The 144179-nt window shown below is 31.3% G+C and overlaps 4 protein-coding genes across 9 annotated transcripts; 3 read left to right on the forward strand and 1 right to left on the reverse strand.

Annotated features, from left to right (window-relative positions):
• Positions 1–3418: 3418 nt before the first annotated feature.
• On the forward strand, positions 3419–71393 carry LOC139516682 (tyrosine-protein kinase Fyn-like). Of its 5 annotated transcripts, none has more exons than XM_071306910.1 (11): positions 3419–3638; positions 33153–33238; positions 50291–50705; positions 54991–55094; positions 55841–56011; positions 58579–58743; positions 60445–60704; positions 63152–63305; positions 64075–64206; positions 65653–68332; positions 69266–71393. In XM_071306910.1, the coding sequence occupies exons 1-10, from the start codon at positions 3565–3567 to the stop codon at positions 65826–65828; spliced, it is 1737 nt and encodes a 578-aa protein (XP_071163011.1). In that variant the 5' UTR covers positions 3419–3564; the 3' UTR covers positions 65829–68332; positions 69266–71393. The 5 variants fall into 5 exon arrangements, with proteins under 5 accessions (XP_071163011.1, XP_071163013.1, XP_071163015.1 ...); XM_071306912.1 differs by lacking the exon at positions 3419–3638 and adding an exon at positions 24450–24690; XM_071306914.1 differs by lacking the exons at positions 3419–3638; positions 33153–33238 and adding an exon at positions 36878–36992.
• A 5667-nt stretch (positions 71394–77060) lies between these two features.
• Positions 77061–103751, forward strand: LOC139516685 (uncharacterized). Its single transcript, XM_071306918.1, has 6 exons — positions 77061–77454; positions 78781–78917; positions 97241–97404; positions 99564–99649; positions 100040–100084; positions 102557–103751. Exons 1-6 carry the CDS (start codon positions 77355–77357, stop codon positions 102901–102903), a joined length of 879 nt encoding a protein of 292 aa, XP_071163019.1. The 5' UTR covers positions 77061–77354; the 3' UTR covers positions 102904–103751.
• A 2257-nt stretch (positions 103752–106008) lies between these two features.
• Positions 106009–126193, reverse strand: LOC139516684 (protein Mo25-like). 2 transcript variants are annotated; one of them, XM_071306916.1, is made up of 8 exons: positions 126138–126193; positions 121834–121979; positions 119267–119431; positions 117314–117432; positions 116555–116723; positions 114828–114953; positions 109795–109938; positions 106009–108723 (listed from the first exon to the last, which is right to left on the reverse strand). In XM_071306916.1, exons 2-8 carry the CDS (start codon positions 121942–121944, stop codon positions 108541–108543), a joined length of 1017 nt encoding a protein of 338 aa, XP_071163017.1. In that variant the 5' UTR covers positions 121945–121979; positions 126138–126193; the 3' UTR covers positions 106009–108540. The 2 variants fall into 2 exon arrangements, with proteins under 2 accessions (XP_071163017.1, XP_071163018.1); XM_071306917.1 differs by lacking the exon at positions 126138–126193 and adding an exon at positions 126083–126136.
• Positions 126194–126195: 2 nt separating this feature from the next.
• Positions 126196–140089, forward strand: LOC139516683 (flavin-containing monooxygenase 5-like). Its single transcript, XM_071306915.1, has 10 exons — positions 126196–126500; positions 129381–129550; positions 131583–131741; positions 133329–133455; positions 135477–135647; positions 136233–136341; positions 137340–137489; positions 138012–138197; positions 138585–138718; positions 139593–140089. The coding sequence occupies exons 1-10, from the start codon at positions 126313–126315 to the stop codon at positions 139780–139782; spliced, it is 1584 nt and encodes a 527-aa protein (XP_071163016.1). The 5' UTR covers positions 126196–126312; the 3' UTR covers positions 139783–140089.
• The last annotated feature ends 4090 nt before the right edge of the window (positions 140090–144179 follow it).

The raw sequence follows: 144179 nt of genomic DNA on the forward strand, positions 1-144179 counted from the left end.
GGCGCGGATCCAGAGGGGGGGGTTCCGGGGGTTGGAACCCCCTTTTCTTTGGACGATCAATGTATTTGAATGGGAACATGTGGTTGGAACCCCCCCCCCCCCCTTTGTCCTGGGTTAGGAACCCCCTTTTTAAAATGGCTGGATCCGCCCCTGATGTGGTATATATGATAGCCAATAAGACAATTCTGCACAAGAGACTAAACGACACAGCATTGACCAACTATTGGTCACTGTATGGCCTTCAACAATGGGCAAAGCCCATACCGCATAGTCAGCTATAAAAGGCCCCGAAATGACAAATGAATAATGTTCAAACGAAATGTCCAAACTTGTGTACAAAAAATGAACGAAAAACAAATATGAAACACAACAACAAACGACAACCAATGAATTACAGGCATGTGGCTGGGTTAAACATGTTTGCAGGATCCCAACTCTCCCTAACTTTGGACAGTGGTGTAACAGTACAACATAAAAACAAACTCTAAAAAATTAGCTGAAAAAGTCTTAGCTCCTCAGATGGATACAAATAGAAATACAATTAACAAAAACATGTGGCGGGGTTAAACATATTTGCAGGATCCCAACCCTCCCTAACTTTGGACAGTGGTGTGTAACAGTACAACATAAGAACAAAATATAAAAAATCAGCTGAAAACTGAGTCTTAGCTAATCAGATGGATACAAATAGAAATACATCTATGAATAACAAAAACACATATAGTGGACGTGGCTGGGTACTTGTACATCCCAACAACAAAAAGAGAGTACATCCCAACAGCAAAAAGAGAGTACATCCCAACAACAAAAAGAGAGTACATCCCAACAGCAAAAAGAGAGTACATCCCAACAGCAAAAAGAGAGTACATCCCAACAACAAAAGGAGAGTACATCCCAACAGCAAAAAGAGAGTACATCCCAACAGCAAAAAGAGAGTACATCCCAACAGCAAAAAGAGAGTACATCCCAACAGCAAAAAGAGAGTACATCCCAACAACAAAAAGAGAGTACATCCCAACAACAAAAAGAGAGTACATCCCAACAACAAAAAGAGTACATCCCAACAGCAAAAAGAGAGTACATCCCAACAGCAAAAAGAGAGTACATCCCAACAACAAAAAGAGAGTACATCCCAACAGCAAAAAGAGAGTACATCCCAACAGCAAAAAGAGAGTACATCCCAACAGCAAAAAGAGAGTACATCCCAACAGCAAAAAGAGAGTACATCCCAACAACAAAAAGAGAGTACATCCCAACAACAAAAAGAGAGTACATCCCAACAACAAAAAGAGAGTACATCCCAACAGCAAAAAGAGTACATCCCAACAGCAAAAAGAGAGTACATCCCAACAGCAAAAAGAGAGAGTATATCCCAACAGCAAAAAGAGAGTACATCCCAACAAGAAAAAGAGAGTACATCCCAACAACAAAAAGAGTACATCCCAACAGCAAAAAGAGAGTAAATCCCAACAGCAAAAAGAGAGTACATCCCAACAACAAAAAGAGAGTACATCCCAACAGCAAAAAGAGAGTACATCCCAACAGCAAAAAGAGAGTACATCCCAACAACAAAAAGAGAGTTCATCCCAACAACAAAAAGAGAGTACATCCCAACAGCAAAAAGAGAGTACATCCCAACAGCAAAAAGAGTACATCCCAACAGCAAAAAGAGAGTACATCCCAACAACAAAAAGAGATTACATCCCAACAACAAAAAGAGACTAAGTACAGATCTGAGAGTACTAGCATGTCTGCAAAAAGAATGGTAATAACAAAAGTACTGAATTCCAAGGTAATTAAAAAAAAGGGGGGAATTCCATCATCAGTTAACCTGACAAAAACAAAGGCTCGGCTACTATCGTACCATGAACAAATTGAAAATACAGAGAATATAATTACTGACCATGAAGTACTGTCTCTGAAATTGTAACCACCTAATGTTTTATTTTTCACTCTGCCTCAGAGAAACGATCAACAGATCGGCTTTCGATGAAGAGTTTTGTACATAATGATTTCCATTGCAATCGCCTTGCATTGTGTTGTTTTATTTTGTATTTGGGCACCGCTTGTAACATGCTACAGATGCAAACTCATTTAAGCTATGGAGGTTCTTCATCATCTGAATTGGGAACGAAGAGGTAAAGTTCAAAAGTCTAGTTTTCGAATAGTTATTTCGATAAATTATTGCAAAAAAAAAAGTTTATTTCTAAAATGATGATGAAGTTGGATGCCCCTCTTGGTCTTGGTCTTGGTCTGGTCTCATTATTTTTAGTCCAAAAATAAGTTAAATTTCAGTTTCTTAGAAGTTGAAAAGTACGTTAAAAAGTGTGTCAGTTATTGCTGTATTGTTAAAAGAATAGGATGATATTATTGAAATAATCATAAACAATTTAAATTGTGAAAATATACATGTTGTGTATATACAGACAAAAGCCTACTTCAGTACAACATGTCAACTTAACTGTTTCGTTTCGATTTAATAACGTCATTCTAGGGAATCCCAGAGTATAAATTGGACGAAAACTGGAAAATTGTTAAACTGCCTTGATAGGAAAACCTGAATCATACATATTTGTTTTGTGTATAGCATTCGTTTTTACTATTAACTCTTTATGTTGGTTATTTAGTGTATTATAAACTGATGAATTATTTATTGCTTAGGATATCTTTGATTGAAGTTGTTATAAAAAATATGATGAAAAAAATATCAATTTATAAATTAAAAACACATCGTGGTAATATGTACCTGCGAAATTTAAATTTCTATCATGTGTTGTGTGCACCCCCGCTTCCTTCCTCATAGGTCGCCACAGCCAATTAAACAACATAAAACTTTATAAAATTGAATTCAGAAAGTTGCTTGTCTGACAAAATTAAATATAAAAAGCACTTTTAGTTATACAACATTTAAATGTTGCGAAATATTAATTAGCTAGTTATAAATCAAGAAGAATTGTAAGACATCAAAGAAACAATTAGGTTTTATATAGTACCAGTGAAACATAAAATATTGAAGCAAAGGAGAATCTGTTTATGTGTTTTTAACTAAGCGCTTATTTCCGATAGAAAAAATGACATAATTCAATAAATAATAACTTGTGTTTATTTATTTCTTTTGAAGTCTCTTTGCACATTCTTTGTCAATTTTGACAGTTTCTCTTCAAGTAAATTACCGCCATTTACTATAAAGTAAAATATACCACTTATAAAACCTTTGTCGTTTTTACATCTTCTCCATGTAAGACATGCATCAATTCACTTTAGTACTAATAATATGGTATTAATAATTATAAATATCGAGATTAATTATTAGAAATAACGGCTCCCGGGACTTTACAAAAGAAATAATAGCTCTTAAGCGAAATCCAATGATGCGAACAGCAGCGCTACAAATGTGTTTGCAATCAATTAATTTATCAATAGAATACAGGGTTCTGGATATAGCATCGGACAAACGACCACTTACCAATATTTACAACTTCTCTGAGTTATGACGAGGTTTTATTTTATTTTTGTTGCATGAGAAGCAGGATTTTTGTTGAAAATTCCTTATTGTTGTGAATCATGATTAAGTCAGAGTTAGTTACGTCTGTTACATGTCCGTCTTTTAGGGAGATAAGAGAAGACAAAGTCAAAAGGTATGTTTTATAACACTTATTGCAGTTTGGTGTTTTTTGCTTGTTATTTTATTTTTTTATGGCACTTTTTACTAGTTATTTAATAGTTCTGATTATTCGTATCATTTGGAATAGAAGATAAAAGCACGTGAATCCTATAATTAAGCGAAATTGAAAGTTTTATTGTAGATTTAAAAAAAAAAAAAAAAAAAAAGTAGTACAAAATTCTTTTTAACGTAAATAGCCGATGGTGTCGTTACAGTTTTTTTTCCAGTGTAGTAATATAATCATAAAAAAAACTCCTGTCAGTAAAAAGTATCTTCTTAAGTTTCTTATGCACGAAGAAGGCTACTGGCTTTAACATCATTTAATTTAAAAATCGAAATCGAACGAAATAGTTTAAAATTATCTCATATGGTGCTTCCAAATGGTCTTGTAGAACTGTCCACTGATTTTAATGCCCCATTTATGGCCATTATGTTTTCTGGCCTGTGCGTCTGTTCTTCCGTCCGTCCGTTCGTCCGTTCGTCTCGCTTCAGGTTAAAGTTTTGGTTAAAGTTTTTGGTCGAGGTACTTTTTGATGAGGTCCAATCAACTTGAAACTTAGTATGCATGTTCCCTATGATATGATCTTTCTAATTTAAATGCCAAATTAGAGATTTCCCCCCATTTTCACGGTCAACTGAACATAGAAAATGATAGTGTGGATGGGGCATCCGTGTACTGGGAAAACATTCTTGTTCATATACATTTTTGGACTGGTGTAGTGATTTAAACTTCTTTACTGAATATGACGATGGAAGTATAACATTGGCATATTAAATAATTCCATGATATGACCATCTGTTCAATTAGTAAGAAAATAAGTGAAGTTGTGGTTGTTTGGGAGAGTTCGATTCTTCAATTAAAAAGATAAAATAAGGCAGCGCGTGTCCACAGAAAACAAAATAAATATTGTCAAAAGATAACAAGAATAAGAAATACAAAAATAAATCAACGATTAAAGGTTCAAAAATACAGTTATTAAAGGTAGAAAACCAAAACATAAAAATAAAAAAGTATAAAAGACAGAAAAGGCCTAGGGCGAGCCAATATTTCGACTTATATAAAGATGAAAGGTTGTTAAACTACAGACGAATAACAATGCGTCGACCCGATCACAAGAGAACGTAGTGACAACAGACCTGTTGATATAATACTGCTTTACAGTGAATTGGAAAAGGTATAAAAATAATAATTTAAAGGCTATATGGCACAGACGTTAGAGTTATTTACATCCTTTTATTATTTTCTGACTCATATTTTCCCTAATATAATACAGTTTGCTCCTATACCAGCACAATCAGTCGCAAAGGAAATTACATTTACAGACACTTTACTCTTTGGAGAAGAGAATCGGAATATACAAATTGATACCAATTTATCAGATTGTATGTAAGGAATAGCGGAAAATGGGCTCAAAAATTTAACTTAAAAATTGCAGAAAATAGGATCCATGCTCTTAGTTTTATTAGTTTTAAGTAGTCCCTTGTTTTATTACGAACTAATATAAATTGATACCAATGTACACGATTGTACGAGAATTAGCAACAATTCATTAAATATAGGGAAAATAGGCCCTAAAAACTTATAAAATAAAATGTGCAGAAAATATGATCCATTTCCTTAGCTTCGACCGTTTAAAGTATAGTCTCTTGTTTTACTAGAACTTGATAAGGTATAGAAATGAGTAATAAGGTCTTTAAGTGTTTAACAGATATTCCTTCATTTAGTGCTTTATGGCTTATTTCACACTAAATCAGACTAAAGGAAGCTTTATTGATTCTAATCGGGAAGTAAAATGTTTTTATTTGATAAGATTGTATAGAAAAGGGTTTGTTGAGTAGGAAATAAAACTTATTTACTATCTGTGAGTCAGAAACAAATTTTCAGACAGCAAAAACGTGATGAAATATATCGAGCTGTTCGTTTAAAATCAAAGTATTATCCAAACTTTTCATCTGAAACAACACGAGTGTTATTCATATATAACCAAGTGCAAGTCTAAAAAATGAAATCGAAATAAATAAGCAGGTATCTTTTTATGAGAGAAAACCACCACATGGGACAAAGTTGGTATATTGAAATTATAGTTTGAGATAATTTATTTTAAAAGTAACCACCCAGTACTGTTTCAAAAGTCAACAGCTTCGACTGCTGGCTCACTTTCCCTATCAAACAAGTTTCTATTTTCTGAATCTTTTAAACTGATGTAAATTTCATTTCATTTTGACGAAGTTGAAATCAGCCCTGCGAAAAGTTTACGAACGCCATCACATATGGTTGACCGTTATGGAATATCGGTTTCACAGATTATGAAGGATATGCAATTGTTCCAATTGAAATATTCAAAATTCCGTCCTCTTTTCCTCAAATGTGACCTATCGAAGCAGACTTATCACCGAGTCTGTACTTACACGAGCAACACAACGTGTGTCACATGTGGAGAAGGATCTGCTTATTCATCCGGATTACCTGAGATTACTCGTTGTTTTTTTGTGGGATTAAAAGATCACTCATTGTTGTAGTGGAATTAAATTTGTTCAGTCTGTAGTTTTCTGTGTATTGTTTTGTGAAATGGTGTGTCATTGCGTTTTGTCAGTTGGTTTCGATTTATGAGTTTGAATATTCCTCTGTTATTTACATCTTTTAAAAATCTATCAGAAGACGAAGTTAAGACCATCATAAATAAATTGCAATGTAAATCATGCGAACTTGACATTTTGCCTACGAAAGTACTTAAATCGTTCCTTAGTGAATTGTTGCCTGTTATCACAAAGTTAGTTAACTTGTCTCTTAGTCAAGGCGTCTTCCCATTAAGATGGAAGCAAGCGGTAGTCAGGCCTCTGCTGAAAAAGGCTGGTCTTGAACTAATTTACTCAAATTATAGACCAGTAAGCAACTTGTCTTTCCTGTCTAAATTAATTGAAAAATGTGCGCTATATAGACTGAATGAACACGTGAAAGATCATGATCTCCTTCCTACAAACCAATCTGCGTATCGTCAATTCCATTCGTGCGAATCGGCCCTTCTACGACTCGTTAATGACATACTCGATGGGATGGAGCATCAAGAAGTCACCGCTATGATCGCCGTTGATTTAAGTGCAGCATTCGATACTGTAGATCATAGTATTTTGATAAATGTACTCGAATATCAGTACGGTGTAAATGGAACCGCACTTAAATGGATCGATTCCTATTTGAGACCTCGAAGCTGTCGTGTAAATGTCAGCTCTACAACATCATCAGAGCGACAACTTGAGTGTAGCGTACCACAGGGAAGTTGCTTAGGTCCCTGGCTTTATTTAGTCTACGCCGGAACCCTATTCGACATTATTCCACCATCTATTACTGTGTACGGATTTGCCGACGACCATACTGCTAATAAACGTTTCGTGCCAACATTAACGAATGAGATGGATGCAATTCGTGACTTACAGGACTGCGCTGTTCTTATAAACACCTGGATGAACAGTAACAAACTAAAAATGAACAATGCAAAAACAGAGTTTATTCTCTTTGGCAGTCGACAACAACTCTCTAAATGTCAGACAAAAGAAATAATCATTTGTGGAGATGTTATAAAATCAAAAACATGTATACGGTACTTAGGAGCTTTTCTGGATGAGACTCTAAACTTCAAAGACCATATTACTAAAAAATGTAAGACAGCAATGATGAACTACTACAAAATAAAGTGCATAAGATCCTATCTATCGAAAGAAGCAACTGAAACTTTGGTCTTATCTTTGGTTATTTCACATTTAGATTATTGCAATGTTATACTTTTTGGAGTTTCACAAACTGATTTATATAAATTGCAACGTATACAGAATATGTGTGCCAAACTTGTGTTAAACCGTTCTAAGTATGACAGTGCCAAGCAAGCATTGTTTGACTTACACTGGCTTCCGATCAAAGCCAGAATTACATTTAAAATCTTAACATACATGTACAACTGTCATGTAGGTAATGCACCATCTTATTTGATCAATTTGTTAAATCCTCAAGTGTCGAAACGTTCATTAAGGTCGTCAGAGTCATCTATTGGTTGTTATGCAGTCCCATATAACAAAAAGAAAACTTTTTCAGATAGAAGCTTTAGTACTATTGGGCCAAAATTGTGGAATGAACTAGGTACAAATGTAAGAAACTCTGAATCTTTGGATATTTTTAAATGTCGGTTGAAAACATTGTATTTCCAAAATTATTTTGAACTTTTCTGACTTTTTTCTTGTGTATCACAGTATAAATTTTCAATTTTTTGGTATTGTACATACATATTGTATTTTTGTTTAGTATTTTTGTATTTTATATGTCATTTATGTACAACGCCATTGAATACATATTGTATATGTAGAAATAGGCGTTTAATTAAGTTTTCATGTTTCATGTTTCATGGTATCTTTTGCCCCTCTTTTATTGTATTTTATGATATATGTGATCAAAGAAAAAGAAAAACACAAAAAAAAATCAAAAAAAATAGTCTTCGGTATAAGTCCAAATATTAGGAAACCACTAGCTTACCAATACCATTAACAAGTGTCATATTCCTGAGTGGGAATTGACTATAGCACAGAACAGTCATTAATATTACGTGTGATCCGTATTATATCTATGAGTAATGTTCAAATAACGGAGATGATTCGCAATGATATTTTTTATTCGAAAATAAAATTCCGCTATCGCTATACTAAAAATGAGTAACCGACTTCGCCATTTCCTACAGAAACTAAGCACGAAATTGCATAGGATCATTAACATGATTGAGCAAAGGGCGAACACAATATTGTTTGCTTTGTATTAAGTTATTAGGTCAAATTCATCATTCTTCATTCAAAATTACATTTATTCACTTTAATTGGTCAGTTTTCTATATTTCATTCGCCAGACCGTCAGTAACTTAATATATTCGAAGCGAAATAATGTACTTAGTAAATAAAATACATTAAGATAAGAAGATAACAAACGTATCTTTACCAGGTGTTGTTTCAAATTATCTACTATGCACTGTTAATTAATTATTGCATAATACTAACGCTATAGAAGAACATGTGCATCCGGTATCTATATGAAATGTCAAATTAACACTGAATATCTAAATGTCTAATTATACAATACACTGTGCTAAAGAGTGTAAATTGAGACAACGATACGCCTTGTCCCCAAACATTTTAGACATAGGGTTTTAGAATTTCCTTATTGGAAATGGTGTTTTTAAACAAAATACAGAATTGACTAATTTTTCGTTTTAAAAATTCCAGTGGCAGATATTTCATACATTTTCATGACGAAATCAAATAAATACTAAATCATTTGAATAAAAGACAAATTTCATGTGTAAAGGTAGATGGGAACAGCAACCTAACGACACAAACACATAAAAGACATTTAGAGGTCTAGATACGGTTGCTTATAAATATTGCGCCTAAATCTGAGTCGCCCCGATATTTTTTTTTGTACAGTTACAACGATGCACATGGTGTACTGTTACACCTCTGTATCAGGTTACAGAAGGGTTTGGCGCCATCAAACTAGTTCAACATTTTATATGTGCCTAAACCAAAGCAAGAGCCCGTATTTCAGTAGTTGTGGTTGTTTAATGTCGGTCATATACTTGGTTTTCGTCATGTCCTCAATTAAATGCATTATGCAAATAAAGAGATATCAAGGCCGTAGCTAGGCATGTTATTTTAGTGAGGCAAAATAATTGAGCCGAGCGAAGCGAGGCGAAATTTTTTTTTGGAGGGTATGTAATGAATGGTGCAAAATCCTGCATTCTAGGCATTTTTAGAGAGTTTGATAATGTTTTGAATTTAGACACTTTTTATATAAATTTTTCATTTTTTTAGACTTTTACCAAGGATTTGTATAGTTTACTATACAAATCCTTGCTTTTACTAACACCAAATTTTTAACAACTTTATTTGAATTTATATGTAAGATAATCATCCAAATATCACTGATTTGAGTCTGCTGCCAGAACATAGAACAAACATCGATTCTGTAGAGTTTTCCAAAGTTTTCTATGGCCGGTTCAGTCAAATCGTTTCAGAATCATAATTTGTTCTGCTGATATCCTTATCGCGATGAACATGGAGCATGGCAAGACCACACAATCTCGCGCCACTCATGCATGCTCTTTTCCAAGTTTTCAGTTGTTTCAGGGCAGTCTGTGTTTCTAAAGGTAGCACATCATCATCAACACAATGATCAATGTCTTCTTCCAATTCCTTCTCCATCAGTAATCTGGTAGCAGCATCGGTAGTAATAGTTTTGTTTGCAAAAGAAGGGAAATAAGCTTTCCTGTAAGCACCATCATACAGTCGCAGTTACAAAATATTAAACTCGCTTTTATGCTGACAAAGAGTAGACAAACTAGGGATAGAATGAGATAAAATACATGTATATGATTCTATCTATAGAGTAAGTATATATGGGTACAGGATAATTGGTATGGATTTTTTGACGTTTGTACATGTAGTTCTGTAATTTCAAATTATTTCTGGAAATAGTTGGTGGTATTTTAGTTCCAGAATCTATAAATTTAGGGGTTAGGGTTTGGGGGTGTCCGATTCCGAAACCCCGAATATAAAGAAACGAAATTCCGTAGTCCCGAATAAGTAAAGACAAAATCCTGTGTTAAAGGTTCTACCATTCCTCAATAATATCAAATTGGAATATGGGATATTCTTTCAATTTTTAAAGTTAAAAAAACATGGATAAAAACAAATCCATGCATTCATGTTTCATATCATTTATATTTAATTTATCTGTAAACAGAAAGTTTAAAGTTCGTGAAATGAATACGCAGACAGGACTGCCCCCTTGCGATGCCCAGTACTTGATTTGTCAAAAGTTGGTGAAACGGCGAAATGAATACGCAGACATGACTGCCACCTTCCGAAGACCAGTACTGTATTTGTCAGTCTACTTATCGTTTTTTTTATTGTTCTAATGAAGTTATATGCTATACTCAGACTCTGTTAAAAAAAATAGTTTACTAGAATTGTTCCTTCTTTACCTTCAGTGTCAGTTTTCCTTTTTCTGCAACAGCCTGTTTTTAACTCAAGATCCATCATGATTATCGTTACTATAGGTTGATGTAATCGAGAAACATCACCCGTTGAGATGCTTAGTTATATCCAGGAAGAATAGTTTAAAACTAATGATGACAAGTTATAGAAATTAAGGTTGAGACAGAACAACAAATGACTATTATATTTATATATATGTATAAAAAAAAATAATCAGTGTCGAAATTTTAGTGAGGCAATTGCCTCACTTGCCTCAATGGTAGCTACGGCCTTGGATATGGCAAATTTACCCTGAATATTTTTTACGTATATTACAAGTGTGGACACAGATGAGTGTGGATAGTATGTATGGATGTTTGACAGTGTCTTATGACAAAATGAGTTCTATGTTTTTTCTATATGGTGTTATTAACTATGTTGCACGATGACAACCAATCTGAGCATTATGAGTGTTATTTATTAAATTTTTTATGCCCCCACCTACAATAGTAGACAGGCATTATGTTTTCTGGTCTGTGATCCGTTCGTTCGTTTGTCCCGCTTTAGGTTAAAGTTTTTGGTCAAGGTAGTTTTTGATGAAGCTGAAGTCCAATCAACTCGAAACTTAGTACACATGTTCATTATGATATGATCTTTCTAATTTTAAAGCCAAATTAGACTTTTGACCCCAATTTCACGGTCCATTGAACATAGAAAATGGAAGTGGGAGTTTCAGGTTAAAGTTTTTGGTCAAAGTAGTTTTTGATGAAGCTGAATTCCAATCAACTTGAAACTTACTACACTTGTTGCATATGATATGATCTTTCTAATTTCAAAACTCATAACTGCTCCAAAAGTAATCTGATAGAATTTCAAGCATTTTAAGCCAATATTATCAACATCTACTAATGAGTCTTAATATGTCTACATATCTAAAAAGTCATAGTATTCAAAAGGTAATGCAAAATTATTCCTTTTCATTTTTTTTGTTATATGGATACACATTTGAGTGATACATGTACCAATACAATATTTGTTGTGGTATGAAAGTGCAGTAATTAGCATTTACTGTAACTATGTTAATTCACACAAATTGAAAAATAAACAAATGAATGGACCAGATGCTCCGCAGAGCCCAGCTTTATACGACTGCAGAGGTCGAAGCCTGAACAGTTAGGGCTAGTATTGACACAACATTCAAGCTGGAAACAGCTCTGAGTTTGAATTGTGATTAAATAGATGACACAGCTTAGGTTTCTGACACAGAATGAATGTGGTCTAATGAACTTAAATATTTGTTTTGCTTTTGTGTTAGGAGCAATTCACTATGCTGCTGAATATTAATCCTTTCAAACAAAAATATCTAAAGAAATTTTCTTTTTAATTTCTGAAATGAGAAACATTTAGAGGAGACAAACTTCAGTTAAGAGATCAGAAACTAAAAAAATGTATAATTTTTCCATTTGTAAAAGGGCATACCCTAGAAAGTGCTTGCAATCACTGAATGGTTATTAATGACTGCTTTAATTTATCAGTTGGTAATAAAGTGAATATTGCATTGTATATTGTATAATTGATTTAAGTTGACTGAACAAAGAAAGATAACTCCAATTTTCAAAGAAAATTTCATAAAGCATTGGTATTAGGTAATTCAAGAACCATTCTGGACAAACTCCAATTTAGGGTCTTGAATTTACAAAAATGTTTGTTTTTGGTCCGTAATTATTAGACTGTTTGTCCCATAACCCACACAATATATCCGAACCTTCTACTTATGGTATTAAACATTGTGGTACAATTTCAGAACAATTGAAATACTTATACACAACTTTTTAAACCGACATTAGATTAAAGCTTGTTTTGGGCACCTTTGTACCCCTTATTCCTAAACCTTAGGGACCATAACCCCCAAAATCAATCCCAAGCTTCCTTTTGTGGTTATAAACGTTGTGTTATAATTTTGTTGATTTCTGTTGACTTATAATAAAGTTATTATCCAGAAACCATCTTTCGGACAGGATACCAATTTACGACCCCAAATTTTTTGTGGTTGTATAAAAATGTTGAACATGTGCAATGAAGTATAGTTTTAGAAATCGATTAGGGAGCTACCATTTGATTTTTATGGGGGGGGGGGGGGGGGGGCTAGGATGAAAAATTTTGTCCTGCCTTTTTTTTTAGTTGTAATCTCTGTCCTGCCTTTTTATTTTTCAGTCTATTCGGTCCTGCCTCTTTTTTTCTTAGCTTATCCTGACTTTTTTACAACAATTGTCATCCTGCCTTTTTTTTTTTGGCCAAGTTACTCATCCTGCCTTTTTTTTTTACTCAAAATCCTGTCCTGCCTTTTTTTTCAAATTTCATCCTAGCTCCCCCCATAAAAATCAAATGGTAGCTCCCTTAGACTGGATAGGCCTTATAATTTTTTTCCCTCCAAATTGAAGGACCGTTTACACTCAGGGCCGAGTCATCAGCAGGCAATACAGATGTATTAAAACAACCTAGCATCATATTGCTAGTAGTGGGAGTAGCATTGTCCGGTAAATTTGTTCCCACTTTTTTTTATAAAATGTATGGTTCAAATCAAAATAGAATGCTTTTATCTCCTCACCTGAATACTTACATTGTACATAGAGATGATACTACTTTGACAAATCCTTGTCCATTAGAGTTGTCTGTCAAATCTTAATTTCACAAAGAATGAATTGCATAACAATGAACTGAGCTCAAAGCAAAGTACTTTAATAATACACTTAGACAAAGAGCTAAATCCAGTGATATACTTTGTACTACAGGTCCTTCATGACCATCCATCCACCCAAACCATATCTCAATAACATTCCATACTACATGATTGGATTCAGAAGTCCTGAAAAAGACATGACTTTTTTTATCTTGTTTTAAGTATATATGCACAGGTTAAACCTTTATTGTGGATATAATCATTCAGTATCTAGCAACTATCAATTTGCTTCATGCACATATTGATATAGGTTGATTGCTCCTCTGTTGGAAATTAGAACACACCTCCATCTAATTTTAGTCAACTGACGAAGAAAAATTCAAAACTATATAAAATGTTATCTAAGACTTGTCAGTGTCTATTTCCTTTGCCACTGAATAAGATTCCATATTTACAACCAATGAAAATCAAATATCCCTCTAATAGACTTAGCATTGAAATCGTTTTCTAAAATGGTAGTTATGTGGAACCTAGAACTAAAAAAATTGAAACAATATATCTTAAATATTTCAAATGCATGTACATTTAATAATTCTCCAAAATTCACTTTATTTTTCCTTTTTTGGTTTTCTGTTGGAGACTGTATATTGACCTCTATGTAGCCTTTTCAACTTATAAAAGGGGGGATACATTTCCATAGAATTAAACTTTTCTGAAAGAATTGATTCCATTTATTTTCAATAAACAATAAATATTGAAGTCTATAACAGGCATCTAGGAACAGGCTCAACATTATTTCTAAACATGTATTAATATATACCAAAATGTGGACAAACCTACATTAAATATTCTACTTCAACGACTTTAATTAGTGGAGTAGATCAAATTAAAAAGTCACAATGGTTAAAAACTCCAATGGCAGTCTTTCCTGCTAAAATCTTGATGTGTAGAATGTGATATACCATTTTTGGGTCTATATACTGTCCTTTAAATTTAGGTCATTTTGACACGGCAAAATATGAAAAAAAATGTAAACTATGGTCTGGAAAGCACACAGTTTGTGATATTTTAAGGTATCTTTACTAAGAAAACCTGCAAATCTCGTTGGCAGATCCAGAACTTTTCAAAAAGGTGTGGGGGCTCTGATGGACCAGAGGGTTGCCCACTCCCATCAAGCTTCAATGATTTCTTACATATATGTCATAAGCTAAATTTCCCCCACCCCCTTGGTCTGTCTATGCATCTGTTTATCGTTCTGCGAAATAGTACTAATACTAATTTTTCCCCTCCCTTACCTGGCCCTAGACAGTTGCTTACCTTTGTAAACATTTTATAATTATAGTCAGGTATATATTGATTGAGAGTAACTTACATAGTAGTTAATGGGACTCTTTTTCATACGGTTCAGTGAAATATAATACGGCAAATATATACCTGTACATACTATCCGCATAACACAGAAATCTGATAGATTTTCACTCCTCTGGGAAAAATCAACCTGTGAAATGAAATACCATGCCTGGAAAAAAATTACCGGGACAAATTATCCTCAGGATAAAATATCACAGAGGACGAAATAAACCGTTACATTACATGAGAAGCCGGTTTGGTTACAAATAATTATGTCACGTGAAGGCGCACTGACGTCACAATTTGCATTAATTTTGCAATACACTACAGTTCACTCATACAGAACCCATTATCATGCAAACATGCAACGTGAATGTGATTGGTTATCAAATAATACAGAATTTATGCACGTACAGTTAATATAGAAGAAATTAGTTCATCAAATGTGAGTTTGTGATCTTGTGGTTAAGACCGATGGCTACAGTGCTGAAAGTCCTGAGTTAGATTCTCACTTGGGGTGCTAAAAATATCAGTACATCAGAAGGGTAATTTTCACCCTCTCACACACATCTTTGTTAATGTTCCGGGATTGTTGAAAACTTGCATATTCATCAATATTTGATTTTGTGGTTTTAACAATCCAGACAGACAAATAGCAATAAGGTGTTTAGGAAAACATGACCTAAAACCTCCTTCATATATGACAAAAATACATGGGAACTCATATTGAATGGTCAAATGTGTTCAATATGAAAATTGAAATTAAGATGGTAAAATCAAATATTAGCCGTTACTGTAAATGGACTTAAAGTATGACTTTTCAGCAAATTTAAAGGGAAATGACACGGAAGGGGCCAAATAGTGTTCAAGGGGAGCAAATGCTATTTAAATTAGTATGCAGGTTCAAATTATTGTGTCATGAAAACGGGAAATGAGGTCTGTCGTGAAAACGGGAAATGGGGTTCTGCAGGACCCCGGAAATGACAAAAAAATGAAAATTGCTCATGTACATAGTGTAAGCGGGATATGGGAATCTGACAAAACAGTAAGTGGGATCTGGGATCAGAACACCCCCCCCCCCCCCCCCCCCCCCCCCCCCAATGAGACCCCCTTATGTAGATTTACCTTCTAATTCTATATAAAAAAAACACAACTAAGAACTACGTTTAATTCACTTTGACTACTGATATGCAAACCTAGAAATATTTCATAAAATAGTGATTGAAAGATTCATAACACTTTGAAAGGATAATTCAGACACGTGTTACGCGGGGAGCATGTTTTAAATTTGTTTACAAATAATAATGTCACGTGATCGGGCACTGACCTCAAGTTGCATCGCCCTTACAATTCACTAATACATGACCATTTTCATGCAAACATGCAACGTGAATGTGATTGGTTATCATATAATACAGAAATAATGCATGCACAGTTTAAGAAGAAATTAGTTCAATAAATCGATGCGATTTTCACTTTTGACACGAATAGGTCGGGTTGACATTACTGTCATCGGAGATAATATTGAGATAAATGGGATAAAACGGACCGTTAAAAAGGTCTAGAGGAGCACATCAGTAGAACCTTAACATTAATAAGTAATACTTACCAAAATTTCTCTAATTAAAGAACTATATAACTGAAATTTCACAAAGATAACGGTAAACATTTTGTTGATGGTGATGATGCTATTATCGATCCGTTGAATTCAGGGTCAACGGAATTTTTTGCGTTGCGTTTAAATCATTGAGGCCATCTATTTTTATTGCGGGTTCCACATATATAAATCGGAATTAAAGAAAAAATGGAATGTTGTTAGCAGAATCAAAACAGAAATGATGAACATTGCAACATTTTCAGCAAAATATAAATAGGATGGAGGATCTGTGTATTCACATTATTTGTAAAACTCTCCTTATTCATGTGAAGCGTGTGCTTTACATCGAGGCTTGCTATGCTTATCATTGACGCCACAGTACTTCAACCAATCAGACAATGTTTATTTTGGGCATTTGACTTTTTTTAACTCAGATTTTGGAATATTTTAATCGAAATTATAGAAAAATGGAATGTTGTTAGTACATATAAAATAGAAAATGATGAATACTTTTAGCTAAAGATAATTTGGATGGGGGTTCTGTGTATTCACATTATTTGCACAACTCTCCTTACTGATGCCATATTTTGGAATTTCCGTGACCTAAATGGTTCGCGAAAATTAATATTTTTATATATAGTATAGTAATCACAATGTTGTGAAGTTCAAATGGAATTTGAATATTTCTTTATGATTGCAATAGTAATTATAAAAACGACGTACAACATAAAAATTTCGCGATTATAGTATTGGTAGTCTTTTCTACACGCTTGTGCTGCTATGTAATAAAATGTTGAATCCCGATGAAGCCTTAGCCTCATTGTATATTACTATATTATTTAGAATTAAGACGATTTGAGTTTCAACTTTTATTTTTCTTCGGCTTTCTTTTCGACGTTCTTCAATAACTATAATCTAATTTTGTTGAGACAATGCAGGGGTTGCAGATCTCCAAACATCCGTCCCTATTCTATATATAACCCGTAACCTTACATTGGCTAACTAACTAATTTACGTTTTGTCTATTTCGTTCGTTATCTTTGCGACATATTTATGTGTTGCTCGTCTCAGCATGCATTCTATAAGAATTCCAACATTTTAACATAGTAATGCGTGGTTTGAAGATGGAACCATTAGAGTCATTAGCTTTTAGCCATCACAAAGCTATACTAGTTAATTAAAACCATGTTAACCATGTAATCATTGCGAAGACCAGAGTAACGTCGTTAAATAAATAGATATTGTAATTTTTCTACTGTTTCTGACAATAAGGCGAAAACATATTGCCCAAATGTCTTCGAAGTATTTTGTCTATTCACATGTTACTTCGCAGCAATAAATCAGACTATTTGAGTGTAGCTTAAGATGATTTTTCCCTCCAGAACATATGCACAGCAATAGCAGAAGGTAGGTTCCATTTTATCTCTTTATCACTCACGTGTTTAGTGCATAATATAAAACTATACCTGTAGTTTCGATTTAGAATCAAGGGGTATCGAGGCAGTAGCATCGAGGTCTTTTACAAGTATCATAATTACTCTGGAACAAGATATTTGAAAACTTGTGTAAAAAATCTCAGCTTGAAAAACATACTCAATTCATATCTATGTCAGTGCTCTTAACATATTACTATGATAAAGATATTTTAAGAGCCTCTCATGTATACATCAATGTTAAAACATCATTCGATATACAAAACAAGAACCGTTTTCTGAATATAGGACTAATATCCTGCCAACACTGAGTAAAACAACTATTTATATATAAGCTGCAACTTAAACAGGTTTGGAGTATTGAAATTTTTGAATAGGCAGGACTTATGATAATTATAAAACAATATATGAAGATTAATCCCAATCTTAACAGTATTTTATTGGATAAACTTAGGGAGAAGGAATGGTGCGCTATTTGAATAATTTCCAATAATATCCAAGCCGGGAGTTAAATGATACGACCTTGTTACCTTTGACATGTATGTCATCTAAAACTTTAACCCGACCCTCTTCTGTAAATGTTTAACAGAGCTAAATGAAGGTTACTAAAATTCAAACGGTATTCGAAACTGTCTAACTAGTGTTCATCTACTCGACAATAATAAATCAATTGGTTGGTGTAGAGGTTTGTGCCAGTCAAAAGGTTATTCTAGCTCTATATCTTTTATTATTGAGGTCAAAGATCAAGATCAAATAAAAAGAAAACTAGAAATATATACGCAACATATCACAATAGAGTTATGCATTTACATAGACAATATTATATGGATGAAGGTAGAAGATATGGTTAATGTCATAGCGGACTTCTAACATGTTTGCGAAGCCTGAACGCAAAATAAAAATTTAAACGAACTTAAGCATTATAGTTTCTTAATGTTATAATGGTGGGTATTTTGTCTTATTATTTAGAGAAAGTCAGTACATTGTATAACAGTTATATAAACTTGGTTCTTTTAACTTTCCAATATCATGACAAGTTGGAAATGGTATTTGAAAGATTTTACTTCCTTTGTGGACAAGACTCCAGTATTAAAAGAGAGTATCAAAAGTGTTGCATGTACTTTTAAATGCTGTGAATGCACTGCACACTTTTTTCGATGGAAGATAAAAACACCACGAAGCAGAACAGTTCTATTACCTTATCTGTATAAATAATTGCAATCTTTAATGAGACAAGAAACAAGTTATGTAGTCGGTACTTTATCATTGACGTAATAGAATAAATTTTGAAAAATTATCCAGCAAGATAATATTTTTTTTATTCAATCTATAGCAACAAGTTAACCTGAGATTAATAGATACAATTAAGAAAATGTGGTGTGAGCGTCAATGAGACAACTCTCCATCACAATTTGTAAATGTTAACCATGAAAGGCATGTTTCGGCAGAAACTCATATAGATGGCGTGAAAAAAGGATATGGTACCACGGACCACGTCTCAATATGTAAACTACGAATTTGTAGTCGAGTTCTGTCCTAGGATGAGCCGTTATGCCAAAAAAAAAAACCCAACCATTTAACAGAAATCGTATTATTTTTATACAGAAATCTTCAAAGCCGATAAGAAAAAAATAAAACACTTGTGAGAAATTGCGTCAATTGAGCTAGTCGCCTACCACAATAGAAGTACTTCGGTCATATCAAAGCTGTTTTTATTAAATAGCAATAATATATTTATAAATAGATCAATCTGAAAGAGAAATCTCTGATGTTACGTAAGATGTGCTATTGTTTGTCCCTATTCTACTTTAAAGTTGTAGTAAAATGAATTAGTTTCATTCGTTTCTCTCGTGAGGCGACAACGAGCACTACAGTACAAGGATGCTAAACGATTAGGCTTTTACATGTCTGATATGCATGTTTTACTACTGTATATTTAATGATTATGTAGGGGTTTCGTATACTTTAGAGTTGAATCATTGGATGTTGTACGTTTAATAGTCAATGTTTAAAACAATGAGGACGAGAGTATAAATTGACCTATGAAGCCTCAAATCAAAGTCCAGCCTGTTTTTAAAGCAAAGTCAGTTCTAACTGGTCCTTGGCTTCAAACTATTTGGCTTTAAGCGTTTCAAAATTATGATTGTTATTTGAAGATATACTTTCAACGATAAAAGCCTTTCTTTAATCTGAACAGACATAAATTCAAATCCATTTATTTTAACTATATTAGGGGCATGGCAATAGTATAGTTGATGTTTGTAACTTGAAACTTTGGGGGAAAATAGATATATATATATATATGTTTATTTAAAGTTTTCTAATAATTGATCTATAGACGAGGTTTTTTCCTCCTCATTGTATATATTTGTTCCTTGCAGATATCGTTTATCAATATGCAGCAAACATTTACATATTATAAATAGTATCAGTATAATAAATTTCAAATGCAATTTCTTCGATAAAAAAGAGAGTAAAGAAAGCGATTATTTGATTATCTGCAAAAACATGAACAGAATGACGTAATTTTGAAGATAATTTTAAATAATATATAATTGTAGTTGAACTGAAAACAGATTTTAGTGAGTTTGGTTTCCGAATTGAACAAGCTATTGATTTGGTATCCGGTGCATAATACCTGTCTCAAATTTTTTATCCCGACTATTCTTTTTTTGAAAATCTGTAATCAAATACAGGAAACAATACTGTTTTAGAGTTACCATTCATACCACAGGTATATGTTGTTTAAGTTTCATGATGTAAAATATATAGAATATGATATTCTTATGGAAACATATACATTAATACCAACTCAATAACTACAAGGAATGTATGTATGGAAAAATTATCATTCTCATAGAAACATTGAACTTTTAAGATAACAAGATAAAAAGCAAGAATTACCAAAAATATTGGACAGCATTTAAAGACCACCCAACAACCATACAACACCATGCAGTGAACTGAAACATAACGTTTGAGCTATCTACAAAGTATACTGATTATATGTAGATAACCATATAAATCAACTATTTACAGTGATAGATCCGATGAATGTTATACCCCTACCACTTTATGTTACTGTCTCGAAGTGGCCGAGCAAATCTAACCGTGCCCGTCATTCCCTACCACTTTATGTTACTGTCTCGAAGTGGCCGAGCAAATCTAACCGTGCCCGTCATTCCATTATAATCAAACGGTTGACAACGACTGTATATATTGATTTTAATAAAACATTTTCAAGATCAAGGTAAACCTTCATCTATAAATAATGCTTTTATGATAGACATTGAATCACAATTAAAGCTATTAGAAAATAATATAGACTTCAAAGCTGAAACAGATGCTCCAATATCTTGTTCAGAAGTAAATAAGGTAATCAGAGGACTAAAACTTCAAAAGTCTGCTGGACCTGATAGAATTATAAATGAAATAATTAAAACCTCAAATCAAGTAATAATTAAGTCAATTGTTAAAATATTTAATTTAATTCTAAAAACGGGTATATACCCAAAATCATGGAAGGACTCGTATATAATCGCACTTCATAAGAAGGGAGACAAATCTGATCCCAATAATTACAGAGGTATATCTTTAATCAGTAATCTTCCTAAAATATTCAATGCTGTACTTAATAATAGACTAATCACAGTTGTGGATAAACAGCTGAAAAACTGTCAATTTGGCTTCAGAGAAAAGCACAGAACTGCTGACAGTATTTTTATATTAAAATCTTTAATTAATAAATATTATACAAAAAAATAACAAAAAAATATATGCATGCTTCATTGACTTAAGAAAGGCATTTGACTCTGTATGGAGAACAGCCCTTCTGTATAAATTATGCAAAATGGGAGTAGGAAAGTCTTTTTACAGAGTAATAAAACAACAATATTTAAATACCAAATCCTCTTTAAAACATAAAGATTACATTTCTGACTATTTTGACATTACTAGAGGTGTGAAACAAGGGGATTCATTAAGTCCTACTTTGTTCAACATTTTTATAAATGATATCACTAAAGGTTTGGAAGATGACAACTCAAGTCCTTTGGAGCTTATAAATAGTAAACTAGGCTCCCTCCTGTTTGCTGATGATCTGCTTTTACTATCAGAATCTAATGAGGGTCTCCAAAATAGTCTAAATAAAGTTTCCATGTTTTGTGAAAACTGGCAGCTTTCTCTAAACATAAATAAAACAAAAAGTATGGTCTTTTCAACAACAAAGCAAAAGCCTGAAGCATCTATACTTGTATATAAAAACAAAAAAATAGAGAATGTTTCAGAATATCCTTACTTAGGTCTGCTGATTAAATCAAATGGTAATCTCAGTCATAGTACAGCTGAATTAACAAAAAAGGCAAAAAAGGTTTTGTTCTCTATTAAAACATATACTAATTCTCTTGGCAGCCTTCCTATCAGAGTGTCAAATAACTTATTTGACACCTTAGTGAGACCTATATTGACTTATAATTCTGAAATAACATATTTGGACTCATATATAACATATTTCAAAGCTAAAAAAAGGGCTTTGGTTTCTGGAAAAATTGTGGACCCATTTAATTTTATTGACAAGACTCCAATAGAAAACTTGCATCTTGGTTATTGCAAGTTTACCCTTGGCACTAACAAAAGTGCCTCAAATTTTGGTACAAGGAACGAATTGGGAAGACTGCCTATTGAATGTCATATAAAAACCCAAACTATTATGTATTTAGCAAGGCTTTTCACCTCAAATTTGAATCCCTTATTACATGAATCTTTTCAATTAACTAAAACTTTGGATTCTAGTGGCACCTATTCATGGTTCACTTTTGCAAAAGATATTCTTTCTGAATCTAACATTGATATAGATAGACTAAAAACCTGTGATAATTTAAAACAATTAAAAAATATTAAAAGCTATATTAAACCCCAAATAAACTCATACTACAACAACCTGTTGATAAATAAGTTAACATCTATTGATGATAAAAGTAAATTAAATTTTTATAAAGCACTTGAGCCAAATCTATTGATCAAACCTTACCTCTCTAACCCAAACTTTGAATTTAGAAAATTAATTACAAAACTTAGAATCAGTGATCATTCATTATTAATTGAAAAAGGGAGGCATTTTAAAATTCCTCGCGAAGAGAGACTTTGCAAAAAATGCAAAGTACTAGATGATGAGAAACATTTCTTAATAAATTGTTCTCATAATTCAAATATTAGATTAACATATTTTGATTGCATTAACAGAGAAAGTAATTCATTTGCTAATCTCACTGACAATGACAAAGTTATATATATACTTAACCCATCAACACCAACACAAGTGAATAAACTAGGATCCTTTATAAAAAAGTCAATGGAACTGAGGACAGGGGACCCTTTAATATTTACCTGAATTTGTGTATATATATTGAGTTACTTAGTTATTGTCTTTATTTGTTTTTGTTGTTGTTACATTATGTCACAAACTGTAAAGTTTATATGGCAATAAAACTTTGAATTTGAATTTGAATTTGAATTTGATATGATATTTGGTTCTTTGGCGTGATGCTGAACTACTGTTCGAGCTAGGTTTTTGATCTGGTTACTAGACTTTTGACGGAATTGCGGTCCTGGGACGTACAAAATTTCATGAAAATTCTACATCTAGTTTAGACTTTATTGTACTGTCTGTATGTAGATCTAAGTGTTAGTGTACTCATTGTATACTATGAATACTTATACAGATAGAGTTTTCGTTTCGTTTTGATTGACAGACTTTTAGCTGATATAAGTTTAAATTTTATTCCTTTTGCAATTAGCATTCCTTTCCACAAAATGAATAATGAATTTATCATTAACGTTTCTTTATAGAAGTGGAACCAAAGAACCCATGAACAGTTCAGTGCCCGGCGTTGTAGAAGCCTTATAAATGTATACATGAATAGTCGTTAGAAATCCAAATGTACAATATTAATTAGGCTATGGCATAAATGATTTGTTAAAGGTTATAGACCGAAATTCCGTTGTATGCCGACACATCTGTTCTACGTGTACATATAAACTTATATGATAACAACGGCCATGTTGGTTGACAACCCCTCCCCCCTAATTCAATACAAACCGTAGAGTTATTTCGTTGCAGTTTCTCTTCCCACCAAGGTCAGTGGTTTCAGAGTTTTGAAAATAAGAAAAAATGACGGCGCAGATTTTTGTTGTTGTATATGTGAGCAAAACTGAATCAAACCACAACGACAAAAAAGTCCATTAACACCTTGCATGTCTATTACCTTTATTGAAACACTTTTATATACGCTCGTATATATAAAATGGATATTCGCTCATCCTAACTTACAAAAAAATGTTCCGAGTTCGATTAACGAACACTGGCTAAGACACATTTCTGACATATGTCAATTCTATTCAGCATGGGAATAATAAAGATAAGGAAAAGAGAGAGAAAATCTTCCTTTTCTTATAAATCAGCAAAATTAATTAGAAACATGTACAATATTATTCATTAGATAGAACGGATGGTAATAATTGAAGAAGCGACATAAAAAAACAGTGATGAATTTCTTCAAGGCGTTCTAACAGTTTATCAAGAAATGATGTTGCCATTGCTGATAGAACATCAAAAATACTTTGATTAGAAGTATATATTCATCGGAATAAAATGTGAGCAAGATAAAATTGATAACTTAATTTTCTTCTTGTTTAAAGTGATTTCACCAATTAAACGCGGTTCATCTCTTTGAAATTCACATTTTTTTAGAACTGGAAAATTTCACAGATAACTTGAAAACAGTTGCAGCTGTAGTTTTGTGATGTTTTGCATTCTACCTTTGAAAACTGCAACGCATTAGATGAGTGAAATTTCGTTATATTATCTGTAATATCAGTCGAACACTTTTTGTGCGCAGGAATACATGTATTAAGAATTCTTTAAGTATTCGGTATTTTAAGGAGGAACATTTTCGCTGTAAGTATTTATAATTTGATAATAGCTGCATTCAAGGGAAAGTTTACAGTTGACGCTGTAAAACGGGGTTGCACATTTATTGTATATAATATTCATATATGTGTATAAATATTGGTTTTTGTTTGTTCTTTTACTATAAAGTTCCACTTAGACACTCACTCTTATTCACGGGTTAATTTGCAAAGTTATATCTATATATGGAAAAAGAATAAACTGAGACATAGACGCGATCTATGGTATTGTGTACTTTTGATAATTAGGAATATAAAAATCAAAATTATGTTTATTTCAATTCTTGCAATACTTTGAATTGTCTGTATCTTAGTTTTGCTGTAGGGATTTTAACACATATACCCGTTTACACTCCATTAGTCCGTTGTTCTAAATAACTGAAATTACTGTCCATCCAGTGGTCAGAACTGCAACAATATAAAGATTACAGTTTTTGAATAAATATAAGTTCATCTTGATTAAGATCACAAATAAGAAATATGTATATTTTTAAGATTACCAATACGAAAAAAAAATAGCGTTAAGTAATTTTTAATGCATGAAAAACAAGTGAGAGTTCATTATTCGTTGAGTTTGAAACTGATGAAGATATTCTATTTTGATCCTGGTATCTTCACTTATTGCCAAACCTTGAAAAACAACAACTGTTTGTACATATTGAAGAAAAGATAAATGATAAAATCCATTTTGTAACATTGAAACGTACTTGTTATTTTCAATGAACCTTGACCGTTGTCTCAGGTTGTGGCGTTGATGCCAAGAACTGGTTTGGCGTCCAGGATAACGAATCCGTATATACATTTGGCTAATTAATGTGGAAGTTTTAGATAAATGAGATAATAGTCTCCATTTCATATTCTATAAATGAAATGCACTTCAAAATATAAAAAAAAGATGCAGTATGATTGCCGATGAGACAACTCTCCACAAGAGACCAAATGACACAACAACTATAGGTCACAGAAAAGCATATTTTACAAGTCTTACGTAAAATCTGAGTAATTAACAAATATCCTTTATTATATTCAGTTTGGCAAATTTGTCCTAATAATCCTCGCGAATAGATAAATCGCTATCACTATTGAAGAGTCTCCACTTATTAAACATTATTTTCTACTTTTCCTTAATGATTTAGAGAGACATTTGATGTTAAATTATTGATTTACTTTTGAGACAACATGTAGACTCAGATGGAGTCTTCCCTTTCCTTCTCTGCATGATAAGAAGATCTCGGTTATTATATGTGGTCCCGGTCCCAAGTAAGTTTAGGAAAAGACTTATTGGTTTACCCTCATTTTAAAAGAGTATTGTTATTGAAATTAAAGTATTTTCGTTTTTCAAGAGCAATCATTTCGATGCCAATACCCCCCCCCCCCCCCCCCAAAAATCCATGCACAGTATCAATCTGTAATGACAGACTAAGCATATTGACTTTTTTCATATTTCCGTCATGTCTATTGGTTTTTATCATTGTTGAAGGCCGTAGGGTTACCTGAGACTATAATGACTTACATTCACTTCATTTGTACTATGATGGATAGTTGTGTCATTTTGCAATCATACAACATCTTCTTATATTGAAAATGCATACGACTGTAAAAGGTATCCATACAAATCTTTACAGTATTGCAACTACGCAGTAATATTCAATTAAGACCGAAAGATATACCTCGGTCTTCCCTGTACTGAGGCTTGCACTCGCGTGTATGTGCGTGTATGGTTATTCCTATAGTGAAGTTAAAAGAGATGGGACATTAGGGTTTTACACTGTACCATTTATAATTTTGGTAAACAAAAGCATAATTCGTTTTATTTTAGAAGCTAGAAAAAAGCAAGTATCACACGGTCTTTACCCATAGAGGCTGCAGTGTAATGTCCCTATAGCTTTGAATTTCTTGGTAAGTGAACGGAAATCCTTGACCCGGGGTTTATTTTTCGTACAATGTACGAATGCCATTGTCAAATTATTTATATTAAATTTGCTATAGTTCAGGAGAATGGAGAGAATGGTAGTGTATTGGGAGAAGGAGTAATTAATTAAATAATGGTTCAAGATGTGAAGCAATTATCGGAACAGCTGCTTACAGCTATTATTGAAACATTGACAAATAACCAAAACGATGGGTATCAACAATTGTCTTGCTTCGATCATTTTCTAAAAGCATCTGTAACGATTCTAGATTTGTGGAAGAAAAACAAGTTTTTATTTTCATCGAGGGGTTTACTTTATTGAATACATTCTTTTCAGAGGAAAGTAATTATTTCACGTAATCTTGATAATTTTCTGCGTAATATCCCCAAGAGATTTATTGCAAATAATTTCTGAGAAATAATTAGGAAATTGATTTGCATCTGAAAGCGATTTTGTAACAGATAAACAAATGCCTTTTCTCCAAGGTAAATTTCAATACATGTTTTCAGGTATACTAGATTTTTTGAAAAACACGATTATATATCTAATTACGAGAAAATTTACATGAAATGAATTGATTTAAAAATCCAGAGAAACCCATTGGGAAAGCATATAACCAATATGATATACATTATTACGCTTATGTTACACGCAGAGAGAATGTATGGCAGCTTCTAAACACAAGAATTTAATTAAAACAATAACTCGCAGAGAATATATGATAAACCATTTATCTGCATCTATACAAGATTATTTAATGTAAATAATAACTGCTTGTTGTCTTCAATGGTTAAGAGCTTATCTTCCAAAATAATACTTAAAATGTTTATTTTCAGTGATTGGAAAGGTTTTTAAATCCCATCTGAATTACCTGTCTGGATTTTCATCTGATATAAAACATGTTCAGTGCTAGTTCAATTCAACTGGTGCCTGTCATCGGGTTATTTTATTACATAACAAGGATTTGTTTGTTCATTTTTTTTACGCCTTTAATTGTCACTATACTTATTCAGCATGCGCAAATGTAATGTTAGTAATGTATCGACAAGGCTTCTGTCCCAGTAGGTTCTGTGGATAAACAGACAATGTATAAATTGATGTGTCATATAAATATAGGAACAACAGTTTTTATGAAAATATTTAAGCAAATAAGCTATAGGAAAAGACTATTTCGCAGGGTTATAACATTAGATAGCTTTGTTATTTCGACTAGAAACCCATGAGTTCGGATATAAAGTATTTAATCTAATTAGGTAGCCAACAAAGTATTCATACATATTTCAGCGGAACTTTGCCAGAGTGGTTGTATGTGTTTTACTAACGTTTGTTGTTACCCCATACACTTCTAAATAGAATTCATATTTCCCAATGAAAACCTTTTATACTTAAATGGTATTATAGATTTTGATTGTCTGTGTTATCACCAAGCAGTCGATTCAATTACTAAAAGTGATAAGCGGTGGAGATGAGATCTTTTACTACTTTTGTTTAATTTTTAACAAAAATACATATCAGCGTTTGTGTTCTTTGTAACAGTAAATGAGTTTGTCGCTCCGATAGCCTATTATCACTTTCTGAATTCCACATTTTTGCATACAAATTTTCCAGGAATTAACAAAGTATATATAGCATGTATTGATATTATCTGTTAATTTCACAACATACAAGTTTTGTTCAAATAAGAACAGCCTTTCATATAAAACCATTTACTTTTAGAGAGAATATTTGATTTTACTTATTTATTATTTTGTTATATTAATATTCAGCATCATATATACAAACAACTTTTCCCGTTTCAATTGAATATCTTACTCTCTATCAAACAAATAATCACAAAAACTAGTAAATGAATGAACATAGAAAACAATATTAAGCTATAATGATTCCATCTGAGTGAAGCATATTTCCAATACTTTGCCGTCTCAATGTCGCCCCGTCGTAAGTGGCAAACATTTGTTCTATTGTTATGGAAATGCGATAAACAATTTTACATTTGATATCTTTATTAACCGAGGCTGTACATGCATAACTGCATTCTTTATAGACACTACTGGGATGACATTTTTCAATAATATTCTTACAAAAAGTTTGATCGATTTGACATCGATCAGTGTCTATACTCTTTGAAACGAGTGCTGTAGAAAGTACAATGCATTACTGTTGTTGTCAAAAGTTATGGTAATTTACATGATATAAGTTACTAATGCAAAGTCAAAAATATCAACATATATACTCAAGACTAAATTAATAATTTCCGTATCAGTACAGTCTGCGAGGAGTACATGTCCAAGGTATGGCTGATATTAGAACCAATGTTTACTTATTCCCATTTTCCATGCATTTTATTGAAAAGTAACATTTCATTATTATCCTAATATTCAATTATTGGTAAATGGTATGCATCTGTCTTTGTTTTGATATTGACTGGTCGATAATCCACTCAAATACAATTCTTCTCATGGAGAATAAAATGAAACCATAAAATTCATTTCACTTCGAGTACCTCTTTTTCGTGACTAATAATATATTGATACATGGCATCTTCTATAAACTTTTTGTAGTATATTTATATCTTGTACAGAAAGATGGGAAAACTTGAGGTTTATTTACATGATGTGTATAATTATAGTTGACAATCTTTTATTGCGATGCATGTTATTACAAACTATTTTCATATTAGGCCTGTTTGCATTTATACAGATAATCAACTTTGACTTTTACTCATATTTGCGATTGGTGTTTTCGTTGTTGTTGTGGGGGTCATTGTTTTCAGGCAATACAGGCAAATGTAATACCAATGTTTTCTGTATGATGTAAAAAGAAAAGGGTAAAAACGATGACACAAGTGAGGGAATCAACAAACTATGAAAAAATTAAGACCGGATGCATTGACGTGATAAACGTCTCCTGCTATGCATGAATCACCTGACACTTAAATGTCACAATAGGGAAATGTACAGATCAGACGACTATCTTAAGACCACAAAAACCTGTTGCTAGTGAGTTGATACACAGACACATCGATCGTATTGCATTGTCAACTAATTCGTGATAGTTATCGTAAGACTCATAATTGTTGCTTTCCTTGATAACTCTGTTGGGACAGTTTTTGTGTTAGGAGCACACCCATGCGCGTAGCTACGTTTACGTCAAAACGCCCGGGCGTACACTTGAATTTTGAAAATAAAACAAATAAATAATCGACATAGAATAAGAAAAACTGGTCAGAAGCACATCAGCCTTGTGCTTCTTTTTTCAATGGATTGTAATTTTGAATAAAAAGGGACTAAATTTACTCATATAGATCATTTAATATATTTGTTCGAATCTTTTGTAAAAGTCTTAATCTACTATGAATTCTACGTACTTTTCTTATATTTAAAGCAATTCACTAACTGCTCAGATTCGATATGCTGTTAGTATTTTTTTCGAGCCTGTGATTTATGTCCCAAAAGCGAGACAAAGCGGCGTCAATATTTAGGTTCCGAATGTGGATAAAGTCTTTTGAATGACTCTGCGTGAAATTTTAAGAAAGTTGGACAGAAACTGTTTATGATCAAAAGAGTATTCAGAGCAATATAATAATGCAATTATGTCTTTAATTTTCCCGCATTTTAAGGACAAAATGTATTTCTTTCTGCAATCAATAAGTGGTTGCAGTTTGGGCTTACGTTTTGTTATTTCTCAATTACATTAACTCCTTGTCGAACCTTCATTGAATTTTATGAAAATGCCAAAGAAGCTTTTTCTATGACTAATGTCTAAAGCTAAACTTTTGAAAGCAGTTGTTTTCGTTCATTTTTCTGTTCTTTTCTGATAGACAGATAGCCGGACTCTTCTTTACGCAATTAATTGTTTTACATACTCAATTTATAAACCTTCATAGATTATCGTGAAATATTCCAGATCAAGAAAACAATATCAAAAGAAAATTTTAGATTTTTTTAAAAATCCCTTTAGAGGAATGATAAATTGACAGATTCACTTTTTGTGGGAAGAAATCCTAGGTGTTCTAGATTTTTTTTATATTGCACCTATTAGAAATCTTTTTTTTCCCGTGTTCATTAAAAGGTGCTTTTGTCGATTGTATGCTCACTCACGTCACCCTTTGAACTTATTTAAAAGTAATATTTGTTTGGACGTTTTCTCTAAAACCAATGACCATTAGGCTAGCTTCCAGTTTAACACGATGAATAAGTTAACATATTACAAAATTTAAGCAAAACAAATAGACCATTTAGATTCAAAAATATGTTGCTATCAATGATTTTTTACTGACAGGAATCATTACGGTATCTCATTCTCGATAGCTTTCGGGGGCTTCGTCCTTTTCGAACCAACTACCAGCAGGTGCTTTAACATTGAGCGGTTGGCTATCCTCATATCCCTCGTCAAGGTTCGGGCGTACACGTAAAAATGACCCAGCTACGCCACTGACACCCCATGTCGTATAGTGTAAACATGTACGAGCGTACCGACTCAATTGAGATATATGTCTACACCATACGATGGAGAAGAGGGTAGTTAACAGCTGAAAGAGGAAGTTAAAGGAACATTGTTTTAAGATTCATATTGCTATTGAAGCGTACTGCTTGTTCCATGAATAGATGTTCAACATCAGACTCATGTTGAATCAATATGTGGTAACTAATGTAAAACCATGCGTGTGTCTAAGTCGTTGGATCACGTTCTTGTACATTCGTTTGATAGAGACCATTATAAACGAAATTCAATTTCAAATTAGAGGCGGTAATTTAAATCTGATGTTAAATACTACTTTCACATATCACACACGTTTCTATTTCTAAATTAGGTTTGATGTCGTTTGGATTTCTTTCATAATATCGAATCTAGTTTTCCCAATAAAAAAACAAAGCTGTAATTTAAACCAAGATTCGATGCAATTAGCAGAAATTGCATGCAATGGGGCTTGGTAAATTTGTTGATTTAGAAAAATAAATTCAATTCCTTGCAAATTTATTGCAGTTCTATTTTAAGGCTAGTTAGATTTCGATTTGTTTAGTCTTTCCGTGATTTGTTGTTTTTGAATCTTGTTTCCTGTTCTGTGTTTACTTAAGTTCACATGTAGGAACAAGAAAATGGAAAATGGCCAAACAGCCATAGGCGTTAAAGTGCAAATGTGTTGTATTTATTTCTGATTTATAAATTAGAAAAGGAGTGTAATTGTAAAGTTTCGACATTTGTTAATTTCAATCTTTACAGTAAAAATATGAAAGTTGTGTCATTTTTAGTTCTTATTTTATATAAAAGTGCAATCTTATTCATACTAATTACATATCTTATTTGTGTTGGATTCTACGTGCTGTCTTGTATTTCTAAAGTGTTACGTACTGTTATTCTAAAGTACTCCTAATTTCTTAAGATGTACATAATTAAGATAATAGAAGGCTCGGCAGCAAGAGACTTCACTGAGTTATAACGGTCCTCTAGTTGAACCTCGAGTTGAACAGCAATACCATTGATTAAAGAAAGATAACTCTAATCATTTTCGTGTCTGTTCGTGCCTTGAATTACAGTTTTCTCTTAGTCTGAAAACATATGTTGTATGTAAAGAAAATAAACAGTAAAGAATCTGATGAAAATGAAAATAGTATCTGAACATTTGCATGGGAGGTGTAAGAAATCCTATAACAAACCAATATTGATAAGAAATAAAATTATGTTCTTAACAAGATATTATGTATTTAAGAACATACTTTCGTCGCCACTTTGACAAAAAAATGTATAATTTTGTTGATACAATTGATACGCTTTAATAAATCATAAATATCTTGGATCTTGATATATAAAGTCGACAAAATAACAAGGATCCCTTTAATGCTAAACTGTTTACTTTTCCTTCGTTATCATCTTTCATTCCTGTTTCAAATGTACGTGCGTCTTGTTTCCATATTCAATGTTATTTTAATATGAAACAGTCGCACGATAACAATATTACGTCATGTGTACTTTTGGGCAGCAAATGGTTATCAATTCACATGCAAAACTACTCTCTTTAATCTAAGATTCTTTCCAAAAGTCGTATACACTAATTCATGATAATTGAGATATCAAGCGAGTGATTGTATACAAGTAAATGTCTGAAAAAACGATTTTTTTAAAAGTGATACGAAGATGCTAAATGTTAAAAATAAATTTTAAAAATACATCCATTGCTTTTCGCATGAAAGTGTAAGTATGTTTGCTTTTAGACGGGATGATATTTCCGATGCACGAAGATTGTTACATTGAGGTTAAATATGTATATCTTATAAAAATAAGAAGTACATAGTTCGATCTCCAAAAAGACAACATTCCACTATATACTTACTATTTCAGGACTTTCTTTCATGACAGTGCCTATTCATTGAAATTTTTAAAACGTATGTTATAGTATTTTCAATAATTTAGGACTTTGTTTTTGCTATTTTGATTTGGGCTAAACTGCATATCATAGTGTTAAAGTCTGAGACTTTTTTTTATTTTTAATGTATATTTTTGAACACGTTGTTTTATTCCAACCTTTTTCTTTTTTCAGCATGCGGGTGTTTTCTCAGTTTTCATCCATACCTGGAAACATGAATAATTTCAAGGCAGAGAAACGGAGACCTCATAGTTGTTCAGGTTAGTACGTTTGATACTTATAACTTTTGATCATTTCACTTCCCGTTAAGAAACATGTTGGACCTTTAAATAAAACTATTTCTCTGTATAGTATCTGAGAAAGAATATTGCATATGCTAATGCTGAAAATTGAAATGTGCAAAACGCTAAGGTTTTTCTACGCCTCAGGCATATATTGCCCCAAGTTGTATTTGGTACAACTTTTCGGAGTTTTAAAATATTTATGTTATTCAGATTCGTTATTATCTAATATAACTTTGCAATTGTTTTGATTCGAGCACCACCATCGAGTCTTATGTAGACGACACGCAGGTTTAGCGTACCATGTTATAAGCCTGGTATTTCTTTGTTTTATTTCATGTAACAAATACCTTTCTCACCTGACAAAAAATTATAGGAAAGGAATCCTGCCTCCAAAACTGAGCAAATGTCGCATCATGTTCTCGAAGTTCATTGAGGTCATTTCCATCACTTACATTTATAATAACCACCGGCATTTGATTTTTTTCTCATTCAAATAACCACATGCCTGCTTTACAAAAAGTTTGAATAAGTATCCGAAGCGTTATATAGTTATTTATGTATCCTTTTTCAGTTTAATTAGTTATATATCTATCATAAAATATTAATACTGTTTTTGATAAAATAAATAATTATGTTTATAAAATTGTATTGATTTCATATAAATGACATGAGAACTAAAATTTAAAAATTCACTAGAGCAAGTAAAAAGAGAAAAAGTATAAATGTCGCAATTCTATCAAAAACTATTACTATTATCGGAGTAATTTATCTATAACGGAAACGCTTCAATTAGACACAAAACATTTTAAAAAAGAGAATTTCAATTCAAATTTAATTTTACACAAAGGATCATTTCTTCTGCAGTAGTTACACCGTGAAAATTATTGTAACATTTTACTCCTAAATTGACGGAAATTGTCGTTTATTGCGAATGTCACCATTAAAGTTGAAAACAGATGCTATATATGATCATGGGAAAGAACTAAGCATCAATAACATGAACTTTTAGATTAGATAACTAGAGTCAGAAAGGTTCATATTTAATATGTCCGATGTCATTGTTTTGTTTGTATAATTATATGACTTGAAAGCATGCAATATACAAATTTGCACTAAATTCAACTGAAACAATAACTTTAAAATACTTTAGAAGGACAGAAACACCACTATGATTGATATTTAAGTATATTCTGTAAGACATTGTAAGGTTTCTTTATTAAAAAAATAAAGATGTGAAATGAGACAACTATCCAGCAAAAGATCAAAGAACATTGATAAACTATACAGGTAACTGTACGGGTTTCAACAATGAGCAAAAAACGTTACCTTCAGGTAGGATATAATAGGCCCAGAAAAAGCAAAATTGAAAACAAATTTCTATACATTCATGAACACAATTAAGACAGAAAGCAACCAAAAAAATGCAAAGACCCCCCCCCCCTTGGATTACAGGTACATACAACTAACATGTATATGTCTTTTAACCAGTTTCTATAGGTCACAAATTGGCATTTTTAGACTGATTTTATATCTATAAATATTTAATATTTAAACCGTTATGTTGTTCCAGTATATTTATTCACGACATGCAACCATTCAAACAAAATATTGTGTTTACGTCAGCCGTATCAATATACACTGCGCAACATGCTGCTTTCCTCGTTAATGTACTAGTACTTTGGAGCCGAAAAATATTGCATTGTCAAAAGAAAACTATATAATATATAACGGAATTTAGAAGATTCAATTTCTAAACTTTTGCTCGATGTTCTTGCGGCCAAACAACAAAAATGATCAGAACTACATAAAATGACACCGAGATACTCCCTATGGATTTCTAAAATAGTTCAAGGTTTAGGGGAGGGTTTGGGGCCGGCTAAGATTTTTAACCTCGACATGTTTGTCATTTCAGGGCCTTTTATCATTGTTGAAGGCTGTACAGTGACCTAATTTTGTTACCTTCTTTTTCACTTGGTCTCTGGGGAAAGATGTATATCATTGGCGATCATACCACACTGTGGTTTTATATTGTTCTCTATAGAATAATATGTACTACTATGTCTGTGTGCATGCATGCATTTATATATAATTCTACGAGAAAAATCTGATCCTTTGTAACCATTTGCACAGTCGACTTTTTGTCCTTATTTTTAGAGGGTCAAATAGTTATATTCAAGATAAAATAATCAATAGTAAAATAAAAATGAGTTGATGTGAAATGACTGGGAATGATGATAGCCATGCAAGGAGACAACGATCCGTCAAAATCTGACGAGGACTGATATAAAAAGGTCGCAGTTTTTTTTAATTCATATCCGATCTTAGCCTGAGAACTTCTGACCCTTCCACCATACTTTAGTGTGTAACTGTTATTGCCCGGTGAAACCTCTGTTTGTGTGGGTTGTTTTTTTTTTTTTTTATGTATTTCTGTATTTTCGGTGCCAGAAATGATTTACTATTTATCTTTTATTTACGTCTTTTTACTGAAGTTTACTAAATATATAATGCCAATTTAGAGTAATTTAATTTTAGACGGAGAAAGCGGGAAATTACATGTAAACATCGTTCATTCCGCATTATTTTTTTAGAACAATCTTGCATGTAATGAATAATACTACACGTGCATAGTCCCTAGTGTTGACAGTGGGTTACTTGCCATTAATTTTTATACCCCTTCCAAATTTATTTCTCCATGTTTAATGCCTCAAATTGCAAGTAGGGGGTGAAATTACACTGTAAAAAATTTGGGTCCAGAATTTTAAAGGAAAGTAGTGATTTGGTCCAGGTGAAAAAGGTTGAAAAATAGCACTTCGGAAGCTGTCAAAAGATTTCAAGATGCCCTAAAGATAAAATTGTCCATATTTTGAGTTAGAGACGATGATCGAAGTTTTCTACAATTTTGATATAATTTGTCCCAAAAGTAGTACAACACACTGTAAAAGTTTCTTTGAGAAAGCGCAGGTGGGATTTTTTTTATTTTCATTTATGTTCTAAAAGAAATGCACTACGAAATAATTGTGGTCTCGGACCAGTAGCTGATACTCTATGCAGCATCTGAACTATTTCATTATGTCTCAGTAGCCAATGGTCTTTATGGAAGTTTAAGCAGTATGTGTGTTTAAATTCAAAAAGAACTTTAGTCTTTATTAATTAAGAAAAACAGCAGTGGACTGCAGGAAAGTACAACAAAGGTTGGACCTGGGTTCAAAATTTATCAGTACTGATGTGACAATGAATTATAGCAATTAGTTGTTTAAAATAATGATTTCTCTTTCTTGGATAACAGTTTATTTACAAATCCATAAAGGAAATGAATACACTGATTTTATCTATTTTAATGCTTTTTAGCCTATCGGTCTGAATAATTAGTGTCAGTCTAAGATTACTATGACACATGCATATATATATATATGTGCATACAGGTGATCAAACTTGAAGTTAAAATTTCAATTGTTGAAAGATTGGTTTTAATATTTAAACGTTTAATGCAATAGTCACATTTTTCCTTAAAGCTATGATTACTGTGTCAATTCTTATCAAGGATTTGTATCGTTTAAGTCCTTGTTTTTTATTATGAATGCAAATTTTCGCACCTGAGGAAACTTTTTGACTTCCGGTTTAGATTTGTGTCACCTTGACCTTTAAAAACAACACATGGAGGAAAGGATACATTTTTGGGTACAGGTGCATGTTTAACATGGATACAATCAATAACTACAAAGTATTGAAGGTAAATGTAAATATAATGTCTGAAAAGGTACAGGATTCACCTAAGAAGACTAAAAACACGTTAAATATGATGCAATTCGAAAATATGTCGACCATCGGAAAATGGCGCCTACAACTTCCTGTCGAAAATTCCGATGATATATTTCTGGCATTTGTCCAAATTAAATCTATTTACAATGCACATGTGTACAATTAATATGCTGCCTGTATTTTAATTGTTATTATTGCATGTGTATAGATGTTTTATTGCTTAAATTATATCAAAATTTTGGACGATTGTTTCACATGGTCTTGAATTGGGATATATTATGAACTAGTTTACTAAATAATAACTTTCTGACCATGGCATGCATGTATGTTAGTTCAATAACTACAATGTTTTTTCTTAAAAGAAGTTGTGTTTACTTTCTAATAGCAAATAAAAGATAACATCTTTTTGAATAATTAATAAATGTTGTTTTTTTTAATACAAAAATGTAATATGAGGCTTTGAAAATGACACTAAAGTGATCATTATTAAGAGGAAATGACTCACATTTATAATATATATATACAGGTGTGACAACCTTAACAATTGAAAACTTATTCTTAATTTTCAATAATTTATCAAGAATTAAAAGAAAAATAGTAAAACATGTTTTAGAAATCTTGGATTCCTGCAACAATTAATTCTAAGCTGTGCTTCAAACTAGGAATTCTCTCTATAACATATTAATAAAATTGTAAGGAAGGGCATAAAATAGTATGTGTCTCTATGGTGGGAACGAAAGAGGCAGAGCAAGTACACACAATTTTGGTACTATATATGTATTTTAATATGATCAACCCATGTATAGACGTGGAATATATTGAACAATGGAGACAGCTTTCATCAGAACAAAACCGATGTGTGTGATTGGATTTCGACACTGTATAATATGTTCATTGCCTTCAGGTGAAGACTGAAGCAACTAGGAATGTCAAAGGTCACAGGTCAGACTAAAGAGTGTATAGAAACCTTGCCCTCTAGATTATATTTTTGTATTTACATTTTATGTAACATTGGTTGCTGTCTAAAAATGTTGACCATGGCACATCTCAAATTATTATTTGTGTATTTTTGGTATTTATGTAACAATGGTTGCAGTTTCAAGATGTTGACCACTGCCAGTGTAACTTCCAGCTAGGATTTAAAAATAGAGGGGCGCGTTTTTAAAAAAGTGCCTTTTAGCACGTTCTCAATGAAAAAATCAAATACTTAAGTATGTCGGCACATGTCCAATTTATATTCATACATGTACATCCATATCCATAAATGCACTAAAAAACAGCCTTCGAATTCAAGATTATTTTTCGAGTCCACAACCCTGAAGCCCTACATATTTTTGAAAGTTGGATTCTATTGGCTTGTAGAGAAGAATTGTACAAGTCTGAAAGCAATTTTACAAGCCAATGCTGTAGGACTTGTGGTTAAGCATGAAGACTGTAAAAGTACATGTAGTACATATGTACATTTTGAACATTGATAAAAACCGAATGAGTCAGACATCCGGAAGCAGAATGTAATTGAAATTTAAATCTTGACCAGAAATATATATATGGAGTCTTGGAATACCTCAATGCTTGATATTTGACCCTGATTAGAGTCTTTTTGAATTCGAATGTTAAACAGAAAGAACAATTTTTCGTGTAGTATCGATTTCTATTAAATCAATAGACTTGATATTTTCATCATGTTTATAGAATCACAAAGATATAGTTTATTTGTCCAAACAAAAACTTGGAGAGTGTACATTTTACATGTAAATACAAAAATTTATAAAGGTGGAAAAGCTTCATTCAGTAACAGTACATACAATGTTCAATGGCAGACAGATGTCTGTTATCATCAGTGTCAAAACTTCCTGCTAATTAACTCTGTTAGCTTGCTTGTTTGTGGAGTTCTAGTTACAGCATTGTTGTACAGTGAAATCCATTGAATCCAAACCCTACAATGTACATAATCATAAATCTATTGAACTCTTGTGTCAGGACATAAATGTACAGTGAAATCTATTGAAACCAAACCCTGCATATTAGATCATAAATCCATTGATTGAAAACTTGAGTCAGGGCATACATACAATTTTGTATACACTGTCCAGTGAATATTCTTAGTTTAAATCAAAGCATGCTGTGTGAAAAAAAGTTTGTTGGTCCTGATGAGTAAGTGGTTAATCAGGTTACAGTGTATTTCAACCATCCAATGGTTAAAGATTAATTAAATATATATATGTATCAGCAAAAAGTCTATATCCGCTTGCCATTCAGATTCTTTTAAAACCTCTTCTTGCAGTACTGTTAACTAATATTACAAGTGATGTGACTTATATTTGAATTTTATACATTAATGTTCATTAATAAATTAAGTTGGTGCACAGCTATTACTCAATAAGCGATGAAGTGGAACATCATCAGTTTTAAATGAATCTACAACTTTTGTTATTTGAGTCTATTTTTTTACTATCAATGCTTTCAAATGGGGACATATGGTTGGAACCCTTCTTTTAAAAATGGCCGGATCCGCCACTAAGATGCCCTAGCTATAGACTATCTTAATTTATTATATTGGGTCTAGTAAGAAATTGAAAAGTTTGATAAGTCACATAAGAAAAGTGTTTTGACTAGTACACTGAAAAGATTTGGGGCAGACTGTATCAACCCTGTTTGAATTGAAGTTTTGAAAATTGGTCTTAGAAAGAAGAATTTTGTAAACTCCTCACACAATTAATGTGAAAAAAGCTTTGAATTAGGTTACAGTGTATTGAAGTGATCTTTTACATGTATATTATATATTTTACATGCATGCACTAATTGAAAAATCTTGAATCAGGTCATCCTAGATATACATGTATAGATTGACATTTAAACAAATTATACAGTCATTTCCAATCAATTGACAATAAATTTGAAGTTATTGTTGATATGCATGCTAGTAAACAAATAGATCATGATAAAATTAATTTTTAATTTAACTTGCATTGCTTAACATGCTTGATGCAAATATGCATGTAAAAATTTAGGAAAGCTTAAGTTTAGTTTATTCAGGTGCTTTAAAATCCGTTTATAAATATTCTTGTTGATTTTTGTTTGACACAAGGTAACAAAGATCAGCATTTAGTAATACCTTTATTAGATTTAAAACAAATTTGCTATTAAATTTGTTCAGTGACAAATTTCATGTGACCTTGATATCTAACTTTTTTTTTAAGGAGGCAGTTTTGAAGTTTTAATGTTTCTTTTGATCTTTTTGAAGTACAAACCCTTAAAAGGATAGAGATGTTTTCCTAAACATTATTAATTTTAATCCCATTTCCTTTAATCTCAGGAAGGTGCAACTAATTATCCCAGGTGGATTATAAACTAATACTAATTAACTAGACTCACGAAATTGACACAGGAAGTGCCTTGTAAACACTCTGGGGGAGGCCTATCAGTCAATGAATATTTAATTCAAAAGTAGGAACTGATTGTCAAACAAACAATTAGAGCTTCAGTTCTCACCTGGTTTATTTCATGTATAGAGATACATTTCTGAATTTGTTTTATTCTGGGTTTTTTTTTGGTGCATGGTACATGTTTGTTAGAAAGGCCTTGTTAGAATGAAAATGAAATGTGCAAGTGGATTGGTACATTTCATCAAAAAGAAATTTTGTTCAAGTAAGTGTTTTTCTAAATGGTCAGATTGAATATGTAGTTGACAACATGTAAAATAGGAGCAGTGATGATAAAAGTTAGAGAAAAAATAATCTTGGATTTACATTTGAAGAAAATATATCCGTTACTATTATACAGCTATTATATAACTATTCTATAATTCAAACTTTTTATAATTATATAAAAGAGCACAGAAACGTAAAATTCAAATATTTTGAAAAATATTTAAACATCATCTTTATTCTCATAACCATTGCAGATACATAGGTACAGAGAGAGTGCAAAATATGTACATGAATGTGCATCTATTTACAAAACATATATATAAAATACAGTGGTTTCAAAATAATATACATTTTAGCCAGGAGGACCCACATGTTTATTTATACACTTTATAAGCTTACATAATCTTTTTAACTCTGACTTTTTGTTTACTTTGCTCATCAGTTTTCCAAATTTTAGTGTATTAACACGAACCAAATAATATTTATCAAGGTATAATTTTCTGCTGTCGTTAAAAAATGGACATTCTAGCAGATAATGTAATTCGTCCCCAATACCACCAATATTACAAAGATGACATTTTCTATCATTTCTATTAACATTTTTCCACCTCCCTGTCTCTATTGGGAGTCTGTGGTTTGTGGTTCTATATCTACATAAAATAATACTTTCGTGCATATCCAAGATATCAAAATATTTTTCAAACTTCAATTCTAACTTAAAAATTCTATAATTTACTGCTTTTGTAGACTCTTGTAATTGCGTATTCCACAACTGTTTATAATGGTCTTGTAATCGCAACTTAAGTGCATTTTTTAACCATATATCATTACCAAAACATTGAGAAATCCAAATATTTGAAAAACCACATTCATCCAAAATATTTTTAACTTTACTCACAAAAAATGTACATACATTATTCACAGTAAATAGTGTTTTTAATAGTCTATATGCGATAGAAGATAACTTAGTCTCTTTAGCGGATAATAACTTACACCAATATGACACTATTTTTATTTTAATATCAATGTCCAAAGGATATCTACCAAGTTCACCGTATACCATATAGTTAGGTGTGGAATTTTTCAGTTTCAAAAGAAGTTTACAGAATTTCAGATGGATTCTTTCTATAATTTGAACATTACCGTGCCCCCAAATTTCACATCCATACAAAAGTATGGGTTTCACAACTTTATCAAAAAGATCTAAGTGACATTGAATAGAAAGATTATGCATGCGGCCTGCTTTCAACACATTAAACATAGCTTTTGTTGCTTTTTCTGCTAAGTGTTTCTGTGCTATTTTAGTATTACCAGTTCTAGATAATAATATGCCTAAATAGTTAAATTCTTTAACAATTTCAATGTCCGTGCCGTCTATATCAAAATGCAATTTTGACGGCATTCTGCCTCTAGAAAAAATCATCACTTTAGTTTTCGTGACGTTAACTTTAAGCTTCCAAACATTACAGTATTAAAGAAGAATGAAACCAGTAAATCTTCACTAATTAAAGAACCTCAGTAAAAGATTATACTATTTGAAAGGGGACTGGATACTGTTTCAGAGGACTTGAAAGGGTCTTTGTTGTTGTTTTATCTCTTAGATTTTATGACACTATATTACACCTTTCTTTTGACGATCACTGACCATGAATTTAAAATAAAACCATTTGTGCTCTGCTTGTTCAGTTGTTTAATCGAAGGCTGAACCTTGCTTTTAAGATTCTTTGATGTAATCAGACTTTAAATTTTAACTTAAATGTTCAAACAGACATTCTTTCATAGAATTTGTAATTTTCTTGTTAGCCATTCAGTGTGTATGTATATGTACATGTATACATAATATTGTAGCTACCAAATTTCATGTTTTGCAAATACATGTACATGTATTTCCATTGTTTATCAACTTATTTTCATGAATTTACTTCAATTTGTGTTCATTACTTTCTATTCAACCACTCAGCAGCTTAACAGTGTACATGTAATATCACCCTTAAAAGTTTGCACATCCTCAAATCAAATAGCACTATATTTATAAAATTGATATGTTAAATTTGTAAAATTGCATTGCATTGTGGGTTTCTCATTGACATGGACACTGCAATATCTTTACTTATTGTAAAGTGCTTGGTCACTCTCCAACTTGCTTCTAGTTCTGGTCATTTTGAATTTTTGTCGATACTATTTAATGAAAAATAAGTGGCTGGGGTTTCCAATTTTCATCAATAAAATCTAAATGAAAATTATTGCTTACTGCCTCTGTTTGAAAGTTGGATGTTTTCCTTCTTCTTATCCTCTGAGTAAAACTCCCTCTCCCTATAGCTTAAACATCTTAATGTTTGTTTGGACTTTATCATGATATAAATGTCTTTTCATTTATCACAAGTCTGTGTACTTTTAATAATGTTTTCTTTGAAGGCTTGTCACTGTATGAGTTTGTTGAGGGTTTTTTTTTCAAAAAGAAAGAACTATAAATATATATATGGTACTTTCAATATTCTTACATTTAAGGGATGGTAGCTAAGATGTTTTAGTCAGACCCATAATGGAAGAAAGTTCAAGAAACACCCTCTTTTTAGAGCCTGTACATTTGTATCTGATGTTGGAATGTATTATTCATTCATACAAATCCACATTTGTCAGAAATTCTACCATTAAACCATGTTTTCATCTTCAGATACTATAATCTTGCATATGCTTTCAATTAGTGCAACATCAGTTGCATCAAAACAAACAAATAAAAGCCATATGAATTAGTATGTATAGCACTAGAGGCTAGAATGCTTTTCTCATTAACTCCCAGTGGTAGCTGAAGGAAGTGACCAATTTAAATGAATTGACCATTGGCTTTGGAATTTTTATTCCCAACAGGAAGGTCATTATTGACCATTAAGCTGTCATTGGCTTTTGGTGATTTCTGACATTTTCCTATAAATTAGAGATCAGCATGTCAGGGTCACTGTAATTTTATATTGAGAGAGATATGGTTGAAGAGAAGATAACATTTCAGTAAACTTAGAATTAACACAAACAAGGGTTAGAACAAAAATGGATAGCTGGATAAAATTTCAGTTCACAAGATTAAAAAAAATGATGCATAATTTTGCCTCACGTTTGCTATACTGAAACATTTGTTTCTGGTGACTGGTAATTGTTGTGATTTGTGTTGCTCAGTTTTTAATATTCTATGTTGTGTAGGATTTGGTTTGTCTTTTGATCTTCCATTTTTTTTTGCCATAGTGTTGCCAGTTTGTCTTGGACTAGATGAGAATAATTGAATATCCCTTTGGTGTCTTATGTTTCCTCTGTTGATAGAGTACTCTAAACTACATGTAGAATATTGGTTATTGAGTGCTTCATACATGTACATGTTTGAGTATGTCCCATCTTTAAGAACCATCGATATATCATGTATATATTATGCTTTTTCTGAAAAAATAAAGTCGAAAATCAACCAAGACAGAGTATTTGATTCCCCCCAAAAAAGTTTTTAAATCAGGCTTTGAACATCTTTATATTATTAATATACAATGTTAAAAATGTTTGAGATTAATTACATGAATGTACAGATTGAACTAACAGTGAATGCATAGTGACTGTGAGCATGTAGTAATTATTTATACGACTTTTTGTAACACATGTTAGTTAGGCACAGAACATTGAAGGGATCTGGTTAGAAATTTACCATTTTAAATTTAGATTTTGGTTCAAGGTCAATGAACAGTATACAGACTTATATATATAGGTTAATTAAAAGTGCCAGATTGGCAACATTTGTCTGTTTGAAACCTACCTCCAATTTCTGTATAGATATATATCAATTCTTTTATGTTTCTACTTACAAATAGGAAAATTCTATTATATTTCATAAATATATATATACAGATAGATATATATGGATAACTAATTATTGCAGTCATTTATAATGTAACTTAACTTGTTCACTTTTAATTGAAGTTCAGAACTGTCTTGAATGAAATAATTTACAATTAAAGAACAAAGAATCTTTGAAATGACTTATCAGTACATGTATCATGACTCTATGTTATAAAACTTATTGATATGCCATGTTTGTCTATATAAATGTATGAGGATATGAAAAAAGTAAAATTAACTTATACAATGTACCATAGTATCTATAGTCTATACTAAGGTAACATACAGAATAAGATATTTGAGTAGCAAACAAAAAAAATCTAGCATGACCTTATGTTTAAACTATAGTCTTTGGGTCACATGCTCAAACCCATCAGTGGAAATAATCTTTAACTAACTATTTGTCTCAGTCCATTTCAAGAATGAAATTGATAAGGACTAGCAGAAAAAGTGGTGTAGTCTCAAGTTGAAAGTTTTAGAATTGTTTTCAGAAAGGTTTTTGAATGTACACAATTTCTACAGGCATGACAGGTACATTTGTATAAGGTATCTCATTAGTTCACTTTTCACAATTTGAAGGGAACAACAATATTTAAACAATGAATTGCAATGCAACATAAAGGAATAGTCGTAACTAATCATGTATAATCAGATATGTCTTTCCTTCATGTAACAAGTTGTACTTCCACATCACTGTTTAGTCAATCTTAACTACACCGTCACTATTAATATACAAGCCTAATACATGAGAGGTAGAAGATCATCATTTGTGTCTAGTTCGTTAAGAACCCTGAAATTTGAATTGCATGTTCTGATTAAGTTCTGCTTTAGTACATAAGCACTTGAGTTTCTTGTGTATTTTTGTTTTATTCTGACAGTGTCTGAAGACATATAAATTATGTGATGAAATTTCTTTTAAAACACTATGCACCTGGTAGTTTATACAAGTTTGGAAAATATAGTAGAATAAATAATCATTAACACCATTTATTGTAATCTACACTAGAAATATAACAGTTCCTTCAAGTGCCCTCACACCTGCTAAAGGTCAACCACTTGTTATTTACCCCATGGTGAACCTCAGTAAAAAATAAAGATGCTCCTGCTATAGATGATGATGATTATCTTGAGTCTGTTGTGGCAGGAAGTTCTCTGATTGTTTCTGTGTGTAGGCATTCTCTCCGTCTGCTTCCCTTTGTGGCAGGCATCTTTTATGTCTCTGTTTTAGGTCCTTTTCAATTTTCTGTAGTGAAGAATGGGAATATATTGTGTGAAAAAGTTCTGTGCCGATCATGGTTAAGTGCTTGTGTTCGATGTATTTTCTTTTTTTCACCACAACGATTATGTATCTTTGACTTTTTGTTGCATGTAGGAATTTTAATTGGATCTATTCTACTCTGTGCCAAAAAAGTCTCATCCTAAACAATTAAAGTGTGATTTGCCATTAACAAGAGGAAATCGTTATAATCAGGTAATGCACTTAGTTACTGTTGCTCCGTTTGAAGTTTGGATGTTCAAAAGATGTGGTAAATATACTGATGTACAACAGTGATTAAACGAAAGTCGAAACTTGGATTTAAAAGTAATCATTTTTTCGTTTGATTCATTTGTGAGAATTTGATCAGTTATTTTAATCAAAAACTTTTTTTCAAAAATCGTATTTTTCATGAGTATGCACTTTATGCAATATTTTCAATCGAAACGGATTTTACACCAACGGAATGGCTTTTAGGTCGATTATAAATGAACAAATGTGAACAAATAGATGATTGCATGTCAAGGGAAAATTTAGCTTGTTAGTCTGAAACACATGTCAAAAGGGACATTAATCTACAAACTTGTACAAAGGCTAGACATTTAAAACCTCCAAAGGAACTACATTTTAATCAGTATATATTTTTCGATTAGTAAATGGACGTGGATAAGAGGTCTGTCCTTACTAATAGTTATGAATTGCAAAGGATTAAAAATGCAAAGTCAGAATAAGTCGGGATAGAAATATTTTTTTAAAGAAGAAAAATAACAGTGTATTTTAACTTCTTTCCGTTGGGATAAGAAGGATTGAAGTAATTTAACCAATAGGTAAAAATCATGAAGTGGAAACGATTAAAGCGTTGTGTTATGTTAAAGAATTAATTTGGGATTAACGTCAAAAATCAATGGAGAAGAAGAATGGCCAAAAACTTATTAAACATGTGAAAGGACTATTCAGTGAGAAGTGTAAATCGACCGGGAGCATAGAGTTCGTATTTCCTCCGTGCAAAAATGAGAATGCGGATATGTGTTGGATTTCTAACAGTATGGCAAATGTTCAGTTTAAAAAATTGGGTGAATCCTCAACTATGCCTAAAATAAAAAAGAAACATAAGAAAACATCGGCAGGTATGATGCTTATATATTGTAAGGCAAAAAAGTGTACATGTATTCTATACAGACTGGTAGGAATATTTTCTGGTATTATACATTTGTCAATATCCTGGATCTTTCTTTTTATTATATATATGATATAAATTGCCTCTATATTCTAATGGTAGCATGCATAAGGCTTCCTTTTTAACCAAATTTCGATTTGCTGTGTTTTCTTCTTATAGCTTAGATACAGGGGGAAGTAGTCAAAACTGCCTTTAACTGGCTAACAGGGAATCACAATATTCATGAATAATGCCGGGTTGGATCTAGCCTTTTTTAAAAGGGTGTTCCAACAATAATATGACCCCATTTAAAAATAATGAGCCTCATAAAAGGGGGGTTCCAACCCCCAGGACTCCCTCTTGTGTATCCCCACTCATAATGTGTAAAGACTATAGATTAATATACTGTAGGCTGACCATACTTAGTAGGTTAGCACATAAAATATGGTGCTGTGTTTTAGCAAAGTTCAAAGTTCAGCACTTGATAAGCAGTCTTGAGAACACTTGTGTTTTATATGGATGTAATATTTGCTGCTGATCAACTTTCATTGAAAATGTTTAATAAAAAAAAGTTTTTTCTGCCTGAGTTGAGAAAAATAAAATGATTGAACAATCATACAAAAAACAAGAAAAAAATCTTCTTTTCTAATTGGTTAAAATTCCGACATCCTGTGTTTATCCCACACTGTGAGAGAGATCAAAGAAGACAGAAAATCCAGAGGTTTAGAAATAATAGAAACTGGAGCCAAAGCGATAATCTGTTTTTGTTGTAGTACTTCTTATATTGGGTTAATAAACAGGTCAGACAAAAATAGCTAGAACAGTTTCTGGAGGGTTAACAGATGCATCCTTGGATTAATGCACTAGGATTATACATATAACAGTGGGGGTCAAAAGGGGAAGTTTATTCTTAAAAATTGGCAACAATTTAAAAAAGCTCAAGGAAAAGAAGGTGTAAATATTGCAGATTGACTGAAAAGAACTACAGAAATTTCTCTGCTTTTAAAAAAATTGAAAAATGTGTGTAGACTGGTTGTTTGAAATGTTGTTTTTAAGACTTTCAGTTCTTGATATCTTTAACTTTCTTCAGAAAATGCTTATTTAAATTTATAATGGGTTAAGACCAAAGCTACTGCTAGTCTAGCCAGTATATTTTTTAATAAAAAGATGTACTGTCAGCATGCCATAGTTGAAGTTGTTAGATTGTAGATACAATATAGATATGAATTGCCTGGAATGGCCACCTTCATAATCATATAACTAAGTGCTGCAAATAGATTGTTAAAAGTTTGATAATATTATTTCATCTTAACTTTTGGTCTTGTAAAATCAATGTCAACTTTTAATAACTTCTTCTGAATGTGTTCAAAATATACTAAGGCTAAGAAAGAAAAAAATGGACCTAATGAACTCAGCAGTCATCCATCCATCCAAACCTACACAGTGCAGCAAAGGCTTTGAACTGTCAGATTTCCTTTTTTCTGCAGCTCTTTAAAAAGTGTTAAGTGGTAAATTGTAGTGCAGGTGGTAGACTGTTGACATTTTCTATTATCTCTTATTGTGCAAAATTATCAATGAGCAAAACAGATGTTTAAACGGAGCTGATTGTTGTTCCTATAGTTAGGGATAGTTAGGGAAAAAATAGCCGATTTTTTTACCTTTGTAATTTTGTTTGCAAAAGAGAGGAAAAGACCAATTTGAACGTTATTGTTGTAAAATCAGAAAGTAAATGTTGAATGTTGACTCTGGTCTGTTTGGTGGGATGATAAATTGTTTGCAAATTAGCCCATTAAAGTTGCATGTAAACACCGCTGTGGGATTTGTGAAAGTTTTTATTATACAGGAAATTGATTTGATATGCAATTTCCATAGATGATTATATAGGACAGGCTGTATGGTTTTAATTGTTTGTGTAAACACTGAACTTTAGTTGTATGATTAATAGTCGGGACTTGAAAGATTATTTTCTGCTTTAAAGATTGGGTTGATTCAAGCTTTGTATTGCATAAAAGATACTTTTGACAGCTAGATGCCAGTTTTGAGAGAGTGTTGGAAAAAAAATTGTTCAAAAAAGTTCAATTCTTAGTGACATGGTTCAAGGAACTTGACATGGTTCAAGGAACTCTGGTTTTTATCACAAAAAAGGTTGCAGAGAGAAGTGAGGAGTAAAATACAGTTATTTGGTTTCGTTGATTGTTGGGTTGCTATCACATTGATGAACACACTTCGTCACCCTTATTCATATTAATTGAAAAGTTTACTGACCTAAAAACGTTTTGAGAAGGTAATGATAGTAATAATGGTTATTTTATAACCTTTAGACACACACTATAATTTGTCCAGATAATATATACATGTCTGTTCTCAGATTTATTGTGGTCTTTGATCCCCAAGTTAATAGTTAGAAGGGGCTTCAGGACTATTCATAAATAATATTGCGGTTTTGAAGCACTCTTTGGTGTAAACAGTAAGGGCATATATAGTACTACGATTAAAAAATATGGAGGTTCACCCCTAGGCATATGGCTATAAAAATTTCCCATGTTTAAATCATTTTGTGAACTCTTAATACTTGTGGCATGTTTGTTACTTCTTGCTTGTTTATGACGCAGACATGATCCAGTTTTTATCTTTCATTAAGCTGGAGGAAATATTTCTAGTTTGGAAATATTCTGAGCACAAACTATGAAGTTAAAATATGCTTATTGTTTGAAAATCACACAGCAAATAAATGAAAAAACTGTTTAAAATGAGGGAAAACATAAAAATATTTCAAAAATTGTAAGCTTTTCAGATTACATAAATACCTACGGATATGTTTTGCTGTAGCTGCATTATGAATGAACAATACTTGATTATACACTGCCAATTTCCTCAAGTATGTAAAAACCACATCTTATTCTTCAAGATGTTTTATCCTCCCAAATTATGAATTGTTCAGGAAAGATACAAGTGGAATTTGATGGTTTGCCATGTGAAAAATGTTTAGTATTTTGATAGCTATTAATTTTATGTTAGGTACATGCATCGTAAATAATTCTTCGCTTAATTTCGTATTTTAAATTACGGTGATAATATTAGTTTGCCTTGCCAAATACATGTAAGTCAAGATGTAAAATTCAAGGACATTGGTTCAGTAGATGATGATGCTGTCAGCCCAGGATGGGCAAGGTAAATAGATAGTTTTGAAAAAGATAATTTTTTGCTTTTTGCTTCCAGGTAAGAAGTGTCTGACATGGTTATAGAATAACTACATTTATATGCTACATCTGAGTGAAGATATATATATCTTAAAACTTAAATTTTCTCTAAGAACTTTTTGTAATATTTTTCAGAATGGCTAACCATGGCCCGGCACACAAATCGAAGTAGCCTGAGAGAAAAACTACAAGAGGAATTTCTGTCCTGTAAGATATGCTTAGAACCATTTATTAGACCAAAGGCATTACCGTGTTTGCACAGTTTCTGTGAAGCATGCCTCAAAGACTATGTTCGTAGACATCCAGGTGAGCGACCAGGACATTTTCCGTGCCCTATGTGTAGAAAAGACACAAAGATTCCCGCAGGTGGGATTAACGACTTTCAGGATAATTTTGTTCTCCTAAGTTTAAGTGACACTCTTGAAGAGGATGATGTAGAAACATGGAACTTAAATCATTCGGGAAGTTTTAACCAAGGGACGACCCACTTTTCACCTCCAAAGCCATTGGCACCTTTGACGCCACAAGAACAATATCTTAGAACATATGAGTAAGTTTATTATGATGCCTTTAATTTTAGTTTTGTTTTGTCTAACAAGCAAAAATATGTATGTGTTAATCAGTTCTCTTGCAAGTGGCATGGTCAGTTGTTGTAGTTTTATGAAGAGCTGACCTAACCGTTGATGAGTTACAACAAAAACATATTAGTAGGAGGTGACGTTTAATTAAGGTATTAAGGTAAAATCACTTGAAGCAGAAAATAAGTTGTCACTTGTATGAGCTTTGGTGTAACAAATTGCATCAAAAAGACTAATCGGTTACTTTGCAGCAACAGAGACAAATTATTCACAATAATTTTTCTTGTTGTAATAAGCATTCATTGTATTGCTCCATTGGAAGTTCAGAGAGGTACAGTTAATGAAATAAGGAGTAGATCACTTTGTCCATCTGTCTTACTAAGTGTCAAACAAATTGGGTCAGGCTAACAACTTTTGAGAGTTTTGGGTGTAAAAGAGATACTTCATGTCCTTGGTACTCATAAATTGATGTAACCTAAAACACATAAATGGCCTGTAAATGAGGTTAGGTGATCTACATGTTAAGTTGAAGGATAAAAAACTTAGGTTGTACTCATTTGTATTAGAAAAGCCAAAATGGTCACGAGGGTGGTGTCTAGCATGCTTTAAATGTAATTAATAATACTCAAAATCATTGTTGTCTCTAAGTAGAATGCACCAGAGGATATATATTTTGCAAGTATGCAAAAAGTTTTATACATTTTTATTAATGAAAATTATTGCTCCTGCTTTTTTCCTAATATCAACTCCAGATTTTCAGCTCTGAGTGAAATTTGATTTCCATGTAGTCTCTTATTATGAGAATATATGTTACAAGTCAGATTGGATGGTCATCAATGTCATATCACAAACTTTCATGCATATAGAAGATATCCTATATGAGTTCTACAGTCTGTAGGTCAAAATCTAGAATGGTTAAATGCAAATATATATCAGCTTTTTAATTTGGGGTGAAGATGAACAGGATTTTTTTTACCCTCATGTGAACACTTTCTACAATTTTAAGAGGATTATTATCATTAATCAAAGGGTATTTATGTTTAAAGTGAGAAAATCCTGAACAGTGGCCATTATGTATTATTGTGTCACCTCAAAGTATCCAGTTGGGGCAATACATACAGATTACCTCTGTCATTGTGGTGTCAAAATTTACTGATCTTCAACTTCTTGAAAAGGGATTGTAAAATTCGATAATTACCAAATTGAAATCAACTCTTTCTTTTAATGAAAGATTAAGGTAATTCTGTTCTCTTTTAATAGTCCCAAATATAACTTTTTACATTGATAAGAAATGTTGCTTCCTGTTGATCAAACAATCGGCTGCCGTACATAGAGTTGTTAATGGTAAAGAGGAACAGGTGCCCTTTCCTTTACATAGTGTACTTATTACCTTTCCTTGTACCTAATTAACATTCTTATCTTTATCTCTGCACAGGTGTAGGTACATTTTAATAAACAGGTAAAAGAATTTCATTGATTTCAATACTGAATAAAAGTCACACATGGTTTTATTAATGTATTAATATTTCACTTTGATTAGGTCTTGATTTGAATGGTGCAGTGTTTTATTAAAATTGTGTTGACGATCTGTGCTCTTGTAAGAAGTCATCAAATTCAAATTTAAAATCATTAAAATCAGTAACTTAGTACTTAACAGTCTATTATTTAAACTTGGAATTATTATTAATCATGGAATTTTTATAATTTCTTGTGCTTGAAATTTCTAGTAAATTCCATGCTTATTCTGTACCTCAATGGTCTGTGCTGCGCACAACACTTTCTTTTACAAAGAAGATAGTACATTTTCAACAGAATGTACTGTGCCGCGCACAACACTATCTATACAAAATACATTATATGGAAAGTGTTATGAACCGCTCAAAACATTATTATACCAAATAAACATGGAATTTATTAAAAATTTCCAGCACAGAAAATTAAACAAATTCCATAATTAAAAATAATTTCAACTTTAAATAATAGCCTGTTACTTGCACTTGGTACAAGGACACAGTCTTTTATCCCACTGTGTACAGATTAATAACAAGTATACTAATCAACTTTTATTTTTAAATTTGTGACAAAACAGACCTTAGGCAAACTGTTCATGTTAAAAAAGTGACATGAGGAAAAATGACTGTAAACAACAAATCTAATTACCCTTACATCAAAGCTGTTACTTCATTTTAAGGCCGATACATGTATATATTTCTGTTTACCTGAAAAAGTACAGAAAACTTCCATAGCTTTACAGCATACTGTTCAAAAGAAAGTTCTAAGAGTTCTGTGGCATGGTAAATAGCTGTCTTCTTAGAAAACAAACGATATTTACACAAGTCCTTTTTCCCAGTGGCTTTAAGTTCTGAAAATCATTATAGAACATGTCAGTTCAACAAGCAGGTGTTAGTTTGGAAGTGGATATTGACCCATTCAGTACGACTTTTTTATTGCAAAGTTTAAAACTTCAAATTTTAGTTTGTAATTTTCATTGATTGTGTTAACTGAATAAGCATGTTGAGTTTGTCTTTTAGTTGTTTCTGTCACTAGGTTGCTGTCTTATTGAGTCTTGTTTCCTTTTCGTTATATTTCATATTTGGATGAACTGTAATTTCTCCTGTCAGAGGTTACTGTCTCATTGAGGCGCATCTCATTTTATTATATTTCATTTATGATCTAAAAACTTAATTTCCTGTCAGAATTTAGAAAATTGATTAATACTGATAGGAGGATGATTATTCACTAGTTATACAACATCTCTCACCTTTTTCTAATGGCTTGGCAAAGTCTTACAGAGTTTTGTTGAATTGATAAAATGTTTGGCACACTTTAAATCAAGGAAAACATTTTGGCACTCTCTCACTGATGAGGGGATTGTTGCCAGCAGCCGATGATCTTTAAGATTTTCTTGAGTGGTAGCTATAGGAAAACTTGAATTTCGTCCAGAAGAAATAAATTGAATTACAACGGGTGTTTGTTTACATTGAGAGTTGTACGTACCACACATCTTGGTTTTAAATTGATGTCTTGTACTGTTCTTCAGCATTTAATCTTTGTGTTTTACGGTTTACAAGAAATGGTTTTAAAAGTTTAAACTGTCACATTTGTCTGTTTTATTTCATAATTCCCTATTTATCAATTTCAAAGATTATGAAAAACCCCAGAAACTAAGAGAAAAATTAGTCTAAAGGTTATTCTATGCAGGAGGAAATATAATATATGCATTGAGTATATACCTGAATGTCAAATAAAAATGTAAAAATAACAAAAGATGGCTGTGACAAAAAATATCCTCTATTAATAGATAGACAGATGGGATTTAGGTAAAACATAACATTTTTCACCAAGCATCTTTAATCTTTATTTATTCTTTAAAGGGGCACTAGCTGTCAAATTCATTGTAACCGATTTGACTCAAATTCTCATATTTGGTTTATAACAATGTAAAACATTTATCCAAACTATCAAAAGTCTAAAATAAACAGTTTACAGAGCATAGGGTAGATAATATATAGGTTCGTTTCGTGTGTATTTTAGTCCAAACGCCATCTAATTAACTATCGATTTGACCTCAGATGACCATATAAGCGATGTAAACAAAAATAAAGATACGAATAGATTAAACCAACACGTGCAATTGCATTTTTATAGGTCTGTTTGATTTTATTTTATAGATTAAAAATAGATGTTTCTCATTATTTTTAACCATATAAGAATGATTTTATGTGCATCGAATTAGTAATCAAATGATTTACCGTAGTTTCACTTTCATTGTTGACATTCTTTTTCTTTAAATAACCAGTACACGTACAATGCATGCGTTGTCAATCTCTAGCTAGGGGTTAACTGGAAGTTCACATGAATACCGGTTAGAATGATGATGACGTTTTCACTTGCAAGTGAATCAGTCAAAAATTATGTTTAATCGCTTATTTCAACAAAATTAAAGGAAATTGATTGCTAAAAGCAAATTATTATTTCATTATTCCAATTTGATTAATGATTGATCTAAAAAAAATCATACTTTATTTTTTTTATATATATCGTAGCTAGTGCCCCTTTAAGTAACTTGATCTCTTACAAAGAAAATCTTAAAAAGATACCTATGCAAACAAAAAAAAATGTATGCATGCTTTCTATTTCTAGCTCAGAATGTTTTAGATATTTTTATTGTAGACATGCATATATTCATTTAATGAAAATAAAAGTATGATTTAGATATGATGTTTTTGTTAAAGAATCTCAATATTTTCATTTCAGTTGGTATTTTGGCAAAGTGAGCCGGCATGCTTCAGAAGAATGGTTGTTATCACCAGGTTATCCTAAAGGTACATTCCTTATTAGACAGGGAGAAGCTGCTCCAGGTAAGAGGTTTTAATAGACAGGCTGAGAAGAATTATATTCATCTTTGCATATTTTTCGTATTTCTTTGGTATTATATGTATTGAGAAATACACATGCATTCTTCGATGATTGTAAATTCAGTATAAGCATTACAAAGTAAAATAAATCTGTTTGTACTCTGTAAACACTACATGAAAAATTACATCACAAAATAGAAAGATTATACATTTGTAGTTTATCTTCAAGAATTGTGAATAATTTTGACAAATCGTCCTTTTCAGTTTCTACTTACTGAATATTTTTAGCTTTATCAGAATGTCCCTTATATACACACAGATGAATAGATTCCTTTCCATATCAATATGAATATGGACTTTTGACGATATGGGAGTCTTTTGATGTTAACCAGGAAAATATAGAAAAGTCCAAGATTTTGATACTTCTGATGTAGGAAAGCGACCAGGCTGATATGGGTTTTTTACCCAGGAAACTTTCAAAATGTCATTTGTTTCTGTTTAAAATCATATACACAAGGCAACTTGGTCTTATATATGTACATGAATTGTAGCATTTTCTAGAAAAATTTTAGTCCATACAAAAAAGTAGCGGTACTAAAATCAGGTAGTACATGTATTATGAAGATCTCACTTTTGCATGACATACTATTTCTGTGGAGAAATTTATACTGCGCTTTTATTGCAAAAATACGAATTTTCATGTTTCAAATTTCAATGAAAATGAATGTAATTCTACTTTTTCTTTTCAGACACATATACTTTATCTGTAAGAGACTGTGATGAACTTAGAGGCTATTTAGTCAAACATTATAAAATTCATAAAGAAACCAATAATGATGGCTTACCTTGTATAGAATATTATTATATTACTCCAAAACGACGGTTCCGGTCCTTACAAGATTTAGTCACAAATTATTCAGGTAAGAATTGATCATATGGTAAAAAGGATCATATATTTTGAAACAGATTTATAAGCAGGGCTCACGCTACCAGGCGACTTGGGCAAAGAAGTTGCCCTCCCGACCGTCACTTCGCTTTCCCCGACCCCCAAAAGCGAAAACAAGTCGCCCTGTTCCTGACGAAAGTCGCTTTCAGTCGCTTCCGTCATCGGACATTTTCAATTTTTACCAAGTTGATGAAACATCAATTTTTTACTGATAATTAAAGAAATTCAGACATAAACTATTCATTATCTTTAGAAAAGAGGTTGAAGCATTGTCTTCGCAGTGTGTATCAGGTTATTTGATAAAAATACAACTTTTTATCACTTCGTGCATTTTCGCAAGTTCCGGTGCTTGTTACTCGAAAACGTACATCAACGTAAATTTCGGCGGCAAAATAAGTTTGTTACTTCATTTAAACGTGATAAAAGTTGCCTCCAGTAAATGTTTAATCCATTTATTGCATTTAAACCGTCATGTTCCTTTCCAAATAACTTGTCAAACATCGTTTATTTTTGTAAATTTTCTTGCATTCGTCCGCCATTGACCGATTTCTAAACTACGGATCTGAACCGGACCAGCTATGACCGAAATCCGTACTTTTACAATAATTACTACGGACGCACGGATGGAACAGCTGACAGAAGAATATTGATCCCAAAGGGAAAAATTACGCATCCCACACGCATTAAGAGACTTTTGGTTACATCTAATTGATTGGTGTATATAATTCCCTATATTTTTTATGAATGTTTCAAACTATTGATTAAAGTTGCTTAACTCTGAGACTATTATACTAATATCAATATATTATGGCCCAGCTTAATAACTTTTATAATTTTTTTTATGAGAAACACTGAATTTCATACACAAGATAATTTTTAATTAAATTGTAATTGATATAATTTCTTTACATTTTTTAAAATAAAATTATTTTTTTTAGTGCTAGATATTTAGTTGGTAGTTTCTCACAAGAACCTTAGTAAAACTTAAACAACTTTTAATTTCAAATGTTACTTTAATTGTAATTTTTTACTCATATGAATTGAACAACATAAAAAGAACATTATTTACATATGGCCCTTTATACTATTGTAAAATCCAAACATTGTAGCGCACCCGCGCGAATGAGCACTTCTCTTTCAAATCTCACCACTTCTCCCTATCAGTTTCAAAAAGAGAAGTCACTTCTCCCTATAATTCTGAAGTAGTGTGAGCCCTGTATAAGTAAGAAGAAAATATTACAAAAAGGTGCCATCATTTAAAAAAAACAAACAAAATCTACAGTGAAAGCAATGAAAAACAAACATAAACAAAGAAGACAACTTACATACATGATACTGGACAATATTTTATTGTAGATATTCATTTGTCTGTAATAAAGAAAAAAAAATTATCAATAGTAATGTTTCATAAATGTGGTTAAGAACAAAACAGACTGGCACTCCAGCTTACTCCACCAGTTATATCTGGCCATGAGGTAGTTGAAAGTGGTATTAAGCAACAAAAATCAAATTAAATCTTAACATTTACAATCTAAAATTTTGATTATTTGATGGATATACATAATACATGAGAGGTTGTTCAAACTTTTTATCACTTATTTTATTCTTAATGAACTACAAGCATTAGAACTGCTTCATCAATCACTGCTTACAAGAGATGATTTGAGAAAAATAGAAATGACTAGACATTTGCACTTGAAAATGCCACCATTCATCCATTGAAATCCTTGAAAATTTCATAAAGTACAAAGAGTAATGGGGGCCATGGTTATTATATAGATTATTGTTAATTAATGAAATATCAGTTTATATTGTCAGCCTAAAACGGAAATTAAGGGAGTATTTAAAAAATGGTCATCTGCTCCTGTTGACTGGTACCTGTCAGCTTACATCAAACTGGTACCTGGCAAACTACATCATTGCTGTTTATTTGGTAACCAGGTTAATGATCTCACATGACCTGAATTATGGATGCTTATGAAGTGCTCTGTACATTAATAATGTAATTATGGAGAGATGTCTAAGGGTTAAAGAGAGGGTGGAAAGGAATTCCGTAAAATGGGGCTCCAAATGGGAGGTTGTAAACCAAACTATTATGATATTGAAAAATAGTTCAGCTTCAGTCTCATTCTTTTAAAGTTCTTTGATTGAATTACTGTTGCAACTTCAAATTTATCAGATACACATGTTTTATTATAACAAATATTAAAAAGAAAAATCACTGTTTGCTGTTTTAACCCTTTATTATACATGGAAGAAACACAAATAGTTGTGGTTTTCAAATAACTAAAGATTAAGGAGAATTGAGGATGGTGTTGGAACTAGATATTTTAAAACCAACCACAAGGGGTAATTTTGCTTATAATTGATAAACATTTCCTTTGCAAAATTATGTGTATTCTAATTTTGATCTTGTACATGTACCTGCATAGAATTGAGACAGATATTTTTGAAATTTTAAAACTTGTGAATACTTAATATATTTTTTTCAAGAAGTAAATAAGACTATACATGCTATAAGTGTACATTCTTTCATTACAGAGTCACCTGATGGGTTGTGCTGCAAATTATTACAAGCTTGTTTAAAGCCAAGATCATTATTGTGGGCATTTGAACGAGGAAACCCTGATGAGTTCCACACAGAAAGGGAGTCTATAGTTCTTATTAAGAAACTCGGCAGTGGGCAGTTTGCTGAGGTCTGGTTAGGTAAGATAATATGATTGAAACCATAAGAAAAAATGGTCTAAATAGCAAAATTTAAAGTAGTTAAAGGATGAAGCACATTGATAAAAATGTCTAAACAATAAACTTTGTAACCTCTTTCAACTGGTTGATCAAATATATTTATATAAAAGAAAAGAAAATATAGGGTGTATATCTATCCATGCAATAGACCTGAAAAATTACACCAAAACACACAAAAACCAAAGGAACAGCACTATTTTTTGCAGTACTTCATCTCAAAGTCACAATCAAGCCTTCAACACAGAGTAAAAACTCTCATCTCATTGCAAGTTTGCAGAAACAGCTGAAATTTATCTAAAGTTTAGGGCCCAGCATAAAATCTAGGAACCATTGGGCGATTTGGCCTCCTTTAAGTTTTGTCCCTGATTAATTCAGAAATTTGCGATGTTTTTATTATTGGGAAAAATGTGACAGGGTGATAATTCTAATAGTTTAGACTTGCATTTAGAAATTTTTTATATGAATAAAACAGAATGTTTGTCGATATTGCAAACAATAAAATCATGTTGCAGTCCAAAATGACAAAATAATAATAATAAATGCATGCAATTATTTCTGAATTTACAGTTTATACCTGTGAACCCATTTGAACCAGGAAATACTAAGATTTTGACTGGACAAAATTACCAGAAATCTGCCATAGAATTTTATCTGGCAATGTTTCAAAAACTATATGATGCAAGTTGAAAAATCCTAATTTATAAATTTCAAGTTATCTTTTGGTAGATAACTGTGATTTTAGATGGAAACTGCAACAACTTTGATTGCATGTCAAAACAATATAAGAGTGAAAAACAGACAGTCTAAATTAGTGTATATTAACTTTAAATCTATATTTTTTGCAAGATCTTTGATTGTATGTCAAACATTAAAAACGAAAGAAAAACAATGTTGCTTATCTTGAAAGTGCAGACAATCTAAATAAGTGTATATTAACTTTAAATCTATAATTTTTGCAAGATCTTTGATTGTATGTAAAACATTAAAAACGAAAGAAAAACAATGTTGCTTATCTTGAAAGTGCAGACAATCTAAATAAGTGTATATTAACTTTAAATCTATAATATTTGCAAGATCTTTGATTGTATGTAAAACATTAAAAACGAAAGAAAAACAATGTTGCTTATCTTGAAAGTGCAGACTATCTAAATTAGTGTATATTAACTTTAAATCTATAATTTTTGCAAGATCTTTGATTGTATGTCAAACATATAAAAACTTTCATTACATGTCAAACTTATAAAAGAGTGAAAAACAATGTTGCTTATCTTGAAAGTGCAGACAATCTAAATTAGTGTATATTAACTTTAAATCTATAATATTTGCAAGATCTTTGATTGTATGTAAAACATTAAAAACGAAAGAAAAACAATGTTGCTTATCTTGAAAGTGCAGACAATCTAAATAAGTGTATATTAACTTTAAATCTATAATTTTTGCAAGATCTTTGATTGTATGGCAAACATTAAAAAAGAAAGAAAAACAATGTTGCTTATCTTGAAAGTGCAGACAATCTAAATAAGTGTATATTAACTTTAAATCTATTATTTTTGCAAGAACATTGATTGTATGTCAAACATTTAAAAAGAATGAAAAAGTTTCTTATCTTGAAAGTGCAGAAAGTCGAAATTAGTGTATATTTACTTTCTTTAATTTTTACAGGTTCATGGCATGGTTCTCGACAAGTGGCTGTTAAAATTCAGAAGAGGGATGCTGTAACGACGTCTGCATTCTTGGATGAAAGTCAAATTTTAAAACAATTACAGCATATAAATGTGATAAAACTTTTAGCAGTGTCTAGTGAAACTGAACCAATTTATATATTAACCGAATATATGCCAAATGGACGATTATCAATGTATTTACGGGAGGGAAAGGGGAAAGATTTGTCAGTGACACAGTTGTTGTGGATTGCTGCACAGGTATTATATTATCTATAAAGTTTAAAGTTAGGCCAAAATAAAAAGATTGTATGTTTGCCCAAACGCGACCGACCCAAAATAAACCCGCCGACTCAAATTCTTTTTTTGACGTTTTTTGGAAGAATTTTTTTTTTTTCGGATTTTTTTTGGGTCCGCTCCGTCATCGTACAAAACTTAATGTTTGTCGTCTTTGCGTTTGAAAGTAATTGTGAATAAGATTAAAAGAAAGCGTATAAGAGACGCAGTTAATCGATATTCGATGTTCTCTGTATTTATCTTCTGATTTAACGAACGTAAAGAAGTAAAACAAGTGAAGTGGCACAGTTTTTTTACGCTGTAGTTATTTGTACTCCCAAACCCTTACCTATATGCTCAATGTTAATTTCATCGTGTTATCGAATATCTGATAAGAATATTCAGGTAGATTTGTTCAAAACCATGTGCAATCGAATATTTTCAATGTTATTCTGACAGGAAATGGATCCGGAAGTTGCGAATTTACAATCTTGCAAGAAGATTTTGTTTTAACTGAATAAAAAGGAATTATTTCTTGATAAATTGTTGTCTTTAATTATAATCTTCCTTTATCATGTAAATTAGATGTCCTTTTATTCAAATAGTTCAAATTTACAAGTCTCATTAGACAGTCAGTACGTTGCTGTTTGGGAGAATTTGATAAAACTATAATTGCTCACAGAATCAGAAATATAATCTTAACTGAATGTAACTCCTTCTGAATAATTTATTGCAATATAAATATAAATCCCTTTTGACAAGAGAAATCTGACTTTTGTCAGAAATATTTTTTCACATGTGCAAAAGTAAAAACATGTTAAGGACGCCATATTGGATTTTTATACAATTTGTGAGGAAGCCCCTAGAACCATGACCTAAAAATATAAAAGTCTTCAGAAAACGTTAACTTTATGCAATTACATTTTATCAATAATGATTATTTTCAAAAATTTAAACTTGATTATTTAAAGAAATAAAATTATAAAAATACGTTTTTAGTTTGGAGATTCTACAGAACATGCTTTGATCTATTTATAGCCAAATTAGTTTACCTGTGTGATAATGTAAAATATAAATTTGTTTTGTTTTCAAAACATAAAAAAGACACAAACTAAGGATGGTAGATAATAATTCATATAAATATTTTAGGACATTTAATCTATTTTAATAAAAATAGGATTTAAAAACTGCTAACTAATTTAATCATTACATAATCAGCTTAATTTTTTTTTACACAAACATCGTGTTGATGGAACTGTTGAAAATCACTTAACAAATCCAACAGCCCTTTCACACAGGGTTATAAACATCTCAGGAAACAAATCATATAGTAGACTAATTTATTTATAGAGGTTTTAAATTCATGGCTATTGGTTGTCTCTACAAAGGTTTGACAGAGAAAAAAAAAGATATACTGTTTTAAGATCTTTTAATATTTTCATGCAAATTCGGATAAAAAAAAAAAAGAAAAGAATTTGCCTACCTACCTACCCACACCCAGTCATCATGGGTCGGGTTTGGGCAAACTGAAATATTTTTAATTATGGCCTTATTTAAGATGTTATCAATTATTAACAAATTGTTGAAGCTAACAACAAGAAAGTCATGGATTATTGCTGTTCTTGATCTCCTCTGTTGTTGGAAGATTTTATCAATGTTCTAAATAGCTCTCACTTTGATTCAACTTGAGCTTTACACTTCCAGTTTTTATATCAGAATATTTGGAAGTCATGTTTTTTCAAGTTTTCCTACCTTAAACAGGCAATTTGCACTTTACATATAACAATCTACTATAGTATGGAAAGTTAGAAGTTTAAAGAACACATACAAATAACATATATATATATAAATAAGGAGATATGGTATGATTTCCAATAAGACAACTAACCACCAAAGTTCAAATGAAGCGGATTTCAGTAATTATATGCAACTGTAAGGCTTTAAACAATGAGAAAAACAGATACTGTATTGTCTGCTATAAGAGACCCTGACATGAAAAATATGAAACAATTCAAGTGAGAAAACTAATGGCCTAAATTATAACAAAACAGATTACAAAAAACAAATATGACAAATGGACCAACAACAACCATTGAACTTCAGGCTCCTGACTTTGAATAGGCGCATAAAGGATGTGGTGGGGGCAACAATTTTTGTGAGCTCTCAACCCTCCCAAAAATGACTTTTGAGTTAAGTTAAGCACTGCATTCTAAAAATTTGGTAGATACACATAAAATACAATATAGAATATAATTTAAAAAATTCGAACAGACAGTTAGAAGGACAACAATACCTAAATCTGTTGTGTTATTTTAGTATGGAATGATTAGAAACCTGAATATTTGTATTCATAATTTTATAATATAAAGAACCCAATATAAAACAACTGAAAAAAAAAAAGGAAATAAATTAACAATTTTGTGTATTTGCAGATTGCTGAGGGCATGTGTTACATGGAAAAAGAAAAATTTGTACATCGGAACCTTGGGGCAAGAAATATACTTGTTGGGGAGGGTAATAATGTAAAAATAGCAGGTCTTGGAATGACCAAAGTTGTTGATGATCCTGATTTTAATTTCAGAAGAGGTAGGTCCAAGATTCTCAATCTATTTCATTTGATGTTTTGTTATATTGAAATTATTTATTTAACTTTATTGTTGTACTAAATGTTTTTGAACTTCATCAAAACTCAAAAGTTTATTACATAAGTGTTATTTATAAGATAAAATATAGGTGTTATTTATTAGGTAATGGTTTTAATTTTTTTAATTTTCATATTCTTAAATTGTACATCACCACTAACTGAATCTTTTCTCTTGATGTTGCACTGATTATACTTTATAAGGGGAAGTTATATTGAAAACATATTTATTTTACCAGCAATTTTTATATGCACTCTTCAAAGAAAACTATGCCCCATGAGTATTACTATCTAATAAGAAAAAAATTGGGTGTAAGTGAGATTTTTGTTGTTGATGCTTACAGCAGAAAACTTGGGTTTTTTAATTCCCAATTTATTCCTGCTCCAATACTATGTAGTCATTCCAGCCATACTTTTCATTCCTGCTCCAATACTATGTAGTCATTCCAGCCATACTTTTCATTCCTGCTCCAATGCTATGTAGTCATTCCAGCCATACTTTTCATTCCTGCTCCAATACTATGTAGTCATTCCAGCCATACTTTTCATTCCTGTTCCAATAAAAGTGATGCTTCAATAAAAAAAGGATGTCGGTTTTCAAATGCAACTTCTTTTCTCAAAATTTCAATTGTACAAGGAAGAGTTGTAATTTAGAGACTTGAGACTTTTCACAAAGAATCCATGCTATTTCATGATTCTCACTGAACTTTGTAGGACTAAAGATGGCAATCAAGTGGATGGCACCAGAAGTACTACTGTGTAATAAATACAGCACCAAGGCAGATATATGGTCATACGGAATTGTACTCATAGAAATCTTCACCTATGGAAAGGAACCTTATGAAGGTAAAAACATGATCAAATGTAAAGAAAGATAACTCCTGCCATCATAGATTTTGCATTGTGCTGTTGGTTCTTTTTGACATACACCTATTTTTGCTGAGTATGGAATTACCTCTTGGAAAATAGAAAGTTATATTTGATGGAAAATTAAATTTTCACTGTAGGATTTGTGATTGAGTTTCAACCACCTTGACTGTCCATCCATTTATTCAACAAATACAGGTTTCACTCTTTTTTCTCAGAAACTACAATTACAAAATGTCTTCATTGTTGAACAAAATTTGAAGCCTGCAAATGGGAAGGAAGGACACACATTGTAAGTGTACACCTCAGGCCTTGTTAAATTGCATTTTAGAAGGGAAAATGGATACACATCTATATACACTGGATTTATCTCACAAATATATGGACAGGCAAAAAATAATTAATGTATATGGAACAATTTAAATAAACCACCCTATGAACAAATAGCATATGTATACAGAAAAATAAACATTTCACATTGTTGCAGATATAGATGCACACAAATTAATAAATGGTATTAAAAAACATTTAAGTAGGAGAGGTCTTTTCTCCTTGTGATTCTGAAGTAGTGTAGCGCCTAGGTGAAGTTTTTTATCAAATGCTCAGGCAATTTTGAAGAATTTAAATACTTGGTAGGATAAACAAGAATGTTTCAAAAGTACACTGATGCCCCACTCGCACTATCATTTTCCATGTTTAATGGACCGTGAAATTGGGTAAAAAATATTACTAGGCATTAAAATTAGAAAGATAATATCATAGGGAACATGTGTACTAAGTTTCAAGTTGATTGGGCTTCAACTTCATCAAAAACTACCTTGACCAAAAACTTTAACCTGAAACTCGCACTTTCATTTTCTATGTTCAGTGAACCGTGAAATTAGGGTCAAAAGTTTAGTGTGGCTTTAAAATTAGAAAGATCATATCATAAGGAACATGTGTACTAAGTTTCAAGTTGATTGGACTTCCAACTTCATCAAAAACTACCTTGACCAAAAACTTTAACCTGAAGCGGGACAGACGGACGAACGAACGAACGGACGCACAGACCAGAAAACATAATGCCCCTCTACTATCGTAGGTGGGGCATAAAAAAAAACAACAACCTAATAATTCCATTTTGTTGTTATCTTTGTCCTGATCTAGAAATGTTAGGTCTCGTGTCTGTATGTATGGTAATTTAAGAAATCTAGATAACTTTTGGTTATCTCCCCTTAATTATAAACTTATAAAAGCATTTCAACCAAATAATATATTGAAATACCAGAACAGGAAAAGAAATCAGATCTTATATCCATGCACTGTTATACATTCTAAACTTAGATTAATGTAAACATGAGTGTGTATTTGTTTGTTATTATGTTATATTTTTTATTAATTCATATATTTATATAACTAAATATATATTTTTCTTTAATATTGTAGGTATGGGATCAAAGGAAGCATTTGAATTAGTGCAGAAAGGTTATAGAATACCGAAACCAGACGTTTGTCCGCGAGAGGTTTACGATGTTATATTATCATGTTGGAATTGTAATCCTCCTCCACGACCTTCATTTGACTTCTTAAACACATTTTTACACGACTATCAGCCGACATGACATAGGACTCTATTAATTGGTTGATACTTATTAGTGTTTGGCAGATTCATGCCGAAATCTATTTTATGTGTTCAAAATACATACAGGCAGGGTAAATAGCCAGGAATACTGCCACAAATGTGAATATATTGGGCTATTCAAGACAGTGCTGTTGGGATGGATTCAGAGAGCCATAACTGTTATTTGTTATTGGTTGTAGATGTTCGGTTAGATATGTGCTTATTTGGTGCAAAACGATACCAGTGTGGGAAGAATGACAACTGTAGTTGGTACATATGAACTTTTTTAGAATGAAATGTATTGTTTTTTCTAATTTCTCTCTCTGTCTTCTTCATTAGATCAATAATCGATCCTGTCTTTTATGAGATGCTCTTAAGTTTTAACAGACATCTTCATTTCAATTACATGATGCAAAACTTTCATTCAGTCATGCATGCTGTCATGAAAAAACACCAAACAGTTAGATAGATAAATACATTTAATTGATGTAAAAGTTTAGTATTAAAATATCAAATCATGATTTATCATATGGAAAATTTTTGTAATTAAAATAATTTCAGCAAATTTGAGCTGTGTAATATAGGAAATACATCGGGATGCCTTATTTATGCAACACCTATACCAGAGTTTGTGATTTTATGGTAAATTTTTCTTAACCCACATTAACTTATGAAACTTGAAGGTTAGTCCATTTGTATCATCCACCTCTCTCAGTCATGGGGTTGTTTAGAAATAAAAGTTGTAAATAAACTTTTTTTTATGTTTCCATAGCATGGGCATTGAAAAAAGCGTAAAAATTGATTTTACTTTTGTCTGCTAATGGATAGTATTAATTAATAAAATGATTTTCAAAAGTCCTATTTAACATGATAAAAGACAAATGTTTTCCGTTGGTATTATTAATTATTTAATACATGTGCAATGTATAGATGCTTAAACAATTGTAAGTGATAGAGAATATTCAACAGGCAGCAAAACTATTAATATAATGGAATATGTGTTTAATATATACAAGTGCTGTTAATTTTTCTTTGGATGATTTTTTTTTTTATTTGTATTACATGTATCTGATTTTTTGGTTTATCCATATTTTTCTCTCGGATCTGTTTGTTTTATTTTTATGTATGTTTATGGCATAAGAAAAGCTGTTTAATTATTTACTGACTTTTTGATCATGAATGCAGTAACGCTAAAAATAAAAATCAATTTTTGTATCTTTGCATGAGGGCTATTTTGTAAATCATATTATTGGGGGGTCAAAAGGCAAAGCCAATACATTTTTCTGATAGTTGAAACTTTGCTGACCATATAAATCAGTTAGAAATTGCAAGATGGTTGAATAAAAAAAAAAATAGCCTTTTGACCGCTCAATTTATTTTTTCTAAATAAGCCCTGAAATAAATTTTATTTGAGTTGACGAATCATGTGTATTAAATTAAAGCATTATATGCATTTGATGTTGACACTAATATTGGTACATTTGTATATTTATTAATGACAATACAAACAGTCAATTTAAGACAAATTATCTCTTGGTCTTATCAATCTATTAAAGTGTGCAATGTAAAGATTCAAAACAGTAAATTGTATAAGCTCATGCAGCTATAAATAGACTATCACAAGGGACACCAGTGTTTGAATTTATGAAATGACTTATCAATTAAGGGTAAGGTAAACTTTAGCTTGTAAATAATATATCAAAATTGAATGCACGTAAAGGACCATAGTTCAGTTTTGTTTGAAATAAGAATAATAAAACAACCCATTAAGAGCATAAAACATTAGATTTCTGAATTATGAAGCATTTGGGATTTTTAAAATTTCCATTTGATTCTAGAAAAGTTTTCCCTGGTCTGAAGTCCATTGATAACTTAGGCAAAACCTATATATTATATTGCATTGTACTTAAGTCTAGATCTACAAAGTATATTTTATGATTGTTTATACTGTCTCGTTTAAAACATTAGAGGCAAGTTTTTTTGTTCTATTTCATTAATATTTTATTCTTCTCATAAACAATATTTTCTTGAAATGTACAATCTTTGAAGTTTGTAGCTGCAGGATCATTAAAGAAAAATATTCAAATTGTAAATTCAAATTCTGTTTGAGATGATATTGTTACATTTTTCTTGTCTTTGCTTGAGATCTATCTTAAAGTTTTGAATTATGAGGGGAGGGCAGTTATTTTACACGATTTTATTATCATGATAATAATTGCAAAATAAACCACTCAAGTAAAATTTCTACTATACAACAAAAGGCTTGAATTATAGATGCTCTTGAAAAAGTTATGTTTGGGCTTTAAAGGTATTACTTACATATAAATTTTTAAAGGTGTATTTCGTCGGGACCATACTTTTAAATTAATTATATGTTCCCCTGAAGAGCCCATTGTATCTCATTCACAAACAATTGTTGTTTTAAAATAAACAAGGAATAGATTTAACAAAAATAATGAATTAAATATTAGAAATGTTTTATGGCATAATTCAACATTATATTATGTAATTTTTAACCGGATTTTTGTGACAAAAATGTCGGTTATTGATTTGGGGATGTACGGCGGGCGGCCGGGCGGGCGGGCGGGCGGCAATCAAATGTTGTCCGTGCATTAACTCATGAACCGTTCAACCAAAGCTTTTAAAATTTTAATATGTTGTTACTGACAACTAAATGAAGGTCAAGTTCAATAATGGCGATTTTGACTTTTACCGTTCAGGAGTTATGGTTCTTGAAAGATTGGAAAAATGAAGTTTCCAGTCATGTCCGTGCATTTACGCATGAACTGTTCTACCAAAGCTTCCGAAATTTTAATATGTTGTTACTGATGACAATATGGAGGTCAAGTTCAATAATGACGATTTTGACTTTTACCGTTCAGGAGTTATGGTTCTTGAAAGATTGAAAAATGGAGATTCCAGTCGTGTCCGTGCATTTACGCATGAACTGTTCTACCAAAGCTTCCCAAATTTTATTATGTTGTTACTGATGACAAAATAGAGGTCAAATTTAATAAAGACGATTTTGACTTTTACCGTTCAGGAGTTATGGTTCTTGAAAGATTGAAAAATGGTGTTTCCAGTCGTGTCGGTGCATTTTCTCATGAACCATTCAACCAAAGCTTTTGAAATTTTTATATGTTGTTACTGATGGCAAAATAGAGGTCAAGTTCAATAATGACGATTTTGACTTTTACCGTTCAGGAGTTATGGTTCTTGAAAGATTGTAAAATGGCGTTTCCATTCACGTTGTTGCATTTACTCATGAACCATTCAATCTAAGCTTTTCAAATTTTAATATGTTGATACTGATGACAAAATGGAGGTCAAATTTGATATTGACGATTTTCACTTTCACCATTCATCAGTAATGGTTCTTGTGATATTGCCAGGACACAAATAAATATTAATAAATCCGGTTTGCTGTCGTTGTGACAGCCTCTTGTTCTGTATTGTAATTGTAGATTTCATTCTAAAAATTAGTAATCTAACAATGCAGTTCTTCGAAATGATATGATACACAGGTTTCATATTCAGAATACTTTTCATTGTTTTGAAATTTATTGTATCATTAGCGCTTGTATTACCTGTTTTCAAGGTTAAAAAATTTGATGTACATATTTAATATGTAATTAATTATTTTTGTCTGTACATTTCATGTACATATCATTTGTATATCTTTGTAAGAATTTGTAAGTAAAATGTTTTCTTTAGTCAAATTTTATGAATAGATTTTATAGAACTGTTTTGTAAAAAAAAATCTTTAATGAATTAAATCTCTTTTCCTTTCTGCCAAATATACATTCTAGCAGGCTAACTTCTATTTTTTCATTGTCCATACATGTGTAATGTTTTTTTTTTGTATCTCAGAATATGAAAAGTTAGTACACAATTTAAATCTAAACATCTGAGCCGGATATACGGTTTTGAAATATTGATAGAAAATTTTGTAGGTTTTTTTTAAATTTTTGAACCTTTTTATACACAAAATATATTGTTTTGTGTTTGAATAAATTACCAAAATATTTATAGAAATGCATCTCTTTAAAAAACTTTTAGGCCTCAGTCCATAAATGTTTCTTTCTAACAAAAAACCTGTTTAATGAATGTATAATGTTATGTCTGTAAAAGTGCTACTACATTTGTGACAGGTTGTCATAGTGCAAGTTAATTGTTACAAGTTGAAATGTGTCGTCTGCTTTTGATAAAATACATTTTCTACAGCAATCTCAACATATATATGTTTTTTTGTACGACTTTATAACATTTTAGGCCAGTTTTCATTTCATTTATATGTTATTTACAAATCATTTTGGCATTATATGTCTCATTATATGATCGAAACATAAATCACTGACAAATTTATATTCTTTTTGTGTATGGGCATTTTTTATAAAAACAAGTTCTCATTTTGAAAATGGGAAGTTCTTTTATTACGATTAATAATAATGAAATTGCTGAATGAAAAGAATTGGAAGGATAGATATGACATTTTTTTTTATTCTACTGATTTTAGTATTAAATAATATAATATGGTACTAACATTTTCTCATTTGGATGGGAAAACAAAATATCACTTACTCACTTTTTTTTTATTAAAAATTGAACAAATAAAAGAGAAAATCAAAAAATGATTTTGGTCTTCCAAGCAAAAAGTGATTCAAAATTCAAAAGTGAGCACCTAAGCAAATCAAATTAAAAAAAAATGTTTCCTAAATAGATTTGTTCAACCTTTAAATAGATCATTCATAAAATTACATTTTTTTAACGGACCTCAGTTTGTTCATTATTACACCACAATGTATATTTTTCATAAAAATGTATTTATAACTGCGATAAAAATTAAAGGTTTCAGTATTAGTGCTTTAATTGTATGAAATCATGTCCATCTGCAAAAGAGTCCAAAAATACCATGCATGTCTTTTTGAGGATTTTTAATCAAATTAAGTAGCTTGAGCTCTTTTCAACCAATAAATCAATCAATAATTGATGTAAGGTACATGTATGTTGAAATATTCATGACTTATAAGTATTTTTTTGGAGAAAAGGAATTCTGGTGTTTGCTGACTAAAATACCATAATTTGATGATCATTTACAAATTTGATAAGTAATTGCTAGTGTTTTAATAATTTTTTAGTACAAAATCAAATTCGTAAAAGAGAGAGAGCAAAAATAGTTTTCAGCTACCAAAAACAGTTATGAGAAATTAAAATTGTTCTTCAACATTTTGGTAATTGATATCGATTTTCTATTGAATGAAATATAGATTTTGAAAATAATGATTGATACAACGTCTAAAGAAAGAATCAGATTCCTTACAATGAATCATACATGGTATTTTTGAACTCATTTTATCATCATATTCATATTTTCCAAAGCTGTGTATAATCTTTACAAGGTTGTAAATTATGATTATTAGTTGTACGACCTATAATTTTTTGAGCTTTTGTTTTTGTTGACAGTTATGAAATCACTGATGCACGGTGATCTTCTGTTGTTGCTGTTTACTTGTTTTTTTTGGTGCCCTTTTGTGACAAAAAGAGCAATAAATATCAAATATAAAAATTGTTTGTTTATACTTAATTTATTTAGAATTCTGGTTTTCATGATAGAGACTTCAATTTATGCATACATGGGACCAAGAGAAGGCACTTCAAAATCATACTTATAAGTAGGTGTCAAATATGCTTTTGTATTTTGAAAATGCAGGTGAAGTTCTAAAATTGCCTCTAGGTTGTTCATATAAAAAAGAAGATGTGGTATGATTTCCAATATGACATCTCCCCACAAGAGACCAAATGACACAGAAATTAACAGCTATAGGTAACCATGCGGCATTCAACAATGAGCAAAGCCTATACAGCACAATCAGCTATAAAGATCCAGAAATAACAAATGTAAAACAATTCAAACGAGAAAAGTAACAGCCTAATCAATGTACAAAAAAATAAACAAAAAACAAATATGTAAGACAGCAACAATTGACAAACACAGAATTACAGGCTCCTGACTTAGGACAGACACATACATACAGAATATGGCGGGGTTAAACATGTTAGCGGGATCCCAAACCTCCCCTAACCAGGGACAGTGGTGTAACAGTACAATATAAGAACAAACTATATTAGTCAGTTGTAAAAGGCTTAACTCATCAGATAGATACAAATAGAAATGCATCTAACAAAAACATTGGGACTTGACAGGGTACTTGAACATCCAGACAATAAAAAGACAATAAGTACAGATATGAAGGTACTCCCAGTTACTAACAGCTAGTTAAAAGCCAATAAAAACTTAGGATAATAAAACAAAAATCATGCATCTAAGACTAAATTATCCATCACAACCAATGGACTTATTTGATAGACATAAAAAATAAAATGTTACCCCATTTTTGATGTTCCTTCTTTACTTACCATGTATTTTTAATTGAATGACTCTAATAATAGGGGTACTAGTATTCCACATTCTGATGAATTTCCTGATTTGTTGTTAGAAAAAAATTCCTTCCAGAATATTGACCTAGACAAAGGTTATAAATAATAGAGCTTGAAATATGCTGTAGTCTCAGTTTATTGCTGTATGCTGACCTCTATCATAAAATTGAGAATGGAAATGTGGAATTTGTCATAGAGACAACAACCCGACCATAGAACAGACAACAGCAGAAGGTCACCAATGGGTCTTAAATGCAGCAAGAAACTCCCTCACAGAGGTGTCCTTCAGCTGGCACCTAAACAAATATGTATACTAGTTCAGTGATAATGGACGTCATACTAAACTCTAAATTATGCACAATAAACTAAAATTAAAATTCATACAAGACTAACAAAGGCCAGAGGCTCCTGACTTGGGACAGGCGCAAAAATGCGTCGGGGTTAAACATGTTTTTGAGATCTCAACCCTCCCCCTATACATCTAGTCAATGTAGAAAAGTAACCACATAACAATAGGCACAGTAAAATTCAGTTCAAGAGAAGACCGAGTCCGATGTCAGAATAGGTAACAAAAGAAAATAAACAAAATGACAATAATACATAAATAACAACAGACTACTGACATGCCAGCTCCAGACCTCAATTAAACTGATTGAAAGATTATGTCTTCATCATATGAATATCAGGCACAATCTATCCCGCTAGTCCTTTTCACCTTACCTTGACCTTATTTTTATGCTCCAATGGTGAAATTGTGTTTTCTGGATATATCTAATACTCAGTAACTATACATGATAGATCAACAATATTTTTATGTGACAGCATTACAAAGAGTTGTATGTCTGACACAATTTGCACTCCCTTGACGTAGTTTCATACTCCCAAGAAAGACCCAGAATGCAAGGACATATGGATTGGTATGTCCTGTCCCTTCATTGTCCAGCCACAGTGCAAACTATATGTGTAAAGCTTTATATAATACTTATGTTTCATACATTGCATGCAGATGCCTTAATAAGTTATGTTATATGGTTTATGTCTGTGATATGTCCATTAGGTATATTGTATCCTCGCAAGGTCTACATGTCCGTCAGACGGGGTTCACCTGACCTCAACCTCATTTCATGGATCTGTGGATCGAGGTTTTATTTCATGATCAAGTCTGTATATATCAGATGGTGTATGGAAATTATTGTAAGGTGTACATGTCAGACTGGCAGGTTTCATCCTGCCTTGACCTCATTTCCATGGTTCAATCGCCAATGTTAATTTGTGACGTATATGTGTGTGAAATAGCCTCAACCTTATTTTCATGCTCTGTTTGTCAAGTTTTTTTCTTGATGATTAAGGTATATCTAGGTATATTTTGGAAAGTACTCAACAGTTTTTGTCTCACCTACAACTAATGTCAAAATAAGTGACGATGGAGGCTGCAGTGTATACACTATTTGTATGAAGCTTTTTATTTCAGAATGTATGTATAATAAGACTTGCATGCTACTAACCGTGTGTTTCAAAGTTTCTGTCTGTCTTATGTTCATTGTCCTTGACCTCATTTCCACGGTTCATTGGTCTTATGTCAAGTTTTTCTGGATCAATCTTTTTCTTAAATACTTTAAGCAATAAGGTCAATATAGAAAGATTGTCAAGTGTACATGTATATCATTTGTTGTTCGTTCTTTATTTTGTAAATAAATCGTGTGTTTATAGTTGAATTGATTGAATTATTTTATAATTGTCATTTCGTGGTTCATATACAGTATATAAATATACATTATACTAAATGCAGAACTGAAATTCTAACCTGTACAGAAAACCAATGATAAGTGCCGACTTAAAAACATGCTTTATAATGATTTTAAGTAATATCCTTAATTGAAAAATATATATTTTACTTTTTAAATATTTATCATTTTTCAAAGGATTTAATGTCGATTTTCCAACAAAAGTACTAAATTATTGAAAAACATTATATTTAAACTTGTTTATTGGCAACACAGTTTTTTTTCTGATTCAATAGTTCTCCATCATTAAACATCACACATTTTATGTGCTTATATTTCCAGCACGTGTTCAATTCATACAAGGGGCCGAGTGGTCTAAGAAGATACTACTGCATAAAGATAAAAAAAAATATATATATAGATACTACTGCATAAAGATAAAAAAAAAAAAAAGAAGAAGAAAGAAGTAGATACTACTGCAATCACTAGCCAGTCAACACTGAGGTTGTGAGTTCGAACCCCACTCGTGCGGCATTAAAACACAAAAATCAAACCAAATCAATTCATACAAATGCTGATCTTGATTGACTGCAAGACGAATCGTTTGATGCCGTCGTTTGCTTTCATTTCGTATAGTATATAAAACAAGCCATGTCGTATGAAAGCAACAATGCCGTACAAATGCAACCCAAGCAAGCTTGTAGAAAAATTAGCTCCACCTTTCTTATTAATAAACACAATTTTTTTTAACTTTGTACGTGTAATCCCTTCATTTCTTTGCCTTTAAACAAAGTAAATTTTATAGATTATTATCATTATATTTATGATATATAATAATTATTGAAATTTGCTAAATAATTTACGAGCTACTAGTATCTGCTTTAAAATCGACATTCATAAGCCAACTTCAGCTGTTAAAATTGATTTCAAACGTGAAATACTGCTATCTTCAACTAGTTTAACAATATATATTGATGTTTTGTGTTTAAATTGTGAATGACATATATTTATTTATTTCGATTACTTGTAAACTAAACATAAGATTTGAATGTCACAGTGGGTTTTTTTTATGGAATGAAATGACCATCAAATATTAAGCAAGAATCGTTTTTGCGTTTTTTTTTCTTCACAATCACTTGTTTTCATTTCGTATAAAAACAAGACGGTACACCAAGATCCAAGAAAATTAGGTCAAGGTCAGATAATCAAACAGGGAATAAATGTATACCTTACAATAATTCCATACACTATTGTTCATATATTGCACATAGTACCTAAGAAACAAACTTCACCGGGACTATCAGAACTGATCCATGAATTGAGGTCGAGGTCAAGTAAAAACTGCCTGACGGGCATGCACATACCAAATATAGGTATCCTATTACTCATAATAAGAATGCTAAATTTTTTAACTTTTTTCTAAGAAGTCACTAAACCATGAATATGAGACAACAACATTCAATTCTGTAATAATGCAGAATTGTAAAATCTACCATGTTTCCGATTGTTAAAATTTACATATCTGTGTCAGTTTGGTCTTTTGTGGATAGTTGTCTCATTGGCAATCATACTGCCACATCTTCTTTTTTATATAGACATGTAGGTTGAGGGGGTTATATTTTAGATATTTCACATTCAATCATTTTCAAATGCTATTACTATTCTAAAAGTCTTACTGACAGTTACATCTGATATATATATATATAGGTTATATAGGTTATATAGGTTTATATACATGTTGGACTCTATAAGTACCATACCATTTCTTTTTATTGATTTTATTAATCATAAAATAGGAACAATCTGTTCGGTTTCTTTTGAAATATCGTTACAATTGCTAGTTGCGGATCCAGGGGAAGGGGGTTCCTGGGGTGACAGCCCCCTTTTTCAACGATTTGGATGGGGAAATATATTTGGAACCTCCCGTTTTTTCTCGCGGATTGGAACACCCCTTTTAAAAATGGCTAGATACCCCCATATTCCAATCCAACTTAGCCTAACGATTCGTGTGTTACTCGGAGATGAAATTGCCACAGGTGAGCGATACATATTCCATTAACCCACTAACTTATTATTAATAACATGGTTAATCATACAACACATTTCCTTATTATCATGACCTTTTGAATTTATGAATTATGATAATACAAAAGTAATTTGAAATAATATTCTGGTACATACTCTAATGGTAAACGGAACTAAGTCTTTTCCATTTAGAATTCATAATTATATTATAGATTACGTCACACTGCCTTTATAAATACACGTAACACGAAATGACAAAAACAAAAAAAACACCACGAAAACGAATACTATAATTATGCAAATGCGAAATAAAAAAAAAATGCGAACCTTAGACCGTGTTTGCTTTTCACACTGTAACGTTTTCTCTTTCGGTTTTATCGCGAGTGTGTGTGTGTGTTTGTGTAAGTTATTTTTTATTCTACTGAATGAAATGCCAAGGTGAAAAGCATAATACATTGATTACTGATAGTTTTTGTCGTGATACAACTAAATGAATGATATATATTGCTAGAAGTCAATAATAGTAAGCGTCTGTTTGTAGTTTTCTTAGAAATGTTAAAATATAAAAAAAAGACTTCTTTTTGATGTCCATTGGTTTAAAACAAAGATAATTTTTTAAAGAGAGATAACAATTTTCAACGTGTGTTGCTAAGTATATAGTTATTCTATGTTGTGTCTTGTGTACTATTATATGTCTGTTTGTCTTTTTTTTCTTTTTTAGCCATGGCGTTGTTAGTGTATTTTCGATCTACGAGTTTGAATGTCCCTCATGTATCTTTCGCCCTTCTCTTGAATTTGTTTATGCATAATAACATCCAAAATGAAGAAAAGAAAATATCAAATAGCTGTCCTGTAGATAAAGACTGCCCTCAAAGCCTTTAAAAGAACATGCTGTTCAAATGTTTTTAAAAAGTTTATTAAATATGCTTTTTTTTAAATCCTGTGCAGTATGTGTTATCAGAACGTTATCAGTAACAAATCAACAAAACTCCATGTATCTATAGATACAAAAATCGAACGTCGAATCCATAAACGTTTTGTTTTATCAAACAGGATGAGATTAAACGAAAAGGACATTAAATAACGCTCGTATATATACATCTCAAATTCTAAAAAGAAAAATGGTTTGATGTTTAATAATTCATAATTTGAACGACGGCCCTTTAGTAGATTTTTCAACGCATGGGTTCGTTATTGATGAAAACCATCTACATTATACATTAATTTGTGATCCACGATGCAGGTGAAATACACCGAAGATAGTCTTGTTAAATAGAGGATTAAAAAATTTACTGTGACGGGTCCGAATAAGCATGGTTTAACGGATATTTTTGAGAGCCATGTACCTACTTATGTGGCTTTTTCTCGTGGGTAAAGTAAAATCATCTACAACATCTTCAAACGATACAGCAGAGGAGAGTTATGAATTGATTTCTGAAGGCAAGTGTTAATTATATTTCATATCCCTGTAGGGTCAGATAACTTCCTGGTTTTCGAAATATTTTCAAAATGAGAGAGAAAAAGAAAATTCAGTCTTTAGGTATACAAAAAAATCGTAAAGATGTGTCTTGCATGCAGTCGCCGTTGTCATTAATAAAGCGTAATGTTGCCTGCAACAAATTGGCAACAGTGTTCATTTGTCGAGAAAATTAAGCGGGGGGAAAATGGATTTTTAAAAAAACTTTGCTCAAAGTGCTGTATCTTGATTTTGAAATATTGTCGATTCATATTTTGTAATATTCAATGAAACTTTGAATTATTCAAGTTCAAATTTTTTCACAAACTGAATTGATACTAGTAATGTCATCTGCTTTAATACGTATTGATAGTTTCATCTTTTGTACTACGAATTGATAGTGTCATGATCTGAAATACAAATTGATAGTGTCATAATCTGTAATATTTATTGGTAGTGTCATCTTCTGTTATACGAATTGGTAGTATATCTTCTGTTGTCATTGTTTGTTATACCTATTGATACCGGAATATTGTAATTTTCTGTAATAATAATTAATAGTGTCATCATCTGTAATATGAATTGCTAGTTTCATCTTCTGTAATACGAATTGATAGTGTCATCTTCTGTAATACGAGTTGATATTGTCATGGCTGTCATCGTCTATTATATAAATTGATAGTGTCATCTTCTGTTATATGAATAGCTAGTTACATCTTCTGTAATACGAATTGATAGTGTCATCTTCTGTTATATGAATTGATAGTGTCCTCTTTTGTTAAACGAAATAGTGTCATATTTAGAAATACCAATTATTATGTCATCTGAAAAATACGCATTGGTAGTGTTTATGTTCTGTTATACAAATTGACAATGTCATCATTAAACGAATTGAACGATTCGCCATTTGTTATACGAATTTATAGGGTCGTCCTCTGTTAAAAGATAGTGTCATCTTCTATTATATGAATTGCTAGTTTCATCTTCTGTAATACCAATTGTTAGTGTCATCATCTGCTATATGAATTGATAGTGTCAGCTTTAATTATACGAACTAGTAGAGTCATATTCTGTAATAAAAATCAGTAGTGTCGTCTGAATAATAAGCATTGGAAGTGTTTATGTTCTGTTATACGAATTGACAGAATCATTATTATACGAATTGAAAGATTACCTAGTATCATGGGCATTTTTCATTCATACCACGCCACAATATTCCTTTCCGAAATCGTCCCAGCCCTCTGTGAATCTATAACTTATACTCTTTCTCTTTAACAGTATATATATTTTTTTTCTTCATTTTTTTGCAGATTTATTACGAATGCATTCTAGTTCTGATGTATCGTATCACAGTTTATGGAACAGATTTGGTTTTAACGGACACGACACAGACAATAATAGAAGGAGGGAAATAATTGATGACTGGAACGAATTGAAACCTCTAACTGTAGGTATAATAACCTGATTCACCACTATTACATAGTTAGAAATGCATTCCCTATCTAATCTAGGTGTATTGATACTGGCACTGACCATTTGGATTTTATCTAAATCATCTGAGAAATCATACGTTGTTGATTTGCCGTCAAATCTATTAGAAAAACACAAAAGTCCGTTATATACGGTCATATAAAGGGGAAGTTTAGTGAGACGAAACTGGTTTTACACGGCCATTTTTTAATAGAAATTCCCAGTATAGATACAGAAATAATGATACTGGTAATTCTTTTTGATTAAAATTCCATATCTGTATTGCAGTTATCCTTTTCATCTGTTCGTCCACACATATATTCGTCACACTTTTCTCTATTACTACATATTTGGTCAGCAACTTGACAGTGATGGGTTTCACTTGTGCGCTTTTAAAATCTGTTAGGTATCTTCTTCATGCTTTGAATCGAGCTTTAAATATAAATTTGCGTCACATGTTTCTGTAGTTTTACTGAACAGAATGACTTCCTATTTAGCCAGCAGCTCAACAGTAATGCCTTGTACATAACGTGTGTGCTCTTTTCATATATGTTGTACTAGTTTTCCGATGTAAAAAACGCATTAATTTTTGTTTGTAATGTAATCATTACTTGGAGTTCCCTCCTTGCCTGTGATTATGTATAGGTTAGATAATACTTGGTTTTGTTTTATAAATATATAAAGCCCGAGACGTAGCTAAGGGTTTTAAATGTTCATAAAACATGACCATGTATTGTCTAAATAATCTATATCATATTCACAAAGAACACCAATAACCTCTCCAATTGTTATAATCAAAACTTAATATGAGTTCAATTTGAGTGAACATGGTTAGTAAAAGGGATAAAAATCATATTTATTAATGGTTAGATAAAATGAAATAGCAATTACATAGTTTTGTGATAACAAAGCAGATATCTTCTGCTTCAGATACAGTGTGATATTAATAATTATATCGAAAACTCTTTCATTATAAATAGCACACACGACTTAAAAATCTGTTTTACTAACATTTTTATAAACAGTTTCAACATAAGGTGTGTACTTGTTTTATTGATGAATGTATTGTTTTTTTGTCGAGGCTGTGACATGCAATATTACATGTCTTACATGTCTTGAAAGCGGATGCATATCGATCCTAAATTCCAGCGTCGGCGGCTGCGACAACGATTTTTTTCAGTCTGTGGATAAATGTTTTTATACATAAAAACGTTTGTCAAACCTTCATGAAGTTTTAGGAAATTTGGAATAAACATTGTTTATGACCAAAATACAGTATAGAGAGCAAAACTTTTAAAATATTTATTTTCATTTTTTGTCGAGCCCGCAGAAAGCTCGACATAGGGATAGTGATCCGGCGGCGGCGTTAGCTAACTTCTTAAAAGCTTTATATTTCTAAAGGTTGAACACCTGGATGCTTCATACTTTGTATATGGATGCCTCATGTTACGAGGTTTCCGTCAGTCACATGTCCAATGTCCTTGACCTTTATTTTCATGGTTCAGTGACTACTTGAAAACAAAGTTAAGATTTTTTGTAATGATAAATTCTCTCTTACTATAAGTAATAGGCTAACTATATTTGATATGTGCGTACCTTGCAAGGTCCTCATGGCCGTCAGACAGTTTTCACTTGACCTCGACCTTATTTCATGGATCAGTGAACAAGGTTAAGTTTTGGTGGTCAAGTACATATCTCAGATACTATAAGCAATAGGTCTTGTATATTCGGTGTATGGAAGGACCGTAAGGTGTACATGTCCAACTGGCAGGTGTCATCTGACCTTGACCTCATTTTCATGGTTCAGTGGTTATAGTTAAGTTTTTGAGTTTTGGTCTTTTTTTCTAATACTATATGCAATAGGTCAACTATATTTGGTGTATGGAATGATTGTAAGGTGTACATGTCTAGCTGGCAGATGTCATCTGACCTTGACCTCATTTTCATGGTTCAGTGGTCAAAGTTAAGTTTTTGAGTTTTGGTCTTTTTTTCTAATACTATATGCAATAGGTCAACTATATTTGGTGTATGAAAATATTTTATGATCTTTATGTCAGTCGCTCAGGTTTTATTTGACCGTGACCTCATTTTCACGGTTCATTGGTCAGTGTTAAGTTTTTGTGTTTTGGTCTGGTTCCTTAAACTATAAGCAATAGGTCATCTATCATTGTTGTATGAAAGAATTAAGATTTATATATTGAACTGGCTAGTGACATCTAACCTTGACCTTATTTTCATAGTTCATTGGTCAATGTTAATTATTTAAAGTTTATCCAGTTTATCAGTTACAAGAAGGGATAAGTCAATTATATCATGTATTGAATAATTATAAGATATAATTCTTTTTTATATTCATTTATTTATTTTTAATCAGAAATGAATTTGAATATTGAGAAACAAGAATCTTTTTGTAACAATAATGAAAATATGATTAAATCATACATTTGTGTCATAAGTGATATTTACTGTACACTGATTAAATGAAACATTGGAAGGTGTGGAAATGTTAAAGCAAGATCACTCATGAATGCATGAACATTTGTCCTGTAATACAGTTCACCAGAACCATATTAATTTATTGTTTGAATGTGTACAGATTGAACAATATTTTCTTTCCACAAAGTTAAAGAATAACATTTACAGAATTGTATACATATGATCTGAGATAAGTATACTTTTTTTTAAAAAATAATCCTGATTTGATGGAAGCAAATATAACTTATATTACTTAAGTTAACAAATTGTTAAAATTTATCTTTTTTGCAGATATATTATTTTCAATAATTATACATGTGTTCTTATTGTTTACATTAGTTTTTTTTTTGTTAAAAACATAAGATAATAATATTACTAAGTAAATGTATATAGAATGATAGATATGAGAAATATCAATTAATATTATTTTTAAGCTTAATTATATTATGTAACAATTTCCTTTTACAATAAAAAATTATACCTCACTTTAAAAAAGTGCGGGTACACTGTTTTTCCTCTGTCTGTCAATTGGTCAGTCCATCCAGCCACCTATCACTCTGTCCCTCCATCCGTCTGTCCATCAGTCCGTCCGTCTGTCACATGACTATTTTCATCGCATCTTTCTGAGGAACTACATTACAAGGATTTCTGAAATTTGGTTTCAGGGTTTACATAAGTTAGTTATACCATGTTATGCGTTTTCAGATTCATCACTCAACAACTTCCTGTTTATCGAACACTTGTATCATTTTACACATATTAGCACAGTTGAAAAGTTTCGTCACATTTTTCTCAGGAACTACAATACAAGGATTTTCTGAAATACGAATCAATGTGTGATGTGTTTTTAGATTCATCACTCAACAACTTCCTGTTTACGAAAACGTTTTAAAGGGGGTATCATAAGTAAGCAGTTGCTCACAGTTTCACTTGTTTGCTATGGGCTCAGCAAAACAAAAGAATCTCATCCAATCACTTCTTCAAATATGTATTGCCCTTTATTGCTAGGCAGTTACTTCCTATTTGTGATAATTAATATTTGTATTAAAGGTGCACTAGCTACAAGATATATAAAAAATATAATATAAATATTTTTTTATAAATCAGTAATGAAATGCAAATAGTGAAATACTATTTTACTTTTAGCAGCCAGTTTGGTTCAATTTTGTGAAAATAATGTAAAAAAAACACTGATTATGAATTATTTACTTGCAAGTGAAGAATTCAATTTCATTCAATCCGAATTCAAGTGACCTTCAATTTAACGTCTTTAATAGCTTGCGATAGATAACACGAGAAATGTATGTGTAAAGTTATTTAAAAGAAAAGAATGTCAACATTGAACGTGAAACAAAGGTTAATAATTTGATTGACTGATTCCATTCACAAAAATCTTTCTTTTACAGGTAAAAACAATGAAAAACATTTAAATTTTATCTATAATATGAAATTAAATAGACCTAGAAAAATTTAACAGCAGGAGTTTACTTAATCTATTTATATCTATATTTATGTTATCATTGCTTAAATGATCATCAAATGATTTTAGAGGTCAACTCGATAACTAATTAGATGGCGTCTTGACTGAAATACACACGAAACGAGCTACGTTTTTCCATGCCCGTGTCCTTTTAATTGCATATTTTAGCTTTTTAATAGTTTGAATTAATGTTTGACATTGTTTTAAATCAGATATGAGAATTTGATTAAAATCGGTGAACATGAATTTGACAGCTAGTGCACCTTTCAATACACATGACCATGCAAAGTTAATTACATATTACCTTTTTTATATCAAATGTCTGATAAACAAAGGTAAGTATCATATGCATGACATAGTGAGCAACTCTTTGTTGCGATTTGCACATGTCTCATTTAGGGACGACATCAAATGTTCAATGAAGGATAAAAAACTTAATTCATATAGTTTTTTTCACCGACACCCCTACCCCCTCCTAACTTAATTTGGGAAAAATTGATTGACCAATATGGATATTATATAAAATCGATGTCAATAAAACAAAACTTGCAGCAAATTATTTGAATTAAGTTTTGTATCCTTCATTTATTTTTTGATGTCATCCCTTAAGCCTCGGTCACACCTTACCGGATAGCTCGAACGGACGCCTAACGGATAACTTTTTTTCAATCCGTTCATGTCCGTTAGACGTCCGTTCTTATCCGTTAGACGTCCGTCCATATCCGTTGCATGTCCGTTAGAGTACGTTTTATCCTTCGACGTCAGTTCTGTCCGGTGGAAAATTTTGAGCATGTTCAAAACTTTGAACGGAAGTCCAACGTATAAAATGTCCGTTGAACGTCCGTTAGGCGTCCGTTTTGTACGGTACTCGTCCGTTTCGTTTCCGTTTTGTATCCGTTACGTGTCCGTTATACATCCGTTGGAGGTCTGAAGATAAATTCACCAACGGACTTCTACCGGACGTTTAACGGATAAAACGGATTAAAGCCAATTGAAAATTTTGCGTCAGAAATGCCAATTATTGATATGTCAGATTTCTTAAGGTTCATGAATTCTTATTATTCATAATCAATCTTAGAGTAAGGGCATGTCTTCACAATCAAGCAGCTCTTATTCAGACCAGACACTGCCCTTTGGCAGCATTTTGAAGAACAAACAAAACCAGTTACACAGAAACATTTTGAATATTAATGCGATTTACATGTATTATTATTTTCCGTATATCCTGTTCAACCGTTTTATCCGGTACGCTTCCGTTAGGTGTCCGTTTTATGCGGTACTCGTCCGTTGGATGTACGTTCGACATCCGTTCTGTCCGGTACGTTTCCGTTTCTCGTACGTTGCATATCCGGTGTGTGTCCGTTATGCATTCGTTACACGTCCGTTTTATTCGGTTAGTACATCAACGGACTCTCAATGACAATTTTGTCAACGGACAACTTTTATTTTCATCCGTTAGGCGTCCGTTCGTGCTATCCGGTAAGGTGTGACCGAGTCTTTACACATTGTGCTTTACAGATATGTATATATGCAATTAATGCAGCAAATCTTACAAGACTAGAAAAGGTCTTCAAAACCATGCATGTAATATATGCCAACTATGTAGGAAAACCTTCCCATCAGCACAAAAATTGAAAAGACATAATGGAATTTTGGATACTCAATGCTCTTCAACTTTGTACTTGTTTGGCTTTATGAATATTTTGATATGAGCGTCACTGATGAGTCTTATGTAGACGAAACGCGCGTCTGGCGTACTAAATTATAATCCTGGTACCTTTGATAACTATATGCAAACAACAGATATTAAACAAGGAGATGCTGAAATGCCAACTTTGTAAAAAGGAATATTCTACAGAGAACAGACTAAGATCTCATAAATGCTCATATTGCCAAATGTGTTCAATTCTTTTCTTAACATACCAAAAGTGTTCCAATGACACATGAAGTAAAGCATAACACTCCGAAGTCAGATGAAGTAAAGAATAATACTCAGAAGACAGATGAAGTAAAGAATAATACTCAGAAGACAGATTAAATAAAGAATAATACTCAGAAGACAGATTAAGTAACATTGGAAAGAAAGATAAAAGAGAATACTACAACTGCATCAAACAGCATACAAACAAATATAAAAGGTGTGTTTCTCAAATTATAAACAACACCAAGCAGTTAGAATCAAAACCTTTCACAGGAAAAACACACATGATAATTTGAAAACAAACTTATGGAAAAGAAAAGAAAACCAAAAATGTATACCATAATTCAGCTTAACACATACAAACAACATAAGTAGCATGGGTTCAAATCAAGATCATGAAATCTTCCAATTTAAACCTATAAACTTGACATTGCAAATGAAACTTTGCACAAATTTAGGGTTTAGGTTTGAGTAATCATCATATCCATTGTATGATTTAACTGCGCCAAACATAATTGGAAATTTTAAAGACTTACAGAAAATTATAGGTGTTGGAAACTGCTTTACAGAGCCATTTCTTATGCTATTACAGGAACTGAGACAAATCACATCAAAATAAGATCTGCAATAGTTAATCATATCCATCAGTTAGGGACAAATCTTCATTCCCTTCTACAATATGGTCAAACATGTTTTTCTCATGTACTGCAAAATCAAATAAATATTCCAGGAAGTTGGGCAACAGAAGTTGTGATTTTTGTAGCATCTAATTTATTAAGAACTAATATTTTCACCTATGTCAACACTGGCAATAACTCATATAAGTGGAACAAATTTGATGCAAACTACCTAAATCAAAATATTATAACAGATGAAATTGGTATTTATCTAAACCATACAAATGGTAATCATTATGATATTGTTTTGTCAACTTCAACTGTACATAAAACATTGGCCTGTGGACTTTTTGATGAAAAAAGGGAACAAAGACAACCAAAATACCGAGAATCTGAAAAATTTAGAGAAAAGAAAATAAGGAAAAAGAGTATGTGAGAAAATTCATGCAAATTAGACGATCCAATACAGATTATGCAGAAAAAGAAAGAATAAGTCATCAAAATCGAAGACTAGATAGTAAATGTAAACATTTTGAAGTAGACTACAACAACAAAAAGAAGGACAGATCCAGAGTTTGTTGCATTTGAGAAGGAGCACAACAAAAAGAGAAGGTCAAATCCAGAGTTTGTTGCATTTGAGAAGGAGCACAACAAAAAGAGAAGGTCAAATCCAGAGTTTGTTGCATTTGAGAAGGAGCACAACAAAAAGAGAAGGACAGATCCAGAGTTTGTTGCATTTGAGAAGGAGCACAACAAAAAGAGAAGGTCAAATCCAGAGTTTGTTGCATTTGAGAAGGAGCACAACAAAAAGAGAAGGACAGATCCAGAGTTTGTTGCATTTGAGAAGGAGCACAACAAAAAGAGAAGGTCAAATCCAGAGTTTGTTGCATTTGAGAAGGAGCACAACAAAAAGAGAAGGTCAAATCCAGAGTTTGTTGCATTTGAGAAGGAGCACAACAAAAAGAGAAGGACAAATCCAGAGTTTGTTGCAAAGCAGTAAGAGCACAACAAAAAGAGAAGGTCAAATCCAGAGTTTGTTGCATTCGAGAAATAGCACAACAAAAAGAGAAGGTCAAATCCAGAATTTGTTGCATTTGAGAATGGGCACAACTAAAAGAGAACGTTTGATGCAGAGTTTGTTGAGTTTGAAAAAAAACATAATAAAAGTAGAAGAACTGATCCAATTTTTTTTTGAAATTTGAAAAAAGATTACAATAATAAAAGAAGTGACCCAACCTTTAAAGCCTTTGAGCATGACATTGATAGGAACCGCAATAGTAGTATTAACAAAGCTTTAGATTCACATCAATTGATTGATACATTTCAAAATGAGGTTTCAACAGCTTGCATTTACAGATGTACATCTTGTGACCAGCTGTGGTTTAAGGAATCTGTTGAACCAGTTGAAAAACTACAAAATGTGGTAGAACCCTTATTTTCACAGTGTGTTCGAAAGAAAAATAGTATTGATGAATTCGAGTATGTCTGTCGCCAACATGTTTAAAATCTTTGAAGAAGGGTGAACATCCCAGTAGAGGTCAGTTTGGTATTCAAGGATATGTAGTCAATGTTCCAGCTGATAATATGTCAACTGTTAATATACTCCCAAGAAGACTGCTAAAATTGAAAAGAAGATTGAGATACAAATCACATGTAATGTTTCAGAATATAAGACCACAAAAATGTATAGATGCAACAAAATATCTTCTGACTAAGCCTTTATTTAAGCAGTACGTCACATATGGACTTGATGAGATATGGCTTACTGAACATATGAAAAGTTTAGAAAACACAGATTGGGATATATTTATTGAAAAAAATCCAGAAACAAATAATCCTCATCCAGTTAAATCACCTGAAATAAAAAAAAAACCCAAACAGAATGAAACAAATGCTGAAATTAAACAACAGACAGACATGACAGAAGAAGATGACCTATGGAGTGAATATGATGATGATGATTTTTTGAATAAAGATGATATGGAAAAACAGCAGGAATGTGATGGGGTCTATGACACAATGTTAGATAGTCAGAGAAATATACTGTCATTTGCACCAAGTGAAGGTAACTTACCAGTTAGCCCTTTTGGAGATGCTATTGAAGAATTATCATTTCCCGGTTTATTTTGTGGTGAAAAAAGTCCATCAAACAAAGAACGTTCAGTGTTGGTGAAATATAGTCTGAACTACGTCAAAATGATCGAAAAGCAGCACAAAATATTACTAATATCTTTTTCAAAGCCAAAACAATTCAAATGAAACAAATTCAAGATAATGTTTGGTTGTCATAATGACGAGTAAAAACTAGTGTTGTCAACGGTTAACCGGTTAATCGGTCGAACGACCGAATACCGAAAACCAAAAACGTTAACCGGTTAACCGGACTTTTTTCATTTTTGACAGATTTGATATAAATTTGTATTGAAATCATTAAATAGTTAGGTTTTAATTAAAAATTGTCGTCTTGGTAATTAATTTGACAGATCAATTGTCCAGTAAATTGGTTGCTATTGTTAACCCTATACACATAAAATTAATAAGAACTTGTCTCTCAGCTCGGGCAGGATCTTAAAGAAACATAATTAGTATACATGTTTTTTTAACAGTAACTTTAAATCAGTAAGCGATTAAATTTACGATTTACTCCATTATTTCGTTTCTGATCTAATATTGTGTAAACCTTCACCTAAATGTACAACCTCCGTCGCGCAAGGCTTAGTCTTACTTTAAACGAAATGCTAACAAAAAATTGTGAAATGCAAACCAATGTGAATGTACTCAATGTATACGTGATAGTACGAGTAACATGCAAACAAAGTAAAGAAACGGTGACCTATAGTTGTGAATTTCTGTGTCATTTTATTCTCTTATGGAGAATTGTCTCATTTGAAATCATCTTCTTTTTTATAATTAATCTTTTAAATTGAAATACTCCACATCATTTTCGGAGTCAACAAGTGATTTTTCAATCTGAAGTTGGTACAAACGCTATAGTTGATATGGTGTAGTTGATTATTTAAAGTCAAACTTCGCCAGGAATCCTCACAGACAAGCCTTATAACAAAGAGAACAAACTTCAATTCTAAAAGCGTAAATTTATGACTTGGATGAAAGGTTGTCAAATTGACACTCATACCACATGTTATATCTATGTGTGGTACTATTGATAAGGCTTTCAAGCACCAACTCAAACTACCAGTTAACCGGTTAATCGGTCGATCGATTATCCGAGTAACCGGTTAGGCAAAAGTGTACGATTTGACAACACTAGTAAAAACAAAAGGAAAGAAAATTACAGAAAAAGATTTAAAAGACCAAAGCAATGTTGATACTTTGGTAAAGTTAGATGATGGTTACAGATTATTTAGAACACTACGAGGATCACCACCATACTGGGAATCTGCCAAAAAAGATTTATTTGCAATGGTTAGACAATAAGGTTTACAAACTTGGTTAATATCAGCAGAAACAAGATGGAAACCACTGTTTAAGTCACTTGGAAAAATAATTGATGGAGTGCAGTATTCTGATGAAGATATAAATATTATGACCTGGCAAACTAAATGCAGATTGGTACGATCTGATCCAGTCACCACTGCTCGCTACTTTGATTACAAAGTACAGAAATTTTTCCATTCATTTTTGAACTCATCTGTAATGCCTCTTGGGAAAGTTAAAGATTTTTTTTATCGAATAGAATTCCATCAAAGAGGTTCACCGCATGTTCACAAACCTGCCGTTTTAATTTTCCACTACCGCCTATGAAAAGACTATCATTCTAGATAAACTGCCATCAAATATGACTCCTAAGGAAGTGAAGATGCATACAAATAACTATGAACTTATTCAAAAACATTTAGCACAACAAATGTCCTTAGATTGTACTAATGAAGAATTTTTTGCAAGACATCAAAATGACCGAAGATGACTATATTCTTGCCATTAGATCATCTTTAAAAGAAACAAAGACTCTTTTTAAAGAGAGATCCATAATGCATTCGCGTCAATGGGTACAATGATACTGTGTTGCAAGCAAGGATGGCTTATATGGACATACAATTTGTTACCAATGCATTTGCATGCTTAATGTATATTGTTAACTATGTCAGTAAAGGACAGAGAGGGATGAGTAACCTTTTAAGAAGAGCATGCGAGGAAGCTCACAAGCAAAATAGGTCTATGAACAATCAAGTACAAACTATGGGTAACAAATGTTTAAAACATGTCGAAATATCTGCACAGGAAGCTGTTTACATAGTTTTACAAATGAAACTGAAAAATTCAAGCTGTGGACGTATTTTCATAAATACATCTCCCCCAGATGAACGTCCATTTATTATAAAACCAAAATGAGGAGTTACAGAAGTTACCAGATAACAGCACGAATGTTCAATGTAACAATGTTATAAAACTATATTCACAGAGACCCAAGAGGGTAGATACTATATGTTTGGCAGATTTTGCAGCATGGTATGACCTTAGGTCAGAAAAGAAAGGAAAAATAAATAAATTGGAAAATGAAGAAGAGATAGAGGAAACTGACATTGAAGATAATTTGGAAGATGAGAACTTAAGTCAAGATGAAATTGACTCTGAAAATGATCCTAAAACTTTAAAATATAGGAATGGAGTAATTTTAAAACACAGAAAGAAGAAAAGAGTCATCAGATATGTAAGATATTCAATAACAAAAGACCCTGAAAATTTCCATAGAGAAAAACTTCTTCTTTTTCATCCTTGGAGAAAGGAAGAAAGGATTATATATCCCTGTGACACATATGCAGATAAATACAACAGTGTTAAAGAAGGTACTGACTGCAATGCAACTCAATACGAACATCATGCTGAAGAAATTGAAAAAGCTGAACAGCTTATTGAAAATGAGTTAGAGGAAGAAGCATTTGCCCCTTTAACACAGCATATAGAACTCAAGGATGAAGATGAAAAAGAATCTGAAGACCTTCATAGATGGGTGAATACATCTTCACACAATATGATATTGCCAATGATTTGGATTTTGATTTGTACAGGAACAGATATAGAAGAAGAAAAATTAAAAAACTGATTTACTGATACAGAATTTAGAAATATGGCTAGGTCATTAAACCGGAAACAAATGGAGTTTTTTTATCATGTGCTTAATATATCAAAATCTGATAACAAACAATTCATGCTGTTCTTAAGTGGTGGAGCAGGAGTAGGAAAAACAAGACTTACAAAATGCATATACCAAGCACTTATAAAATATTACAATACAACACAGGGAGAAAATCCAAATCAGAAGTCCATTATTCTGGCCGCACCAACAGGTAAAGCAGCGTATTTGAAAGGAGGTGTTACGTTGCATGCAGCATTTGGAGTTCCAGCAAACCAGGGGTTTCAGTATCGTCCATTAAAACATGAACTTTTAAATACATTAAGACATCAACTTGAACACCTTCAACTTATTAGATTTCAATGTGTGGATCAAAATTATTTTGTTTTATCAACCAGAGAATGCAAGAAATTATGGGTGTATCAAAACCATTTGGAGGTATTAATATCATCACTATAGGAGATCTTTTCCAACTTAGGCCAGTAATGGATTCCTGGATTTTTAAACAACCTTCTGGTAATTCTACTGAAATTTTATCACAAAATGTGTGGAAAGAAAAATTCATGTTTTATGAACTGACAGATATTATGAGACAGAAAAATGATAAATTATTTGCAGAGACACATAACAGAATAAGAGAGAGAAACCAAACTGTTGAAGATGTGAATTTTTTAAAGACCAGAGTAATAAAATCTTATATTCCAGAGTATGCTACATTTGCCACTCGTCTGCTTTACCACAACAAAAGTGTAGATATGTTGTTTGTACAATGAGTGCAAAACCATAAAGTGATAGTTAAATGCATAGACATTGTAATAGGAGATATATCTGCAGAGACAAAAGAGAAAATTAAAGAAAAAGCAAAGGATTTTGAGATGGGACTGTCCAAAACATGTGATAAAGCTGTTAGAGTGCATACAGAGTTAACAGTTAACATTGATCTATTTGATGGATTAGTTAATGGAGCTGCTGGAGTTTTATCAAGGATATTGAATGTGTCTGTTCCACGGGGTATATATCTCCCAATTGATAAGATATTCCCGTGCTTGCATTTCCTATCATGATTTTCTTGATAGAGGGTGGCTGCTCACACGGAAGCTATTAAACCAAGAGTTCCAAATGGTGAAGTTGAAATCATCCCTTCGTTTTACGGACACCATCACGAGTTGGTTGACCGTTATGGAATAACCGTTTCACAAATGATATCGGATATGTTCCTTACGTCGTAACTACAATCCCCTTCCCTTTCATGAATGAGACCTACCGACTTGGACTATTTACCGGATTTGTTATCACATAAGCAACACGAAGGGTGCCACATGTTGAGCAGGATCTGCTTACCTTTCCGGAGCACCTGAGATCACCCCTAGTTTTTGGTGGAGTTCGTGTTGTTTATTCTTTAGGTTTCTATGTTGTGTCATGTGTACTATTGTTTGTCTGTTTGTCTTTTTCGTTTTTAGCCATGGCGTTGTCAGTTTATTTTAGATTTATGAGTTTGACTGTCCCTTTGGTATCTTTTGTCCCTCTTTTGTATCATATTTCAATTCATTATTGATGTAATATGTATACAATATGTATTCAATACCGTAAGCATGTTGAAATTAAAAAAAAATACTAACACTTATTTTAGTAAAGTTAACGAATATTATATGATCAACAATAAAATGTCTTTTTATTTTATACTTTATTGATTGATTACACATCTATTTATAATTTGTTTACCTAATCCTGACCTAATGTTGATTTTTAGTTTACTTCTTAAATCTACTCATTAAAAGTAAAAACAATTTTGAAGTGAGAATAATTTTATAATGTTATATTCATTAGGAATAGGATGAGTGTTTCAAAACTGATGAAATGTATAAATAAGCAACCTGAAATACCTGAGGGACTGCAATTTAAAATTCCAATATTAGTATCCGACAGTAAAGGATTTACAATGAGGAATAATTGTTTAGATTATGAATTTCCTTTAGAACTGTGGTGTTTATCATCTGCAAGGACTAAAGAACTAGTTGATATCCTAGATGAACGTATTGAAAGGGCAATTAAACGCCATAGTCATATAATTTTGTATATGGTCAGGAACATGTGACATTAGTTCAAAAATTGGAAAATACATAGAAATTTGATCAACAAATTTTACAGTAGTAGATAGAGTCATTGAACAATATCATAGAGCAATAGGGATTGTAAATAAATATCCAAATAAGACAGAAATCAAATTTGTGGAATGCCCTACAATTTCATTTAAAAAATGGAATAAAAATCATGGAAAATTTGATTCAAATTTGTATAAATGGGATGATAAAATTGCTACAAAACAAATCAATCATTATTATTTAAATTCAGAAATAAAAATTTTGAATCAAAGATTGTAAAAAAAAACATTTTAGCGTTTAATCAATATTTTCTGAGAAGCAGGAAAAAAAATAGATGGAATACACCCTGAAAGATATTTAAGTTTATCTTGGACTAAATATCTACTGAAAGATACATACAAAGAATGTTTTGTAAATCTTCACTCCTCTGATGAAGTATCATTCTCAGTTGACGATCCTGATATCACATGTTAATTAGACAGGTAATATTTTAAGCAATAATGTAACTAATTATGTTCATTTTTTACATCTAGTTATTTCTCAAAATAAAACATGAACTGCCATTCGAAATAAAGCTTTAATTAACAAACCGCGTGGAATAGTATATAAATAGGCCTCCAATTCCCAATATATGCACAAAAAAATATGTACATCATGATCCATTTATATGTGTCATATCCAATTCATAATGCATTTAAAGGGTTGTGTATTAAACAGAATCATATTTTGTCCTCTGGTCTACAAGTTTGGAGATTATTCAAATATAGATTGTCTGTCTGTCAGTGTCAGATCTTGTAAATGCTCTTAAATATACAATTCTTGCAAGATTGCTATAAAATATGTTTCAAACGTATATAGTATCAAATATTGTTTGGGCTTATATAAAATCTTAGATCACTGTACATCCTTCAACCATGAGGAAAATCTATTTATAAAATGCCCATTTATGATATGAATAAAACAATTCAAATGCTAAAACTAATGGTCTAGTTTATAGCAATGCAATTTGTGAAATACAAATATAACACACAATCCAATGATATTTGCTTATTTCAACAGATATAAATTAAGCTTTGTATGTTTAGCTATTGATTTGACATTTTTGTTACCTTGTATCATATCATGATTCCCATGATTTTATAGTTCAATTTGGAATTGGATAAAATGAGATAGTACTAGCAATGCAATCCACCGGCACTACATGATGACTTATAGAACGAAATTCAAAACAGTGTGGCTGTGGTCATTGATTGACACATTAAATTCATCCATTGACTGGGACAATTTAGGTGAACGTTTGTATGTAACGACCACTGCTCACTATGTACTTTTTAAAGACACTTAAACTATGGGGTCACCAAAGGTTCTTAACACCTTAATAAAGTAATTCGAAAAATTAATCAGAAATAACACGATGTTTTGATTTATATCAATTATATAAATCAAAGCATAAAGGTTATTCCTGATTAATTTTTCGAATTATTTTATAATTAAATGCGTTAAGAAACCTTTGGTGACCCCACAGTGTAAATGTCTATCGTAGGTACGTCGTGAACAGTGGTCGTTGCAGACAAACGTTCACGTAAATTGTCCCAGGCAATGGATGAATTTAATGTGTCAATCAATGGTCACAGCCACACTGTTTTGAATTTCATTCTATGTATACGTTCTATTCTCCATATATTATATATCTCTGAAATATATTGTTTATTTTTTCATGTTAATCATATTTTACAGCTATCAATGTTTATCTATTATTATGATTAATTTTTAATGTCTCTTTTTAATTTACATGCATCACTTCCTTTTAAGGAAAACTATACATTTATATTACACTTTCAATTCCCAATTAATCTTTCTAAATTGTTGTAAAAAGATAAACCATATGCAATATCATCATCTTCATCCATATCATTGATGTTTTTTCAAACATTATATTTTGAACTAAGTTAATTCATCAAAAAATCAAGGAAAGTGGAACTTAACCTTAAATCCTGACTTTTATCATGTAAATTAAAAAGAGATGATTATTTATCCTTTATGAACATCATCTTTTTTTTCAGTTAACAATGGGGAAAATAAACAAAGCCTTAGAAAAAGTCAAATCAAATGCAATAAATCTCAGCAGGAATATTTATGAACTGAAAGACAATCGCAATAAAAAACCCAAATAAAACAGCAGATTGTGTAAAAAATATTACAAAATCTGCAAGGATAATGAAGGCTTCCATTGGGTCTTTTTCCTCCTTATTTGCCAACTTCATTATTGGAGATATTGATAGTTCCTTGCAACTGGTTCAAAAATCCGCAAAAGACTTGCAGGAAGCTCATAGAAATATGAACTTACCCTTGAAAACAAATCAGAACTCTTGCCAAAGGAAATTGATCAACTTCAAGATTTCATAACAGCATTTGAAAATTTTCCACAATTTAAGGCAAGTCTTCACAAATCAAAAAATAATAACTTAATAATTTTACTTAAGAATTGAATGCTTCTTTTTGTAACTTCATGGGGTGTAAAAGCGTTAACCGAAGTACATTTTGTATGAAGCGCTTTCATACTAAAAATGTGCGCAAGGTCAACGCTTTTACAACCCTATGAAGTTACAAAAAGAAGCATTCAATGCTTATAATTACATTTTTAAGAAATGATCATATTAAAAACACGAATTTTATTATTGTTTTATTTAATTCACCTGTGCACTTTATTGTGGGTCCACGTGTTATCATAAATGAAAAGTTTTATTGAGCAATGCAATTGCTTACGGAATAACACGTGATGTGCAGTTAGCCAAGCAGAATAAAGTATCATAATGAAACATACACCTAATGTAATTATTAGATGAACAATTATTTAATATGTAACTACATTTATCAATAACAATATATTATATAAACCAATATGAATACATAAAATATTACAAAGCCAAAAAACTTTATTTAAATACAAATAACATTTTCAATCTGTGAAGTAATGTTTCAATTATTAGCAATTTATTATCTTGTTCTTTTGAAAAGACACTCACAAGATTTAAGATTTTATTTTGTAGTCCAAATAGATAAGATATATTTTTTTCACAACATGATTCATAGGATGTTACAATCATTTCATTAAGAATAAAAAAAAATTCAATAAATTAATTTGACATACATAAGATCCACAAATAATTTCAGATTTAAAAATCTTAAACAGAAAGAAATATTGCCTGAAGATAACCCATCTACTAGTTACAGCACTGACACAAGCAATGTGGAACAAAGGGATAATGATGAAAAGGCATAATATTCTCTATCTTAATTTTTCAAATTAATGTTCAATTAGAATCAATCATTCATATCAAAACAAAATATTTAAAAAAGTGAAATAATTACAGTATCTCAATTATATTCATATACTTTAATTTTGGATGTAATGCATCGTCTGATTTGCTGGCGTAGTTTAGTTTATCATATCATAGACACAATTTTGTCATGTCTTCAACATTATTTCATGATTTACGCCTACTTAAAATGGAATTTAGAATTAAATTATAAGACATAAAAGATATTACAGTCATTCTTTAATCAAATCCATACAACAAAATATTTCCAAGAGATTTATTGCATTACAGATTTTACATATGACCAGTTTGTTTCCAACTATATTATTCCTATTAGGTCAATAATGAAGTTGATGGTGATGATGATACCACTGATAGTGATGAAGAAGGTGCTTTACTGAGTCAGCTGCCAGAAATGCCACCATGAACTGATTATATTTATATTACTATGTATAATGTACTTTTAATGTTGTGGTGTATCTTCTGTATAATAATATGTATTGTTAACTATAACGTTTGTAATATTCATGTAGAAAAATACATCTTTGTCTATAAACATTTTTAATAAATGATTTTTTTCCATTAGATATCCTTCACAGACTAGAAAAAGGTAACAGCATTTCTGGTGGATCTGGTATCAAGAAAATTCCTTTTATCCAGTAACAGTTGATAATAATAACTTTCAATTTCAGTATTCATAACATTTTCATAACTTATAACTTTATCACATGTCAAACTATGTTACTTTTCAGAACTTTACTTCCAATGCTTGTGTTTAGATATTTGTCTTATATTGAAGTCTAACAATTACACTATCATGTCACCTCTATCTTTAGTTACCATTATCAATATAGTTGTATATCACTAAGTCATTTCACTCTTAACCACAGTTATCCAGTATATCTCTATATAAATAATATACAATTGGTAGTCTGAAGACACTATAATAGTTGTCTTCAGCAGGACTATCAGCAGCGTTAGCGTTCATAAAGGCATCAGCAGCAGCGACATTATCTCATTATTTACAGTATATATAATGTTTCTCTGATAGCATTTACTTTCAATAAAAATACAAGACAGGCGAGAAATTTTTGTGTGTCCACTCTTGTTCTTGTTCAGACTAGTCTGCAGAGTTGGCAGTATGGATTACATATCAGGCTTTAAAAGTACAAATTGAAAACCAAATGATTGCAGAAATTAAAAAAAAAACAAAAAAACTTTTAAGATATGTATACTAGTAATTGTCTTGAAATTTAAAATTACATTCTAACAGTTTGATTCAAATTTCAGATTAATATGTATTTCTGCACATCATACTATCCGAACTGTGACGAAAATGACAATATGCTAGCTATTTCTATAGATGTAACACAAACTACTGATGGAAATATTTCTAAATGGGATACTGTAGCATGTAAAGTTAAATACACATCTACAATAACAACAAATTGCAGGTACGGTCATTCAGTTACATGTGGATATCTAAAATTATGCAATCCAGGAGCCCGAATTATTGTCCTTTTTTTGTCTTTTATTAGAAATAAAAAAAGGCGATGTGGTAAGATTTCCAATGGGACAGCTTTCTATGACTCTCTGTATGACCTCGAGTTATGAGAAAAACTATTACTATATCTTAAAAGTTCATAACACGCCCTGGCAGTAGAACGTGTGTAATAAAAAAATACAACTAACGGTCTGATCTATACTTTATAAACGAAAAGTAATGAAAGAAGACGGCAACGAACCACAACCTCTAGGTTACAGGCCCACTCAACCCTTCCCAATCTTACATAGATAGTAGCGTAACAACAAAACGAAAGAACAAACTGAAAAAAGTCAGGATTATATGAGTGATGTTATTGTCCATTTAGCACGTTTTATACAAGAATATACTATAGTATTCTACGAATGTATTAGATATTGAAACGAAATTAAGTTTCAACTGCTGATCGATCAGACCACAATTGGATTCTACTTAGTTTCTGTCCTACCAGCGAATTTTTATACGCCCGTCAAAATTTTGACGGGACTTATTATGGTATACAAATGTCCGGTGTCCGTCCGTCTGTCTGTCCGTCTGTCTGTCCGGCGTAAACATGTCGCACCGTAACTTGAGAAAGACTTATCCAAATTTCATGAAACTTAACATAGTTGTTTCTTATGATGGTCAAATGATCTGTATACTTTTTGGTGAAAATAAGATTAAAACTTTTTGAGTTACGGCACTTTGTAACTAAAACAGGGGTGTGTTTTTTTCACATGTCGCACCGTATCTCAAAAACCATTCTTGATTATGGCTTAAAACTTTAAACACTTCTTAGTTATATTAATCTTAATATCTGTATACTTTTTGGTGATGATTCAAAATTTTATTTTTTAGTTATTGAGTATTTTGTAAAAAAGGGGGATGGTTTTTTTTAAATGTCGCACCATATCTCAAAAACGATTTATGATTATTGCTTAAAACTTTACACATGTCTTTGTTATATTAATCTAAAGATCTGTATACTTTTTGGTGATGATTCAAAATTTCATTTTTGAGTTGTTGAGTATTTTGTAAAAAAGGGGGAGTTTTTTTTACATGTTGTGCCGTATCTCAAAAACAATTGATGATTATTGCTTAAAACTTTACACACTTCTTTGTTACATTAATCTAAAGATCTGTATACTTTTTGGTGATGATTCAAAACTTTATTTTGGAGTTATTGAGTATTTTGTTAAACAGGGGAGGTTTTTTTTTACATCATGTCGCGCCGTATCTCAAAAATAATTTATGATTATTGCTTAAAACTTTACACACTTCTTTGTTATATTAACCTAAAGATCTGCATACTTTTTGGTTTTGATTCAAAATTTTATTTTAGTGATATTTATTTTTTTTGTAAAATAAAAACAGGGTTTGGGGTTTCACATGTCCCTCCGTGTCTCAAAAACAATATATGGTTATTGCTTAAAACTTTCTCAGAAACTATTTATGATTATTGCTTAAAACTTCTACACAAGACATCGGGCGTATCATGCGCTCATGGCGCAGCTGTTTTTATTTTATGGTTTCGATAACAAGACACAACAAATTGAATAACGCACCATAACAAAAACAATATAATTTGATGGAAATAGATATCATATCATATTATACAATCACAGGCGTTTGTCTCAGAATTTGTTTCCCCTATATATATACCTTCATACAACACTGTGTTATATTAAGGTATATAGGGGGAATTCTGTGACAAGTGCCTGTGTAAACGTTATTGGTTGAACAACATGTACTTTATTCCGTTTTTAATGCCAAATCTATAGGCATTATGTTTTTCGGTCTGTGCGTCCGTCCGTCTGTCCCGCTTCAGATAAAACATTTTGGTCAAAGTAGTTTGTGATAAAGTTGAAGTCTAATCAACTTGAAACTTAGTACGCATGTTCCCTCATAAAATTTTTATAATTTAATTGCCAAATTAGAGTGGACACCAATTTCACGGTCCAGTGACCATAGAAAAGGATAGTGCGAGTGGGCATCCGTGTAATATGGACCTATTCTTGTTACTTTATGAATTGGTCAATGGATTTTTAATAAAATCATATATATTAAATGGCATACATATAATATTTCCAGATTTTTAGGAGAACACACTATCGAAATACATGATAGAGGTATTGAGATTAGTAAACGAAATGGACAGTTCAACATACAGCAAAACAGTTAGTATATTACTTGATAACTGTTGAAAGAAAGATTGATCCGTTTACTAAAAGTATAAGACTGCATGCTGTCAAGTGTGTCCATTAGACTCGAGTTCAGAAGTTCAATTGATTCATGAGAATGTCGTTTTTTCTCCTTTGTTATTCTTTTTTCTTTTTAATATAGTTAGCTTTACATGCTTGTTTTTGATATTGCAATACCATGAATTGATAAAAAAAAAAAAAATCCCGAACAGACAAATATTGTGTAATTTTCATTCTAATTGTGGGATTTCTCTAGTGAAATATATGTAATTTGGTAGACCAAACGACTCAGTTACGGAGGTTTTTATACAAAAAATGTCAAGTTTGATATAGCATAATTAACATGATGTTCCTTTTGACTTCCAGGCAAAACGAATTCAACACAATATCTTTTCGTAGTGGGCGTTTACAGTAAGTATATATGCAAGTACTACAGCAATATTACAAAAACAATGGAGCATGCGTATGATCTGTATGATGGCGTGCATGGTTTGATAAAGGTTTTTCCTAGTATGAGTTGAAATACGACAAGAATTTGTAATGCCTATTCGTTTGAACGATAGTCCGGAGATGATATAATTCACTAGTTGTTTGTAAAAGACTTTCCTGTTTTCAAGTAAAAGAGGGACAAAAGATACCAGAGGAAGAGTCAACCTCAAAGATTGAAAATAAACTGACAGCGCCATGGCTAAAACTGAAAAAGACAAAGAGATAAATAATAGCAGAGAAGACACAACATAGAAGCAACGTGAACCCCACTAAAACTGGGGGTGATCTCACTGATAGGTGATCCGGGAGGGTAAGCAGACCCTGCTCCACATGTGTCACCCGTCGTTATGCTTATGTTATTATAAATCCGGTAAAACACAGCAGTTGTGTAACAGTCTCATTGATAAAGGTTTTGGGTTTATGGACATCTGGTTCAACAAATGACGCTCTATTTTGTTTGTTTACAACAGTATAAAAATCAAAACAAACACTTTATAAATTTCATGCGTTTGATTTTTTTTTCTGGATTTACCCACATCAAGTACACATAAAGCGGCCGAATATTTTAAAACAACCGAAACAGTTGAAGAGTAATATAGCTTAACAAGACTTTAAAAAACCCAAATCCATCTAAGGCAAACTTAACCTGAGTGAATAGACATCTAAACATCCTTATGTGTTCTTAATTTATAACCGGACAAATCGTTAGTTATTTATCCTGTCAGTACCGAAGTATTGACTACTGAGATAATGAAACCCTATCTAGGAGACTAATAGTCCACCAGCAGCGAACTGTTTTGTAGGCAATAATTGGTAAACATAAGACACAGTTGTCGGTATGAAGTTAAACAACTGAATGCTTCTTTTTGTAAATTTATTGGGGTGTAAAAGCGTTGACCAAAGTACATTTTGTATTTCCGCGCTTCATTCTAAAAATGTGCGCACGGTCAACGCTTTTACAACCCTATAGAAGTTACAAAAAGAAGCATTCAATACTTATAATTACATTTTTTAGCTATGATCATGAAAACACGAATTTTATATATTTTTTTATTTAATTCACCTGTGCTTTTTATTGTTTTACCACGCGTATTATGAATGAAAAGTTGTATTGAGCAATGCAACTGCTTACGGAATAACACGTGATGTGCAGTTAGCCAATCAGAATAAAGTATTATAATGAAACATACATTTAATGTAATTATTTCAATATGGTAAGGTTTTCAAGTTAATATAAAACAACAACTATCTGTGATCTGGAAGACCTGGTCAAAAACTACATCATTTGGCGTGTGCGGTATTTAGGACCATTGTTGATCATTGGTAAATCAGAGCTTGAATTAACATAGACAGCATGTATTGGTGGTAGAGTGGGGCGCTCATATTCGCCGTGGACACAATTTCGCCGTTTTATGATTTTGAGGTGTAAAAACTTCAAAGGATGGTTGAAATGGAAGAAATATGCCGGTAAATTATATTTTTATAACATATATGATTATTTTTGAAAATGAGACTAAATTTCGGCACTTACCTCAAAGGACCGAAAAACGGACAACGATTTTCAGCCAATTTCCTGACTAAAAAAAAAAAGATTTAAAAGAAGTATTTCTTAGTAATTCTTTGACTGGTTGCCCTAAACTTCAGTTTTTTTTACACTTTTCAAATGTCTGCTGTTAATCTATACTGAAATGTATTTGATAAATATTGTTTAAAGCTGAACAGTTATTTGGTTTTAATTAGATGTGTAACAACGGCGAATAAGTGTCCCCCGTTGACAAAACATTAGGAAATTTCAAACACCCTTTAATCCAACTTTTCAGATGATTTTTTTTCAAAACAAACACGTTTTAAAGCTAAGAATATTTTGCATGTGAAGTTATCTTCATATAGAAATATCAGTATACTTCAAAAACATGAAGACCTAAACATAAACCGAAGAAAACATGGAAAGATATGGCGAAAATAAGCACCCCACTCTATACGGGACTGTCATTAGTTCACAAATATATTAAGCTCGTTTTCTTCACTCTAGCCATGTTTAATATCGTTTAAAAATTTTGGTTCGACATGTTCCCGACGTCTTGTGCTTTCATATGAAAACAACGGATTTGAATCGAGGGAAAAGTATATCTATTAATAAAAAATACTGAAAAACAAAGTACAGCCACAACATAAAAAGAAAACCAGACAATAAGACAAACTGTTCCAAAAAACATCACAAAGAAAACTAGATTAAAGCAACACGAAACTCCTTTAAAAACTTCGGAATCAGCTGCTTCAGAAGGGTAACACACAAGTGATGTCTCGCAACTCCACACAGACACATGTATTATATGTCTCTGGCTTGAAATATTGTTACGGGAATACATATTTCAAATTTCAAATATATTTCAGATGAAACTGTTTGCCTTTGTGATTGTGTTTACTTTGATAAAATAGAAGCATTTAAGAACCAAACTCGGGAGAAAAAATCTATGGAGGAATTGAAAGAAGAAATGGCACCGGAGTTAGCAGAAATGAAAAAGAACTTGACTGTTGATCCTAAAAAAATGTCATCATTTTTAAATACAAAAGTCAGCAAAGGCGACGAGCGGAAGTCGTCGAAACAGATTGGTGTGTTAGGAATTGTTTTTCTGACAATCGAAGTGTGTGCACTTGTATTCGCAGACTTGATATCATATAGACAACATTGGGCAATGATCCGTGATAATTGGAATGGCTTTCGAGCGCGTTTTTTTTAACTTTTGAAGAAATATGATGATCGAATAAGTCATGTTTTATTGACAAAACAATTGTAAATAGCGTGTATGTTTGTTTATGTTTATGTTATTTTGATTGTTTATAAGACAAAGGTAAGTCTGGTGATGAAACTTAATGTTCACTAATTTAGATGTGCTGGAAGATTGTGAGAATAGTGTATTTCTGCAACTCTTAATATAGAAGCCGTTATTTTATACAATTATAGCCTTTGTATAGTTATATCGACATATGAGAAGCATATTGACTGAGGATGAAGTAAAATGTTTTGTTTGAAGTCTAGATATATAGTTTGTTTCTGATACCAAAAAATGTGTTTAAAATGATAAACAACTGATTAAATGAGGGGTATTTAAAATTTAAAACAGAATTCTGTTTAGAACAAAACCTTCTGAAATTAAAGCAGGTCACATTAGAGTGGGTAACATAAAGTTCCCTTTGAAACCAGGTGAGAAATATAGAGTATTGAGAGATAATTTGTTCAATTTTTGGAACAAGTCTTGGTAATTTTTTATATTATTATATTATTTGTATGTAAATTATTGTAGTATAAGATTGTGAGAAACTCATACCAAATATCCCCAAAATGAGCTTTGTATTGTAAAATTTTATAATGGCAAATTTGTGTATAGGCTTACTATAGGTAACAACTTTTAACCAAAAGGTGAAGAGGAGCTACTCCAGTGATATTTTTTTGTAGATATAATGTCTTTATTTTTGATAATGTAGTATTTTCAACTTTCTACCTATATTATAAAGTAAGTGGAGTAAAATATTCTCCTGTTACCCTGTCTGCTGTGGCTGATTTTTTCTTAATAAATTTTGTAAACTTTGTCAACTATTAATGTTACCATCCCTTTTGATAGCAAGTCAATGAGGCAGAAAAAATCTATTGAATAACGCTGACTTTTAAAATATGTGTAACTTTGCTTTGTCTGCAGGTAAGATCTATGAAATATGCTCATCCAGGGGCAGTGTGGACTCTGTATAAAACTTCTTCTTTTTTTAACGTAGATGAACTGATGCCTTTTGGTTAAATGTCTGCTGCTCTAGCACATGTCTGTTTTCCTAACTATTTATTATATTAAGACCGAAAAAATAAATTGTAAGAAATGTTTAAAATAAGTAATAGTAATAAACATTTTTGTCTTGGAAATCATTAAGAGGGTTTACATTCTTCTATTACAGGGTTTAAAGGACCTGAACTTTTTCATGGTACATTGACCCTCTTCTAAAGATGTAGATTAATTGTATGATTTAGAGATCCATTGTTATTGGTAAATTTTCTCTGGTAGAATTCACCTAATTTTGACCTAATTTAAATGGTTCATTTATCAACTTTACTTTCTTGATGTGATAACTTTCATATTACTGTGAATAAAAGGTGTTTTTCAAAAAAAAAATAATATTAAGCACATGGCATATACATCTGATAGTTATCTGAATACCTAGTGTTAAATTGTTCACTGATCAATATTTAGTTTTCACACTAAGGTGATATATTACAATGTCTATGTGAAATAGAACAACTGTAACTGGTCAAGAGAATAATTGTCTTTGTAAAAGTCTGAAAATTCTGTGCAAGAGAAGTCAACAATCTTTTGCCAATGAAGTCCTTTTTTTTTTGGACTGATACTAACATAGAACCTAGAGTCAAGTGCTACGTTTAAACTTTCAATCTATGTATTGTCATCATCATCATCTAAAAACATCACTTTTACGACATCTATCACACTTAGGACACTTTGGATGCCTTCAACTTAGGAAAAAGGAGTACTTTGAATATGGAAGACCTCAGGAAATGGCCTGATCAAAGGAGTTGGATATTCAAACATCTCTAATGATAACATCCGTTGACATATTTTAAGGCATGATCTTTAGAAAATACAAAAATCCCAGTAAATCTCTTTAAAACATGGCATAATCAGAAATATTTTCAGTTTTACAATCATAAAATTATATCCTCAATAAATATCACAAGAACTTGTTTTTTTAAATATTTTTAATGGATGGAATATATATGTTTCACTTATGTTCATTACTTGATCACAGTGTTAACATCCCACAATTCATTGCTCTCAATGACAGTTATATGAAAACAAAATGGAGTCACCACCTGAATATCAAAAGCATTCAGAACTGAAACAATATATACATATATACTTATTCTATGTAGTTAAATTAAGAAAAAATATTACAGATTAATTCAAGTTGTTTGCAGTTGTTTTTAATAAAATAGTTGCAACTTTTTTCCAGAAAACTTCAAGTGTGTCAATCTAACGTTGTCGAGCATCAGGTTCATGTGACATTTTTCTTTAGCAAAAAGGTGAATTTCTCTAAAGGTTTCATTTATACAAATTAATTTTTTCCTGACATGCTTATGGTTTATTTGTAACTTTACTTATGTAGAACTATAAATAATTCAGAGTTCACTTTTTTATTTTGATGCACACAGATGTGTTATGCATTTAAGTTTTCAAAATTTCGAACATGAGCAAATTTATGAAGATTTTTCTGGAAAATGTTGTGCAAACTGAAATTAATATCCTAGAAATATTCAAGAAACAATATTCTGTACCATATAATAGATCTATCCTGTTCAAGATGTTAGGACAAATATAACTAGTAAGAGATCAGGTTTTGTTGAATAGTAGATGTTAAAAAAAAGCAAAGTATTGTCAACTAAGTTCTTGACAAGATTTTTTGCTTACAAAAAGATATGAATCTAATGGAATAGGAGAAAAAATGCATTCTGCTATAAACATCACTAATTTAAGTTCAATTGACACTGAACATATCCTGTTTCATTGAAAATATTTGATACAAATATACTGTACAATAATTTACAATTTGACATTCCTTCAAAATTAATGGATTTTACCACTACATATTAAGATAAATTTTCGATACAAGAAAAACAAGAAAACTAATCACACATATATCATATCTGATTAAAAATAGTGAATACACAATTTGTGACCATATAAACACAAAGAAATTCGCACTAGATGGTAACAGAGAGGCAATATTATTTTCGCCTTAAAGAGTCATTGTTTACCAGAAGTCGCAAGTTGCAATTCCAAAAGGTTTACATAAGTTAAAAATTATAAAAAAAATTATAAGAAATTACTCACAATTTTTTTGGGATGGGATTGTTTTTTTTTTTTAGAAGATCAAATAATGAAATATGACTTTTCTAAACTTGTACAAAATTGGAAAAGATATGACTTTTAGTCAATATACTGCTTTTGAACATAGTACTGATACAATTATTAATAGGTTACCATTTATTTGGTTCTTAGATAAGGAAAACATATCTTGTTTACTAGGAATTTCTTTGGTTTGCTATGTATTAAGTAAGAAGTCATCATTTCATAAAAAATATTTTAATACCAACATATGCCTATCCAAAACATTATTTAAATATAAATTACATTTTCAATGGATAATTCTGACAATTTCACAATTTATTATTAACCTTTACCCAAAGACTGTTGCAAGATCAAAATTAAATCTTTATATAAATCAAATCAATGTACCTTAATAAAGTATAGTTTTAATTTGAAATTTCTTTGGAATGACATTACAACATGATATAAGTGTACTCTTTTTAGCATACAAACATAAAAATATTGCATTATAAAAACAAACTATGACCTGCATTTTATATTAATGACCAAAATATACAGCAAATAGAAACACAAACATATCTGATTAAAATATCGCCTGTATTGATGAAATCATAGAGATAATAGCTTATCTTTCATATCAAATGTTGTATATGTTAAAACTAACTTGGGGAATTAAAATATGAAATTGATTATGATGGAGTATTGATTATATAAATATGTTATAAATTATAAATGTGAAACTTTAATTCAAAATTGATTCTAGAAGTGTATACTGTATTATGAGTTATGACCCATGTAAAATTACAGAAATCTAGTCACTGTCAATTGAATTTTGATGTCCAAATTTTAATTAGTTAACATACAATCATGAAAGGACACAATACTGAGAATAAACTAATGCAACAAAAGAACTAGAATGAACCTATGCTTTATTATATTTCGATATAATCACATAAATATTTTCTCTTTAATATAAAATATCACACAAAAAGGTAGGAAATCTCAAAGGAATTTTTCATGCATAAGTGGTTATTCTCATAAAAAATTCAGACAGGAAATTGTTTGAAGATAATTTTAAAATGCTTGTGGGCAGTATTGAACTTATAAGAAATCAAAGCACTGACAACACTGTAAGCCAGCCAAACTGACCTAATCACCAAAAGCATCATATCCATTTATGTGAATACTAATGTTTTATACAAAGCAGTTGCAGTTGCTGGAGGCTCCCTTACAGTTTTAAGAGGAATACACATACAACTTGGATAGAAGTCTCTTTCTTTCATAGATATTATCCTAGCAGGTAGTTGTTAAATGAACTATAATCAACAGTAAATTTAACTTTGCAAGTATCACATCTTCATATTTAAAAATGCCAAACAAAGACAGATGAAAGAGTCTTATCAAGAAGTTTTTAACAGATGAAGTTAACCCATATTAATATCTGAAACAATCATATTGAAAGTTATATTTTTTAAACTGCATGATAGGCCCCAAGCAACGCTATTATAGTCTACTGTTGGGAAAATGAAAATGGATAGGGCTAAATGCACATCAAATTAATCAAATTACAATAACCATGCAGACAGAAAAGTCTTGATTGTCGGTTTCCTTATCTGGGGTAATTTAAAATTTGAATATTAGTTCAAATTTCTTGTACACACTAATTGTTGAGACTTCATACAACTTTCTTTGCTTTGCAGAATTCATTCAGATTCATTTATTACCAACAACTGTGATTAGAATATATTAAAATAACCGAATACAAATTTTCAACAGAGATGATGCTGTAAGAAAGATTCAAGCCAAGATTGTTTACATATGACAGGAAATTTTAGAGAAAATAACAACAATAGCTAGAAAAATAAATGTTTTGAGTTATGTCAATATTAGTGGTAAATATGCAGAAAAAATAGTGACAGTGGAATTGTTTCCAAAAGAGTTTATAAATTCATAAGTTAACAATATGAAAAAAACATAAAAAAAATAATAAAGATTTACAATATCTATGGACTTGTATACTTGAAATCACAGAAACCCAGGATTGTCTTTTTTTTTCTGTTTTGTCTGCTTTTGGCAATTTTTATTTTTTTTAATTTCTATTCTGTATAACAGAAATAATTTGTAGCATTGGATAAAATATAGGATAAAAAATAGTGATGTCTGCATATGGATAATTCTCTTTTAATCAGAACTTCATTTTCTTTTCACTACAACAGGCGTGTAATTTCAAATTTATCTATTGCAATTAGCAATTTTTTATCATATATGAAAAATGTGAAGTTTCATACTGAAACAAATTTTCATACTGTATACATATATACATGAAAATAGATTTACTGTTAAATACATATAGCACTATGTGTCCAATAAAACATGAAATATATATTACAACTGTAGAGTAAATCTTCCTTCCATACTGAAGAAGTCATCAGAAGGGAGACAACTCACATAACATTATAGCACACTTGTCCTGTTACACAACACTGAATACTATGACTCGTCGACTGATTTAAGCTCTTTAATTTGTTTAATAAGATATGCTTTTTCGTCGTTAAATTGTTCGTCATCGGATCGTTCTGTGTGAAATTTCGTTAAAAAGTCAACAAGCTTTTCTTTGTTCCTAAGTAATATATCCAATATTGGCTTTGGTTTATTTGGATTTGCTACAAACACCTGCAAAAAAAATGATCATATAAAAGAACATATACCCCCTTGTTTAGACCTCATAAAAGGCTACAATTTTTACATTTTTCAATAACCCTGAGGAAAAGCAGAAATTCATTTGATTGGTTGTTATGATTGTGTCACAATCAATTGAGTTTTTTACGATTTCAATTATTAGATATTATAAAAATAAGTGTGCAATACATGTCACTTTTCACCTGACCTATAAACAAAATTGTTTACTAATTGAGTGGAATGGATTCCACACTTAACTCAGAAACATATAAATTAACCGAAATTTAAAAAAACAACAACACCAGACTAACAAAGGCAATATTTTTGTACTTATGCATAAGAATGGCTAAGCTAAACTGCTATGTGCATTTCTCTTCCTTGGTCTGAATTTTATCATGTTCAAAGAGTGCTTTTGTGTTCTGCATGAATAGTATACATCATATTTTTTCTTTTCTGTTATAACATATTTCTTCAACTATAACCAAGCAAGTATCCAAATTCTGTTTTATATCTTATTCTAAAAGTTACATTCAAGTTTTCAGTGTACATAGAGGAAGATATTTTTTAATAGAAGAAACATGCTCTTTCGAAAGGACTGAATGTCATGTAAGCACTGTTAAAGCAGTCTGTTTAACATGCTAAAACTGACTGGAAACTTAATTTTGTTAATAGCTTACTATTTATGAATTCATATTGATTTACCTTTCTTTTGAAGAGTGTAAATTGTCAGTTTCATAATGCTTTTTTATTGTGACAATAAAATGTATTAGAGAAATTTATTAATTAGGGCTATTCCAGAAAAAAATGTATGGGAGGTGGGGGAGAAGGCACATTATATTAATAATACATGGGTGATGGGTATCAGAGCAACTTTTCACACTATAATGCACTATAATTCTCAATTACAATTGTCTGGGTGGCGGGTGCTGATAAAAACTGCCTTCCAACCCCCCCCCCCCCCCCCCCCATACATTTTTTTCTGGAATAGCCCTTATTATAAAGGATTTTTTATGGCCCTTAAGTGCTATCATAGTTGTCAAGGAATAAAGCTAATTGAATTCATACCTTGAATACATGGAAAGCTTCAAACTGAATGTTTCTGCTTTTCTCCCTCAACATGTTCATCATAAGTTTTAGATTATCGGGATTGGAAATGTACTTTGTCATCGTGGTGAAATTATGTCTGTCTAACAATAACTCTCCTAACAACTACAAAATAAAAACACAAGAAATATGAAGCATGTTTTCAACAAACATGAATATATATGGCTTTCTACAGCTAAAATCTGAAATAAAATGATAAAAAAAAACTAGACGTATTCAGTAAACACAAAGTCCCTTTCTCAGTCTGTGACTACCTGTTTCAGTATGTGTCTGATCGAAAAGTAATTTGACTTTTTCTTCAATATTTTCAAATAAAAAAAGATCTAAATTTCTGTCTGACAACTTGTTTGTCTATCTACAGCTTCTCTTTTTAGTACATTTATGGGAATTATTGTGCATGTGTTTATATTTTGAGCAGATTCCAATCTGCACAATCAGTCAATACTTATAATCTAACAATACCGTACTCACATAAACAAATAAACAAGAACAATATGTTTAAGTATAATTACCACACAACTAATGTTTGAATTAATGTGTCAATTCAATGTGTCAATTGATGTGTCAATTCAAACCTACTTAAAACCAAAACCAAAGGGTGTTTTAGCTAGGAAACTCAGTACCATGATAATGAACTGTCATAATTCAGTACATTTCATAATTCATAGGTTAGGAGGAATATACATGAATCCATAAACATCCAGTCTAAAGCTCCAGATTACTGTAAATTCAGAAATGCTTCCCTTAATTTATTATTGCAAATGATGAATGATATACACACATGCAAGATAAATTATTCTATTGCACCATAGGTAAATTATGTCGTTGTGATTGGTCAACTGCTGTCATTTGGTGACCCCGGGGGTCCCCCTATGGATCTGTAGGGGTCTAGTAAATTTCATAAGGAGTTCATGACGTAATGTCTAATGTTAATGGTGATGTCATCTATTGGTGCTTTTTTTTCAGTGTTTATTTTTCTACAAACATTGCAGGAAAAGTTCTACGTGCGAAAAATTTGTTAAACTGTTCACTACTGACCATAGAGAGTACCGTATACGGCCGTGTATTGTCCGCATTTGTGTATAGTCCGCACCCCGTCTTCATCCCCAAATATCGAGGAAAAAGTCTAGTTCGCTTGTATAGTCCGCGGCAACTTTTGACAAGATCGGGTCCGCGAACAATGACGGAAAGTGCAGAATTTGCGGTATTTTTTATATATATTTTTTTGCCGAGATCGGCAATATAGTAAGTAATGTTGTTGAAAAGATAGATAGTCAGTTAAAACGATATGTTTTTAATCTTTGTTAAAGACCGGCAACACAGTAATTATTGTTGTTAAAAGATCGATGATCAATATAAAATTATGATCAGTTTGTAAAAGAAGACTTAAAAGATATGTATTTAATCTTTTTTAAAAGTTTTCAAAAGATTCTGTTTAATTGCTTAATTAAATCGTCTTTCAGACTATCATTCTTTACATATTAATTTAAAGTCCCAAACAATGAAAGTAAGAACTGTATTCATGAATGTAATAAATGTTAATTAATTCAATCATGTACATTTAACTATCCGACGGCTTATCACTTTTGATATCATTGAAAGTAGTAGCTTGCCCAAGCCAATAAACTGTTTAAAATTCTAACAATAAATATTTGGTATGCTATTAAACAAAAGATGTTCGATGTTTAAAAATTGATTAGAACTCATTAAAATGTTACAACTCTTTAATCTTATCATTTCTTTTATTGATTTGAAGAACTGCCTCAGGTTATTGAATTACATTCATCACTTGTCAAAAGTTGACATGGTTAATTAATTGCTTTACACACAAACCCGTAAACTCATTCATGTAAGACGATACACCTGCACAATGTGACCTTTCACCTGGAAATATAGTTTCGTATACAAAATTCCACTTCTTTCAGGTTTACACTTTCAGTATTAATGGTTACGATTTACAATTAAAAAATGTTAGGTCTTGATTTATTTACGTCGATAAGTTAAGAGTTAAACACAAATAGTCGGAATACGAAAATTTTTGATACTTTAATCACACATTTTCAAAATGGCGGATCGTGGTTTACTTGTACTGTACACACGCGAATAACATTAAACAAAATCGATCTTGGGAAGATTTCACTAGGTTTCAACTTGACTATTATGGTTTTACCATTGAAAGGTTCATCTTTCATTGATATTCAGGATTCAGGTACACTGTTAAGATGCAATGACACAAATTTGACCAAATCCGAAACAAAGCGGACATTCTATCAAAGGCTGATTTTTATGCAAATTACTAAGTCAACACTGTTAGATTGTTTATTTTATTTAAAAAAAATAACACAGAGTAGTCAAGAATACAGTTAGATTGTTTATTTTATTTCTAAATAATACAGAGAGCTGTCAAGAATACATTATAATATTGACAACATATGATGTTTCTGTTTACTTGGCCAAACCTCGTTCAACATCGTATCCCAACTCTGGAAAAAAATGGCATGAAATCCTATAGTACTGCATAGTCCGCACCCCTTCCATCAATTTCATTCCCAGGGTAAAAAACCGCGGACTATACACGCCTTTCTACGGTAAGTAAAATGTATAGGAGATTCCTCCTTCGGGCTTACCCCTATTGATTAGGTGGTCAGTAGCAAAACATATAACTTGTAGTGATTTCAGGAAATGCTGCACAGAAATTATCACATCAAATTTACAATGCAATGTTTTATTTAGAGAAACCTATCATGTGGCACTTTGCACAAAATAAAAACTGGCTGTCAAATATTTCTGAATTTTATAGAAATTATTTTTTTTTCCTTTTTAAAGTCTCTTCCTACATTCCATGGTACATGAATTCCATTAAGGCTACCCCTCTGAAACTCACTTCCCTTGCTATAGTAATTGTCATTTATACTTTGAAGAAATGTTTTTATGTGTTAGGTTAATTTGCACTAAAGATTAAAGTTAATTATAAATTAAAATTGAATGTCATGATGTAGCACAAAAATCTTTTAAAAAATTTCAAAATTATCATTTTTTTCACATTAAAGCTGTATGATATATCATTTTTGTTAATTGTTAAATCCATTTATCAAAATAATTTAATCTCAAATTTAGGATTTTCCAAGTTATAATGATAACAGTAGTATCTTTTTGATTAAAGGCTCTTGAGACAAGTTATAATGATAACAGTAGTATCTTTTTGATTAAAGGCTCTTGAGACTATAAGACAAAGCTGATGAAAATGTAAAGCAACCCAAGGCTTCATAATTATTCACACTTAAAATTACTGACCTTAACATTTTCTATCCGTCATATGATTTTGCTACATGACTGCTTAAAGGGGAGTGCTTTAAGCAGTCATGTAGCAAAATCATATGACGGAAAGAAAATTTTTAGGTCAGTAATTTTTCAAAAATAAATTCTTTGTTGTAAAAACAAAAAAGAGTAAACTACAAAAATGAACAATGACATAGTATCAATTAGATACATATATTTTTAAAATTCAATTTGTCTTTAAACATGTTAAAAAAACATATGATCCATAATATTGTCCATTTACAATAAATGCCCATAGTACATTAAATATTTATTGGCAATTTTTAATAAAATGGTATTCAGTAAAACAGAGAATTTTAATGACTTAAATGTCTCATCAAATTAGGGACGACATCAAAAGATCGATGTAGGATAAAAAACTTAAATCAAATAGTTTGGGGGCGGGGGGTTAAAATTCTGCAAGTTTTGTATATCTAAAATAGATTTTTACATGTATCCCTATGGTAAATCATTTTTTCCCAAATTAAGTTAAGAGGGGGGTGGGGGGTCAGTGAAAAAACTATGTGAATTAAGTTTTTTATCCTACATTGAACTTTTGATGTCGTCCCTTATTGTCTTAATCATAAATTATTAATTTAAAATATACCAGTATTTAACAAACAATCATTCCATGTTTTGATTAATATATTTCATTGTCAAATGAGTTGAATTGACAACATATTATTTACAATTAAGGAATGACTGTAATATTTTTTCTGTCTATGAAGAAATAACATAAAAAATTTGGTGCACACTGCATAACGAGCGTAGCGCGTTATTTAACAGTGTGCATCACATTTTTTATGTTATTTCGAATAGACAGAAAAAATATTAGTCATTTCTTATAATTTAATTCTAAATTCCATTTTAAACCGTAGAAAACCATGAAAAACCGTTGATGACGTCATGGTCACATGACTAAATTATGTCTATGGGCTGATAACAAAATAACGTCAGCCAATCAGAAGACGTGTTACATCCAAAATTAAATTATTCAATGATATATCTGTAAAATGACTTAATGAGACATTTGCCTTATTTTTTATGAGGATCTCGAAAGTCTGAATATCCTCACCTGTTTTAAACAAAAGATTAAAGGTCAAAAGTAGGTTCAAGAGATAAACACTGTCTGTTGTTGAAAAAGAGAAGCAAAAGATACTAGAGGAACAGTCAAAACTGTTTGTTGAATGGCTTTTATTAATTTTTATGTTGATTGCAGTCTCACAAAAATGTATTCAGTCATACAAGAGAATTAATGCAGACATCCATGGGTTTTCAATGTTTTTAGCAAAAAATACCATTTGGCAACAGCTTTTATTTATAATAGATTTATAAGTAAAAGGGACATAACTCTGATAAACAAAAATCAAAATTATGATATGACCCCAGAATAAAATTCTATTCTACTACAGGAAAAGATTAACGTGTTACATTGGTTTCAACAAAAAATATATACTATACATAAATACATGAGCTTCAGAATTTAAACAAGGGATTACACAAAATTTGTAACTTTCTAAACTGAAAAAAAAAGATTATGAATAAAGAAACATGTAATTTCTAATAACAAATATTGAGAAAAGATATTATAAAATATTGGATGTCAGATGTGTGTTATCTTGTAGTTGTATCTGGATATTTGAAGGAGTATTGAAGCATAACAGGTGAAAACTTACCTTGAGTGCTTGCCGTCTTGTCACATAATTCTCAGAATTTAACAAAGACTGGTAATTATCAAATATCCTGTCATAATTAGCCTCTAAAAATTCAGATGACAACATTTTGTGTTTTGTCAATAACTCCTGGAAAAGGTAAATAAATGTATTAGTCAATATATAAAACAATTTAAGTCAGTCTGCTTCTAAAATTGTTCAAATTGGTATAGAGATGAACCTTTAATGGTTTTAAGATTCATTAAAAGTAACAAGTTTACATTTATAGCTGTAGCAACAAAATTTGAAAATAATCAAATAGGAACAAATTTTATTAATCGTCCATCACCATGTTGATAACCATGGTTGTTAAGATTAGTAGTGATTCTCAAAATTTCATTAGAACTAATTTTAACATTTAGTCTCTGTCGGTAATCTTTCTCATGCTTCTAGGCTTTCAAGAACATGAACAATATATCTGATGCAACAGGCAATTTGTTTTGCTTGTTTTTCATTCATAATTGTTCTGGACTGTTACTTAAAGCCATAAGAAACCTCAAATCAAAAAAATAATACATACCGTATTTATTCTATTTAAAGCTCCCTTCTAATTAAGGCCCCCCTACCGAAAATCGCGTACAGAACTTTTGACGTCTAATAAACGCCCCCATTTTGTAGTTAAAAAAATAAAATTGAAACTTAACCATTACAATATTGCAAAGAAATCGACCCGGTCACTGAGAAACATGAAACGAAAAATCAATAATGCCCATGTTTTCATCCACTGTGATAATCCACAGGCACTTGTCTCAGAAAAAAATTTCCTATATACCTTATTATAACACAAGGTACTTAACTTGCATTTTAGAAAAATGTCAGGTGATGATGAAGTTCCGTTATATGCCGCTTTATAGGCTGTCAATCCCGCTAAAACATTTTATATCGTAAATCTAAATTGATTTATCTTTACAATGGTGTATAACATGCCTGCATTTGTTGTCGGAATCATCCGTAGCAATCCTACCAAAGTATGTCAATCGTAATAATTTTGCAAACCGCTGAAGCAATTCCCCCCCCCCCCCCCCCCCCCCCCCCCCCCGACATATTTTCCGTATGCAAAGTGACCTCAGTGGGACCCATCTCGTAAAAATCTGGTGATCACAATACGTATGGATGTCCTTAAAATAAACTATCATCTGAATTTACATGTTAAACACGTGCTCAATTTCCGTGCTTTTTTGTTGATTTTTTGTCGATTGTTGACAAACAGGTGACAATCGTTATCCTTCGGCTTCAAAACACGAACTTTAATTACCTGTCATATTTTCACAACAACACTGACCGATTGAAAAAAAAATTGACGATTAAACAAAAGTTACACAAAAAATGATAAATTCGTGCACAGAAGACTAAGTTTATGATGTTTGTATGCATTGGTTCAAGAATTGGAAGAACATTATTTTTCACCAGTCACTCGTTTCTTATGACTTTAATTAAGCCTACTTCAAACATCTGATATGAATTCTGTGACCTGTCAGTTACAGGTACTTTGATAGGAATTCCCAAAACTAATACAGCATTGTTTGAAGTGTGAAATACCAGAAGACTTAATATGTCTTTTTAGAAAAAAAAAATTTAAGTCACATAAATTACCTTTCATAAAGAAGAATTACTTTGACAACTAAATAACGAAGTTTCAATTGTGATGTAAAACATATTTCTGAATAAATATTTACTGATTTTAATCATACCTTAAATGTAGAAAATGCATCTGAAGCAATATCAAACGTTGAAACTTCTACATAGTCAAAAAATTTATAAAACTGTGAAGAAGATAATAAAATCTTAGCTAGTTCTTCTGAACGACAACATTCACGTAACATCTGTCCACAATTCAGTGCAACTTCTTGATTCTCATAACTGAAAGTAGAAATTCAATTCATGCCAAAAATTGCATACAGTATTTTCTGTTTGGTCAATTAGATAGGACTTTGGTACAAAAATGAAGTTTCTAAAAAAAATATTTCATTAGGACCATAATGGGTTAAGTAAATTGGTTATGAATTTGATCACTGAAGACTTCAAGAAGGTTAATTGCAATATAATTACACAATAGACAAATGTTTTCGTCAAAACATCTAAGGATGAAACACCAGAATTATCATTATTTTGTCACTTGACAGTCAAGAAAGAGGAATGCAGTGTGCACCGTTAGCCACTAGCCCTTTGCCCCAGACTAGTAAAATTTGATATGGAATTCATATAACACAACTCAAGAAGGATAAAGATGACGCTATCAAAATTTGTACTTGACCTGAGTTTTGTGGTAATAATCATTGTGTATAAGTTTCATTACATTTAGTTGAGGCAAACTGAAGTTAGAGAACAGAAGCGAAAATTCTTCAATTTTTTCATTTGTAAAATGGCATAACTTTAGAACAGTAACTTGTTCATTAGTTGATAGGTTTATTTTGGTTTATTACAGGTTTGAATGTTAACATTTTACCCACCCTTTCATTAATTCTGATAGTATATCCTGTTTACAACATATATGTTCTACAGTTGGAGCACGGGAACCAATCTGTCTTCTCAACATGTTGTTGAAGATCTGAACCACATCTTTTCTGCCCTGTTAAAAGAAAAACACATCATCAACATGCTTTATATACCTATATGGAGTTATTTTCTTTCAGAACGTCAGGTTATTCTTTTTCAGAATCAACCCGGACGATACCATGTTTCAATGATATATGCTCCAAGGCATAAAAAAATGACCTGTGTGAGGTCATTATTTTCCTTGATAAACATGCTATCTATGATTTACTTCAAAACTTTATTCGTCTAATAGTTTTTTGTTGCTGATTTGGAAATTTATTTTTTAAAGTTCAATCGATGTAAAAGAAACCGTCATTGTAGTCCCGCATTTTCGTTTTAGAAACAAATAACGTGAAGTTTTGTTAATTTATCGCTACAATAAAGAAACATTATCATGTATGTCAGATGAATTTTAATGTAGACTTTCATAAAATAAATCCAGATTTAACATATTCGTGTGTAAGATTTTGAAAATCTTATTGAGTCAAACTGAATAGGCTGATTGATTTTTGGTTGCTTGCTTAACGTCCAGTGGCAAATATTTCATGCATGTTCAGAACGATACACACTGAATAGGACATCGTACTGTGACCTCCATGTATTTATATTCGTCTTCGTGTCAGTTCTTAACTTTTTAAAATTTATGTACACATTTTACTCTATCAGATGATCATCTAATAAGATAATCTTATATTCTATTGAATAACATTAACCTAACTCACGAAAGGGTCGGGTGCGGAGGGTATATAATTATATCCTAATTATCTTTTAATAAAATGTATTGCTATTTAAAAGACAATCTTTCTGAATTTTTCATTCGATTCAAGTAAAATTGTTAAAAAAATAACCACTTTTCCGCAACAGAAATAACATAACAAATAGAAAAAAAACATACCTCCTCCCCCTTTTCCATAAGCTAAGTGGTACAATAAATTACTTACAATGTGTCTTGTATTTGTCATACACCGTTATCGGATGGTAACAATACATTTGTGTCTTACTTCATGCAGTTACAGTAATATTTTTATTTTGTATGGATAATGATTTTTAAAAGGTTTATATCTAAATTATTTAGTGAGTTTTATTTCACATTCTACATGAGCCGTAGGGCGTATTTAAACCTGAACGCAGAAGAAAGGAATATCCCACTTTAGTGTTATCGGTAAAATAGGATACTAAATTTTACAAATCTTTATAAAATTAATATTTTTTGACGGTATATAAGTCAGATAATGCATATTTTAAGGTTTTTCTTGTCGTAGAACACACCTCGGGGTGTCAGGATTGTTCAATCATTTGATCAATCCTGACACCCCTCGGTGTGTTCTACGACAAGAAAAACCTTAAAATATGCATTATCTATAACAGAATACATATACAATTAATTGTTTGTATTTGTAATGGAACTCATCCATCTGGTTTATGTAATTTGTAAATCTTGACATGCTCATTTTTTAATAGTTTCTGTCTACATGTATGTATTGAACTTACCAAGATAATAGGTAAAAATGTTCAAAATCTTCATTCAAGGGCATTTGATGATTTCAGTCAAATTGCCATTTCCTTAATCTTGTATTACTTTATAAGATTTTTTTTTTACTATTTCTGTCATGTCAATAATAGCTTTCAATTCAAGAAAATCGGCAAAAAATATTAAAAGATATTTTAATGTGTAATAACTTCCTCACTAACATAGATGGAGATGTAATGAACACAAGTTTTGAAATTCTGACCTTTCTTCTCTTTACCCCTTGCCAAACTTTCAAACATTTGTTTGAGATTGGTTCAGTGTTTTTTAAGAAAAAAATGCCAATTGGTGAAAAAAGATAACATGGCTAGGTCAAGGTGATCTAAGAAAGAATAATTACCTCAAAATCCACCTTAGCTAGATTCATTATAAGCAATAACAACATATTGTGATTATACATTTCTTGTGACAGCTGGGCCACTAGCTCAGTCTGAGGCTCCTGGTCCCCGACTCCATACAGGATACCTTTTATATGGGCAAGATTCTTGGAAATATCTTCTGTTGCCTGCAAAAAAATAATAATATACAGAAACATCATATGCACATATACATTTAATATGTTAAAAGAAGGATTACAATGTAAGACTTAGTAGTAATAATATTATCATGTTTACATGTAAATATAAAAAAGAAGATGTGGTATGATTGTCAATGAGACAACTGTCCACAAGAGACCAAAATGACATAGAAATTAACAACTATAGGTGACAGGTCACCGTGCGGCCTTGTGCATGGTTGTAGGCAGTGGAAACAGGTACATGTACAATGTAACTGTCACTAGACATGAACACTCAAACCAGTTGTGGTATTATCTTAAAAAACATTTATAAATATTGACTTATATTATTTATTTTTATAACTTCAACATGTACAATGATGTATGCTATGGAGAACTACACAATGTATATACATTTGTATGCAGTTAATTTTAAGAATTTAAGAAACAATCATGTTCATGCAATACAGTAAACAATATATTTATACAGGTTATACACATGTACAATGTATAAAAATAAAATTAAGAATGAAAATGGGGAATGTGCCAAAGAGACAACAACCCGACCATAGAAAAAAACAACAGCAGAAGGTCACCAACAGGTCTTCAATGTATCGAGAAATTCCCGCACCCGGAGGCGTCCTTCAACTGGCCCCTAAACAAATATATACTAGTTCAGTGATAATGAACGCCATACTAATTTCCAAATTGTACACAAGAAACTAAAATTAAAATAATACAAGACTAACAAAGGCCAGATACATGTGTATGTGTTACAGTGAATTTGTATAATCAGGGATTATGTAGAATCCCTAAAATTTTCAGGGATTATGTATAATCGCTGGTTAGTTTAGGGATTATATATAATCACTAAAATTTTCAGGGAATGTGTATAATCACTAGAAAAAACATCAGGGATTATACAAAATAACAGAAATGATATCAAAATACATGTATATAACATATTATAATGTATCAAAAGTTAACCGTAATATAACAAAATAATAACCGTAATATAACAAAATAATAACCTTAATATGTTAAAACGTTAGGCATAATTTATAAATATAATAGACACAAAATTATTGAAATGTTAAACACGATATAATTAAATGATAAGCACAATATAATTAAATGATATCAAAATATATAAAAAATAATTATTTTTTTGTTTTTAATACTGACTATATCATTAAAAATATCAAGCAAGCCCTTTTTGATACTGAGTTTATCAGTATTAATAATATCAAGTGAGCCCAAAAGGGAGGGTTGATGAAGTCAGTATGAAAATAATAAATGACACAATGGTTATACTTTTTACCGGATTGTTTCAGCATTTGTTTTTAGGTTAAAAATATGAAATAAAATGAAATTGTCATTAAAACTATTTTTGTGCATACAATCGTTTGATAAATGTTCGTCACTTGTATGAATGAAGTTAAATGTTATGCACAATAATTTAAATATAAACATTTTATTTACAAACTAAATTTAGATGACATCAACTATTACACACTTGCCCTGCTTTTCTACAGGCATATCTATCAAATTCACATCTGTTTTTATCACAAAATCAACATTAAAAAAAAAACATGTCCTCCTTTTCGAATCAGATTTTACGGCACGTTCACAGAGAAATAGAGTTTTCAGCACTGGTCATCTTCAGAGATTATGTATAATAACTAATGAATTTAGTGATTCTACATAATCCCTGATTATACAAATTCACTGTAATATATATATATACATTTTGTATGTTCAACAAAAACACATGTCTTTATTCAATGTTGGACAGTGACATCACTTCAAACATTATTTGAAATAACTTTATGATCCTTCTTCCTTGACCACTGCCATAATGTTAACATTTATAGCACACCATGAAACAGTGTATTATATAAACATTGTTGTGGCACTCCTACAGTTGAATCAGCTTTATAACTATTGGGATAAGTCTTTATAATAGAAAACCTGATTTATAAACATACATGTATGAAATTTCCACTAATACAGCACGTACAGTATTTGATTCAATGTATTTGTACCAAAACCTACACAAGTAAACATGTATGTTGATGTTGATAACACAAAATGTTAGGGTGAAATATACCCAGTATAGTAAGGAAATTTTCATACTTTTAACATGTTGAAAAAAAATATGTAAAGAATGCAAAATGGCAGCTTCTGCAGAACACCTATCATTGCCTATTCAGTTGAAAAAAAGTTAAAAAAAAAATTCTCAATAATTTGATCTCACCAAATACTTTTAAATTATTTAACATGTTTAAAAGTAACAAAAAAACAAAAAACTTGAAATACAATACTTCCTTGTCCGTTACAAGTGATAAGCTAAAGGTTTGACATTCAATTCATCTTAAAAGACTTCACTACATGCTCAAATTACTTCATACCTTATCAGCTTTCTTTTCCCCTGTACTTCCCTTGGAAACAGCAAGGAGAGCCTCCTTTAGGGACTTAACCACATCCTGGGGACTCTTCTGTGACTTCCCAAACAGGGGCATTATAAGGATTTACGATCCTATTTTTCCACTTAAGCCTGCAATAAATAATAGTATTATGTTTCATGTATGTACAATCATGACAATAGTACAAAGTTACAAATGCGTATATAATGATGCACTTTACTAGAGTCTTCTATGATTGATGATATGATGCACTTATATAAATGTACAAATTTAAGAGCTTGCGTTTTTTGTGTAACTATACTTACTTGGTTAATAAATAGAATCATTTTTTTTTTTCTAGATTTCTATAAGGCAGATCTAGAACATTTGCATATTTCTTGAAGAAAATGAAGTGCTTCTTAATTAGCTATGATATGCCATTATTATAAAAAATAAGGTTAAATAACTCTAAAACAATTAAAAAATCAAGAGATACAGTTGTAACTAAATTTTACACGTAGATCACCAACAGTAGGTGAAAACAAATGGTCTACAGTACACAAGTGACAACTAGTCAAAATGTTTATAAAAAAGATGAATAGTCTGGAATAACAATTAAAAAAAGTCTTTAAAACTACCTAATAGAGAGCTTTATTTTATTGCTGCTTATGATTATTACAAGAACTAAACATTGATCAAATTTTATGGGGATACAATGAGGCCAATATTAAGTATGTGTATGTACATTTTGTATTTGTTTGACCCTCTCTCACCATTTATTTATAAGTACAATAAAGTTAGAGAACGGAAACCAACTTTGAGACTTACGTTCATACTTAAAGTCAAGGGTAAAACTTAATACCTTCTCCGCAACGGAGGGGGGCATAAAAATGAAGTTTAAGCAAGCATGTTGTTGGCAACCTCTGATAAATCATGGTCATGATACAGGAAGCAAACATGCAGCATTTAAACCACTGCACATTTGCACCAAGAGCCATACATTTTGTACATACAGTGTATCTGTTAATGGTACTCTGGGAGTCTGGGTGAAGGATTTATGAAAGAGATTCAAGGGTTTTACGAGAGGAATTATGTATGTTAGCTATATAGGTAAATGACATTTGTTGAGTAAAACTAAAAATATGTATACATGGTATAAGTATCTAAACAAATGTCCCTGAAAGATATCTTATAGAAGTTGTTTTCGTTCTATCATTGTCTATGGTAATGAAAATTTGTTGGCTGCTTGACATCAAGTTGGAACTATTCATCAATATTCAGGATCGAAATACATGTAATGTGTGAGGTGAATATATTTTGCTTTGTACTAAAACAACATGCTGAGCAAGATAAGTGTTTTGCTACATGACAGTAGGATGTATGTATACAAAAGTAACATGTACGACCCAAGATATTAAAATGTTCCCTTAAAATACCTGTCATCCCATTCAGATACATTTATACATGAGCAAAATCATCTTTCCTTATACTCCAAAAAGTTGCAACTCATTCAAAACTCTTAGACCTGAATAAAAGTTGTTGAACCAATTACACACCCCTAATTATGATGAGCATGCATATCACAGTACCATCACCTTGGTTAAGTTGGTTTTGTTGGTACTCTTTTCAATTCCCTCCAACAAAACAAGAGTTCTGCTTACATGCCAAAAGACTAACCATGCTAACAGCAGGATTTAAGGTTTCATCAAAATAAAATACTTCTATGATTTAAGAAAAAAAATCATGGGAATTTACAATCAACCATGAGAGATAGCTATGCTATAGATGAATGCCTGTGAAAACAAGGATTAGGGATGACTTTTTATTGAAATGTTAATTTCTCCATAACAGGAGGGAAACATTTGCAATGAACTATAGCTAAGGTGTGGCCTATTGAATGTAAAAACATGTAGCATGTTTTATGACTCTGAAATCAACCAATTAAATCTTACATTTTAAGTTAAATCAGACTACATGGACAACTATTATCCAAGGACAAAAAAGTCATTATTATAACATAAGTTGTATTTTTCATCTAAAATAAGGGGTTTCGCTGGCCTAGTAATTCTAAGTAATCATAATGTACTGTCTATGTATACTGTGTCACTAGCCTGTTAATATAGAGGTTGGAAGTTTGATTCCCCCAAGTGGCAGCTTAACTACAATCTTAATTGACTAGGAATATTAGTTTTTCTCATTAGGAGCTCCTGCTTCCTTCACCACTTAAAATCAACCAACACTAAAAAACACAATACTGAACAGTGCTAATTATATAAGTGGCATTAAACACCAAATAATCAATCAATCACCTCAACTTATTATAAAGGTATCTTAAGAAATGTATCAAATATCTCTGTATTAAAGTTTGTGGATCTTTTACAAAAATCTTGGTTTTATTTGCCACAAAATTCTTTTTTTCTATTAAATGCACTAAAACAATGAATGATAATGTTTTGAAATTGAATGAATTTTCCCCTTAATAGTATGTGTCTGAAACGGTCCATCTCTATTATTTTTATTACCTTTGATAGTATTGCAGTTTGAAAATTTTGTAATTCACCTCTAATATAACATTAAATAAAGGCAACAGTAGTATACCGTTGTTCAAAAATCGTAAATCTATGGACAAAAAACAAAATCGGGAAAACAAACTAAAACTGAGGGAAACGCATTAAATATAAGAGGAGAATGACACAACATTCAAATGTAACACACATAGCAACAGACTAAGCATTAGACAAAATCCAAGGAGAATAATCAATATAACATCAAAACCAAATACATGAATTTGGGATAGAAAAGTACCGTGAAACGTCTTATAGTAATGTGAATTCACACTCAAATATAGAAGAAAACAAACGACACAACGGAAACACAACGTAAAAATGTAAACAGGACCTACCTATTGTATTTTTTGTTAAATTTTTCTCGCCCTGAACATGCATGAAATATTTGCTACTGGACTTTAAGCAACCAACAATCAATCAATCAATTACAAATGTATATCTGTGTTTTGTTGAAATAAACAGTTTGTAAAGTTATTGCAACAATTGTTTGAGGCAAACTAAACTTGAGAGAATAAAAACAAAAAAATCAGCATTTTCAATTTGTAAAGGGACATAATTCTGAAAAGTAAAAGTGATGTCACAAAAACTCAAACTTGATCAGATTTTTTTAGGAAGAAGTATTATGTATAAGTTTAATTTCATAACATTTGTTTGAAGGCAAACTAATGTTAGTGAACGGAAACAAATTTTTGGACAATGTCACATTCAGACATAAGGACGGACAAGCTAAAACTGAATGCCCCCTTCGTGGAAAAAAAAAATTTGCCTATACATGTACATGTACATTTTGTAACTGCTCACTTCCACATGTACACTTCCTTATACTTAAGCATAAAAAAAAATAATTTTGAAAGTAAAAGTAAAAACATTTTATTTCATGTGAAATAATCATAATGAGGAAGCTACCATTTCATTCATTTAAAAATTTTCGTCTTCTGCTTACAATATTTGTCTTCATCAGGCCTAAAATGGGGATCAGAATATTTTTTTTTAGGATAAAAAAAAAATACCCCCCCCCTCTTTTTGACAATGTTTGAAGTGAAATGGTGTTTTAATTACCTGCCATATTTTCACAACATGAACAACAATAACATTGTTATTCTGAAAGTTTAAAACCAGAAGACTGTTTATGTTCATTCTCCAGTTATAAATTATTTCTTCTTCTTCTTTTTTTTTAATATGTGTAAAAATAATCTTCATCATCATGATCATGTTCTTCATCCTCATTCAAAAGAATATAACTAATGTGCTCAAGGTGTTAGGTGGCATTTTAAAGACTTTGGTGGTGTTTGACCCTGTGCAGAGGTGAAATGACCTACAAGTGAGTATGGCGCAATTTTCTGTGGGCAGCCAAGTCTGAAATTGCTTGGGATTCAGAAAAGGGATTAACCTTAGTCATGTTAGTTCATTGAATAAATGGCTAAAGTCTGCAAACCATTCGACGTATCATGCATGTATATAGCATAATTATTAAAAGAATAAAAGATTACTCAAAGAGTTGCAAAGTGCATTCAGCAAACTAATGGGTTGGCAAATAAGAAAACATGGTAAAAATGAAATTATGTCAAATTTATGGCATTCTAAGAATGTTCATCCATTGTGACATTTCAGTTCACTGATATATTTTGAAAGTTTTTGTTCAATTATTGAAGGAATACGATATATTACGACTATACTAGAACAAATACTTTAAGTCTGATGCTTATTAAGCTTCCTTTTGAACAGGAAAATTGAAATGCTTACCAGTGATGAACAAGATAGCTATCGAACTCAAGAAGGAAGTGACGTCACGGGTCAGGTGCGCAGAGCCGGAAGATAAAAATGTAAACAAACCCACATGGTTAAAAGAGCTAAAATGAACTTTGAACCATTTTTTACGTTATCTTACCCTGAAATAACTTGACATGTCATTTAAAACATGTCCTCCCAAGATCAAGTCCATCGTCCCGATGTTATAGTTATTGGTGCAGGAATTTCTGGACTTGTCACTGCAAAATGTCTGAGAGAAGCTGGTTTGAGTGTGGTTGTGTTTGAAAGATCTGGTGACATAGGAGGGTTATGGACATTCAGAGAAAATGACTATGGTGTTATGAGATTCACACACATGTAAGTTTTAAAGCTACTGACAACATTATTTTATAAAAGATTAATACCAAATCAAATTTGTATCTTGCTTCACCTCACAAATCCTTGTAAAATTTTAAAGCAAACTTGTGTATATTTTTGAGGATAGTAATGCCCTTTATCGTCAAACGATCATTTTCCGCTACCGTTAGCATCGTTTTGTTAATATTTTACCATGATTTGTCAGAGATCTCAAATAATTATCTTTACCGTTATTTTTGGAAATAAATTAACATGATTTGTCAAAACGGATTTGGATTTGTACAAATCCTTGGTCAAAATCATTTTTTTATCGTCATGCACCAAAAATTATCGTCAACGTCATTGGGCAATTTTTTCCCCCTGTTATTGGTCATGACAGTACCCCCATTTCTACCCTTATTTATGACCTCCCCTCATTTATGTGATCTGTCTCCTTACAAAGGTAGTCCAAATGATTATGAGGTGCTTTAAAGCCTTTCATTGTCCAAGGAAATAACTCAAAAATTAATTTGAATTCAAACAAAATAAAAAAGTAAAAGTTTAAACCACAAAAATATAGAACCCCAAAGAAATTCAAAAGGTATGAAGTTGATCCTGATCCATAGAAAAATAAAGATGAATGACTTGCAAAGTTGAAGACATTTTGATTCAGCGTAAGTGGAAATTTGCAAATGAAAAATTGTGTTGTATTATTTAAGGTATATATATATAGAAAAAAAATCTGAGACAAATACCTGCATTTGTGGTGATTTATGAGCATAGCAAATTCAAAACACAGTTCTATTTCAAATTTAAATTTGAAGGATTTGTTTATATCAACAAGGATTTAATTTGTGTAGATTTAGAGTAATTAGTAATCATAATCTTCAAATTAAAAGTCTTGTCAGAGAGACTTTTATAAAGAAACAGCTAATACTTTAATATATAGTGAAGAGCAATTTTTTTAAAATTATAAATGTACCTCTTCAAGATAAGAATATGTAGCTGCCTTAAAAATGTTAAGGTCAAAGTTTTTTTTAAAGATATTAAGTATTGACTGAGACTTCTATAACATAGTAGTCTCAGGTATTGACAAGCTTTCTTTAATATAAAAATTAGAGATGCATATATCTTAATAACATATATTTTTATGCCCCACCTACGATAGTAGAGGGGCATTATGTTTTCTGGTCTGTGCCTCCGTTCGTCCGTCCGGTTAAAGTTTTTGGTCGAGGTAGTTTTTGATGAAGCTGAAGTCCAATCAACTTGAAACTTAGTACACATGTTCCCTATAATATGATCTTTCTAATTTTAATTCCAAATTAAAGTTTTGACCCCAATTTCACGGTCCACTGAACATAGAAAGTGGGAGTGGGGCATCCGTGTACTATGGACACATTCTTGTTTATAATTATCTCAACTTGAAAGAATCAACATTAAAAGATGATATATTAAATTGAATTTATATCTGAATTAAGAATTATATAACTTTCTGAAGTCTTTGTCTGGAAAAAGAATGCGGAATATATAAAGATCCGAAAATCAATGTTTTTTCTTGACAACATATAATTAATTGAATTTGATAAATATATGTATGGTATCTGTGTGGACCTAGAGTTATCCCTCTTTGTATATCTCATGGAGTGACTCAACCCTCCCCTAATCATCAAACAATACAATATTTTGATATGGTTCATTCTATTTTACTACTTGTAACTTGATTGATATTTTTGTAATAAGCCCTTTAATAATGAGCAGAAAATAAAAATATTTTTATATAAGTGTGTACATGTAACGAAAGACATCAATTGTAGGACATATAGGTGTAATATAAACACCATTGATTTTCCCCTTTTTGTCTTTGTTAAATTTGCACTTTTAAAAAAAATTATGCAGAATTTATCTTTGTTTCAAATACTTGGCATTAGTAAAGCTATATCCCATCTAGTACCGTACTACAGACAAAATTTTACATTAAATTTCATTGCATATAGGAAATAAACCAATCAAATTTTCACCTCTTTTTTTTTTTACCTGTGTGCAAGATTTAGTAACCATGTAACCTCAAGTTTTCAGAAATATTCTATTAAAAAAAAACCAAATATATACATGATATATATGCATACCCTTTTCTAAGCTGAAATTTTCAGACATATACGAATTTAATTGAATTTATATCTGAATTAAGAATTATATAACTTTCTGAAGTCTTTGTCTGGAAAAAGAAGGCGGAATATATAAAGATCCGAAAATCAATGTTTTTTCTTGACAACATATAATTAATCGAATTTGATAAATATATGTATGGTATATGTGTGGACCTAGAGTTTTTTTTAATAGAATATTTCTGAAAACTTGAGGTTACATGGTTACATATTCTGTAAACATTAAATTTTCACCCCTTTTTTCTCTAATCTTCATTTTTTAAGGGCATTATTCTTTAATCATTTAACCCCATCCAAACCCTCATATACTATCACTAATCAGTAAAATAATTTTTCTAAGCCTCAGGCTAACTGCTAAGATACATGTAGCGAGATTTTGAATTGAAAACATCATTTGAGTTTTTGTTATTTATTACTTGATCTGTATTGCTGAATTATTATATCATTTGTATATATTGTTAATCTATATTAGTAATTGTTTCGTTTATGATATGAAATATTGTAGAAATATGCATTTAATACTGGAGACTTCTGAGAATACATATTAAGTTTTGTGGTCAGTCATAATTAATTTTTAAAACACTTAATGAATACTAATTTGGTATATATACGTTGTATTACAATTTGGGTCAGCTTAACCAACATTTTATGCATGATCTAGTTGAGGTAGACTTTCTGTAATCTTTGACACATATATGTATGAATATTATATATAAATGTATAAAATAAATTTTAGAAATGTATCAAAGTACAACTACTGTTTCTCAGACTTTCCGTTTCCTGACGATGTTCCAGATTACCCACACAATGTTGATATGGCCAAATATATTAAAAGTTATACCAACCACTTTAAGCTGAATGAAATCATCAAATTGTGCAGAAAAGTGGTCAGCATTGAAAGACAAGGTCTGTAACCATGGTAACATTGTTATATTGTTTATTTGAAAGAACTTTAGTTCTGACATGGACATGGATATGTTTTCTAAACAAGAAATTCAACATGTTTCAAATAATTCCTTGTTTCTAATAATATTAAAACATTTAACATGCATAATTATGGTTTACTACAAAACAAAAAGTTAAATCGCAAAAGTACAGATCTCTGAAGAAAATTTGAAAAGGAAGTTCCTTATCAAATGGCGAATCAAAAGCTCAAATACATCAAACGAATATACATCCAACAAATTGATAACAACTTTCATATTCCTGACTTGTTATAGGCATTTTCTTATTTAGTATGTGTATTAAGTCTGGTTTTAAAGCTAGCCTTACCTCTCACTTGTATAACAGTCGCATACAATTCCAATTTCAAAAATTTAATAAACAAAATTTTACAATTTAACCAAATGAAATTTAATATAAAAAAGAAGATGTAGTATGATTGCCAATGAGACAACTATCCACAAAAGACCAAAATGACACAGACATTAACAACTATAGGTCACCGTACGGCCTTCAACAATGAGCAAAGCCCATACCGCATAGTCAGCAGTAGGCTTTTTGTGTGAAAATAGTGTCCAGTTGATTTTGGTGGCTAAGCAGTGATGGATTTAGAGGGGGAACCCAGGGTGCCCAAACCCCATTTTTTGTTGAGGAAAAATTGGTTGATTATACAAGGAATCACTGAAGCATGACTGGAGCAGGCCCCCTCTTAGGCAGTCAGTGTGCCCCCTTTTGAAAATTTCTAGATCTGCCACTGCTAAGCCTGTGTACATAGTTGTATTTTCAATGACCATTATCTACCTTGTACTTTTTAAAGCTTACTGTAATACAATATAGACATTGCTCATTGTCTGAATCCATATCTCCTTTGGTTTAACTAATAGCTTTCTCATTTAAAATCATACCACATTGCCTCTTTAAATAATATTTGCATCATGTGGCAATATAATTTTTTTGGTCAAGGTACCCTTTAATTAAATATGCTTTTACATGTAGAAATACCAGTTTTAACATACTTAACTGTTATTCTGATGTAATCTAGTGCAACATGATAATTTATGTACAAACTAAAGAGATGTATACTTATACAGACCTATAATTTTATGTGTCTGTGTGGTTTACATGTTACATTTTCAAATTAAAATGTATGTATTGTAATTGACCCTAGTAGCCTCACAATTGTAAAATTTACTTGTATTCTTTTATTCGTTATTGCATACATGTCACATCTACATTATGACATGTACTTGAAAGAGATAAAAATAGCCATATAAACAATAAACATTGATGCATAAGTAAAAAACATGAAAAAACTTGCAATGGGTTATAACAATATAAGACAATTTATCTTAAGTAAAATTGAGTATGAAAATGGGTAATATGTCAAAGAGACAACAACCCAACCAAAGAGCGGATACCAGCTGAAGTAATGTGCAAAGCAGAATTATTTGCAGTCAGTGTCTTTAAGCATTTAGATTTTTTTTATATCGTAGTCCCTTTTAAAGACATTGGCAAAGTTTCATTTAGTTACAACAAAGTAGCCATATGAAGAAATCTAGATATAGATCTAAAATCTGAGAACAAAATACTGTAATTGAAAACAGTTATTAAAAAAATATCTTTGGAAGGTTGTTGGTTCTCTGAAGTCTGGTTTTCTCCACCAATAAAAACTAACCACAACAAGTACTGTTAGCCAACAGTTCTAAAAGTGGCAGTTGACACCAACAAGCAATCAATCAACTTTAATTAAAACTAAAATATAACTTCAAGAACGAGAAAAAAACCAGTTTGTAAAATATTAGATAATGAAACTATCAGTGAAGTTTTGAAATCCACTCATATTTAGCTCTTTGAAATGGGTTGAAGCTGATGTTAACTTACGCTATAATCAGATAATATATGTACATGTACTACAATTTATAAGTCATTTATAGGTAATTATCATTAAAAAATGTATTATATTTTTTATTGATACATTTGTATCTTTTAAACCTAGGAGAAGATTGGAAGGTTATTGTACAAGAAGTAGAAAAGGATGGTATTACAGTCAAACCAGACTCACAGGAAGTGTATCTAGCCAAGAATGTTGCCATAGCATCAGGACATCATGCAAAACCAACAAAGGCCAAATTTATGGGACAAGATTCTTTCACCGGTAAATTTTTTATACTCCCGCAAAAAATAAATGTTTTGGTCGTATATTACATGGTATCACGTCGTTGTTGTCAGTATCGTCTGAAGACGGATGATTTCCGGATAATAACTTTAGTATAAGTGAATAGAAATTAATAAAATTTTAACACAAGGTTTATAACCAATAAAGAAAGGTCAGGAGTGGTTTTGGGGGTTTTGGTCGCAACAGTTTAGGAATTGGGGGCCAACAAAGGGCACAAATAAGCATTTTTATTGGTTTTTGCACAATAACTTAGATATAACTGAATAGAAATCTGAGAAATTTAAACACAAAATTCATGACCACAAAAGGAAGGTTTGGATTGATTTTTGGGGTTTTGGGCTCAACAGTTTAGGAATAAGGGCCCAAAAGGTTCCAATATTAAACTTTGTTTGATTTCACAAAGAAATGAATTATTGGGGTTATTAAATATGCTGAATCTAACCATGATTCTTATTTTTTGTCACATTTTCAAATTGGTCTACATTAAGGTTAAAAGGATCCAAAATTAAACTTAGTTTGATTTTAACAAAAATTGAATTCTTGGGGTTCTTTGATATGCTGAATCTTAACAGTACTTAAGATTTTTGTTTATGGACCCAGTTTTTAAGTTTGTTCGAATTAGGGTTCAAAATTAGACTTTGTTTGATTTCAACAAAAAATGAATATATGGGGTTCTTTGATATGCTGAATCTAAGCATGTATTTAGATATTTGATATTTGGGCCCCTTTATCAAATTGGTCCACATTGAGTTCTAATGGGTCCTAAATTGAACTACATGTATATTTGATTTCATCAAAAATTGAATTCTTGGGGTTCTTTGATATGCTGTGCCGAATTTAGATTTTGGATATTGGACCATAATAGGTAAATGTCCAATTTAAAAGTTTTCAAGTTCTTTGACTACATTCATTCGGTGTCAGAAACCTATTCTGTGTCAACTATTTAATCACAATCCAAATTCGGAGCTGTATCAAGTTTTAATGTTGAGTCCATACTTGCCCAACTGTTCAGGGTTCAACCTTTATGGTCGTATATAGCTGCACCCTGCAGAGCATCTGGTTGTTCAATGGCATAATACGGCAGGAAAAAATTAAGAATATACCAAACATTAAATTAAAAGTTACAAATCCAAGGAGAACAGGCAACAAGTAGAAAAATATGACAACACAAAAAATAAAACCAATTCTATGCAACATTACACCCAAAAATAAAAAAAGATGAGTAACATAATTAACCAAATTAAAAAATTTGATATAAACTCAGCTGCTACAATAAAGTACAGTCTCTGGTTCAGTAATGACATCCATTGTGTTTCTTATGTTCAAATCCAGTTTATCATCAATTTTATAAGAGTGACACTGCTGAGTCATTTGTAGACGAAATCTCTGGCATTTAAATTTTTTCATCCTGGCATCTATGATGATTTTATTATTTATATGCATACACATAACTTACAATTAAACTTAATCCAAAGAGGAATAAATTCCGTATTTAGAAAAAAAAATTAAATTCTGATTTAATATAATAAGAACAGATATAGAACACAGATGATCTTTGTTTTGTAGGGGAGATAATCCACAGTGTAAAGTATAAAGATGTAATAACTAATCATCTTGAAGATAAGAGAGTTTTGGTGGTGGGAATTGGTAACAGTGCTGTTGATGTAGCAGTCAATATTGCTGCTATTGGAAGGTTTGATATCAGATAAAATATTGTATCATATTAATGATTTCACCTAAATAGAAGATAACATTAATATCACTGACGGTGATCGACCAGCAAAGTGTGAAATCACAAAATTTGATCTGATTTTACATACTGAACTATCTTAATGAACCAGAAAACAACCGTCTGTCACATAACATGATATAAACATAAACATAAATATAAATAAATATATGGACCTCGTGCAAATGGATTTTTTTATGTCTGTTTGAGTTCAATTTTAAGGTTAAAAAATAGGATGGATTTCGATTTTACCTGTATAAGAATGATTTTTTGTGGGTGGAATCAGTCAATCATATGATTTACCTTTATTTCTCTTTCAATGTTGACATTCTGTTCTTTTAATAGCCAAACACGCATTAATCATGCATAATCCATCTCTAGTTAAGGGGTTAAATTGAAATTCACATGAATAAGGGATTCAATGAGGTCGAATTGTTAATTGCAAGTGAATAATTCATCTTTGATGTTTCTAAGCTTATTTTGACAAAATTGAACCATACTGGCAGCTAATAACAAATGTTTATTTCACTATTTCACTTTCATTAATGATTGAAACCAAGTACCCTCAGTTTTTAGAACCTAAAAATTTGAAAATACATGTTTATTTTTACATATATTTAGTAAACAAAATAGCCTTTAATGATTTGAATATTTTATTTTTCAAATCCTGCCCTCTGTGATACTTATGCCTATATGTGGTTGAAACCAAGAAAATTTATCAATATTCACCAAATTCCTTATTCTTATCCTATTTGGATTTTATATATCAATGTTTTACTAGGAAACCTCTACAAAAATCATTGTATTTCATTTTCTGTAAGAAAGAAGATGTGGTTTGATTAGACAACTCTCCAGAAGAGACCAAAATGACACAGAAATAATAGCAATTGTTTATGCATCTTACAGTTTATGATTTTCATCGCTTACTTTTTCAGAGTGAAGCCAGTTTACTTGAGTACCAGATATCTTACAGTATAATATGATATTCATCACTTACTATTTCAGAGAGAAGCCAGTTTACTTGAGTACCAGATATCTTACAGTATAAAATGATATTCATCACTTACTATTTCAGAGAGAAGCCAGTTTACTTGAGTACCAGATATCTTACAGTATAAAATGATATTCATCACTTACTATTTCAGAGAGAAGCCAGTTTACTTGAGTACCAGATATCTTACAGTATAAAATGATATTCATCACTTACTATTTCAGAGAGAAGCCAGTTTACTTGAGTACCAGATATCTTACAGTATAAAATGATATTCATCACTTACTATTTCAGAGAGAAGCCAGTTTACTTGAGTACCAGATATCTTACAGTATAAAATGATATTCATCACTTACTATTTCAGAGAGAAGCCAGTTTACTTGAGTACCAGATATCTTACAGTATAAAATGATATTCATCACTTACTATTTCAGAGAGAAGCCAGTTTACTTGAGTACCAGATATCTTACAGTATAATATGATATTCATCACTTACTATTTCAGAGAGAAGCCAGTTTACTTGAGTACCAGATATCTTACAGTATAAAATGATATTCATCACTTACTATTTCAGAGAGAAGCCAGTTTACTTGAGTACCAGATATCTTACAGTATAAAATGATATTCATCACTTACTATTTCAGAGAGAAGCCAGTTTACTTGAGTACCAGATATCTTACAGTATAAAATGATATTCATCACTTACTATTTCAGAGAGAAGCCAGTTTACTTGAGTACCAGATATCTTACAGTATAAAATGATATTCATCACTTACTATTTCAGAGAGAAGCCAGTTTACTTGAGTACCAGATATCTTACAGTATAAAATGATATTCATCACTTACTATTTCAGAGAGAAGCCAGTTTACTTGAGTACCAGATATCTTACAGTATAATATGATATTCATCACTTACTATTTCAGAGAGAAGCCAGTTTACTTGAGTACCAGATATCTTACAGTATAATATGATATTCATCGCTTACTTTTTCAGAGAGAAGCCAGTTTACTTGAGTACCAGATCAGGTGCATGGGTTGTACCTAACTACATATTTGGACAGCCAACAGATTTATATGCCAATAGACTATTTCTAGCATTGCCATGGAAACTAGCAACATGGATATTTGAGACTGTGATAAAAGTTGTTTCAGGAGATCCTAAAAGGTTTGCTCATAAAACATTTTAATGTAAAGAAATGAATTTAGTTCCTAATTATTGTTCCTGAATTAAGCAATTATAATATTTTGAAAGATAGGACAATTCCTTTCTTTCATTTCAGGTACATAATATGAATGTGAAAAAAGATTTGTTAACGTTGTTAATCTCTCTCTCTCTCTGAATTCCAGTACTGTAAATTCTAAAATTATTGCCATGTTTTTATTATTGCAAAAAAGGCAACAGTGTTATAATCGCAATGATTTAAACTCGCCTTTTGAAATTTTTTAAATGAATTAAACAGGATTTTTCTCAATGACACAAAAATAAAATTTTTATTTTAGTCTAAAATTACAAAACCTCAATAACAAATGCATGCAATAATAATTTCTGAATTGTCAGTATTAATATGTTTTGATTTCTGATTGATATATAACATTTATATGTATAAATACTTGTTACAATCTAACACCTTTGTAAGAAAGAGTGTTGACTAATATCTAGATGTTTTATAGATATGAAATGTACACATATCTGTATGATAATGTTCAGCCCTTTTACATATGTAAGTTGAGACTTTTTTGCTAATTGTAGATGGGGTCTGAATCCCAAAATGAGAGCTTTACAGACCCAGCCTACAGTTAGTCCTACACTACTCCATCATATACAAAGGAAGAATATTGTTGTTGTTCCAAATATTCAGGTATTTTGTAGGAATCAATCAATACACTTGTAAAACTTGATGTGGCAGAATCTAATTTTTTTTATAGATATTTGCTAAATTTTATTGAAACACCAGAACAGCATATGATATATCAGTACTTTATTGCTATTTTATGAAATTTTCCTTTGATCTTACCGACTGATAATTTTCTTTTCTCAGCGGAGTCAAGTGATATGAAAATTATCGCTAGAAACTAAGGGAGCATGTGGCGTTGCTAATGAAATTGACAATGTCGTCATAGGTAAAATAGGGATAAACAGATTATCATTGGTTATCTCAACTGGCTGAAGCGAGAAAATCAATCTTGTTGAGGTGATCAGTGATAATCTATAAATACATAACATATACTTATGTTTCATAGCTAAGTATGGTGTCCATTTCGGTGAACTACAATACACTACTGTTTAGGGGCTAGATGAAGCCGTACCCCAGTGCAGCAGTTTCTGCATATGTTGAAGACACAATGGTGACTTTGGGCAGTTTTCTGCTCTGGTTAGGTTTTTTGTTTTGGTCTCTTTGACACATTCCCCGTTTCCATTTTCTATGATATGAAATATTCCGCCTATAAACACATTTAATGCTTTACAACAAACAACTTAATATTTTAACACAAAGAATTTGCCAAAACATTGAAGGTTTGTTTTCCATCTTCTGGCAATAGTACTTCTGTGGAAGGGGGGGGAGTGGTTGAGGTTCGGTTTGTAAATCACTTGAAGGTTTTCTATTTGTTGACCTAAAATTAACATTGTTAGTTTAGTAAGACATATAGAGCCCTGTTAATGACATTTGATAGTATATGTATCAATAGTTGACCTATATACTAACCTACACTCTTTGAAGAATTCTTCAATGAACACTTAAATAGTCAAACCTGATATTATGAGTACGTTTTTGTGATATTCTAAAAATGCTGTCCTTGTTTGGTGATTTTGATCAAACCTAGAAAATTTTAACCACTTCTTACTATGTATTTTCAGAGAATAGAAAATAAGAAAGTATACTTCATCAATGGAGAATCAGCAGAATTTGATACCATCATCCTTTGTACTGGTTACAAGATTGATCTCCCCTTCCTGAGTGATGATGTGAAGCAGACGGTCTTGGATGATAATAATAACAATCTGAAAGTGAGTTATAGGTTTGAAATAGTAGATGGAAGTGTATACTGTGAATTATTTATGCATTGCTATTACTGTTTAATTTTAATTAAAGATCTATTGGTGTTTAATAATCAAATAAGTGATTTTTACTATAATCTTATCTCCTTTTTGTTGCTTTGAAATTATTTAATAACTCTGGAATATGATTGATCTAACCTGATAAAAAAATTGTACATATTATGGAAGAAACGTTTGTATTATAAGAAATTAATTAATAAAATAAACCTTCAAAAATAGTCAATTGAATATACATTTGGTTTGAATCATTGAGCAGGTCTAATGGCCTTAGTCAAGTCAGAATATGCATGTGCCATTCAAGAAAATATTTGTTTTTAAATATATAAGTGTGTTTCATAAAGATTCTCATTTCAAACCGATATAAAATGAGGAGTACATGTTGATTGCCAAAAAGACAACTATATAAAAATATCTGATAATATGAGTTAATTTTATTTTCGTTTACCATAAAATTTACTTATTTACTTTCAGTTATTCAAGAATGTATTTAATCCAGATATTGGCCAATCATTAGCCTTTATTGGTTTTGTACAGCCAGCATCAGGAGGAATTCTCACCATGTCAGAAACACAAGCTAGATGGTACGCTGAACTCATCAAAGGTCGTGTTCACTTACCTAATAAATCAGCTATGGAAGATAATATGAGAGCAGAAGAGGTATTTTGCCTGCAAATTTTATGTTTGTTAATTGATTTCTTGTTGGAAATTCAAAGGATGTAAAAAAGATAGTAAACAAAATAAAACATTAATTATGGCTAGTTATTTCATATCATTAGTACATGTAAATGAAAGGAAGAATCATTACTGTTAATTCAAAACAAAATGCACACATTTATTATTGCAATTTTGAAGAATGAATAAAATTGCAATTCTACTTATTGCGATTTAAAAAAAATCTTCATAAAGATCTATGTTTCAGTTATTAGAATGCGATTTTTTATTATTGCGATACTCACCAATGGGCATTGTTTGCATTATTAAAAACCTTGCAATCATTTCTGAATTTACAGTAACAATTAAACCATTTCTTTAAATATTTTGTAGATTGCAACAAAGAACAGATACTACCACTCTGCTAGACATACAATACAGAAAGATCCTATCACTTATAATGATGAAATCTCATCTTACTTTGGTGCAAAACCAGAACTGCTAACAAATCCTACATTAGCTTGGAGGTAAGGTCAAATGACAAACCTTGACAGTAGGTAAAATGTAAAAAAAAATCACATGAATTCACCATTATAATGCTTTATCAGAATTTCAAATAAAAGTTAGATTAATGTAATTTTACTGATCAAGTATTAGCATCAACAGTATATGCTTATATATTTTATTGAATTATCTTGGTCAGAAACAACTGAATTATACAAAATATATTTCTATTAGAATTCATTTATGATTAAACTGGGTAATGTTTACTCCTGATCCACAAGTATGATCAGTGATACATGTATATTTCACCTGTAAATTTCTGAATTTTTAACTTTTGATCCTCTTTTTTTGAAAAATACAATACGTTGTACATTATTTTAATATCTTTTTATTATTTTTCTGTTTATCTATCTGCTTACCAATTTATCCATTTATTTGATCATTACAAATTTGCCAGTTTTATGATCATGTTAGTTTATTTTTAGTTTTCCTGAAATTTTTTATATGACTTTATGATTAAACATTTTTGTTAAATGGAGGAAGAGAATGTGTTCTTTTTCTTTTAACAAAATTTTCCTTTGACCAAATTTCACCATTCTGTGGCCTCATATTTTCATGATTACCAATTTTAGTGGTTATTTCACATTTTAGATTTGGACAGATTCTGCATACATATCTATAGTGAATGTTTCATTCTTTAAGCACTTGAATGTACTTGAAGTCATGTTTGACCTTTACAAAGAAAGCAAACAAAATGTTTTCCAAGAATAGTAATGAATCCACAGTACCTTGTTTCTTTATGTTGACTTTCATAAAATATTCAGCAAAGGTTGATAGTTATTGATAATCTTCTGAAAGTTTTTGATCATCTAACATAAATGAATTTTTTGCTTTCAGATTAATATTTGGTTCTTGTGGAGCCTTTCAGTATCGATTACAAGGACCAAATACTTGGTCTGGGGCTAAGGAAGCAGTGAAGAAAGTCCCTGTTACAGAAATGATGAATTATACTGGCATAGGTCTACTTGTTTTAGCTGGACTAGTTTTATACTATTTTTATTCATTTATTTGTTGTGTTTTATGTTGAAAAGGATAACATTTTAATATACATAGTGTCAGCCTTGACTCTGTGTTGATGCTGTACATTGACCTTATTTATAATAAACTTTCTCTTAACTTTATACACATGTACGTAAATTAAAAAGTAAGGAAGCTGTGATTTTAGAACTATGTGCATTAAAACACAGATTATTTAAAGAATATGGTCTGTATGAACTAGACAGAAAACTTTTAATTAAATGTGTTTCAGCTAGTAATCTAATGTATATGTATTGCTTTCAGGATCCATAAACTGTGATATTTACCTCATTAAATAATGATTTTTTCTTCTGTAAGGGTAAATTTAGCATACATTTATTTCGTTTGTTATTTGAAGATATCTACAATAAACCTTAAGATTAAGTTTTAGAATTTAATGCTCATGAACTGAATGTATCTATCATATGTCAACTGGAGGACTATTATTTTTGCTTTATGTAGTACAGTCAGTTCATGCTATGGTAATTTAAATCTAAAATTCCATTGAAGATAACACTTTTAATAAATTTGGTGCTTTGGATGTGTCTTTCTAGATTTACCTTCGGAAAGAATGCTCAATCCTGAACATTTGATAAAAAACTCTTCAAACATGAAATGAAAGCCAGGGAAGAGTTAAGTTGTAGATATTTTGAAGCTATATGACCAAAACGTACATGAAGAGATAAGCCAAATTTATCTAAGGTCAATATTCCTGAGGGAATTGGAACAAGTGTCAAAATAATTTTAGGTGAAACTTTTGGTCCCTTTGAAAGAGTCTAGTTTTCATTGTTTACAATTCTATTTTCACAGAAATTAAATGTGATTTCAAAAAAGAGACGAAAGATACCAGAGGGACATTCAAACTCATCATTCGAAAATTCACTGACATTGCCTGGTCGATGATTGCCATGGCTAAAAAAAGAAAAAGGCTACTCAACTTTTTATCTGCCAAATATATTTTTATAAAACTGCAATATTTCATAAAATAAAGAATACTAGCCCAATCAATGATTCCGTACAGTGAGCTATAATACCAGGTGATTTTGTTCTCATGTGGTATTCCACCTGAAGAAACATCTTGATCATCACATAACAAAAAACTCCACTAAACCAGGTGCTTAAAGATTGTAGTGAGGTTTGACCAAGCTCCATTTTTGAAGATTCCACTAGATATAAGATGATCAGATTGATTAATTGATGTTTGCTTAAAGTCTAGTGGCAAATATTTCATGTATGTTCAGGACGAGAACAAATTAATAAGAAATGCAAGGTAGGTTCTGTCATAGATGCACTCTAGGATAAAGGTCCAGGAAAATTTGTAGTGCTGTGGGAAATTGAGATTTTTTTTGGATATGGTCAGAAATTAAGCCTCGCAACTGGCCTCTTAAATACCCCTCCAAAAGTTGTTGCAAGGGTTCATAATGTGCGAAGATCATGTTATTTTCTTTAAACGAGGTAACATATTTAATGTTCACATTATGACTGGACGCAGCTGCATACTTGTACATCACTAACATCCAAACGAACACCTCACTTTTACTGTTTACTAGAATACAAATAATCTGTGCCATAATCTTTTAATAAAATTTAATAATTAAGTAGATATAAGATGATGTGGTACGAGTGCCAATGAGACAACTCTCCATCCAAGTCACACTTTGTAAAAAGTGAACCATTGAAAGTACAAACTTCAACACGGTGCCTTGGCTCAAACTGACCAGCAAGCTATAAAAGGCCCAAACATGACTAATGAATTACCATCAAACCTGATAACCAATGGTTTAATCTATATAAAGAACGAGAACAAAACGCACTTCTGGACCACATCAACAAACTCTACCTCCTAACTTAAAACAGGTGCAAACAGGAAAATTCGATTGAGAGTACTCTCAATGACTGACAGCTAGTTAGAATTAAATTTATAACAGTGTGGTCGACGGTAGAACGTTTGTTAGTAATTATACTGAAAAATTCACCTATAACTTGTTTGTCGTTGGCGATGATTTTATGCTCACTCAGTCTATCAGAGGCCTTCAAGTGGGGATTTAAATAATCACTTGTTAACACATTTTGATACATAAAATGAAACTTTCTTTTCACAAATCATTTAAGCAATATGTTTTAAATATTTTTTTTACCATCACTTAATACTACAGTTTCACTTTTAAGAATGATAATGTTCAGAACTGATATCAATAAATAATGATAAAAAAAAGTTTATTCATGTAAAAAAAAAAAAAACTTTTAAGTAATGGGGACCTGCGTTATTTCACAAAATATCTTATTGATTAAGGGAACAAAATCATTTAAGAGTGACCTTCTATTTATTTAATGCTAACCATGTGGGCTTTGTTTGTGAAGAGTTCCAGATGACAAAAAAAATCATTTTTTTGTTGTTGTTATAAACCATAAATCGATCCGTTTATTCAGATATTTGTCAATTTGCCTTGGCTCTTAAGTCCAACACTTGGGACAGGAGGAACAAATGCGTCCTGTATGATTTTGTAAATAGATGCATCTTTTAAAAATAGTCGAAAACAAAATTGTCTGTCCAATGGAAAGGTTGAGGCCAAAAAAAGATGAACGGTGCATTATAGAAACATAGAAGCTGGTTGCAAAAGTTGACGACAAGATCTATTTTCAACTTGAGTACGGTCTTATACTATTAACATGAAATAGATATTTTTATAGCAATTCCCTTGATACGAATACCTGTTGTCTTGGGCTTGTTTTGCTCTTTGGTTGGGTTGTTGTCTCTATGATAATTCAATTCTCATTCTTATCATAGATATAACTGCATGTACAAAAAAAGAATGTGTGGTGTGATAGACAATCATACAAATTCTTTCCAGTGACCAACAGGCGTTAGCAAAATACACACTTTATAGAATGAAAGCTCCAAGAGGTCTTGGCATGTAAAAACAAACACGAAAGTTAAGCGAGAGAAAAACAATAAGGATACCGCATACAAATTAGAAAATGGTCCGCAATATTACTTTTGTCAACTCACTAAGTTGAAATGAAAGACCTGGCGAATTTAAGCCTTTTCAATGGATGTGATGTATGTTTAAAAAATCATGGTTTGTTTAGACATTTAGTTCAAGTCTTGGTTTTAAATTATTTGCAAGTAAGTTTAAAGTATTTAAAACAAATAATCACTCACAGAAAGACGTCCAATCCATCTTCAAAAGAAAGAAAAAATGAATAGACGACCTATAACGCACAGAATATCATGTATGTGTTTGGGCCGTATGAGTATTTGGGCCATACGCGTATGGTCCTGAATTTTTTTTTATTTGCGATCACAAAATGCACGAAGTCGTCCATTTCTATGTAAATTGGGTCGATTTGAATATTAATAAGATGAATGCGTTTCTGTTGCCAAGTGTTTTTCACAAAGTAGTAGCAGTATAGCAGAACAGTTTTACCAATACAATACCGTAAATGCATGCAAATTTTAAAAGGTTTAATCCAAATAGCTTTCTTACTATCCAATAACTTTCAAGTACGAAAAAGACAGGGCAGAAGTATATTTTGTCTATATGTTATGTATTCGCACAACTTTTGAAAGTGGATTATGCATTCGTTCTAAAATTAATTTTTTGACCAGATAAAAAAGTTAAAAGATGACATTATTCGACAATCGCAATTGTTAAATATCGTTGACGTCCGAAAAAGATAATCAATCAAAATATGCACTGCATTTTTTAAAGCCAGTAAGTCATTCTTTTTTCAAAACACAAATTCGAATTATTTTATTTAGGCGTTGAGAACCTTTGGTGACCCCACAGTTTAAATGTCTATACTAAGGACGTCGTGATCTATGGGCGTTATAGACGAACGTTCACCTAATCTGTCCCAGTCAATGGGAAATTAAAGTGCACCAATCAATGTCCACAGCCACACTGTTACGAATACGATTCTAAAACCAAAAACGATTAATAGTAAAAAATTTCTTGCATCCGAGACTTAAATCAACTAAACCACATTCCACGGATTCAGTGTTTTAACGTCATGGATAGTCAAAGAGGATATGCCTTGTGCAATGAAAAAATAAAGGTATCAACAGGCAGTAGGAAAGTTAGCATTTAACCTAATATTAAATATGTATAATGTTATATATACTAGTAGATAAAGTATTCTCTATATATGAAATGAACGTAGATGTGTTTTTATACATCTCCCCAAAAAATAAAATTGAAAAAAGTTGTGTTTTAATTTGATGATGACAAAGTCGATATATTTGTAAATGAAAACAATATTCAAAGATCTAATTACAACATTGATACTATAACCTTATAAATAATGAGTTTGACCAGAGACATATGTGTATATATATGTTTTTGGTTTGATTAAACGTTCAATGATATAGTGAGATCATTCCTTGTCAGAATCACAACATCAATG

This window comes from Mytilus edulis, chromosome 3 (assembly GCF_963676685.1).
Source record: "Mytilus edulis chromosome 3, xbMytEdul2.2, whole genome shotgun sequence".
NCBI classification, from domain to species: Eukaryota; Metazoa; Mollusca; class Bivalvia; order Mytilida; family Mytilidae; genus Mytilus; species Mytilus edulis.

Coding starts and splice junctions, on each gene's coding strand:
- LOC139516685 (XM_071306918.1), top strand. CDS start 77,355: ATGTACCTACTTATGTGGCTTTTTCTCGTGGGTAAAGTAAAATCATCT. Junction 77,455..78,780: donor TTATGAATTGATTTCTGAAG/GCAAGTGTTAAT, acceptor ATTTTTTTGCAG/ATTTATTACGAATGCATTCT. Junction 100,085..102,556: donor TTTCGTAGTGGGCGTTTACA/GTAAGTATATAT, acceptor AATATATTTCAG/ATGAAACTGTTTGCCTTTGT.
- LOC139516683 (XM_071306915.1), top strand. CDS start 126,313: ATGTCCTCCCAAGATCAAGTCCATCGTCCCGATGTTATAGTTATTGGT. Junction 137,490..138,011: donor ATAATAATAACAATCTGAAA/GTGAGTTATAGG, acceptor ATTTACTTTCAG/TTATTCAAGAATGTATTTAA. Junction 138,198..138,584: donor ATAATATGAGAGCAGAAGAG/GTATTTTGCCTG, acceptor AATATTTTGTAG/ATTGCAACAAAGAACAGATA.
- LOC139516684 (XM_071306916.1), bottom strand. CDS start 121,944: ATGCCCCTGTTTGGGAAGTCACAGAAGAGTCCCCAGGATGTGGTTAAG. Junction 119,432..121,833: donor GGGAAAAGAAAGCTGATAAG/GTATGAAGTAAT, acceptor ATTTTTTTGCAG/GCAACAGAAGATATTTCCAA. Junction 108,724..109,794: donor AAGCTTTCCATGTATTCAAG/GTATGAATTCAA, acceptor TTTTTTTTGCAG/GTGTTTGTAGCAAATCCAAA.
- LOC139516682 (XM_071306911.1), top strand. CDS start 46,704: ATGGAGAAGAAGAATGGCCAAAAACTTATTAAACATGTGAAAGGACTA. Junction 60,705..63,151: donor TGTTGTGGATTGCTGCACAG/GTATTATATTAT, acceptor GTGTATTTGCAG/ATTGCTGAGGGCATGTGTTA. Junction 64,207..65,652: donor TGGAAAGGAACCTTATGAAG/GTAAAAACATGA, acceptor TTAATATTGTAG/GTATGGGATCAAAGGAAGCA.